The 144,179-nt window shown below is 42.9% G+C and overlaps 6 protein-coding genes across 14 annotated transcripts in view; 4 read left to right on the top strand and 2 right to left on the bottom strand.

The window, feature by feature from the left end:
- The window catches only part of man2a2 (mannosidase, alpha, class 2A, member 2), a 17,923-nt gene extending 12,603 nt beyond the window's left edge, over nucleotides 1–5,320 (top strand). For 2 of the 5 annotated variants that reach the window (XM_035157446.2, XM_035157447.2), the window contains 6 exons: nucleotides 1–97; nucleotides 420–553; nucleotides 820–897; nucleotides 1,372–1,566; nucleotides 1,920–2,033; nucleotides 2,473–5,320. The exon at nucleotides 1–97 is cut by the window's left edge and continues 45 nt beyond it. In XM_035157446.2, coding sequence (XP_035013337.1) covers nucleotides 1–97; nucleotides 420–553; nucleotides 820–897; nucleotides 1,372–1,566; nucleotides 1,920–2,033; nucleotides 2,473–2,625 — 771 coding nt within the window. In that variant the 3' untranslated portion in view covers nucleotides 2,626–5,320. The remainder of the gene's footprint in view (nucleotides 98–419; nucleotides 554–819; nucleotides 898–1,371; nucleotides 1,567–1,919; nucleotides 2,034–2,472) is intronic. The other 3 variants (XM_035157448.2, XM_035157449.2, XM_035157450.2) reach the window with 3 other exon arrangements.
- A 2,376-nt stretch (nucleotides 5,321–7,696) lies between these two features.
- furinb (furin (paired basic amino acid cleaving enzyme) b) lies at nucleotides 7,697–94,220 on the bottom strand. Of its 3 annotated transcripts, none has more exons than XM_035157613.2 (16): nucleotides 93,349–94,220; nucleotides 85,655–85,944; nucleotides 50,032–50,130; nucleotides 43,270–43,365; nucleotides 41,283–41,411; nucleotides 40,536–40,612; nucleotides 27,125–27,213; nucleotides 22,968–23,140; nucleotides 18,116–18,328; nucleotides 15,255–15,355; nucleotides 13,528–13,631; nucleotides 12,600–12,717; nucleotides 12,132–12,311; nucleotides 11,784–11,911; nucleotides 11,169–11,297; nucleotides 7,697–10,163 (listed from the first exon to the last, which is right to left on the bottom strand). In XM_035157613.2, exons 2-16 carry the CDS (start codon nucleotides 85,829–85,831, stop codon nucleotides 9,454–9,456), a joined length of 2,523 nt encoding a protein of 840 aa, XP_035013504.1. In that variant the 5' UTR covers nucleotides 85,832–85,944; nucleotides 93,349–94,220; the 3' UTR covers nucleotides 7,697–9,453. The 3 variants fall into 3 exon arrangements, with proteins under 3 accessions (XP_035013504.1, XP_035013505.1, XP_035013506.1); XM_035157614.2 differs by lacking the exon at nucleotides 93,349–94,220 and adding an exon at nucleotides 93,068–93,290; XM_035157615.2 differs by lacking the exon at nucleotides 85,655–85,944 and having other exon boundaries at nucleotides 93,349–94,217.
- Nucleotides 94,221–95,133: 913 nt separating this feature from the next.
- accs (1-aminocyclopropane-1-carboxylate synthase homolog (Arabidopsis)(non-functional)) lies at nucleotides 95,134–103,200 on the top strand. Of its 3 annotated transcripts, none has more exons than XM_035157045.2 (16): nucleotides 95,134–95,524; nucleotides 95,635–96,285; nucleotides 96,896–97,650; nucleotides 97,743–97,802; nucleotides 97,924–97,994; nucleotides 98,079–98,148; nucleotides 98,531–98,597; nucleotides 98,797–98,894; nucleotides 99,080–99,157; nucleotides 99,354–99,454; nucleotides 99,923–100,012; nucleotides 100,123–100,168; nucleotides 100,304–100,445; nucleotides 101,236–101,378; nucleotides 101,500–101,653; nucleotides 102,299–103,200. In XM_035157045.2, exons 2-16 carry the CDS (start codon nucleotides 95,655–95,657, stop codon nucleotides 102,712–102,714), a joined length of 2,922 nt encoding a protein of 973 aa, XP_035012936.2. In that variant the 5' UTR covers nucleotides 95,134–95,524; nucleotides 95,635–95,654; the 3' UTR covers nucleotides 102,715–103,200. The 3 variants fall into 3 exon arrangements, with proteins under 3 accessions (XP_035012936.2, XP_035012935.2, XP_035012934.2); XM_035157044.2 differs by having other exon boundaries at nucleotides 95,136–95,520; XM_035157043.2 differs by lacking the exon at nucleotides 95,134–95,524 and having other exon boundaries at nucleotides 95,531–96,285.
- A 612-nt stretch (nucleotides 103,201–103,812) lies between these two features.
- Nucleotides 103,813–108,207, top strand: si:ch211-256a21.4. Its single transcript, XM_035155790.2, has 4 exons — nucleotides 103,813–103,986; nucleotides 104,116–104,338; nucleotides 106,432–106,623; nucleotides 107,002–108,207. The coding sequence occupies exons 2-4, from the start codon at nucleotides 104,146–104,148 to the stop codon at nucleotides 107,256–107,258; spliced, it is 642 nt and encodes a 213-aa protein (XP_035011681.1). The 5' UTR covers nucleotides 103,813–103,986; nucleotides 104,116–104,145; the 3' UTR covers nucleotides 107,259–108,207.
- Nucleotides 108,208–118,572: 10,365 nt separating this feature from the next.
- rag1 (recombination activating 1) lies at nucleotides 118,573–125,559 on the top strand. The gene is made up of 4 exons (XM_035157180.2): nucleotides 118,573–118,722; nucleotides 119,745–120,101; nucleotides 120,192–121,324; nucleotides 122,163–125,559. Exons 2-4 carry the CDS (start codon nucleotides 119,767–119,769, stop codon nucleotides 123,902–123,904), a joined length of 3,210 nt encoding a protein of 1,069 aa, XP_035013071.2. The 5' UTR covers nucleotides 118,573–118,722; nucleotides 119,745–119,766; the 3' UTR covers nucleotides 123,905–125,559.
- A 1,129-nt stretch (nucleotides 125,560–126,688) lies between these two features.
- Nucleotides 126,689–129,947, bottom strand: rag2 (recombination activating gene 2). Its single transcript, XM_035157169.2, has 2 exons — nucleotides 129,754–129,947; nucleotides 126,689–128,601 (listed from the first exon to the last, which is right to left on the bottom strand). Exon 2 carries the CDS (start codon nucleotides 128,585–128,587, stop codon nucleotides 126,989–126,991), a length of 1,599 nt encoding a protein of 532 aa, XP_035013060.1. The 5' UTR covers nucleotides 128,588–128,601; nucleotides 129,754–129,947; the 3' UTR covers nucleotides 126,689–126,988.
- Between the last annotated feature and the right edge of the window lie 14,232 nt (nucleotides 129,948–144,179).

Raw genomic sequence — 144,179 nt, forward strand, 5'->3', positions numbered from 1 at the left:
TTTTATCCCATGCCCAGCCAGGCGTACATCCAGGACAGCCACCACCGCCTCACACTGCACACGGCTCAGTCTCTGGGCGTCAGCAGCTTGGAGAGCGGTGCGTATCTTGTTGCATTTTATTTGATGTTATGTCATTTCTCGATTTTCATTAGAATTTTTTTGTATGAAAGATGTCTCGGAAATGCACTCTGGTTGTCTTTATGGTCTTCTGCCTTTTTATGGAATAGTATTGAAGCAATTATCTTTCCCTCGAGAGGTTTTCAGAAAGCAAAGCAATTCACATCCACACGTTTGTGTGCTGAGCTAATCCTTTTATCATTATGCCTGAATGATGGGGGCGTCAAGTTCAATACTTTTTCTTTAATGCTTTTGTGTAAAAGTTGTTGTCCCTCCTCCCCCTCCTCCTCCTCCTCCCTCAGGCCAGCTTGAAGTGATAATGGACCGGCGCTTAATGCAGGATGATAATCGTGGACTCGGCCAGGGCCTGAAGGACAACAAGAAGACGGTCAACCACTTCCGACTGCTGCTGGAGAGGAGATCCATGGGCAACAAGGTCAGTGAGATCGACAGCAGAGGCGGTTGGTGAAGCTGGGCAAGAGTTTTTGAAATTTCAGCACATCACGTCCGACTCTGCGGTCCTGAATTATTCTCTTTTATCAAGGTTGTTTAACAACAGAGTTTTGTCCTTCATTCTTTGTTTATTAAATCCTGTTTTTGTATCTTTTCTTTCCAGTACTCATTACCACCCCATCTGTCTTATCCTCTCCACTCTCTAATTTTGTTTTCACTTTTCTTCTTTTTCCACTTCATTACCTCCAGTATGATGGTTTCTTTGCCAGACTCTCATCCTTGTTTAGTTCTTTCCTCTCCAAATTTTTGACTGATGGATTTCAAGAGGTAACAATGCCGTGGCAACAGTGGGGATGCTTGGTAGCCTGTGTCATAGTGTGCACCGTAGATCCAGCTCCTATCTTTTACCTCCCTCCTCGTAGCTGTAGAAAAAGTGCTCCGTCTTTTACGACAAGTGCCATTGACGGAAACAAATGATATAATTTATCAAGTAAATGAACACATCGGCAGAGAACGGGAGCCACTGGCTGCGGTTTTTATAACACAGCTCTGATAAAACTGCTGATGGGATGAAGTTGCTGTGGCTCGCCTCAAACATCGTGTTGGAAATACTCTTAATTTAAAATATGACAACATAGTGCCTGAGCTGGAACAGACCCCATATAGATTGATTAGTGCTGCTGTGTGTGGACTAGAATTAGGAACAGGCCTCCTATTCCTCATGGTGAACAGGCTGTAAAGCTTCTAGAGTCATTGACATCTTAACCACCTTGGGTTTAATCTGTGACTTTCCCTCTTTAGATGATGGACAGTGCAACGACCAGCTACCCGTCTATACTCAGTCACATAACCAACGCTGTCCTGAACCACGAGGTGCTGGCGCTGCCCGTCCTGCCCAAAAGACGCGGCATCCCTCCTCTGCAGACCTTCTCCCCTCTCAAGTCCCTCCTGCCCTGCGACTTCCACCTGTTGAACCTGCGCAGCATCCAGAGCCAGGTGAGGGGCAGACCAACCTGCACATAAAGAGTGAAGGAACTACGCATCCCATAAACCATTGCAAATAAACCCTTTCCAATTACTTCCAGCCCACTTCCTCTTGAGTTTAATCTTGTTGTTAAAACAGTAAATATCACACAGACCTGTGGCTTCTACAGGAGCATATTACATTGTTTCACAGTCTTGTAGCTTGTGGTAAGTCTGCACTGAGGGTTACAACCTTATGGCTGATCATCCAAATCTCTGTTCAGAAAATGAATGGGAATTCAACTTCTGGAACCACAATGTCTATAACAACATGATCATGGCTTTAGGTAATTTTATATGTTGACTTTGTAACTGTGTGTGAGCAGCAGGACCCCCACTCTCCGTCTCCATACGCGGCCTTGATTCTTCACCGTCTGGCGCTGGACTGTGGCCTTGAGACTCAGAATCTGGGCTTTAACTGCACCACCACTCAAGGACAGGTCAGAACACACACACACACACACACACACACACACACACACACACACACACACACACACACACACACACACACACTAAAATAATAAACAGGCAATATGTTTGATTGTACACAAATTTAAGTAAATGTCCCTTTTCCTAACTAAACATTTCATGAGTTTATAAAATATGATCTGACTCAAACTGTATAAATTAGTTCAATATTAAAGAGCAGCTTTAATGTTAATGCACCAATAATAATGATTGATGTAATAGCTTAATAGTGATTTAATAATGTAACACTTGCAGGTGCCGTTTTAGGATAACGTGTATTTTATTGTTGATGCTTTAAGGACGTTTTGTTGCCAAAACTTTACTATTCGCAGTATTTCTAAACAGTTTTATTGCGATTTCTATTCTCAAGCACTCTTGGCTTTCCTTCCCTTCTCTCTCCCTGTGCAGCTGAGTGTATCAGGACTGTTCAAGAACCTGGACCTGCAGCTCCTCCAGCCCATGTCCCTGACCCTGATGCACTCCGGCACGCCTCTGGCCAACGACTCAGCCATCAGCCTCGACCCCATGGAGATCTCCGCCTTCAAGCTCAAACTGCGCTAAGAGTCATCCACACTAAACGAGGCAATACGAAGGAAAAAAAAACAAAACCCAGCAGACTCCTTGGACCAAGAACCAGTCCCACGCTGGGGCGGCGGACTGGGGCTGGGGTCTCTCCGTTTTGTCAAGCAGAACAACGAACACTACAGCTCGGAGAGGGAGGGTCCACTGTAACAGGACTGACTGCACAGCAGGGGGCAGGCGACAGCTTGTTACTGTGGACATCTCTGAGAGCAGCTAAAACCCTGGTGAACCTTCAGCTGCTCTGATACGAGCAGGACTGAGTCAGTCGTCGGATACGAGCTGGTATCTGTTCATCTCCATAATCGAACACGAAATCTCATTTAGTTCTGCTTTGTAAGAACCTTTTCTATCTTCGCTCCTGGACTGAACTACTGAATGTAAATATCCCAAATGATAAGTTGGGGGGTGGGTGGGGGGGTGTGAGACTTGTGCCACATCAGAGTGCAATTTACAGAGCTTTATTTGGTGTATGCATTTTTTATTTTAATTTTCTTTAATTTTATGTACGGCAGTGAAGTCACACATCACAACACTTTGTTCTTTTTGTACTAATAGATCTACTGTTGACTGCAGTAGTTTTTTTTATTTTACCCGACAGACTCGAATGCAGCAAAGAGAATGTGTGGTCTCTCCATCTCAGCGCGCCAGGAGACCCAAGCTACGGCTCTTAAAGCTACCGGAGTCCCACGTCGGGCCCACACGACCACAATGTGATCATGAATCATATCAGACGACTGTTTACCTTCTGTCCACTGGTTGTTTTCTTGTAGATAGTTCAAAGACCTTACCCCCCTCTTCTTTTCCTGTCCTATACCTCATATATATATATATACCACAATGCAGATACATCAGTGTGTGTGCAGAGAATGTTGATGTGAATACTTGAGGTTTTTCTTAATTTTGTGTGGGGGTTGTGTCGACACTATCAGGGACCACTCATAGTTCTGTTGGGCATCATGGATCAATGTGTGTGTCGAGCGGTTTGTCAGATCATCGCAGTAAAAAGGAAGCTTCCTGTTTAGTCAAAGTAAAGGAGAAGTTCACCCAACTTGCAATAGAAAGTGTGGTTTTCCTGTAGAGACACTTTTGAGTGTTAGGAACTTCATTTCTCTGGAGCCTGATGGGAATCTTTTAACAGAATAAAGCAAATTCTTATTTAAGAAGCGGAAACAGGAAAAGATTTAGCTTTTTTGCTCTGTAGCAGATGTCGATTATTTAATTTCTTTTGATCACATAAACACTATCAATCTTTTTAAATCCCCAAATAATGGAGACGAATGGAATAAAGATGTTGCTCAGTGCAGTTTAAACAAATTTGATGCGAACTAGTCTCCAGAAAGGACTAAACTAATTCTGGGCCTCTTTTGTGTTTCTGCTGAAGCGGTGACCAAATCAAGTGTTCTCCAAGCAAACCGTATATATGCTAGAAAAAAGAGTTTTGTGTGCTGTCGACATAAACTAATGGACCACAATGCATTGCACAAATAAAATTATGAGAAGCTTGGCACAGCCGAATAATATGTGACAAGTCTTTAGGGGCAAACCTGGAATTTTTGGAAAAAGTTGATTTCGTATGTGAATTTGTCAACGTGTCTCCAGTAGAAGGGTGTGTGTGTATCTCTAACTTTCCCTGCTTCTATCATTGTGCACATGATTGTTTTAGTAGAGTAACTACACAGAGGTGTATAGAACAGCTGCTATGTTTGAGACACTGCGTCAGTCAGACAGAGACGAAGCTGTTGAATTATTTTTCAAATGTGTTTTTTCATTGTTCAAATGTCAGAGATGGATTTCTCTGCATGGCTACATTCCACTAGAATCATGTTCTGTGCAATTTGGGTGAACTGACCCTTTGGAAATGTGTTAGATTAAATGCCACACAGGAGGAAGAAGTTTTCTTTGAATCAGCTGCATTTCTTTCTTTTTTTTTTTTTAAAACCTTCAGCTCCACTGTGCTTATTATTCTGAGGCTGTTGCAGCTCAGGCAACTTTGACGCAGAATAGTCTGGACCCTTCTCGTGTGTGTGTGTGTGTGTGTGTGTGTGTGTGTGTGTGTGTGTGTGTGTGTGTGTGTGTGTGTGTGTGTGTGTGTGTGTGTGTGTGTGTGTGTGTGTGTGTGTGTGTGTGTGTGTGTGTGTGTGTGTGTGTGTGTGTGTGTGTGTGTGTGTGTGTGTGTGTGTGTGTGTGTGTGTGTGTGTGTTCGTTCACAGACGAACCTGTGTCACAGTTTGTACTGCACCACTAATCTTCCCCTGCTGCCTCCGTGTCCCGTCGCCGTAACCGCTCATCTTCATTTTCCACAGGAGCTCTGCTGCTCCTCCTCTGGTCCTGATATCTGTTCTGCCACATAGTTCAACACCCCCCCCCCGGTTGCAAGTGACATCTCAGTCAGAAAACACTTCACTGCATCATGATTTGCACTTTCTCCTGTCGTCCTATGACCCCATCCCATCTCTCCCCTGCTGCCTCAGTAGGCGTCTGACTCTCTGTCTAAATGTCTTTCTTTTTATAATTTTTTTTTTTTTTGGATATCTGTTGTAGGGCTGTCATTTTTTTTGTTTGTTCAGAGGTAATATATGAAGGTGAGGTGTCTGTCTTTGTTTTATTGATGATGGATTAAAGCTGCAGTAGAACTACAGAGGAGACGGGGAGTGAATAAAAAATCCAAATACAAGGTTTTTGTCTTTATCTGAAATTCATTTGATTTTCTTATTTTATTCCAGCCTCTATTTGTTAAAGGGCTGGACCGATTCTGCGTCAGTAGGGGGCAACATTGAGTCAGTAGCTCCAGCTTCTGTGAGGCTGTTCTGAGGTGTTGGGGATATCAGCCTTTTGTCCAAGGCTTCAGTCGTCAGTGTCCCACTCAGAGAAGCTGCTGTTAACGTGGCCGAGCAGAGCTGATCTCACCCTAACAGCACGTTTAAATCGTCTGTGAGGAGAAGGTGCTGCTGACAGAGTCTGAGCAGGAACACAAAGAGAAGTGTTTCTTTGTTCACGCTCCATAAACATAGAGGGAGAAGAGAGAGTGATGGCAGGAAGCTGGAGGCCTCGAGTGATCACAGCTCTGTGTGTGTGGGGGGAGTGATGGAGGGTGTGACGCCTGTGGAGGCCCCCTGGGGACACAGGGCCTCTGTGCTTCTACTCTGCCGGTGTTTCTCAACCTGTTTTCTGAGCCGACAGTCTGCTGCTTTAATCCTCCAGCATCAGACTCGGCTCAGATAACGTCCGAGCCGCTGGAGCCATGGGACAGAAACTTCAGAGTCCAGCTGATGTGACTGAAACCTGCTGATGAATAAACGGCCCATCACACGCTCATGGTCGTCACTGGGGATTTTAACCATGGACATGCACCAACAATCCCTCATCAGTACATTTACTGCCCCACTAGTGTCTTTCCAGGAATTTCCCAGTTTGTGATCGTGCATCTATTTAGTATATTAGCCCTGTTTGTTACCAGTTGTTCGTTAGGGTTGGAGAATGAGGGTTTGTCAACAGGATTCATCGATGGGATGTTTTTACATCGTTAATCTACTTGGTGCACTTTTCTTTACGTATCTGTACCTAAGTAGATTCATTTTCAGGTACTTTTACTCCAAATATCTGTACATTAAACTCCACTACATTTTTGTAAAGCATTGTTTCATGTTCACATTGCTATTTGTTTATATATATATTTTTTTTTGTAAGGAAATCAATAATTGGAGGCAAATTGGTTGACTAATCCAATCAGAGCAGGCAGGTAACATTAGACCCCGCCTCCTTGAAGAACAGCAGAGTGAACCTGCATCATCATCACTGGAGAACAAATGAGAATCATTCAGAAAAGGTCACGACCCAAACTCGTCCATAATGATGTAGTAGACTGTTTCATGATTAGGGGAAAGGCTACAACTTTTAATTAGGTATATTTAGAAGTACTTCATTACTTTATTTAAGTATTTCTTTATTTTGTCAATCAGATCTGTCTTTTTTGGAAACTACTGGATATCTGAGTTTCCATCCATCCAGTAGAAAAGTTAATGTGGTACTTTTACTTTCACCTTAAATTTGTCTATTTATTTGTACTATTAGTAAAACGTAGTAATGTAAAACAAAAACTATTGAACTGATTTCCATGAAACTTGGAAGGATGGAACATGGGCCAATACATTTTGAATCTGGACAAAGAAGCTTTATGACATTTTGCAAAAGGTCGCCTCATGGCATTTTCACCAATTTCTCCGGGAATATTTCCTGGATCTTGATTTTATAAAAAAATCCAACACATTTGAGGAACTGATATCTATAAGTGTGTGAAATTTGGTGCAGCTCGGTTGAATTGAATGTGACTGTTGGGCCTTGGCAGACGTGTGCGCTCTGCCTAGTGCCATTTTAATTATTCTAGAATTTCTCGTTGCCAAGCTCAGTTAGTCGGCAGCAGCGTTCTGTACATGGCAGCTAATTAATACAAGCTACAGGGCTTATGGAGGAAAAATACATGAAAACCAGACTTAGCGGAAAAAAGGTGTGAACGAGGAGATAAAAAGCTCCAAACTCTTTAAAATTCACACGTTTACTTTCACACATATGCACTATTTATAATGCAAAGCGTGATGCGCGCGAGGGGAAAGTGAATTGTGCAGCGAGATCTAATTACAGGCCACAGAATGAATGTATCTTCGCCCATGAACCCAGTAACCGGCCTGTTTACAGAGTGTTTCACAGGGAAGCTGCCAATGAACAAAGCTGCTGCAGATTGTCCTCGTTTCTCCTTCTAACCTCCATTTGTGTCCATTTAAACTTTAAAAGGGGGAAGGTGGGTGTCGCCATATTGGAGGTTGGAGAGAACAGTGTCTTAAAGGCTTTTTGGGTAACGGGATATCAGGGGGAAGACGCACCGCTGGCCCCCAGAGTGAAGGGAAACACACACACAACAATGACACACGGTCATGAAGAAGTAGTGACCCAGCTGCTCTCCTTCGTGGCGTTTGTGTGTCAGCGGCTGAATTTAAACATTCATTAAAATAAGAAGAGTTTTCCAATCCGGAAGCAGAGACACACATGTAACAGCCAAAGTCTTTTTTTTTTATTCCAGCTTGAAACTGAATCTCAATCACAATATTAACATCCATCGTCAGTTAAATAAAAAAGGATATAAAACAAACATAGAAAATGCAAATACAAGATCAGTTTTTTTTTTTTTAATCACTAACATTCAAGCCTTTTGATTCAGTTTGTTATAAATGGAGGAAATAAAGCGTGTGTTTGTCTGTCATTGGACGGTGCTCACAATAGAAAAAGGGGGAAACAAGCTTTACCCTGATGAAGACGTTCTGGGAGAGAAGCCCCGAAAATCAATATCTGCTCCGAGAAGAAAAATGCTGTAAAGGTCAGCGAGAGATTTTTATTTTTATTTTTTTTACTTCCCCCAAATAACAGTAGAACGCTGTGATAAGTCAATATGATGTTTTATCTGATGTGTCTGTGCTTTAGTGGCAGTTTCCACTGTGGCCTGATTGAAAGCAGAACATCCTCCACAGTTTGCTGCTCATCAAACAGCTGCAGGATGTTTTCTCATGTCGTCCCAGAGTGAAGCTGCAGAAATACTCCGATAAAAAAAAGAAAGAAGCTTTCCTACTATTAATAACAACTTGTCAACATCACAACCTCGGGCCCAAAGAAATCTGTCAGGTGTCTGATAAAACAACCCAGAAACAAAGACAGATTATTGGATCTGTGATGACCTGGAGTTTGTCAGATTCATGTTTAATGTCACTGGGGTTTTTGTTGGCTCTGGCTTTGGGATTTTGGAGAGTCGACTTAAATGGGAATTTACCAGACAGGGCGGAATCCAACAATGCTATTCAGCTGCATTATGGGAAATGTAGTGTTCGATGTTTCTGGAGGCTTTTCCTTTACCTGCGACCAGGATATCGCTGCTGCTGCTGCTTTGACCTTTTGTTTATTGCAAGCCTCCAAGTTGAAGTAAAGGAAGTACAATACTAAACCACTTTAATAAACTGGACAAAAAAAGTTCTCAAATGCATAATAAATACATCTGGAATCAAAACAATGAGATAAATTAATAAATGTAAATAAATACATGAAATCCAGATGTTTGACTCTTCAGTGGATGTGGATGAGAGTGGATGAGGTGCTGATGGGACAGTAAGGCTTGCGTTTAGTTTTTGTCTGACTCTGGCTACATCCATACTACTACGGTTTTCTTTGTTTAAAAACGACTTTTCAAACTAAAATGATCTGTTTAATCGAGGGTTTTGGCTTCATGTAAATTTGAATCCCCGTCCATACCAACATGCCTGAATACGCAGATCACGTGACCACTTGCGTACATCGGGTATACTCGTGCCGGTGGAAACAGAAAGGCGTACGTGCCCCTCTGGACACGGGCATTGTCACAGATTGCTCGAGTTATAGCTCCTCTCCTACACATACAAGCGGGAAAATGTAGAATTTAACTGCACTAAAGCTGTTAATGAAAACAACAGGAGCCTGACGAATCAGCAAAGGCTACGTTGTGACAGAAAAGACCCAATCGGCAAGCGACGGTGAGGGTCTACGTCAGCTCTGTTTCTGCCCGTCCAGACTAAAACGCAGCCCCGTACTTTTCAAACTAAAACGGTGATGGCAGCGTTTCCAAACTTCTCAGTTTTATCGGCTCTAAAACTCCAGAGTAGTTTGGGCGCCGGGTGTTGATGTGTCAAAAAAAAACATAGTAGTGTGGATGTAGCATCTGTGGGATTGTCCCTCTTGTCACAGTCACACCGAGACATGGAGCTGTCGCCACGGCAGCAGACGCAGGCTCGTCTAGATGGAGCTCTGTGTCTTGATGAACGCTGTCCTCTCGCCGTTCCTGTCCACTTCCTCGCTGTCTGATTCAGACTCGTAAGCGATCATGTCCTCATCCCCCCACACAGTGGGGATCCCCTTGTAGCATATCCGCGTCTTCCTCTCCCGTCCTTGGCCGAAGCCAAAACCAAAACCCACCCGCACCCCCCTCCTCTCTGAAAACACAGAGGGCAGTTTGGTCCTCCAGCCCAGCGCGGCGCCACCCGAGCGCATCTGCAGCAGGAGGAAGACCCCGCCGAAGGCAGCCAGGATGAAGGCACAGCTGAGCACGGCCACGACGGCGGGCAGCTGAGTGGATGGAGTGACGCTGAGCCCCGGGGGTTCCTCACCCTCTTGGCCGTTGTTGTCTACTGCGGCCGGGATCTCCTCGTGCGGCTGGGCTCCGTCTTCCTGGAGTCCCCCGGCTAGAGGGGACTTACGCTGGACCTGGTTCTGGTGCAGGCAGGAGGTGAGGACCAGGTGGCTGTGAGGGGGGCAGGACAGGCAGTCTGTGGGGCCGGGGCCAGAGCAGGTGAGGCAGGCGGGGTTGCAGGGGAGACAGGCCTGGATTGAGGACAAGTCCACCCAGTTCTCCAGCGAGAGGTTGAGCAGCTGCGGCCCCGAGGTGAAGCCCGGCGGACACAACTTCACACAACCCTGGAGGAAGAGGGAGAAGCCGGGGCTGCACTCTAGACGGAGAGAGGGAGAGGAAAGAAGGTTGTTAAGCCCTATCAGGAAAATTGGGATTTGTGAATATAAAAATTTGATCTGATAAATATATAATATTATATATTTGTAGTAGGTCCAGAGGCTAAAGTTGTCTTCATCTAAAATTTCAGTTTACAATGATGAATTACTTTGACTCAATTTTCTGTTGTTTGACTAACAAATGAATCAAACTCAAACTCAGAGTTTATTATTAAATATTTGGTGATTAAATATTTAGAAATAGAGCCAAAGTTTTGTCAAAGTAGATAATTAAATTTACAAAGTATTTTATGTAGAATTCAGTGATAAAACCTTAATGGCTGATAAGAGTGAGATCTAATTAAACCCATGTAAATGTTAAGTTTTTAGTTAAAAACTTTATTGCCTTGTATTACTGCCTGTAAATCTCAACCTCACAGACAAGACACTAAATTTGTTAAAAGAAGGAATGAAAGTTGGTCCTAATAAATCACCGAATCCACATCAGACATTTTCAAGAACCTTCAACTTTATTTTAGGAAGTTATTAGAAAATCGGGCACCAGTAGAATAAAGTGTGACCTCTAAATATATACAATATAGATTTGATTTGTAGGAGAAAATGTCTGAATGCTTGGAAGCAGAGCGACGCTTCGGGACCTCATCTGCCTTTCAATGAGGGAGTCATCGTCTTCAGCAGTCGTCACAGCCTAGCACCTCTTGCACTAACACAGGTTTAATCTCCCCCTGCTGCTGCTCCATACGTCCCACACTCTGATTCACACTAACATGACATATGGCTACGTGCTTTTTCACGGAGCACATAAACAGCCCAACGACAGCCTTGTAAAGCAATCTGTATTCACAACATTCGCTTTTCACAAATTAAAATAACGAAAGCAGTCTGACCTGGAGCCTGGTTTTTTTATAACCTCGACTGTGAGCCAGCGCAAATACAAATGAGCCCGTTTAACTTTGGTGCGTGTGTGTCGGCTCGATTGATCTCACCGATGCAGATCTGCTGGGCGTCGAAGGTCTTGCAGCTGTTGTTGGACGGTCGAGGGAAATCGGACGACGAGGGGTTGACGACACTGGGGCCAGTGCCCCACAGGAGGAGGGTGAACTGACTCAGCACACCTGAGGCAGAAGGGGAGAGAGAGGAGGTGGAGGAGGAGGAGAATATCAATTTAGCCCTTCGCAGAGAGGGAACAGTTCAAACCGGTTGGGTGGAGGACATACGGAGGAGAGGAGAGGAAACGAGTGATGTGAGCATCACTGAAAAGGATCAGCACCAGCAGAGGTTTTCCCATCTCACCCCCCCGCTCTGAATAAAGAAAGCCACAGGAAAGCTCTAGGACTTAACGAGTTAACGCTTCTTCACCATATGCGGAGGTTTGCCTTTTGAAAGAAAATGCAGACCGTCTGTTGCAAATAACAAGAAAATTCTCAGGATACTGACGTCACTTTCTTACAGTGGAATCAATCTGTGGCGCTGAGAGCCGCAGTCGCTGCTCACAAACAAACTGCCATCAAAGAAGGAGCAGAAGAACAGGGAGAACTGAGGAGAGGCGACTCAGGGAAGCGTGAAAATATGCACACAGCCTTGAGTTGGCGTAAATGTACCATAGTCGCGTCCGTTAGCCGCCACATTTTCAATTTCCAGGGTCCATTCCCCTTGAGGATCCTCGTCCCACGAGTGGGTGGTCATGAAGGCCCAGTCGTTGAATCCCTCTGAGGAGAAGTCATTGGGCCTGGAAGAAGAAAGAAAGAAAGAAAAAGGGGTTTTCTTTGTTATTTTGTGCTCAGATGCAAATAGGGTGTTTTTCCCAGCGAGCATACTTGGTAGTATTTGTGCATACGTGGAATTGAGGCACGTGCACATACTGTTTGTCTGTGCGTAGACAAAGAGATTTATAGCAGGTCTGGAGTGTTGTTGTTGTGTGTGGGCAGTGGTGTATTTTCCCTGTGTACCTGGGGAACAGCAGGGTGGAGCGTGTGCCCAGTGGGCTGATGAGATGAATGGCCAATTTTCCCCTCTGGTTGTGGGAGAGGGTGAGGCGAGCCTGAGCGTGTTCCAGAGAGCTGACATACTCGGGCCGTCCCCAGCAGGCATCCACGCTCTTGCTGAACACCAGCTTGTTTCCGATGTCTCTGCAGGTTTGACAAGTGGGGGGGGGGGCAGAGTGGTTAACGTATGGCTGCAGGAATGGACACAGACAATAGCACGGTGCCACAAATTTACGCGAGCGTCCAGGCTCTGAGGGGGAATGAGGTGACATCTATCAGGCTGAGCGGCAGGACAGAACAGCAAGTGCTCATAATGACAATAACACCCACTGCATGCCACACACACACACACACACACACACACACACACACACACACACACACACACACACACACACACACACACACACACTGCTCTGAGTCACGTCTAACCTCGGCTCTGTGAGCATGGTGTGAACACACTGGTTCTGTGGCCCCAGTGTCGTCCAGTTCTGTGCCAAAGAAACCATAACGCCGGCATCCAGGAGCCCGTAACCGTACGAGTGACTCACTGCAAAGGAAAAAACAGGATGGAAGGATGAAAAGAAGTGGGTGGTGGTGACGACAAAACATCAGAGAGAGAGAGAAATTGCAATCAAGCAACAATCCACTAATACTAAGGTTTTGTATTTGCTCCTCAATCCTGGACTGAATAAACAGTTCACAGTTAGAGTTACATTTATTTACTATTTTGTATTTATGCGTTAAAAAGTCAAACAAGCTAAATATATTTACTGAGAAAGAAGAATAGATTTTTGTTAGCTACTGTAAAGGAATCAGGTTCATCATTTTAATTTTAATTTAGTATTATTACTTGAAAAGGTTAAGATGCTCTAATGTCTAGAAAACACATGACTTTTCTCAATACTGTCCATTGCTGCAGCTCCTCTTTTCAGCCTCTGTCTGAAACTCTGTTTTAACTCCTGTTTCTGAAACAACTTCAACAACAGGGTCATCAAAGCTTGTAGTTGATTATCCATGTTGTGTTCTACACTGGAAGCCGAGGCCCCTTCATTTGAAAGTGGGTCATGTGATAGGAGCCTGACAAATCAGTGAAGGCTACGTCATGACTGAAAAGAACCAATCAGCAGGCGGTTGTGATTGTTCACACCATCGTTTCCGCCCGTCTAGACTGAAGCGCAGCGCTGGAGTTTTCAAACTAAAACGGGGCCAGGAGCACTTGTTTCATCGGCTCTAAAACTCCGGAGCAGTGTGGACAGCAGGCGGATGCATTTACATAAATGGAGCAGAATGTCTGTAGCCTGAGGCTCAAATATAAAACCATACAATACTGCCTGTGCTTGTTTTTCTAAGTCACTACCTCTGCGTCCCACTCCGTTGGTCTTCCAGTCTCCGGCGCTGAGGTGTCCGGGCCGGGACGTTCTCACCACCAGGTGCTGCATGTCCCTCCAGGTCAGGTTCATGCTGCACGGACACAGGAAGGAAAGCAGATCGACCGTATTGACTTTCTGTCACATAATAGCTTGGTGGATTATGCGCATAATGAGAAAAATCCGGGTTTCAGTGACCTCCGCTGTACGACAATAAAGCAACAAGGAAACGGTGCGGGACACGCGAAAGGTCAGGAGTCTGTAGACACACCTGAAATATGATCCAGCTGAGGATTTACAGAAGAGGATATCAATACATGTCAGAAATATTACACTGAGAAGCAGAGGAAGCCCGGAGGGAGGTGTCGTCAAGCAGAACAAAGATATGGGCTCAAATTAAGGTTTTAACACCAGTATTAAAGCTACATTATGAGCTATTGTGTAGAACAGGACAGGGAATACAGTGGAGCAGGGAATACAATACCACAGAGGGCTGAGTCTTGACTTCTCTGTAATGATTCTTTCTAATGAGGTCTGGGATTTGGGGTTGGGGGGAGGGGGCACCTTCTTCACATAACCTTTTTTGTTAATATAGAGGAGCCTTTAGGTCATCGAGGAGGAAAAGAAACCTGCTCTGTGGGTTAAGATAATAAAACGCATGAATCACACGGCGTTCACCGAGAGCAACACCACAGCCGACAGAAATAGAAAGGCAGGACGGCGCCGTGGCACATCACCTCTGCCACTCTGCATCAGCGTCTCGCCACCACCACCACCACCACCACACCACCACCACTGCCCCCCCCCCCAAATAAAATTAAAGTCAATGTCACCTCGGCCGAGAGCGAATAAAACGCTCTCCAAAACACTCTGCCTATTAAATGATTCCATCTCTGTGAATTCCAGTGTGGTCCCAGTCTGATAAACCAGGAAGCTTGTTATTACTGCTGTCTGTCAGGAGGCCGTGTGTGTGTGTGTGTGTGTGTTGAGAGGGACTACACGGTGTCAGCTCTGTCAGTCTCTGCCCTTCATTTTGTGATACTAGAGGTGACAGTGCAGAGATAAAAGCCGGGACGTACTGAAACCGGGCGGTGAGGTTAATCCTGGCTGCACGGATCCGACACCTGTCAGCTGAGGGCCAACATGGAATTGAGGCAAATTATGCAGAGCAGAACTTTGCTGTTTGATAAGAGGACATAACACGCAGACATGATACGACCAAAGATAACGGAGGACACGTCAGAGCTGCTGGCAGAAACCACCTGGAGGGTCCGGCGTGACCAATAATGACAGACAGTGAAAATCTTCATCGGCCGCCCCACAGGTATTCAGACATCTGTGTTGGCTGCAGCTGCCGTTTCGTTGTTCTAATTAACTGATTATCCAAAGCTTTATTTTCTGAGGAAAAAAAAAATTTCTGGACCCAGCGCCAATTCCCAGACAAGAGTGCACGCGCGTAAACACAAACACACACACTCTTTCTGTTTGTCTTCGACAGCCGTTCATCCGCTCAACTTCAAACTGGCCGGCTGTGTTGCTCAGGACCCCAGGAAGTGATTTGAATGAGTGGTTCTCAGGACCCTGACACTAACCCTCATTTATTTAAACCTGAATGCAGCTTTGTGAGTTTGTAAATAAAACCCTTCTTATGGTTTTCTAATGTAAAAGCATTTAAGAAAAGGGCTATTGTTTGTTATAGGAGACTGTCCTCACTCACTTGGCCTCCAGAGCCAGAGCGATGATCCCAGCAGCCAGTGGGGCTGAGGCAGACGTCCCCGTGTGAGAGTCTGTGCATTTCTGCCTGAGGTCCGTGGTCACCTAGGAGACGGGAGACGGGAGAGAAGAGCACAGAGAAACACGGTTAAAATGACACGATGGGTTTTTCGTACTTCAGCAGCATGGGGGAGATTCACGCTGAGAGAGGTTGAGGGTTAAGTCAGAGGAAGGCTCGGGACAATGGGAGCTGTGCCTGCAGCGATGGGATGTGGCAAGAGGAGGAGGAGGAGGAGGAGGAGAGGAGGAGGAGGAGCAGGTAGGTGTAGTCTGAAGGATGTGGATCGCTGCCAGAGGGTCACAGCTGGGGCAGTGAATGTCAGCCAACTCAGCCCGGCCAGGACGGGCAGCGGTGAGACGCAGTGTGTTAGCGCTCTGGGTACGATTCCGTCTGTGGCAGTGCCAGAGAGTTAATGAGGCCTGTGTGGGTCACGACGAGGACACGTCAGAAATGAGAGAGGAGCCCGAGGGCACGGTGAGCGGCGAGTGCCGGGGACATATTCTTGGTTTGTAACTTTTGGTCTGACAGATTGTGGCGCTAATGGTCATCATCACATGTCTACGTGTCAGAGGCGTAAACAGCGAGAGGACATGTGTCTGCACCGGCCAACTCTTAGATCTCAGAAATGGATCAAATAACACAAAGACAAGTCATATTTCTGTCATTTCTTCCCCCCATTGTTGTATTGTTGTCGGCAGTTGTCATCACTTTTAATATTGCAGCTATCAGTGAAATTATTTATCAGGAAAAGTACAAATATTTCATGGCTCCAGCTTCTCACATGTGAGGATTTTCTGCTTCTCTCAGTTTCATAAAAATGAAATTACATGAAAAAAAAAAAAAATCACATCATGTGTCTCCTTCCATGTGTCAGTCTCCTCCAGCTCTCTGCTGCTTTTAAACTGAAGAGTAATCAGATAACAGCCATCAGCGGCACTGACTCCTGGTTCAGCTGGAGCTGCTCTCTGAGCCGCCTCCACGCCCACAACCACGTCTTAGGAATTATTGTAAATTGTTTTAATAAATACATATCAGCCGATCATTAATGGCAAATCCACATCGGTCAGCTCTAATATAGAGTATATATATATATATATAGACACATACATATTAATTGTGTTTGAATTTCTGTTGTGCACAAAGCATGATGGGCAATTAGTGAGTTTTGTCATTTGCAAACAGCTACATTTTCTTCTTTCTAGGACTGTGAACACCAGATCATTTAATTGCTGCACGCACACTAACACACAGACACTAACACACACACACCCACCCACACAGACACATGGCCATTAACTTTAGTTTTGTCTCGTTGGTAAAATCTGTGACCTCGAGGGACCCAAGCTTCCATATCCGTCCAAATGAGCTACTTGTCAGTCCATGTTGGACTTTTTTCAAAAGCCCGCACTGCTTGGGATTTGACAGACAAACAAATGTAGCGCACACAAAAAGCAGACAAAGTGAACATAAAGAGAAGTTTTGGACAAAGGAAAACTGCAAGAATTTGCTGATGCAACAAATAGCAGCCTCTGGTTGCTAAAGCCTCAATACAAAGCCGCTGCTGTGGTATATTTTAAAATGACTTCAATTTGGCCCATTTGATGAGTTGCGCTGTGCCGCCTGCAGCACGCCTCTGGAGCATTTCGGAGGGAATGGCAGTTTTGTGGTTGTTTAATGTTATTCTATGTCCCGGAGGCAAGTCTTTATTCAGCTGACACGCAGCGTGAAGGAAGCCTGTGACATCTCGCTGTTTGTCAGCTTCGCTCGCTGTCACACATCAGTCACTGTGATTCTGACAGTCGGATGCTTATTTCTGATTTGAGAGAAACAGGATTATTTGTGTACGTACAGTTGAACAGGGATACTGTGGATGTTCCAGCATCAACATCTATCGGATGACAATTCAAAGTGTGACACAAAAGGATCCATTTATGAGGACATAGAAAATAAGGATGTGTGCAGTCTTGATAGAATAGTGGGAGAACTGAGTGTGGTTACATAACTTGTGTTGTGTTTGCTCCTACTGAACTTTGAGTCTTGTTGTATTTATTATGAAGGATCTATTTATAAATGGATGTTGTATCACATACGCTCTGTAAGTGTATCTCTACTACAGTCACACAGATATATGGGCTTTTGGGGCCAATGCAGAAATCAATGTACAAAAACAAATCCATATGACAAAGTGTCGTGATTGAGGTTTGATATTTTACAGTTTTACCATAACAAATATTTAGAACCGAATTAAGAAAATATATTTTTTTTTACTTGTAAACGTAAATCCTCATCTTTTCTGCATTGTTTACTCTGTAAAATACAACATAAATACCAATATATCTGTGAGAGGCTCAAATCCCTACAGGCTCATATACAAATACAACCCAAAACATATTTGGGAATTTATTGTTTTGAAAATGCAGTTCAGCCTTTGGAGCCTTAAGAATTATTTGTATTGTTAGTCATTGCATGCAGGGAAATGCTTGCATGGTTAAAATTATTTAAGACGACTTCTCCTTGTCACAAACTATTTGCCAGATGAAGGTCTCACAGCGAAACATTGCCAAGAAAAAACTTTGACAGTGTGCAGGATTTGTCTGCTATTTTTGTGGTGCTGATATTTTCAGTGTGCTCAGGATACGAAGAATAAGAACAATCCTCCACAAGAGCTGATATGTTCAGTGTGTGTGTGTGTGTGTGTGTGTGTGTGTGTGTGTGTGTGTGTGTGTGTGTGTGTGTGTGTGTGTGTGTGTGTGTGTGTGTGTGTGTGTGTGTGTGTGTGTGTGTGTGTGTGTGTGTACACCCACTATCTGTTTCTCCCCCGGGTTTCCGGAGCTGAAGGTGGAAGCGAGCGTGGAGGAGCAGGGTTCGCTGTACCACGGCACGTTGCCGGACTGCGTGGTGCTGCTGATGGACAGGGTGTAAATGCTGTTTGTGTAGCCGTCGCAGTTGCAGCTGTCCTGCTCGCGGCCACCGTTACCAGAGGCCCACACGAAGATGGAGCCCAGTCCGCCGCGTCCCTGTGACGTACAGAAACACACAGTGCGTTCATACAGTTGTGATCCACGTGTATTAAGAGAGAGAGAAAAGTAATAAATACTGTGCTAAGTGTGAAAAATTGGCTTTGACAAAGACGTTGGTCTCACCTCTTAAACGCTTTGTCATTTATGTGCTTTCTTCCAGAAATACTGAGCTGCTGTAGGCACAGCTCTTATTAATACATCATAACGACAGGGGAATTATTGCGGCAGAGCATCAGATAACAAATAGAAGAAATGTAATTACAGAATCTACCCAAGCTGAATATAATTTAGGGGTCTGATAAATGACATCATGACATCTGGCAGTGAGACTGAATGCTCCTGAAATAAACCAAATACATGGGACATACATTTAGTCCAGTTGGCTCTGCACAGTCAACAGGAGGCAAGAAATCACAGGGTGGTTTATGACTCGGGGAAAAAACTGCACTGAACCATTTTATTACAGTAACCAGGGGTGTCATTTGTCAACTAAGGAGCGTTGCAAAGATTGTTCCTTTCATTCCAAGACACACAAAACCTTTTTCATGCATTTGTCTCCAGGTGATTAGATTATTGTAACTCTTCATTCGCCATGGAAATCGATGTGCGGCTCTCAGCCTGAACAACAACACGGCTCTCGTAGTGCTCACAAGTTGTGGAAGAAGAAGTGCACATTTTCTTGGTTTTGTCCTCCCTGCATTCTTTACCTATGGCCTTTAGAATTGATTTTTGAGTTTCACTGCTTATTTTTAAGGCATGGTCTGGTCTGCCCCCCACACAGATGACCTTTCTCTCACCATGCTGCAGATTGTAGCCTGGGGTCTGCTGACCAGTTGCTGCTGACCGTCTCGGGGGGGCCGCGCTGCAGACGGAGAAAAGGGCAGCAGGGCATCTGCTGTCAGGGCTCCTCAGCTCTGAAACAGCCCCTGGTGCCAGAAGGACTTCAGCTTATACAAGTCTTAGAGACTTATTAGTAATTATTTTCTACCTACTGTCATGTTTTCTTCTTCTTTTCTCACTTTCTTCCTGTAAATTTATAAATTTTGCAAGAAAATGTTTTTCTTGTTTGTTAGAGCTCATTATCTCTTATTCTTTGATCTGCTATTTGGAAAAAAACACTTTTGTGTTTTATGAAATGCTCCAAATAAAACAACATAGGTTTTAATATAATTTATTCACAACTCGCATTTCTATTCAGCACTCATCACATCCTGTCATTCAAAAGTTAATAAAACGAATAAAGACGTGAAAGCAGCGATGCAGACACAGTGATGCTCGGAATGAAAATGAAAGATAAAAATACTTTTCTTACACTTTTGCTGCAGTTTGAACCAAAGTGGGCGAATAACATATTAATTCTAGAGAACGAAACAAGGCACCGAGGAGCACATAGGCTGATGGGAAGCGATAAAAGAAGGTGGAGGCACCTCTCTTACATCCTCTTGATGGCAAGAAAGAAACTAATAAGGTGAGAGAAGGAGATGCAAGCATTTCACCCACAGATACACAAAAATGACAACTTGTTTTCAGACTGTGTGTTTGGAATAAAACCACAGTACACCAACCTGCTGTCACCAAAGAAGGTTGACGACTTTACTGATTTTTCAATTCATAACTGGCACTTTAGTAGAGTGCACACCTCCCCGGCCTCACTTTCTTTTAAATCAAGATCTCTGCATTAATCCCAGGAATATTTGAGCCAAGGCAAAATTTAAAGGTTTCTTTTTTGGCCCATGTCCACCCAGCTTTTGCTTTATCAATCATCCATCCAACCAACCAAAGAGCCATTAAACCAACTAACCAACCATGAAAACAAAAAAACAACCCACCAACTTACCAACCAACCCAAAAACAAACTAACAGACAAACAAACACAAAGGGGTGAAAACATAACCGTCTTGGTGAAGGTAATCAGGGCAATGATAAGCTATATATATATATATATATATATAATTTTACAACTACATGTCACATGACTATTTTGATTAAACCATGATTGAGCTGTCATGAAGTTTGAGTGGGAACATTGTTCTCTCCCCCCCCCCAAAACGATTCCAGAAATGAAGTACGACTTGAACCGCGGATTTGTTCCTGTCACATCATCCCTTCCAGTGTTGGTGATGTGACAGCCTTGACAAAGTTGAAATAAAAATGCTTCTCCTGGACGCTTGCTGCTGCCTGCGCCGCACTGCATCCACACCGGAGCCTCGGGGCTGTGGCTAATACGCTGAAACCTTCCAGCCCAATTTATGACCTGACACTGACTTTGCTGCAGGTTACGGAGGCAACAGCCCTTCATTGCTGAGGGTTATCTCACTGTCAGGGGAACACGCGCTGAATCAAAAAAGGACCCGTTGTGCTGCTGTCAGGCAGATTTTCCTCACTATGATAAGCGGTGCATTTTCACATGGAGTGTGATACATGAATAATTCTGCTCCACCAGAAATTAGCAGTTTCATTCATTAATGTGCCAGTTAGCGTGGCCTTTGAGTCTGACTGCTGCTCTGCCCCAGTGACGGCTGCTCTGTTTCTGCTTTCTCTCATCTCACGTTCATGATTCAGCTGACGTCTTTTGATGTAGCGATTCTGACACATGAGAGATGATGATATTAGCCTTAGATAAAATGTCATACTCTTTAATCTCTTACTCGATCCATCTCTGAAGGACTAGTCAGAGGGCAATTACCAAACTCTCCTTGGGTTTGTCCTTCACTGTAGCAGAGCTACATCTCAGAGAGAGAACCTCCATTACATATTGAGACAGTATGATGGTACATGTGGAAAATATTCACAACACTAATATTGCAGAGGGCTGCAACTAACAATGATTCTTTATTTATTAATCTCACAATAATTATTGATATTTTCTGAGTAGTTAATTAACTTTCTGGTGGACTTACCAATAAGTGTCAAACATATATAAGCTACACCTCCTTGAAAGCGGCCAATCAGAGAGAAGGAACTATCAGGCTCTCAGACCCACGGTCTGTTTGCATTTAGCTCATTAGAAGAGACGACTAATCAACTCAAGGTAGAAAGATGAAAACTTTAGTGGATAACTAAGAAGCTAATCAAAAATTGAGAGTCATCACACTATAATGTGGAAAAAGCACATAATTAGAAAGAGGGGAAAGGCATTTTAGAATAATATATTGCCACGATAAAACCCATCAGATTCACATAACAAGAAAGAAATCTACATGATAGGAAAAATCTATAACCGTTTTCCCCCCTATCGTGTAGTTTTAGGGTTAGGGTTAGTCATGTAGTCATGTAGACTAATGTTTTCATGTTTCTACTCACCCGGGTATTGAAGCCTCGAGTTAATGAGCTTTGGTGTCGTCTCTTCTAATGAGCTAAATGCAAACAGACTGTGGGTCTGAGAGCCTGATCATTTCTTCTCTCTGATTGGCCGCTTTCAAGGAGGTGTAGCCCATATATGTGTTTGAATGTCCTTCGTCTCACTGTTTACCTGATGAAGGTCCACACGACCGACACGCTGTGCATGTAGTAAAGTTTGTGTACAGGACAGGGTGCAGGATTCCTCTCAGTTTTACAGAGTGCAGTGCACCGTTTTATTAGGTCTCTTGTTTAAAACACTCCCACACTTTGGTTGATTATGTTCTCGCTTTTAGATCGTGTTCTTTTCCCCCCATCATCGGGGATTAAAGTAAACAGTGCGATGCATCAATGCATTCCACACAAAGAGATTTTTTTGCGTAATAGACGTAATCAATGACCTAATATTGTATGCTATTGAACACCAGCCGCTTTTATTCAAACACTTTACTTTATATGGAGTTTAAAGGAAAAGTTTGGCGTTTTGGGACATATGTTAGAAGAGAAGGTTTGATACCGCTCCCTTGTCTGTAAGGTAAATACAAAGCTGGAGCCAGCAGATGGTTAACTTATCTTAACAGAGAGACTGAACACTGAGGGAAACAGCTTGTTGGGCTCCATGCACCAGCAGCTCTAAGGCTCATTGATGAACTTGTCATATTTCATTTGACAAACAAAAGTTTCATTTTAAAGGACTGTGTGTTTATACGTTGTTGGCTGGGGCCAGTGCTCGATGTCACTGGAGACTCCAGGAAGTTACCTGATGTGTGAAAATCTGTTTCCCCATTAATATATGTTTCTCCCTACATTAAGCTGAGCTAAACCTGATCTTTAACCCAAACCAGTTAACTCTGGTCGAACCCCAATCTAACCCACGTCCTCACCTCAACCAAAGAGGGCAAAGACACCGGAAACACTGAAGGAGAAACCGACTTTGAAACAACAATAGAAAAGAAACCATCAGGCATCACGTGAGACCATAACTTGTCATTCATTGGTTTTTGACTGCATTATACAAACACAATGTAATGTGTTAATTTGTGAGCTTTACAGGTGCTGGTACGTAACCTTTGGACATAGCCAGGCTAATTGTTCCTTCCAGTTTCCAAGTCATTATACTGAGCCAAGCTACTGGATGTAGCTTAAATCTTCTCATCTACTCTCAAAAAGAAAGAAAATAAGTACATCTCCCAAAATGTCAAAGTACTTCTTTAAAGAGTGGATGAAAGTTAAATACTGGTACTATAAAACAGAGAGGATATAAAGCTTTAAAGTCCAAACCTATGCTCTGACTGACCTTGGTGATTCCCTGGAGAAAAGCCTCCTTGGCCAGCTTGGCAGGGCCGTCCAGCGACTTGCCATCATCTTCCGGGCCCCAGCTGGCGCTGTAAATGTGGATGTGCTGCGGATTGAGGCTAAGGGAATGAGCCTCAACCATGTCTGTCACCTCCCCATCCAACATACGAACTCCTGGAAAACAAACACGCATTGCAGCGCAGATTAGATCAGCGAACTAGAGAAGCGCAAAGTGACAGAATGACAGATGGTAAAGAGACGGCGGGCAATTGAAGTTTCGCCCCGGATGGGTGGAGAGGTGACAAAACAGTGCAAGTGACAAAGAAAAGAAAAGTTGACATAAATTGGTTGGACTGCAAGTTCCCTTATTATCTTCAGCTACACACAAAAAAGCCCCAAAACAAAACAGAAAAACAGGCGGAACAAAGGACTTCACAGAAAAAGACAGACTTCAGAGACTTTCCATTTTAGTTTAGACTTTAGAGTACAAAGCTTCACCCACGACTCTGCGACTCAGAGGGAAACTACACTGTTTCAGCGTCACGCAAACAAAAAACCCAGAGGCTGTTTCCTGACCACCCCAAACACACAGGAAAGGACAAGTAGACAAACTAACAGACTGCAGAGGAGAGAACGCACGCACGCACGCACACACACGCACACACACACACAGAGAGATATAAATGAGCTGAGAGTTTACAGAGCTGTTAACTGACTGGTGTCCACAGGGTTTACACCAAATATCACCTTTCATCGTACCTGAACGCAGCCCCGCCTGAGCCTTTGAAGTGAGCGGCCTCAGATCACTCCCCTGAACATTAATGACTGTAGAGAGGCATGAAATGATCCACCATCAAATAAGCTCCATTACTGGAGGAGAGGACCCCGGGACCGCGGAGGCAACAACACAACTGACGATGTCCACGTTGAGACTTCAATAATCCATTCTACACAACCTGCCCAGCAGGCGCAAACACAAGCCAGTGGGGACGCAGCCAAAGCAGGAATTACTCAGCTGGCGTGGGGAGATTCAAAATAACACAGGCTTGAATACTGAGTAGCCACAAAAAAATAAACTTTACTGAGGTAAACATCCGACATAAAGCACAGGGTTTGCTCGGTGGTCATTATGTGGGCGCTGTATTGCAGCAGTAACGATAATCACCGTCGTAACTATTCTCATCAGCCTCCTGCAGTTTGACGTTTCCTTATTAAGACGCTGCTGTGCCAGCTCCCTGCTGCTCCAGTGAGTCAGAGGGAGCAGGTAGAGATGCAGCTCTGTGAGCCTGGCAGAGGGAAACAGGTACAGTGGGTGGAGGGAAGCACAGAGTGAGCCAAGTAGGGTCAATTACAGGGTTTAAATACAAATCACTAATCACCTCTCAGTGAGGAGACGCACATTTAGGCTTCCCCACAAACTTAAGCGCCGGTATACACACGTAGCGCCGGCACTTGGAAGCGAATCACAGCTGTTTATAAACAATTCACTGACCCCATGACGTGAACAGATTCACAGCGGAGTAATTTACGAGAGCGGTGCTCCGTCGGGAGATGGATGGTAATGAATACAAAGAAGGAGAGTTATGAGTAACATCTGTGAACGGGACTTCTCGGGGCTCCATGGGCCACGTCGAGTCTTGTTGGCTGCCGCCGTGTCTTTGACAGATCGTTTGGAGACAAAAGTTACAAAAAGCTTCTTTGGAATACTTTATCAAGTGCAGAAAAAATATTGGTAAAAAAAGGAAAAGAAAACCCTTTCAGATTTAGTTTGTGATCACAGGTTTAATTTAGAAGAACCTCTACATATCTTCTTCCTTTGTTCACCTCTGCACATGCTGATCGCTTTATTATTGTTTAAACAAGATTCTGCCCTGACAGTCTCATTATGACCAAGTTTTCCGGCAGATGCTATGAACAGATGTTCACTGGGTTGCTGTTTTCTTGGCATCAATATATTTAATTTATGTCGCTCCCTTGTCAACGAGGTCACAACAAAGCAGAGCTTTGTTTTCTCTAATTGGAAGAAAAGAAGTAGAAGAAAGTAGATTCACCCCATCACGATCGTAAACATGTTTTTATGTGATGGGGTCTCAATAATGAGGCGTTTAACTCTTTTTGATTGTTAATATCGTGATGCCAAGAAAGGTAGATGCTCACAGTTCATTTTCATAACATTTCACTTTTTTCACATTTTGTTATGATGCAGCCTGAAGGTCTGTGCACAATCGAAAGGCTTTATTGTCAATTAATTTACACGTTATTAAAATTCTTGTATTCAGTCAATGCGAGCTTTCACCTCAGTGATAGTGCTGAGCGATATCGTGACTTCTACATTTTTGGAAAGATTTTTCCAAGGTTTTGCTTCCAACAAGTTCACATCTAACCAATCAGAAAGCATATTGTTGACAACATCACATTTTGAAGCAGCAGGAGAAGAACTTCCTCCTCTATCCAATCTGATATAGATTGAGTTAAAGTTTATTTGTTTATTTATTAAATATATTTATCTTGAGCCATTGCTCAGTTTTTTTTGTCTTTGAATGGATACGATGTAGCCGAGTTGAAGCTAAACTCGAATAACAGGCAAAGAAAATGAATGGACCCAATGTGCAGAGCAGAATATGTTTACAAACAAAAATCTAATTAAATACAGAAGAAACTCATTAAATCCATCCTGAAGCGGCTGTGGTGGTGTTTAAGCTCCAGAACCAAACAGTCAAACTCAACAATTCTTTGCCCATTTTAAATATTGTAGCCGGTATTTCATCTTTTTCCCTTTTTATGAATTAGAAGAAGACCTAAATCATCAACGCTTCATGTTGAATCCATCATTTCCCGAGGCGTGATTTTTTTTTTCATCCCTCTTGTATTCACTAGATCGCATCACACTTAATGTGAATAGTCAGGCACGTCGCAATTCCCCTATTGCATGTTGTTTATTCATGTTGCCTTTGATGTGCAAAAGCCTTTAAAATGAAAACAAAATCCCCCGTCAATCGACTCTCAGCAGTCCGTAATGACAAAGCTAAATTGCATTCAGACACTTCGCTTTGACATATTTAGCTCGGGTGCCTCCGGATTCACTGGAGCATCTCTGAGACGTTTCTACACCTCCTCCACCTGAGCTAAACTCATTAGATAGGACTGAATTTGGAACTCAATCAGGTCCGACTGTTCACATCAGAGGAAAAACCAAACCAGGAGGTCGAAGCAACCGCCTCAGAGACACGATGTGTCGAGGCACAGATCTGAGGAAGGCTAAAAAAATTATAATTCTGCTCCACTGAAATTTCCCAAGAGCTCAGTGGTTTGGTTTCCTCCAGACATGACACTTAGAATTGAGGGCAAACCGTTTAATCTTGGTTTCACCAGACCAGTGAAACTTGTTTCTCATAGGCCGAGAATTCTTTAGGTGCTATTTTTGGTAAACTTTAACTGAGGAGAGTTTTCCGTCAGACCTCTGCGGTCGTAAGACCCAGATCAGGGAAGGGCTGCAGTGAGGTTTATGTCATGATCAAATATTGATGCGATTGATGAGGGAGAAAAATAACTTTTCGTTACTTTAGCAGAAGAACGCGACAGAACTAAATGTGAACGAAGCAAAGGGGAATGAATTGATTTTGAAAGCACTCTATGTTGAGTCACAGGTACACACACACACACACACACACACACACACACACACACACACACACACACACACACACACACACACACTCTCTCTCTCTCTCACTCTCTCTCTCTCTCTCTCTCACACACACTATGAAGCAACTATCCATTCATTTCCAATAGAAATAGATTGAAAAAAGAGATCAAAAGCTATTCTCCTCAGTGGCAATGAATCAAGGACAGTTCATTGTGTGTCTGTCTCTACAGCACAATTTACCCTTTGCACTGAACAACAGAATAAATCAGTCACAAAAAGAAAAAAAGACAGTTATCAGCTTTAAAATCCATGGAAATATATTAAAATAAAGAGACCTGGCCAAATCAGATTTAGGTCCCAGATTAAAAGGATCAATCAAAAGATCAATTAGTTTGACCATAAATATGATTATGCATATACTTTTTTATTTGTATGAATATTAATCTGTTTTCAATTGATATTATTTTAAACACTTTTCCAAATTAAAAATCCCGATGGTCGGCTTCACTCACCTCCAATTTTAGCATTATAGGCCACGCCCACACCACACACACCGTTGTTGGCTGCAGCCGCAACTTCTCCTGCACATCGGGTCCCGTGTCTGCCAAGAGAAAAGAGAGACAGACCCACGTTGATGAGGAATATTGTAAAGAAACATAAAGGGACATGAAAATTTGTAATTAAATTAGTATTTAAACAATATATATAAATGTAGTTTTACTAAAAATACAGCACAGTCAAAAGAGAAGCATGAATCCAATGGTCCTTTTACAACCAGAGCAAATTTCAGTTGTAAGTTGCAACAATAAATGCCAGGAAGCCTGAAGTGCCTTTCACATAAAAGGCTTTTTATTTAAGTTGTTAAAGAATTCAGGACTTATAGGAACACAGAAGAAGAGAGCGCCGATCGATTTCTTTTTTCTTCACAGCATAACAGGCATCACATTCAGAGATGAAAACCTGTCACAGAGTTACACATTCAAAGATGTGTTGAGAGCCAGAAGTCCCATTTGCACTTTAGTGTAAAGGAATAGAAAGCCTTGTCTTAGTTATAGTGTATAGTTATACTTATATAGATATATATATAGATAAAGGTAATGTTATGTAGTTCATTTGCAGCGATCAGACTTAAGTGACATTTGTATCAAATTTTGAGATCATGGCTTCTGTTGCAGCACTTGTCAATTAAATAATCAAAACACACTTAAGCTGCTTTCAGACATGTGCTGATTCAGTGGGAGTGAATGTGAAAAGTCAGTCGCTCTCTGTGATGAGGTTGCCGACACTATGTCGATGTGCTGTAAACAAAAACAGGTGATTTCTGCATTTTCCTGTTGTTGTGACCGTGTCTGACCAAGTCAATTATGAAAGTCCACAGCCAATTGTTCACACATGTTGGAAAAACAGCTTTTAAAACAAACACAGACAGAATCATTTGGTCTGGAAAATTGTCAACATCAATACAGAATAGAAGCAGAATCATCAAGGTTTTGATTGTTCAACTCAATAAACACATTTTCAGGGGGTTGAAAGTAAAGTTAAGCACTGAATGTTTATGAGTTTCCATCAGTGACCAGGTCTTCTCTGCGATATAACAGCTTGTACTTGTACTGCAGTACATACAGTACCTGTGAGACTATAGTCAATATACTGTACTTGCAAGAGTTGTTAAATAAACATACTAGACAGCCTTTTTCTTTGGTTTCTCATAAAACATATAGGAACTCTTTTCTCCAGCTGCTCAGTTCACAGGATGGAGGCTCTTCCAATCAGAACTGGCCCCGTCTAGAGCTAACTTTACTTTGACAGTCACCAGCCACGTGACATTCAAATGAAATGTGACGTGTAATTGAAGGACATAAACTATTCAGACCCTCAGAAATACCTTCAGCCAGTCATGACTTTCAGAGAAGAGACAGGTTCCCTATAGAAGGCTGTCGGGGGTTTCAAACACACCGAGACTTCACAAACTTAAAAACTCCAACTCCCGAAAAGCACCACAGATCCACGACGATGAAAAGTCTAAATTGAAACTGAGAAAAGTAATCATTAGTGAAAAAGGAATTAATGTGTCATCGACTTGCCGTGAGATCAGACTGCAAATGGATGGAGTGCATTGAGTGTTTGGCATTTAACATAGGTCATTAAGATTGTCTCCTGATTACAGTGCAGATATCTGATAAGGAGGTTCGCAGTGTCTCAGCCGTCTCTGTGTGAAAGTTATTGGAACAGAGCTAATTACATCCACAGTTTTGTTTTTGGAAGAGCCAAAAAATGACTTCCTTTTTTTTTTTTTGATCTCCCAACCTCCCCGATGATGAGGCTGAGGACAAAGTCGTTTCACAGGGTCAGAGCATGGCTACGCCTCCAGCTGGGATCCTGATTAGACTCTGTGTGTCTCTGTGATATATTACCCGCCCGCTAATTCTCAGTTTTGTTCACTCCGACACATTTTAGCAAAAGATCACCACTGTCTTCTGTCTAATTTGTCCTATCTTCCTGTCTTTCTTCCTTTCTGTCTTAAAGCTCATTATTTATGACGTCAAAGGAAGAAGAAGAAAAAAAGGATAGTGTGGGGAAAAAAAATCATTTTTGCTGTTAAATCTTTCTTCCTAACAAATCATTCATGACGTGATCTGGGACCACTACAAGCATTAAAGTGATTTTTACATAAGCAATCAATTGCCCTGACAGGACTGATTTTTCACTGACTGATTTGCCCCTATAGAAGGGGCCTCGGCACAACATATGTCAGGGTGCAATATATCACAAACCTAATTAAAATGTTATCATTGCTATCGTGAGGTTAAACTTCACAGCTTTACTGCTAACTAGCTCCTCTCATATTGTATTAATGGCGGCGGCGATGATGGCTCCCCCAAGAACAATATACGTACTCAGGGGTTAGATTGGGATTTATTGAACGGGGAGGCCATTTCTTAGCAGCGTTTGAAAGGGGGGAAAGTAATGCAGAGCAAAATGCAACTTGACATTCATTAACAACCTAATATACACAAGGGATTCATTACACATCAGTTCATCTAGCTGTCTATTAAAGAAAACATCTAGAGTACAGAGAAGCTTGGGGCACAACCCAGTTTCAGTTAATTTGATTCCTGATATGTCGATCTCCGTACAGCAGGACATCTCCGTCTGCATGGGAAGTGGCGAGCAGACCTTTTACTGAGCATGTATTGTTGAATCAGAGCAGCTAAGAGGCGAGTACCAACCCACTCATTAGACTTTAGCTCACCACTGCGCGTCTGACAAACGTTCGGCTGACTGGCTCCACAGGCTCTTCCACGAGTAAATCACTCACAACACGCGGCAGACTGGGAGCTGAAAGGAGACTGTCAGTCACTTCATGCAGCTAACACCAGCGATCCAGTGAGTGACTTTACTGTTTTACAAAAAAATACGAGTGAGACGATTTAATGGCGCTGCTGGATATGCCAGGATGTTTGAACACAGAAAAAAAAACTGAGCATCGGTGCTCATCAGGAGCGACCTGGCACAGCTCGCCCCGCTGCATTTTTAGATTTTAATGAACCAGATATCAGAAAACAGAAAAACAAATGCAGATGAAAGTATATTTGAAAACATCCAAGACATTAAGTGCCTGCTCTTGGGATTTAATATAGCCACGGGTCACTGCTGCACAACCAGTCTAATGCACAGGCATCCAGAGCAAGATCAAATTAGAGAGATATTAGAGATATTTTTCTTGGAAACTGTGCTTTAAGATGATAAATGCTCAAAGGTCTGAACTTGTTTGTTGTAGTATGAAATGTTGCTGCAAATCAAAGTAATTCAACTTTCTTTACATTAACATTTGGAGATCAATTAATTTCTAATAGGTTCATATTCTGTCACATCCTTTTAGGGAACAGAACCTGGAAACATTCACATGGGCCAAAAACATGCATAGTTACGACCAGATCAGAGACATGGTCCAGAATACAACATGTGCAGAAATTAACTATCAAATTCAAGCATCAACTCTCAATGATTTTGGTTAATAAACAAACAAAGACCTTCTCCCCTGCAGCTTTCACTCCGGAAACCAAGATGCTTTGAATTTGCTCATTATTCAAATATCTGTTTGTGATTCAATGAGCCACATTACAGACCAGCCCGAGTCAAAAGAGGAGAGGTCTTGCGATCTGTGATGCCTTTAGCTGCTAATGTCTGTGCATCCATGTTATTGTTTTATCCACAGCTTCATAAAAGGCCTCTCTGGTCCAACAGCACAGCTCATATCCTCAGACCAGGGGGAGTCAGCCAGGACGGGCAGGGTGAACACAGAGTCAGAGATAGGGGAGGACATTTATAGAGACGCTGTACACATCAAGAAACCGCTGTTTTGAATACTATCTGCATGTGCATGTGTGCGAATGAGTGATTGGCCTGGACTGAATTCAGCTAAAACAGTTTAATATATCGGAGGAGGCTCAGACGCGCCCCAGCACAGAAAAAGGGTTTATGGCGAAGCGACAATCTTATCTGTCAAATGTCCATGAAATGAAATGATTTCCGAGAAACTCGACTGAACGCCTCCGTTCTTCATCCATCTAAAGTAGATTGAAAAAGGTCACAGAAGCGACAACAAATGAGGCCGGGCTTAAGAGTAGTTTGACAAGAAAAGTTAAAGTTTTGCACAAAGAGACGCGGACAAGACAACAGAAGGCATTTGAAAATAGCACAGCGTCATCTCGGAAGAAAAACAATCACAGAAAATGAGTCATTAGTGTGCGCGCTGCAGGATTGTTAAAACTACGTGATTTGTCCAAAAGACAAGCAGTGGAGAGAAAAGCCCAACAAAGCTCGAGGCTGAGATAACAGGCTGCTGAACCAGACACGTTCTATTCACTGCAGCCAATGTGACCCGCCTTATCTTATCAGGAGACGCAAACGGGACGGAGCGCTGTAATGTCTTTATCTCTCCTGCTGAGGACAAGGGGCCATATTTGGTCAAGTCATTGGCCTGTCATTTACTGGGGAATGTGGCCGTGACACTAAACACAATGTCTCCGGGCATGATGCAATGCACTGTAACCACAAACCATACAGGGTCAATACGGGTGACTGTGCTTTCTATTAATGCAAGCAGACACGTCCAGCATTCATCCACTCACTGAATAACTGCAAAAGAATCTTATTGATTATTGTTGCATCAGTTTCGGTATAATTGTAAGTCACTCTGAAATATTTACTCTTACATTTACATGCAGTACATAAACTATAAACACATAGTAAGCAGTTATGAGGTAAAATTTGATATCAAACTTTGATGGATGTGGATCAGTAGATGAAAAGCTCTAAACTCCAGCTTATGTCGGTTTTCATTTTTGGGTCAGTGTTAGATTTTCAACATCAGAATAATGTCTCATATTTGACAAGGGTGTATTATGCTTATGCAATAACTCACTCCAGGCTAAGATGTGTTGTAAGAAGGGGCGTTGATCCGCTCCACACAAACCACAATATATCATGGCCCAGAGTGAGCTATTGCTTTCATTAAACAGTTACCATATAACTGGCAATATCGCAATTCTATACGCATTTTAGTTCAAAGCTTTATTTACAAGCTTGTTTATAAAGCATTCATAAAGAATTGTTCTTACAAAGAAATATGCCTCACTTGTTGCCTGCATGCAGTGTAAGTGAGTTGCTATGCAACATGGTAACTTACATGCATTTCTTTTTATCATTTTTTCCACACAAATTTATTTCACTATTGTTGGTTTTTTTGCGCAACCACTTCGAAACAGTCCAGTGTGAGAACGACGGCCTTGAAAACTGGTGAGAAGCCTTTATTTATTCTTAAGTGGATGTATGTCGCTCTGTGTGGGTACGATATTACTGCACTTTCACCGAGATCCAGTCGCCCAAGAGCTCTAGAGCGAGGATCGGCACTCGTGGCTACTGGCAATCTCACGAATCGTGGTCAGGCACCAATCAGGAAGGCTGTGATTTGTGTTTTTCTGCCTGCTTTAATATAAATATATATATTCTAGGTATCGTTTTAGCAAATTACACTTTTCCCCCCTCGCACGCAGAGTGATACTGAATTGTGAAAATAAATCTTATGTAATTTCCCTTGTGTACGGTCATTATATCAGTAACAGCCTGAATGCTTCATTTTATAGTTTGACCATATAACCAACAATAACTGTTTTCATTCTATAATTTAATTTGTGATGTTAGTGAAGGAGGGAAGCTTGGTTTGGTCTTTTTACTGAATATCCGACCAAGCAGTCGAAGTGTTTATGTCCTTTTAATTCACCGTGACAGGGAGCTGGGACTATGGGAAGCAAAAGGTTTGCAGTGGAAATGGCTGTTTCTGAAAAGGAGATAACGTTTTATCTATATCAGACTCAATCTTCACAGTTTTCATTTTTCTTTTCGCTCAACAATCTCTACTGACGTTGCAAACTCGCAGTGAAGACACAAGCAACCCATGCCGACCAGTTTTTTTTTTTGTCTCTAACTCTCTAGCCACAGAGAGCCTGGGGTGTGATTACATGAGTAACCCCTCAATGAAGATCTATAACTATAACTGGGTTCCACTGATTTATGTGTCTTCTATAAAGTTGGAGAGTCATAGAGAGGCCGATTCAAAAAATCAACAGTCAAAACCGCAGAGACAGAAATATCCAGACATTGAAAATCAAAGCAGCTCAAAAAAGACTGGATCTGACATTTCTCAGAATGTAACATGACCAGCATTTCATCAGACGCTCCCTTTCTCCTAGATATCTCTGTCTTTCAAACTCCACGATACTGTGAGTTAAATTTCAAGATGAAACCGAGATAACATTGGTTTCATCATTAGTCATTTTTCAGAAAGCTCCCCTGGAGGCACAGAGGACATGACTGTTTTAACAGGCTGAGTCGTCGTCTTTATCAGGAGTAAACTGAACCTCATGAGTAGGTTTTACTATGAGCTACGAGCAAATGAGAAGGAAAAGCACATTATTTCTCTTGGCTGGCTTGACATTCCTTCTCAAACAACACTTGAAGCAGAACGATGGATTCCGGTGTTGAGAATATCTGTTTACAGACGGAGGACGAATGCATCAACAGCAAACAGTCATGTAGTGTTTGTGCTGTATATGCAGCGGGAGTGTTAAAACATACATCACCGGGTGTGACGGATGTCTAAGCTATGCCTGGTTAAACTGCAGGATCTGCCACTGTGCATTGCTTTGTTGGTTTATATCAGTTTTCAGATGGACTGAAAAGAGTCCGTTCCCTGCAGCTGCCAAAAGGATTAGGCTATTTTCTGCTCTGCTCGGCTCAGCTCAGCCTCAGGCAGGTCTGTTCTAATAGTTTCACAGAAGTGGAGATCTTTTTCATTCCGTGGGCAAACACAGCAACGTTGTCTCCGATGATGATCAGATGTGTGTGTTTCAAATTCAAGCTTTTAATGTTTTAGGTTTGAGAAAATTAACCCATCTTGAATAACTTTCTTTTAGAGCATTCCTAACAGTGATGAATCTAGAACTTTGGAAAAGTTGTCAGTCCGTCATCATTAAACAGACACAGTAACATTCACACCTTTAGGCAATATAGAACCTCCAGTGCATTTGACAAGTCCTTATGTGGGAGGAAACCCAAGGAGACAAGGAGGGAATAAATCTAACTCCTCAAAGGAGGGGGCTCGAAATCAATGTCTGTTTTTTTTTTTACTGTAAGGCAACACAGTAACAGCTGTGCTACTCTCTGAATAAAATATAGTATTACTCTGCTATATGGAGCACTATTGTAGGAGAGAAAATATTAATGTCTGTATTGCTCAATGGTGAGGTGCTTGAAAAGAGAGATGCCCTGACACCAAATTAGAAAAAACAATAAAGGATGTTTAAATTACTTCAAATACTTCAGCAACCTAACTGGTTTAAAAACAAATTGTTCCACATCGCATGTCTACACAGGCCAATCTTCACACAGCGCTGACACGAGCGCTTTAAACATCCCTTTCATCGGTATCCAGTCAACTGGGCAGAGTAATATCGACGAGCTCTGTGTGATCAGTAATGTCTTGTAGAATGAGGTTTGGCCTTGGACTACACTTCGATCAACAAAGGGCTATACCTCGTCAAAATCTTTAGAAAACAGCCGCCTTCAATCTGCTGCCTTTGTCTGGAGTGAAAAACACGAGCAGGAGAGCAAACAGAAAGCCAGAGGAGTCAGGTTAAAGAGCGAGGCCCCTGCAGACATCACCTGTGCAAAGTCTGTCAGGCTGTCCAGAGAATAAACAAGCCTCTCCCCACTAGAGTAAACAAGTTGAGGGGACAGTGATTTTGCATTATTCAGGTTGGACAAAAGGTGGCAGCTTTGTAAACTATAATTGATAAACTCGGAGTAAACAGTTCAGGGCATTTATCTGCAGCAGGGGACGGTGTAAGAGTAAATAGTGGAAAATATTGTTCTTGTTTTCTCGCTTTTCTTTTCCCACACACACACACTGTCAAAAGTCAACTGAAGTGTCGGAGAAAACTTGAGTCAAACTGTCGGGTGTGCGCTCGGAATGACAAATGAAGTCTCGAAAGGCTCACACGAGTTTTGACTAAAGTGCGTTGAGTCTTTACTCGCTGAAAACAAACAAGAGCTTGTTTATCTACAGAAGCTTCAGGATTCAGAACTTCAGTAAATCTTAATGGATAACACTGCCATTTGTGCTCATTTGCTTATTAATTTACACTCCACAACTCTAATGACAAAGTTAAAACATGTCTAAGGAGATTTTAAATTAAAAACTGAAATCTCTCATTCACGAAATTATTCGTAGAGGGTCCTTGACACAAATTACACCTTTGAGTTCTCTTGGTTAAGTAGCTACCAGCTTTGCAAACCTGGATTTGGGCAGTTCACCCCCTTCTTTGTGGCAGATCCCCTCAGGATCCCTCAGATTGGATGACAAGCGTCTATGAGCTGCCAGCGTCGGGTTTCCCCACAGATGTTTTGGCCAAGCCATCGAAGGACAGTCAGAGACTTGTCCAAAGCCACTCCATTGTTGTCTTGGCTACGTGGTTTCAGTTGTTATGATGAAAGATGAATCATCAGCCCAGTCTTTGATCACGTGCAATTAGAAGAGGTTTTTTTTTCTTCTTGTCTTCCTGTCACATCCCTCCACAGGGATGGATATTAACCCAGTGATAGACAGACATACTTTGTGTTCAGGTTTCGTCTCATCAAACCAGAGAATCTTTTTTCTCATGCTCTCAGAGACCTCAGTAACACTCCACGCAGGCTGTTATTTGTCTTTTACTCAAAGTGGCTTCACCAGGCCTGACTGATGGGAGATGGTTCTCCTTCCAGGACTCTGGAGCTTTGACCTGATCTGTTCCTCACCACAGTTTTATAATGGAGGTCGATGGAGAATTTGTTACATCCAACAATCTTACCTTCTTTAGGTAGTTTTTCCTGTATATTAGATCTTTAAGTCTTAATGTATTGCACCAGATAAGTTAGATATCATAACATTCATAAACAATCAGGTTCTGTGTCTCATGGTCAGTACTAAATAGAAGCTTTTGATCTTTAATATACTTCCTTTCCTAAAAATTATGTTCTCACTGTTATGTTCTCACTGTTATGTTCTCACTGTTACGGATTATTGGGTGTAGACTGAAACAATCTTTTCATTTTGAAATAAAAAGCCACAACACAAAATTGCAAAAAGTTAAGGGTTCTGAATCCTCCTGAACATTTGATAGCAGAGAGAAAAACACTTTATGCAATTCAGAGACTCAAGTGTTTTGTTTTGTATTTCCATTTAAACATGTGATATGCCCCTGAAACTGCTGAGAAGAAAACTTGACAGAGCAGATGTGCACAGATTTTTGAAGAAGCCAATTCCAAAGAATACGGAGCTCGACAATGTGTCAGCAGCGACGTCAATGCAGAGCAGTTGTGACCTGCTAATGTGTCAAACACTGTAAGAGAGGTGCTCCTGTAAACAATGCTGCTGTCTTCTTTGATATGTGCTCTCCTTTTCCTTCAATCAGATTTTTCCCGTATCACCTCCTCGATCACTCAGGTTTATTACCTCCATACAGACTCCGTACACATCCACCCAGCAGACGTACGGCAAGGCTGTGGATCTGCAGAGCACAGGGCACCGAGGGCAGGCGCTTTTAATTTGCATTCATATACTTAAACAGCGTTGCCGGCCTTAGAAGCCACATGTCTGGCAGCCTCTGGACAAGGACACGGCGCCCGAAGATAGCATTTAAGCTCATTGCCATTTTCCTTTTTACTGGTGTTGCAGGCGGAATTCAAATTGGATTGAGATTTCTGTTTGATGTCAGCTAAGTACACAAAATACTCAGAGCCCAGTTCAATGAGACTACATTAACATTTTTTTTTTTTTGTGCAGACAGAAAAGCACAAAAAACATTTAGATTGAGAGCAAAAATCTGAGAGCAGAAGTTTTGTGATCACACAGAAACAGCCCGAGCACAAGGAGAGGGACTCAAACCGTGAAGCACGGGGCTTTTGTGCAGTAACAGTGTCTGTGAGTGCACCCTAACTGTTCCCAGTAGGAGCGGAGCACATTTGCATGGGAGCAGCGGCTATTTGAGAAGAGTGGGCAGGGTTTTGAGAGAGAGCAATGCAAAATGTGACCGTGAAATGAAGAAATGATGCCCTCAAAATGAAAGATCACGCTTTTGGAGAACAGAGTTGAGAGACGCAGCGATGAGATGTGATGAAAAATGATAGCGAGTTAACAAATGTAGAAGAAAATAATCAGTGTTCTAATCTGTTTCTGAAATGTGAATCTTTCATGAAGCATTTTTAATGGGAAAGATGCAAAAATTGGTATTAACAAATTATTGACGCCCTCGTTCAAGACCACGCTCTTGCATACAGAAAATACAGAAAATTCACAGCATGCAAATTCCTAAACATATCATTTGATTAAGTATGTAACCTACTTAGAGCGACCTTGTTCACCTCTTAATAACTGCAGGGCCTCCACCAGCTGTTTAATGCACGGGCTACCTGTCTGACCTTGACTAATGCTGTAAGAAATGAAAAATACAGCAAAATTAAACTTGAGATGTGTGTCTCCGGCAGCAACGGGTGCAGCTGCATTTGCCTTTTTCCCTATTCAGGTTATTTCTGCTGAGGAAGCACTTTCATGCTCAGAGAAACAAATAGCTATTTGCCACCAAGGACAAAGCTATCTCGCAGGGCGAGAGACGCATATAAACACTTTTCTTCTTCGTTTTTTAAATGCCATCATTCAAATTAGCCATCACACCTCTTCCTTCATCCTCTCAGCCTTAAGTTTGTATTAGTATTCAGGTGCTGATGGATTGGTTTGGGCTCAAGGACACACAAGGCTGTGTAAAATGTCAGTCATTTTCTAATCAAGGCTGTCACTGTGCAATCTTCCACAGAGGCATTTTGATGTCAATTAATGCACCCCCCGTGAGAAGTTCCCAATAGGAGCTAATAACTGGTTTGTGTGTGTGTGTGTGTGTGTGTGTGTGTGTGTGTGTGTGTGTGTGTGTGTGTGTGTGTGTGTGTGTGTGTGTGGCTGAATACATCAGAAGAAGGGAAAGTTATGCATGTCTGTAGATGCTTTCAGAAATTCAACCTATTTTCTCAGCCTGTCTACATTCAGTTTGAATATTAACATAGGCTATGTATTATACATTACAGCTGTAATATATATTATAATTTAGATATTGTATCACATTTCTTTAAATCCATAAAAAATTAAGCAGGATTAAATATTAATGATTTCCGGAGACATTAAAAACTACAGAATGTTTTTTTGTGAGACTGGATAATAATTCAATATCCTCGTTTCATGGTTACAGATTTTAATGAAATCGGTCGTGATAATATGACATCATAGATCTTATCATCTGGTCTATCTTGATATATTTAGAAATGAAAAAATAGGTGTATTGTTATATCTTGATTAATATCCTCGATATAATATTGAGCATTTATATGAAAGACGTGCATATTGCTCAGACCTCTTGTCTCTCACTGAGGCTTTTAAAATGTGGAGCATTTGGTTTTACTGACAGGCTGTAGACAGGAGATGAAATCAATCATGCTGTCTTCCACTCCTAACCCAATACATCCATACCACACTAATGGAGGAGAAGTAGAAAAAAAACAAGACAAATATTGTCATGGTGGAGCCCAAATGGATTAACTACCTGGCCTGACTCCAACCAGCCTTCAACCTGCAGCCCCTTTAGAGATAAAGGCCAGGACTGCTTCTCAAGAGTCTGGAGCATCTCTATGGGAAACACCTGAATGACGAATTTTTACATTTGGTTCGACATGTCATCAGTACAAATGAACTGGCTTCATGACTATGTAAAATGCCTGCCCCCGACTCTCCTTTTGTTTTTGTTGTCCTATGAATATATTCATATAATCTCATTGTGAGGGGGCTGTGAGCATTACTCACTGTCTGCTTGTATTACTCTGGGGTGATTTACATAACTCATTGGATATAATTTGTCCGCAGGTCATTCCAAACAGTGCCGCTCCACGCTGCAGACATGCCGACACACCCTTGCTTTTTATTCCATGCCCATAATTGATCCAGTCCAAGATAATTGCTCTGGCAATTCCAGTGACATGGGTAGTAGAGTGTGTGTGAGTGCGAATCTGTGCGCTCTGAGATTTTATTATGTGCGTGAGTGTGTCTCTCTGAAGCAGCAATGTGCTGCAGTTAGGGAGCTGAAGTGAACCAGAGGCAGGGAGTAATCCCCTCCAGTAGTGCTTTGTTCCATCAGCAGGACGGAGTGGGATCTACTCTACACTGACAGAAAGGGCCGGGGTCGCTGTGCATGGCTGGGCCCGAGCCGTCGGCAGGGACGAGAAACAAGGCCCCTGCTTAAAGGCCGGCTCACGCTAACCTCTTTCACAATAAATAAATACTGTAGATGAAACAGCCACATTTCAGAGGACGTGAAACAAACGACACTACGTGTCTAACAGAAGCAGCTTAAAGAGATAAACATTGTGAAAGTGTAAAAAAAAGAAATGTGCACAAACGGCTGGATTTTCATACTAAAGTTTCCACTATCTTCTGGAAACTTGTTAGGCTTATTTAACAACCGCAAGAGGATGCCGCGCTTTGAAACTGAAGAAAAGAGACAAAAACAAACAACAAACAAGTACAGAAAGACTTAGTGGCAGTCGTCCCAGAAAAGAGAGAGATTTGAGACAAATCCTGCTATGCATTTCAGAGGCGAGATGTAGCTTCTCATCTGATCCAGGGGGATTGGACTAAGGCGGAGGACCGAAGAGTTTGGAGAGACGAAGATGGGGAGGGGGGAGGAAGGTTTAGGATTTGCCCTCGCTAGTGCTTTAGTATTCCATCATTAAAATTTGTTTTAATGCGATCACCAAACACTGGAAGGGAAGAGCATGAATCACTGAGGGCAAGTAAACAAGTACCGTATTAGCAACAAATAAGTGCCAGAGTAGCTGTGGGGCTGTGCAGGCTGGAACTTAAAATGCAGCCACAGCAGCTTGGCTTGTGTACTGGAGCAAGAAAAAAAAAGAAAAAAGGATTGTGCAGAATGAGTGCACTACTGCTTTCAAACTTTTTATAATTGGGTTTTTAAATGTAAATACTTCAGCCATAAGCGCTGGACCGTAAGAGTGGGTGCCTTCTCATCAGTATCATTCCCTGTCAGCAAACAGTTACTGTACAGTGAGCAAGTCCCAGACGTAAACAACAAAGGGTTGGACAAAGCTTGTTTGATAAAAGGGAAAATCCAAATCCATATTATTTGTCAGTCTATGGTAATGTGTACTTAGAATCACAATAAAATGAATTGTGTCTGCACCAGTTTGCCAAATTTCCATAAAGTTTGAAAGCCCGTTTTGAAGCAGTAAAGCCCAATTCAGGATCATGGCTTTGACTTGAATTACCTGTTCTCATTTCGCTGCGTGTATCTTGGTTGGGGATCAGCGTCTCCATCGTTCACATCATAGCTGGCCTCAGGGTCCTAAGGGTCACATGGAGAAGGGTTAAGGATGTACATTTTGAAATTGTTGAACCATTTTAACAAACCACCATCAACCCAAGAGATTAAAATGCTATTTAACGGACGAGTGTCTGGCGCATTAAGAAATACGAATGCAACAAGAGGTTAGTTTTTACATGCATATGCAAACAGCAGCACGCAGAGTAGAAAATGAGGATTCACATATCATCACACAACTGCTGTGCTACTGCGCACACACACACACTCTCTCTTTCTCATACACACACACACAGGTCTGCAGCAGGAGTCACGGAAAATCCAGTTGCTAGGAGGCCCGTCGAAACCTCCATAAATCCAAGTTTTTAGAGTCTTAGGTGGGCAGACATCAGCATAACTTTCTGCTTTAGCTGTGCATGTTCCTGCGGCGGCGACGGGCATGCAGTCACTCCGATGCACAAATATTCAGCGGGCAATCACAATAATGAACCCTCATTAAACGAACCCGGACTACTCAGTCCTTTAATAGACGGCTTTTCTACTGATTTCCACAGAGTGTGGGGTCAGTGTGGTGCGTAGTCTGTTAATAATGAACTAATTAGGACACCAATTCTGCCACTTTAACTGTCTCTTCATGCTGTCGGTGATGTATTTATTTATTTATATGTTCTTCTACAGTGTGTTTTTGACTCACATAATTGTTGATGAGATCAGGATGGTCTTTCTCAATGCCGTCGTCCAGGATAGTCACCACAACGCCTTTTCCCGTGTAGCCCTGAGCCCAGGCCACTTTGGTATTCAGGTCTTGATGCGATGGGGTGGTCTGGAACAGACACAGATCTGCAGTTCAGCTGTCAATCTGCTGTGACTGATACTTCCCAGAAGTCCAACAGAAAGGAGTCAGTCAGTTGAATCATGTACAAAGATGTGCTAAAAATAAAAAACTTGATACAGAAATAAACACCCAAGATGTGAAAAGGAAGATAAGGTGCTTCATGAACACATAATATCCAATTGTATTGCCTCATTGCTGCATCCGGCTGAGCTGCCCATTGTGAGCATCCTACTGTAGTTACACTGTCAATAAACAGACAGGACCAGTGGCAGGTCAGACATCTTGGTGGGAGCATTTGCCTCACATGCAAGAGAAGTAAGAGTCTGCAAGCTTTGAGAGGACGTGGGGGCAAATCAGGGATGGGATGCAGAGATACTGGTAAAGTGTGATTAGGATGAACAATAGAAAATCCCTACTGTGAAAGGTGTGAAGAGTATGTGAGCTCCAGAGGTGAAGAAGATGGTTGCAGGGGGACAGATTGAGGGAAAACATCACAGACAACCTCATCTGCACCACTGTATAATACCAATAGGTAACAGACCCATGTAACAGAATAAACCAATGTTAAATTTAACTTAAAATACCTTATTTGTATTGTATTACCAAGAGAAAACCCACTGGTGACATATGCCCTCAGCTAAACCGTCTTTGTTTTGTTTTCATGGCAGAACCACAGTATGTAGAAAACTGTTAAATAGGAGAAAAAGTGTTTAAGTCCCCAGGCGATAAAGGGCTCTAATGCTGAATGGCACATGTGGTTTCACAACATCTATTCACTGGTGATTTATGTCTGGGATAGTCAAAGTTGTCATTAATCCGTTGCAGTGACAGAGGATTTGTGAATATGAAAAGGAAAAAAGAGCGAAGATTAGGGCAAATTGAAGCATCTCGGAGAAAAGCTGCAAATAACGACACAGACAGAGCCAGGGACATTTTCTAACAATGTTTCACAGGTGATACAGTTTAGTAGTGGATCTGTCCTGACATTTCATTTAACATTCAACCAAGCAATCCTAGGTTGCCTTGCATTATACTTATCATTTGACTGTGGAAACCTTGTGTTGGTGGGGACACTGATTAAACTACAGCTGACAGGGTTTGTCTAGGAAACAGCAATTCAATTTATACTTATCTGACTGACCGTGTGGGTCGTTCTGACTCTAAACAGAGAGAATCCAGGAAAGTGGCAACAGCATTTTGCCCAAAGCTAGTTTTTCTATATAATGTTTGGGTCCAATCAATAAGGCCCGGAAGATATTTTCACTCAATTCCAAAGTTTTTATGCTTTTGGTTCTTGGTTTTGGGAAGTCATGTTTGGGAAGTAATGTCTTACTTATTATTGTTCCTTGCCTCACCAAACTTTTTTTGCCTATACTTGATTTCTCAATGTCCAATGGCCATGAAGATATTAAGAATAAAACATGTGAAATGTGAGTGTCATCATCATCATCACCATCATTACCATCTGACGTCAGACACCTTGACAAAGAGAGACAGTTGCAGTCATTGCATGGGGAGTTAGTAAAGTTTCAGCAACTTTCACAGACATTAATTCACATTCTTCGCATCAATAGAAAATACACTAGTAAAGGTAACAATCATAACGACAAACAAATGAGGACAGAGACAAAAACAAGTGCAAAATACAACAAATGTCCAATGATGTATATGGTCCGCGAAATATGCTCTAAAAAAATGAAATGGCCCTTGATAAAAAAAGGTTCCACACTTCTGTTTTAAACGAACCAGGTATTGAAAAATCCCCTCATTGCTACAATTGTCAGCACACAACCATAAAGTCAGAATAATGAGGTCTAGGCTGTAAAGATCAGAGACCGTCACCCACCAGGTACCACTGCTTGGGGAAATCAGGGTCTGTTGGGTCTTCATACACATCCCTCCTCTTCCTTTTCCTCACCACTTGCTGCTCCATCCACAGGACCTGCAAACACACACACACACACACACACACACACACACACACACACACACACACACACACACACACACACACACACACACACACACACACACACACACACACACACACACACACACACACACACACACACACACACACACGAAAGAAATTGAGTTTACACAGTGTCACATGCTATTGTATCATTTCCAGGGCTATAATTTCAGAAATTGTTGCAATGTCCCACAGCTTGCAGATGTGGAACAACATGTCCTCAGCTGCGCTCAACAAGTAATGACTTAGAGAGACAGAGAGGAAGAGATGTAAAGCAAATCTAATTTATTTCAGTCCTGAGATGCAGAGTAGGGGGCTTTGAAGTCCTGGAGCATGCTGGGATATGCACCGGCTTGGTAGGGGGCGGGTGACAGCGAATGATAATATCATAGTTCATGTAATTTTATATGTAGTTTTGTTTGTGAGGTTACAAAAAACATTATATATGGTCTCATGCTTTGATATAATACTAATTAAACAAAGGATAACTATAGCTATTCTTCTCCCTTTAATTTTTTTAAACATGGCATCCGGGTTTTTGCATAGCACAGACATTCATCTTCTACAGCAGCCTAAAAAAATGCTGCTGTGAACTGTTATTGTCACTGATAAATGCATCCTTTGCTGAAGTTTTGCTGAGGATGACAAAGTTTAAACTGAAACCACTTTGGTATCACTCGAGTGAAGCGTGTCTAAACTCGTTTCCTTTACAGCACCCGGCACATCTTCAAAGCACAACTTGTTATTGTATTATACTTTAGTTCTTTCTGTGGTGTCTTTTTTTTCTTTTTGGCTTGTTACGGTCAGACTGGATCCTGGTAATGAGGCTTCTTCTTACTTGCTTGATTATATGATTACATGCTCTTGTAACGTGCACGACCTGAAGGAAAATGAATAGAAAATCCTCCAAACAGCTACAGATTGTGGTTTTCCTCCAACCCCATAGTGTAAGACTAAGCCTGGGAGAGTGAAACCATTAACCCTATTCAAGTCACCCTAGACTAATTAACATTTATCTCATTTCATTACATTCAGAACTGCACATGACCGACCTCCCTGCACGGCTGCACATCACATTATTATCAGAACTAAATTACGGCCGATACATGAACCAGATTACGATCCGTCTGCGGCCAGATATTGTTTGATTTTTAGTGTTTCATTTATAAAGTCAATTAATGCAAATGATAAAACATTAGCAAATTCACGGAAAACGGACTTTAAATCTATTTCATTTAAGGTAATGGTTTTCGTTGTTGCATATTTCAGGCAGATCACCAACTGAGGAAAACAAGGTCTGATCCATATCCTCCTGTAAACCGAGTGAGCGAAGGAGGAGTAAATACAACACAGAGAACTGCGAACCATGAGGTCTGGGACAATGGTGAAGAGTAAGAGGCAAACGAAACCCGACAAAGAAGCAATCATGAGACAACAGGGAGGTCTCCCGCAAAGGCTACACATGTGTAATCCACTGCAGCAATAAACTATTTGTTCCATCTCTCTTGTGATGTCCTGAGGGCTTTCCTGTCTGATGACTAAGCTGAAGGAGCCACACTGGTATTGTCTGCAACAGAGACACTGTAGACTGTGCTTTTATCTATAAATCTGTTTATAGAGAGAGACGATATGTCAGAAGATAGGTCTATTTTTTGTTATTATCAACAAATTGCAGGAAAAGACTTCAAGTTATTAGAAGTGACTGTTCAAATACTTTATGTGAGTGCGTATAAAAAGCTTGATCCATCTTCTATAGAGCTCCATTGTTGTTCAAACACCATTAATCCGCCAGTGAGTCACACTTAATGAATAAAATAAGCACTGCAGAATATTTTGTGTTGATCCCACATTCACTGTTTCAGGAAATGTAAATCAATGGCTCCTCACATAGAAGTCAGGATCTATTCAAGGGGCCACTTAAATATTAATGACCTCCGCCATGGAGGTTAGGTTTCCACCCAAGGCTGTTTGGTGGTTTCAGCAGCATTATACAAAACTACTGAGTGAATTTCCATGAAACCTGACTTTCCCTTTTCCACTGGTTAAAAAAACATTAACATCCACTAACATCTGGCCTTTTTCTGCAATGGGAATTAACACAATTGGTAATCACTGCAGGGACTAATGACTCTGCAGTAGACACAGATTTTTATTGGCTCCAGCTCCGATGTGCAGTGATGAACACATGACATCCAGGTGAACGCACTGATTTCTGCTTTATTGTAGATGCTGATACTGCACCCTGTCCGGTGCAAATGTTGTGCCATGAGTTTAACATCCAGGCTTGGGTTTATAAATAGCCATGAGATCATATGTAACAGCCATTTTGTCTTCATATCGTATAAGATGAAACACTCGCAAGACAGCGAGGTGAGAGAGCTAGAAATTTCCAGTAAGTGCATGACGTTGAACATGACTCACCGGGGGGGAAAAAACAGAAAGGCAAACTCCTCTACCGACAATGGGAAAATAGTAAATTTCCTCTTTTAGAGGGTTTACAGGCATATATAAAAACCTGTGTATACCTGCTAATTTTGGTGTTAAATAAGAACCTATTTATTGGGGTGGATCCAGGATTTCTTCATGACTCGTCGACAGCAAAAACGAATATTGAATACTGGCAGCCTCCTCCTTACACAGTACGACCTCATATAGCACCTTAAAAACACAGTGTGCTCTTTCAGACTGGAAAAATAAGGTGAAACTCTGTCGCAAAACTGCAGAAAGGGCGAGACCGAGAGAAAGATGGAGAGGAGGAGAGGGAGAGGAGACGTAGGGTAAAGGCCCTCTGAAACACAGCATGCAGTAAGCTGACTTACACTGCGGGTTTGAACAGAACCAGCCACCCCAAAACAAATCGATTCCTCTCCTCATAGAGAAGGTGTGGGGTGTGGAAAGGGGATGACAAACAGCCCTCACAAGCATAATGGTAAAAGCCTATGCAGCGGCAAATGTCATCTTGCCACTGTGTGATTATTCAAAGGGGGGTGGTGATAAGCGGCGTGTTAGCACCACGGAGCAGAGGAAAAGAGACAATGGAGGTAATGTCAGAGAGAGCGGCTGGATAACAGAGGAGAAATACTGCAACCAGCTCGAAGCTTAGCAGCGCCTAATCCAAATCCAACCATTATGTTTTCATTGCCTTTTAAAAAAAATCAGTTTCCTGTTTAGCAGGGGAAGCTGAACCTTTTCTTTCCCCCTTGTTCTGGGGATCACATGCCCTCACAGACACAAACCGTCTCACTCATGCTGTGGTGTTTTTTTGGCAGCGGCCGTGCTCTGCCTCAGGTTTCGTCTGTTTGTTGGCTGTGTGGGTGGATAGGTAACCCAGGGACAAACGGTTTTTCCGTAGCCAGAAACCCGGTGCCCTGAATTGTTAGAGGTTCAAGCACTGTGTTGACTTGAACTGCCGACCTTCCGACTGAGATGAGCCTGCCAGATGAAATCGCTCTCTGAAATCTCTTAAAATTGGATGAGGCTTTATGTCTCTGTCTCTGTTGTTAGGGCTGCAGTTTTAAATCCAAGATGCTTTCACCTTTATTTGGTATTTACAAATAGAAGAAACCATAAAAACACAGTAAACGTCAGTTCCTATCTTCCTGATTAATTCTGGTCCATTTCAGCTACACACAAACTGTCCTCCTGTTTCAACAGTGCATGTTTTGCCTCATGATTTCATAGAACTATAAAATCCGGTGCATCATTAAAATCCTTTTCAGTAAAACAGACAGGCCCTTACCTCTATCACTGCCCAGAATAAACCTCATTTGTTGTTGATTATGGAGCCATCCAGCTACTAGGCAGACAACTCTGTCTAATAACTGGGTGGCTCCATAATCGACTCTCTAGTTAACATCCATTAACTTTGACCCTGTACACCACCTGCCTTGGTGAAAGTCACCATATCTCACTAATGATGTCTTGGGGCCGCAGCACCTGTCAGGCAGCACCAGTCCTCTTCTCAGCCACCTTGACTTGGACTCAGGAGAAGCTGGAGATTAGTCCTCTGGCTCTACTTGGCAGGTCCACCTTGATACTAATGGATTTGGAGCAGGTCTGTTCTCACGTCCTAACTGCCCCCTTTTCTGCACCGTCCAGGTCCCTCTCAAGTTGCTTTTAAATAGCAGCAATTATCACTCACTGCCTCCAGTGTTTCCAGTGTAAACTTGGCAGCAGGTTGTTGCCAGCACTGAAAGAGAGGATGGCTACCGCACAAATGTGCGTGCATGGTTGTTTGCAGCTTCTGCCTGAGTTGAAATTGATGGGAAACATCTTAAGGGTGAAGAAAAGACTGGATTTATCAGTTGGCAGAAAGCCTCTCACAGGCACATCAGTGTCCATGTTAATGTTTGCAGATATATTTAGAATTACGTAAACAAAAATCCATGTTTACTCTCTTAATTCTCATTCTATATATTTGGTTGTATTTGTATGGTTATTAATAATAAGGTTTATGGTTAAATTTGTTTTTTAAATATACATATCGGCCGATATATGAGTATTGGAATTTCTTTTACTCCATAATCTCGGTATAGGCATCTACCCTATAAATCCATATTGGTCAGGCTAAAATGACTTTAACTCAGAAAAAAACAAGATGTGATGTTACCTGAGTGTTAGGAGTCAAACAAAGCCTATTTTTCGCCATTGAATTCAATGTAGGTGAAGTGCTTTGTTTGCAGCAATTGAAGCTTCAAAACCTTACAACAGAGGAATCTCTTCTCAGAAACATCGTTCCACAGTTGTCACTGTCAACAGAACTATTTTCGAAATGAGTTTTTTCGATAACAAAAGAAAACCATTCAATGTGAGCTTTGCGGAGTATCCCTATTTTTGTTAGCAGGACCTTTATGGCATTTTTGCCCACTCTCCTCTGAGTAATATTGCCTCCCTCGGCTCAGGTGTGAATAAATGCAACAAAGTCCATGAACACAGCTTGTAAAAGGTCATGACATTCTTAGTTCTAACAACGCATTTATATTTGTAACAACCCCACACAGAACTGAAGCTGCAAGTTCATTTGGAAAGTGTGTTTGCTTGGTTTCTCCTCTGCGCATTGATGATTAGATAATACAACCCACATAATGTGAGCTTCTGATTAGTGAGAAAAATAAAAATGTTCATATATAAGCCAGTTGTATTAGCAAATCTCATGATGCCTTCACAACAGAGGGCTGTAGTAATCTTTAAATTTCACATCTAATTACCATCCTTGCGCGCGAGTAAATGCCTTTTTTCCAAAGATGAAATCTAGCATGTTCTCTTTTTAGTGGCTCAGCTTGATATGCTGAGATCTAAAGGCTGCTGGGTGGCGTAAATTCAGCTGCAAGACAATTCAAGAAAATGCGTATAATATAAAATGTAATAATAAGTACAAAGATTGTTAAGCAGAATTATCCTACAAATGTGTTCCTCGTCTTTGGACGAGTTTTAATATGCAAGGAACCTGTCTTTATACAGAAAAGGGTTCTTATTATTCATGAAGGTTAGAAGACATAGTAAGTGCTATCTGCCCTCCTCCATTCCCTCTTAAGGCTTTCACTGTTTAAAGTCACTTTCAGTGAAGTTTCTCAAATTTGAAACAATTTTTGAATAATGTCAAACCTTTCTCCTGTGAATAGTGCAAACTTGAGCTGTTTTTCAGACATGCTGGTGCAGACCTCTGACCTCAACAAAAGGGCCGTCACTTAGTCAAAAAAAGACTTTAACTTAGACATAATTTGTTCGAGGATATTCAAACACAGCCCATATAGCTGATACAAACATGTCATTCTGGATTTCATGACCACTACCTTCTATAGACGTTTTTAGACATGAACTAGAATTACATTTTCTAGACCATTAGGGTGAGGTGTGGCATATGGGTAGTGCATGCAGGATGCTGTTTTCATCTGAGCCAGCGAGGGCTCGATAGCCAAAAGCTCTCAAATCTAGTCGTCTTTCCAAGTTAACATCTTCTTCAGCATGTTCTACGTGAATGGTTTTCTCATGCTGATTTGTATTGTTCCAGTTCTGTGTTCGTCACGTGTTAGAAACATCAGAAAATGTCAGTAAAATGTTCGGACTTCAGTGCATGTCCGACAGCAGCTATATGTACTGTAGGTCTCACTAAATCCCTAACAAGACAAAAAAAACTATTCATTCTGTTGTAATTTTTATGCAGACTCAACTACTGTATTACACAGATTTGCAGAGTATGCCAGGTATAAATTGGTGGATGGCTTGAGTGTGAATCCAGGACCAGATGTCCAAATGAAAGTGACACCCGGGTTGAACAATGTTCCTGTTTTTGGATGTTGCACTAATGAATTCCAATCTTCCCCTCTAGTTAACATTTAAGTGCAAACAATGGTTTAACAAGGATAAAGAAAAGCAAGGCCAAGAACAGTGACTCTCCCAGCTGTTGTGCTGTTTTGATGGGAGGGTTTATTTAGCATATTTGCAGCTCCACAGCAAACTTGGATTTGGTCAGCGGGACAGATGGAGGGGACTGCAAAAAGATTCAGAGTAGACAAGCTGTCACTGATGTTGGCATTCTTTTCTCTTGTGATACACACACTCATTGCGTGCAATCCAATCTGTCTTCTGGCCTTTTGTTGCTGCAATGAGCTGTGTGCGAGCTGACACCAGTCTTACCTGGGGTTCTTTCTGCAGTCTGATGTGCATCCCCCTGTGGCCGGACAAAGCCCTCTTCTCCACGGCATGATGCCTGAAGTGATAATAATCTCCAAAAACCTGCACAGACACAAAGGGAAAAAGGAATGAGTTCACCTGCTTCGACAGAATAGCCTCATAACACTCCACTGCTCACCGAGGCGTTCGTGTGCACATGAGAAAATGTGTTTACGTCGAAAAGAGCTGAAATCAGACATTTGGACATCGAAGCTTGGCGATTTCGGTCTATATTCTAAACGAGTGTCCATTAATATTCTGGCTCGTTGAAACGTGAGCATCTCTTCACTTTATCACAGACGAAACACCTTTATTTTACTAGCACCCATAACCGTGAGTCTTATCCACCGAAGCGCCATAAAGGCATCATGAGAGTTGTATGATAAAATGGCGATTTTATCTTAGTTTAAATGAGATGAACATTTTTATTCTGGAAGCAAACCTGGGAGTGCGTGGAGAGACTCTACAGACGGGAGAAAAAATGTAAGACACACAAAGAGATGCATCAAGAGGGAGACATCCATTACACGGCTGCAGATGGACACGACCTGAGTGAAATGATTAGATGCATCTATTAGAGGGAGAGCCACTTCAGAGCTATATTGAAGCTTTCTTTGTGATGCTGTCGTTGTTTCCTTACACATCCTTCTCATGAAAGAGCTTTTAAGGACAAGTGATTGGGTCACAGCTTTCATCAAACCGGCCTCAAACCTTGGGGCTTTTCGTTTTCTCAGCCCTGCTCACACGTGACACATTGAGCAGCCTGGGCCCTCCTCACTTAAGCTGACCTGAGAGCAAGACAGAAAAATAAATAATACAGATGTCCAGAGATAGGTGTGGGGTAAAAAGACAAAAATAACCAAACAGAAGGTCAAGGAAGAGGACGAGGAGGAGCCGCACCATCGCTCTCTACGCAGGTATTCACGAGAGAGAGGAGCCTCCATTTGAAGAGGAAGCACTGCAATCTGTACAGCTGTGCCACTGGGGACTGGCTCACCTTCACAAGCCCAGTGGAGCGGAGGAAGAGAGGAGGGGGAAAAAGGAGGAGGGAGATGACGGAGGGAGGTGAAGGGATGAGAGGAGACGCAGGGTTTGACAGGCCCGGCTGGGCAGGATGGATGTGTGTGAAGGGGGAGAAGCGCAGACGCAGCAGGATGGCAGGTTCTCCTGGGGCTGCAGGCTCATTCTGCCGACTGGCTGTCTGCGAGCCGCCCAGACTGGAGGCTGGAACTTGGAGGCCCAGTCTGGCAGAACTGATATACAGTAGAGCTGCCAGCCCATTGTCGGCCAACTTGACTTTATTTGTCAAATATTTGTAATTAAGACTTGATTTTAAAATCTGTGATCATTTAGATATAATCAGAGTGAAGATCGGTCCTAATTTACTCGGTTTTAAGCAGAAATTATAGTTTTTCCCTTCGAGTTCATGTAGCTTGCAGCTAAAGATGCTTCTGGCTGCTTAAAGGCTGCTTTTGTATGGAGACACATTTCCAAAAAGACCGTGAATGATGAAAATGTGGCCAATGAAATGGAAAAATGTCCACATAAAAATCTCTACACTGATTTAAAAACACAGATCCAATAGCTTATGTGATCAAGTTGAAAAATACCAGTTAATCATTGTATTCCTACATATCAAGCAGATATACACACGTCGATTGAGGACTAGATGCAGAGATCTTCTATCGTATAATTCCAGAAATCTCTGTCTGTCTCTCTTTAGCATATCTCAGGAACCGATCATCTTATTAGCTTCACACTTGCCACGTGTATTGATAAGGGACCATGAAAGTGCAGTGTGGAATTTGGTGCGGTTTGGAAACGCAATACCTTCTATATCAATAAACCTGATAAACTTTGAATAACCAGACACATCATTTACAGTTTCAGGAGGAAAACTGCGACCGGCATCACCTCAGTTCAAGCACGACACCGAAGTGCAAGGTCCTCAGTTGATGCTGACTTTGTCACATTGTGAGAAAAATTAGACAATCAGCGTCTGACCTCACCGACACCCTCATCTTGAAAAAAGTGTTCACGGAAATGGCCTCTGGATGATGCAAGATTTAGTTGTGTAGAAGGATCTGACCCGACAAATTAATGATAGCCACTTTCTCATTGATTGCGGCGGGGCAGAAAGCTAATTTGCGCTGCACCGGGCTGGCTTTTCTGTGGGACAAAGCTATTTCCTGGAGTGCTGATGTCCTCATTTACACCAGGGGTCTATGGGTCTTGGGAAATTGAGATGGAGATAGAAATGTTGGTGTTGCTGCCCATGAGTGCAGCTGAGTATGAGTGCAGCTGAGTCACGCCTCTCCAAAGTCGGAACCAGAATGAATTATATGGTACGTGTGTGTGTGTGTGTGTGTGTGTGTGTGTGTGTGTGTGTGTGTGTGTGTGTGTGTGTGTGTGTGTGTGTGTGTCAGCGATAATAACACAGCACTGTGGGTCATTAGTCACCCTACGCTCTGAGTCTGCATTACTGGCTTCTCTTTACACTCCTTGCTGGTCACTGCTAGAAGTTTCTTTCTCATATGTTGTACCTGTTTCGCTCCAATCTCCATCATGTCTATAGCTTCATGTAGCCTGGAGGTAAATCTTAAGCAAAAATCTAATTAAAAAATAACCCAAAGACAAAATTGCTAATCAATACAAGGGAAGCAGGGCTGAAGAGCTAATTTAGCAAGATTACAGTTACATAAAAACATAATAACATCCGTGTCTTTTGTATTTCAGAAACAATTAACTGATGATTTGAAGTCAGTTGTTGCAGATGAATGGCTCAGACAATCAACTGACGAATGCTTTGAATAGTTGTTTTAGTTTAGTAGCCAGTATTAGATCATCTTTAGCAACAAAATAATTGTACATTTGAATGAATTATTTTAGTATATTGTTAAAAGACTTGTTTTTGATTCAAATAGCAGAAAACAGACTGGAATCTGTTATGGAATCAGTTTTTACATCATCCAAAGTAATACTATAGTAAAGTTAGAGGTGAAAGTGAAAGGATAGACTTGTACTTGTAAACTCCAGAGAAAGAAGCCCTTTTAATGCACAGTCAGTATATACTAATAAATGAAACATAAAAACTTACGATTCCCTTTGTCTTTTCAAGAGCAGAGCGCTCCATACTGCACATTTCACAGTGTACATGTTTTTCATTTTTACATTCTATAATGATTCAGAATTCATGGTCTGAATGGGGAATTCAGTCAGAAACCTTCCACTGATGAATGCAGGCTTCTGAAGATGGTGAGTACAAGACACAAAAAGACTGAACGAAAGCCCAAATACAACTGTGGCTTCCACAGGGGGGACAGCCCTGATTTGTGGTCGTCTCTGCAGGAATAAATCTGTGAATCTACAACAGGAAGAGCGACACTGAACACTGTGATATGATGGTAATTATAATTTAGCATGGAAAGACATTCCTCTTGGTCTGATCTTGGTTGGAATCCCCCCCCCGGCGCAGCGACAAGAAGAACTGGAATTCTGTGACTGCTTTTAAAATGACATTACTTAAGAAGCAAACACTCGTCTAGATCGGGTTCATCTGATGCGAATGTCAAACGTTTCAAGCTTGTAATGTGAAGAACTTTGAACTCGTACGAGTTAGCACAGACGGATGTGGGAGTCTACACGTTGGCTCAGTTTGAGTGGAACTGACATCAAAATTGCTTATCAAAAGTTTCCTGTCAGTCCAGGAGCTGAGTGAAGCATCAAAATATTTATTTTTTACAGTCTCTTCAGCCCACTCAGTGTTTCAAATGGGATTTTTATGAATCTAATTAGCATTTACCTTATCTCTTTTTTAACTGTTGAGCAATGAAACTAAAGACGATGTTGATAACAGTAAAAGTGCCCCCCCCCCACTGTGACGCCATCCACTGGTTTGTGAAGTGCTGTTTTGAGTTTGGCCAGCGCCATACCAGATATTTGGAGGAGCGGGGGGTGAGCCCGACTGAACGCTTGAGGACACTGGACCCCCTCCTACACCTGTGACCTGCACCCATTGGACGGTGCTAGCTGTTAATCCCAGGGTATCCATGGCCCAATGCATATCGTGCTAATTGGTCTATTTTCCTCTATAAGGGACCGTCATTATCAAGATGAACATCATGCTGTATTGAGGACAATTGATTGAGATCTTTAACTCTTCGTAAAAAAATGTGAACTAATGTTATAAATCAAGTAAGAAGTCGGGTCAAGAAACCGTTTTTGCGACTAAAGAAGTCGCCCTCTCCTTGGCATCAAAGAGAATACATGTTTCAGGCACTTCTGCATTGGCATTACTTTCCAGGGTTCAGGTTTGGGTTAGTCTACATCCTTTAATATGAATATATATAGATATATTTCAGAGTCTATGCCTCCACATCGTACCATATTATTTTGCCTCACACTCACATGAAGAATTCAGCCAGAGCAGTTGTTAGACTTCAGGTTGACTGACAGAAATGTCACGATGTGTCTGAATGTTCTGCTGCGTCCTGACCTGGTCCCTTCTGCCTTGGTCCCTAGCCAGCTGCAGCCACAGTTGTTCAGCCCACATGAGAGGGGCTTCACATCAGTGGTGCCAAAAAGAGAAATGTAACAAGCTTTCACTGGGCTGTAACCGTGTTCTTATTTCACATTATATTGTGTGTGTGTGTGTGTGTGTGTGTGTGTGTTGTGTGTGTGTGTGTGTGTGTGTGTGTGTGTGTGTGTGTGTGTGTGTGTGTGTGTGTGTGTGTGTGTGTGTGTGTGCATACAAGTGTTAAGGGCAACTCCATAATGTTACTTACTGATTTGAAATGGGGGAAAGTTTTCTTTTTCATTAAACTGGTGAGACTAAAATGCACTGCACCTATTGATGAATGTGCCTGAAATGCTCTTTGTGCCTGATAAACTGTGTCTCAAATGGCACCTGATGCAGAAGGTTCACGATAGAATCACGTTTTTCTTATCAATGACCTGAAATCCAGCTGGGAGAATGAACACAGATTCCAGTATTCAGAGAAGTGGTCGTGTATAGATGCTGTAGATAAGCAGAATATGTGAGTGAATTGCAAATGCACGTTTTAATCTTCACATGCATTCTGCAAGGGGACTGATTAGAAATATTCAGTATTCAGCACAGGAAGCTAAAGGTCCACTGCGCTGATATTGACTGTGACAGAGCTCAATGTTAAGTGTATTCCCATAAGCTTGAGAAAAAGTGCACATGAAGCAAATCCACCTTATCAGAATTGGCTTCAATCAGACCCATCTTTCAAGGGAAAACACTGGCCTCAGTGGTTGGTTTGCAGCCATTCGAGTAATTGACTCTACACTACGTGCATTAATTTGCAGCCTGTGATATATATATGTAATGCCACTAACTTAATGGAAGATGCTACAGCGGGCGCATGAATGTGTGAGAGACTGTACTTGTGGAAAAGCACTCAGGCAGCTTCTTTAGCACATCGCAGATAGAAATGTCAGCGGCACAGCAGAGCTCATTGATTTCCACACAGCCGGCCAACCCTTTCCCTTCTCTCGCTCCCCTCCCTCTTTACATGCTGCCCTTCCTTTATTTATGTTTCCGAGTCACACAAAACACACATCAACACAGGGCTGCACGGAAACAGGCTCGCTTACGCTGTATGTACACAGCAAATGTGTTGTGCGTTGCATGGGTTGTTGGGATATTTGCTGTTGTTGTGTTGTTGGTGTCCACTGAGCCTTTGCACTGCCATCTTTTGGACTAATTACAGCTGTAACTCTGGGGCTCGGCTAACTGGGAGAAGCTCATTATTTTTACCCTGTAACAGAGGATAATTGACTGCTTTCAAATGAAGGGTAATTATTTGTTTGCATCTCAGCTCTAATTCTGCATGTTGCCTGCCTCAACTGCATTCAGCGGCTCAGGGGACTTGTTTTCTTGGGAGCGGAGCCATAAAAAAAAACATAGTTTTGGCTAATTATGTGGCTGAACACAAGCAATTGAACAAAATACCCATGAAGACCCTTAGAAAATAGAGGCAGTATGAGAGGTGCGAAAGCTAATTCAGACCATTTAATACATTTTCCTGAATAAGAAATAAAGAGCTATTCAAGCGGCAGTGGGGAAAAAGTTACTGTGTGTCCGGCAAGACCTATTCCTATTCCGGAAGAGACGGCCACAGTGGAATACGGAAGAAAGGAAGGAAAATGAAAGTGAGGCAGGAGAAAAAAACACATCAAAGGAGGAAAGATGAGCAGAGAAGGTTGAAAACTTAGAAGAAATTGGCTACAATAGGAATGTGTCACACAAGACAGAGGAGGGCAGATATATGGCACCCCCGACTGATGCCTGACATTTGGCTAATATTATCATAAAGCTAAATTTATACAGTTGTGTCACCTTAAATGACTGCCGCTTTGTAACCCTAATCAACGATGGTATCGCTCGATGTAATTCTATGCTTGGATAAAAACATGGTGAATCTCACGCCTTGATGTGGCGGGTTATACATTAGATTAGAGCAAAAAAAGATTAAATGGCCCGAATATGTGAAACTCATGCATTTGCTACAAACGCAAAAAAAAAAAGTGTAGATGAAGAAGTATTCCTGATGTAGCTTATTTCTCTGGTGTGATTTTTCCAGTGAGAAGATAAGGGACAGAGCAGGGAGAGAGGGCTTATCAAAAAACATGCAGCCAACATCTCGATCTCTCAAAGATGATGATGTTCAAAGTAATTCATATATGTGCACAAAGAAGCGCACACACACACACACACACACACACACACACACACACACACACACACACACACACACACACACACACACACACACACACACACACACACACACCAAAGACTCCAAGCTATGGCCTTGAGAAAGGAGACCGAGACAGATAAAAAGACCTTGCATTTGAGGGAGTGTGTGTGTGTGTGTGTGTGTGTGATGGGCTAATTTTCCAGCCAATGGGATCAGAGCAGAATAAACAGACATTATGAACAGATGAACAGGATCAATGAAATGTGGAAGCAATGGTGAGTGCACGGGACGAAGAGTTTAGGTAATGAAGCATAGCATTATGCAAATGAGCTGAACAAAAAAGACAGCTGGAGAGAGAATTAGGGAAAAGAAAAAAATATATATTTTGGAATATTGAGTATGCGACTGTTTGGTATTCAGAGGTGTTGTGCTGAACAACCCGAGCACTGTTGGCCTTTGCTTTATGCCTGGAGGCAGCATGTCACCCTGATTGCCACATCGTTCAAAATTCAGTTCTGAAGCGAATAGCACACACAAACTGCACTTGACTCTGTTAAGCAAAAAATAGAACCTCTCCTCTTCCTCCTCCTCCTCCTCATCCACCTCCTCCACCCATCATTTATGTTTGTATAATCCTTTGCTCCTACATGACTTTGTTCCAACCTGTTGGCTGCAGAGCCACGGACGAGTGCACTTTTGCCCATGAAATGAAAAGCCTGCAACTTGTTAGTATAGTAACCACTGACCATGAGAAATCAATGTGGAGTGCACCCAAAGGGTTGTCCTATTGATTTTTCATAGACTCGGATAAGTCAATCTATCAATGGATGCGAGTGGGGAGGCAGAATCAGAGACGCGCTGTGGGTGTGCAGCAGCAGTGATGGACTACCGCAAATGAAACTTTCAAAACGTCCTCTGCCAAGTACGTGCCCTTCACTTCAAGGGCTCATCTCGAGAAAATGGAAGCTGTCAGCACCTTCGGATGTGCAGCAACAAGATGCAACCCTACAGCGAGAGAAAAAAACTGAACCCCAAGAGAAAAATGACCTCGCACTATTGCTTAAAACATCACAGAGCGGTGAACAACCTGCGCTCACAAGCCCTCATCGACACATATACCAACACACTCACACCTCTGAATCTCTGTCTCCCACCCTCCACGTGTGATGAGGTCAACACAGAAAGACAACTCCAGCCTCCAGCTGTCCCCTCCGGCGCGTTCCTCAGACGGTGGCCTGCTTAAAAGCGCTGGGATTCTGTGAGGGTTCCTGGATTATTCATTTGCGGAGTGTAACTTAGCCCCGCTGCTCTTTTCCACATCACCTATGCTGAACGGCCTCTGTCAGGCTTCATCACCCTGGTTTTTGGGAACTGAAGTAAATAGGTTCCACTTCCAATTCCATTCAGCTCTCGTCAGTTTAATTCCTTCTCTCCTTGTGTCTTTCACTCAGCCCCCCGTGACTTCTCCACTGGCTCCATCTATTAATGCCGACACACTCAGTGCTTACATTTGATCTCTCTCCACATGTTGAGACCCTTATTAAAATCATTCCTGTCTTCCTATATTATATAGGAATTGGGTGTTGCGATCTTCACTTGCCGACAGTGCACAGTCCTGATGACATGCCAAACTGCCGTGGGTCGAAAGGTGGAGTACCGTGGGTGTGTCGCTGGCACTCCAGCAGCACCCTGCAATTGTGGCATCCACTGCCTGTCTGTTCAGATGGGCTCAACAATAGAAAGTGCATGACACGCCTCTATTATTCGAGTCTTTTTTTGATAGATGGGGGCGCACGTCATGGAAACCTCTCCAACACCACAACAACAGCCTTTTAATTGTGTGCCTGTTTTACAATTACTGCACATTGTCCATGACTAATTACAAGGAATTAAATATACATATTTGTTCAAATTATGCATAAAGGCTGGCAAAACTGAGTAAATATTAGTGTTTGATTCTTCGAAAGGAAAATGCAACTTGTAAAACCATATAACCAGTGTATACATTTTCACTAAACATTTTAATCTTAATTTCACAGCATTATTTCCAAGGGCAAACAATGAGGTTATTGTTATCATGGGTTATTGTTATTCAAATTAAGCACCAGGAAGCATCATAGTAACCATGGTAGGTCTTCAGTATATAAAAGACACATCGTCTAATCTTTGCAGCGTGACTAGCCTGAGGATAATGTTTTTTACCTGTGTATCTTCCACCTCCCCCATATAGACCATTAGTTTGCTCTGACAGTGCCTCATGTGCAAGTGCGCACTGCTTTAGCATGGGAAGAGAAGAGATGATAATTATTACCAACCACTGATACACCCACTGACAGTGTATCATAATGGATTCTTTCTAATTCCAACCTCTTGTCATGTGAGCTCTGCTTCTCCAATCTCAAAGTTCAGATCCTGTTAAACCGGAGCACATGTATTATCTGGCGTTGAGTAGACAGACAGGCAGAGATACAGTATGTGTTTGGTTTTTGCTGTGGGAGATTAGAGGTTCTTTTTAAAGCAATGCCGAATATAAGTGGATGTCATACAGGTGACAGTTACTGATTTTCTTTCTCAATAAAAGAAACAATACATTTTCTGATGAGTAAAAATACGTGAATGGTTAATTTTTAGTGGTGTGGTAAAATCTCTGTCCAAGAACTTTGCTTAAAAATACCATATATGTGACAAAAAACTAAATAGCAGCTTATCAAACATTCTTTGTTGGCTAGTGAAATGCATCCCTATTGAGAGTTAATGACACGAAAGGCCTGGTTTATTTACTTTTTCAACCTGTGCATGTTTTCCTAAATTACACACACAAGGACAAGTGAGCATACAATCTTTAATAACATTCACAGCATAATTAACATGCTACATAAATTTTCCTAAAAGATACATAAAAGGTTTAATTAAAATGTTCCATTACGCCTGAAGCATGAAGTTATTTCGCTGCATTGTACGTACACACACAACAACCAGGCAGTGCTTTAAAATATGACAACAACAAGACGCTATCAAAACAAGATGCTATCAAAAGATGGGGCAAAGTATCAGCTCAGCTCCGCAATCACGGCAGCGAGTTGCACACCTCTATCGCAAAATACACGGTGCGCTGCTCAAAGGATGACATGGTTAGAATCTACAAAATTCTATCAAATGTTAGAGTCTGACACAACATATTCTTCCGTAGACCCTTCACAGCGGCCTCATGAATCGACAAGAAGAAGATTCTCAGCGCCTCGATGTTCCTTTCTCTCCACGAATCAAGGCGACAACGTGCTGCGACCATGAGAGCACATGAGGTGTGCGTCTTTGAACTCGGCGTTGTTCAAATTCATGAAAGCCTATGCCCTCTCCTTGAACCTCAAACTCACAGACGGTTGAGGACATCAAAACACAGCACCTAACAGCTGTGATATGCCGCAGCTTAAATATGACAGCCGCTGCTGAGTTTTATTTCTATATTTTTCATATGAGAAGAGAGGTTTGTACAGAGAGATCCAGCTGCCTCTGGGAGATGACCTTGATACCACCTTAACTCTTTGACACCAGCTAATGATGCGAAGCACGTTTACTGTCAGAGGCCCCTGTTTTGAGAAATCATGCAGTTCTGCTGTTTCCGATCATATGATCCTCATCCTCCCACTCTCCTGATATGAAGCCAAAATATCCCTTTTACTGAAACCACCATCTTGCATATTTGGAGCAAGTAGCAATCAGCTATCTTGCTACTGGGATGGATCCTCAGTAGCAAGGGCAGGATACATGTGCTCCACCAATCGTCAAATCGACATGTTATAACTAACAAATATAAACTTTATGTGTACTTTGACTTTTTGGGGGGTCTGTGTCCCATCAACTAACTTGGAGGAGGTTGTATTTATGACATATGCTTCATCCAGCCAACAAGTGGTGATTAAGACGCGTTGGCTTCACTTTTGGGCAGCTGTCAAGACGTCCGTTTTTATATTGAATCAATGTTGGTGGTCTTCCAGCTCCTCCACTGCAGCACTGATGAACGATATCGGAAACATGGCTTACATTACAGGAGGATCCTCGTCTCAATCCCCAACGCCTCCTAAGGAGACCCAGAGGAACACCGATCTCTACCAACAGTCTTTCCAGAAGATGCAGAGACCCTGCAGACTTCAGTGGTGCCAGGTTCTATGAAGGGGTTTTCTGCACACTGCACATCTCCATACAGCTAAGAACTGTCTCTCGTTGCATTTAAAGCAGGTCTCCAGGCACGCAAGCTTGGCTGACTGGGATGTGTCCATACCAGCTTGAACCAGGAGAAACAGGTGCTCATCATGGGCCAGGTTTTTTTTTCGCTCTACAAAGCAGCACAGATGTTGTTTCATTCGACAGCCGCGCAGCCTGAAGACGAAAGGCTGTTATACGTCTGCCGAGGTCCGTCAGTCCCTGCACATCCCCTCTGACACAGGTGAAAACAGCACAGCAGGTCCGTCTATTCTGTGTTTCCGTAATGAGTGCGTCTGGGTATTATACAACAGTAAACCGGTGCCAGAGCAGAGAGGCAGACAGACTGTTAACAATCGGACCCTCCTGGTTTTTGGAAGTAGTTGGTATCTCAGTAACACAGCTCACTTATCTCCATCCCCTCTGCTGATGTATGAAGTTTCCACTCTCAAAACTTCCGCGTAGAGCAGAGAGAAAAAGACAGGGGCAAGAATCCCTTCAAAATGCATTTATTGGAACTTTTCTGTTTTTCTTTCCCAAAGTTTCGTCAGACAAAAACTTTTTTCTGTTTACTCAGCTGTTCATATCCAACCGGTTTTCTTATCTCCACAGCAGAGTTAATGAATCTGTCTACACCAGGAGAGAAATCGGTTATTTCCACAGACCGCCTGCCTCAAGTTTCATCTTGGAAATAACTGATCTCCTGCAGTGAATATGGCTGCTTATCATCCTGCGACACAATATCAGAGCGCTGTGACAGGGAGTCATCCTCCAACATTTCCTCACCCTCCATTCCAGCGTTTACACTGTTCACTTCACCTGCTGCTACACTTCTAGCCTTGATTGTCTGAGAGAGGATCACTCACTGTCTCCTTCTGTCCGTCCACTGCCTTCATTTTCTTTCACAGCCTGTATCTTGGAACCATCAGGGCTCCAGTCCTTCGCCTCATCATTATTCCTTATATCAGGGTGTGGGTCTCCCATTGCATTCTCCTCCCGTTTCATGCTGCACCACCTGTCGGCAGCTGCTAACAACACTACCAGCAGCCTGATGCTCACAGACTGCCTGCCCCCTTACGTGTACTGCTGCCCACAGCCTGTTCTTTGTCCGGGCAGGATGAGTGTGGCCAACATCGCAACACTCAAAAAACACTGTGCTGCCAGAGCCATAAACAGCATAGAAACCGTGTTCATATTAACCTTTGAAAAACACATCTAAGACTTCGTGCAGGGTCTTTCAGATACATGAAGGTCTGTCTCTAGAGAGACATGCTGGTGTCTTTACAGCCGAGACAAACTCTTACACACTCGCTGGGAAACAGCTTTCTCTTTCCAAGTCAGTTTTCCAGCAGTTCATTGGAATGAAGAGGAGGACCCTTGACACAATGGTCCGTTTTAGGACGGACAAACAGCTGATGGCCACAAAGAGATAATACAACAAAAGGCCTTGCTAGACTTACAGGTGAACCGAACACTCTTCTCAGAGAAAAGCCACAATGGCTTAATTCATCCCAGAGCCCTACAAAGGTTTTTCCTTTCCAGGCGGGGAATCTAAAACTATGCTGAGAGTTCTCTACCATAATCTCTGTCATTTGGTTGCCATGCCCCCACCCGGATACATGCAGGCAGAGAATCACAGCAGCAGCAGAGGGAGGAGGACAGAGGACAAGATGAAGGACTGATACTGACTGATGTCTGTGTTCCTCATTCTTTCTGAGCTTTACTCAGTATTTTGATGTCAGGAATAATATTTATTTTGCTGACATTTGTTTCCAGTGAGATTGAGTGTATATAATGGCATTGCTGCTGCTCTAGAAACAATATTTTCTTATATTCAAACTGTTAATCAATTTTAATCCCGTTCATAATTCGTTATTCTTTTCAAAAATGAAATTTTCAAAAAGTGCAAGCATCAGGATGCATCAATGGTAATTTTATAACCACGCTGCAGCCCTCTAAATTAGAAACAGATCAAATCAAACCATCACCACCCCCCAGAACCAAGATGGCACTTAAGCTCCCTGGAAACCAAGGGAAACGGCACGTGGAATGTTTTCAAGGCAGTTTTCTAGTTCTCCTACAGTGAAGAGAACCTTTTAGGAGTTAATCTCCTTCTACCTTCACATGATGGACAAGGTGAAAAGGTGAAAGAATTACCCACACAGACAAAACTCACTTCAGCAGGTCGATCCACACAGCTTTGAAAAGAGAAGCTTTGCACTTGGCTGCAATAATTATATGAACAATGAAGTAAGCAATGCAGATCAAGGATTGAGAATTGCCATTCCCCAATTAGTTACTCTATTGCAGAGTAACGTTACAGCAAACACATTTGATAGGGCTACAAAGGAAACACATACCTGTGAAATAAACATATGGAAGATCCACCATGTTGCATGAAAGCTGTTGATCTCAAAGTCAGCTGAAAGATTTCCTCAGAAAGATATTAATATCATATTTTGGAAAGATTTCCACAACAGAAATGTCATTTAACTAAGTGACTTATGGAATTTAAGTTATTTTTATCAGTGAATGTCATTGCATCAATGTAAATGACCACTTGAGTGTTTGATAATATGACAGTGTGGGGATGCAAGTTAATTATGACAAAAAAGCATGAATAATTGGAAGCATTAATGAAAACTAGCTAGCTGCTAGCCAATATGTTTTTTTTGTTCAATGAAGGTCGATAATTGTTGCAAAGATGAAAATTTTATTTCATTCAATAAAAGTCTCTTTTTCTAAATGGTGAGGCATCTCATAGGTAAACTGAACAGACATGGCCTCAGCTCATTACTGTGCACAAATGTACTGTATGCGCTGAGGCTTCCAGAGCCCTTCTGGTGCTGGCAGATACATCGAAGCCTCTTCGCGTTAACCAAAGCACTTTTGGACATTCACCTCCGCAGCTACAGTACACCTCCACCCTCGGGGGGAGAACTGTCAGGGATTGAGATTTGGGGTGTTTGTGTATTGAGCTTTGCATAGTTTCACGAGAGCCTGAAATAACCTCTGTACGGCAGCTGGCTTTGTTCCCAAATCTGATCAAAGCGCTGGGCTGATATGAGTCACCGCACAAATTCCAAGAAACAAAAGGCAAGACAAATACACAATCGCATTATCCATGTAAGCGTATGTCATCGCTGATGTGTATTATTCTGACATGAGAAAAATAACAGCTGAAGACGGTGTCACGGGAAAATAAGTGTCACTATCGTGTGTGTGTATACTTGCACTTCCATTAAAAACACCCACACCAGAACTGGCAGGCTGGAAGATCTAGGTTGTTTGATCACTCCATTTATTAATTGTTGTTTGTTGTGTTTCAATTTACTGTCGGCGAGGTGTAAATAGTATTGTTAAGTCGATGGTCAAAGAAAGCAGCCAAGCATGAATTAAGCTATTAAAGAGCTTAATCATGTTGCATTCAGCCACACCAGGTCTCTTTGTTGTGGTCCTATTCAATGCAAAACAGCTGCACACTGGAAAGGGCACGACATTTACCGTGATTCAATCTCAACAACACAAATTGATCAATAGAGGCAAAGATTTACTGACGAAATGTCTATAATCATTTCTACAAAGAAAGGCAAACACGGTCTGACGACAGTGAGCTGGAGAAAAATAACATTTGTGAGAAGGAGAAACGGAGTTCAGCCATAGTACTTTCTTCTTTATGATTTAAGTGTTTAAACATATAAAACTGCGGCAGGGTGTCGAAACCAAATGCAGCAGGAACACACAGAGACTAAACTACCAGTCACATGCTGTGGGTGTATGCACTGAAACCACCAGAGAACAGAGCACTTATTATAAAGGACGCCTGGGCAAGGTCCCATGATAGCCTTTATAACAATGATAAATGGCTGAAGCCTTCTGCTAAGCTACATCACGTGACTAGCACCTTTAGGTTTTTTTTGCTCAGGATGGGAACATGCAGTTGAGGCTTCCTGCAAAAATAGAACAGGAGATTAACATCCTGCGAACCACTACATTTTCCAAAATCGTATTTTGTTTTTCAATTTCCTCTCAAACATCCATAACAGAGACAAAGACATTTTCTGAAGGCTGGATCAAAGGACAGCCTGGCGCACTGCACTGTTTGCTTTTTATTTTTTTTCACAATCCTCCTACAACCACAAACAACAACAATGGAGCTGGCAGCAAAATGCCAAGAGGTTTATGATGAAAAACCAGAAGAGTGGAGTTTCAGTCATTCTTGACAGCCTCCATGAGCATGAAAGCTCAAAACAAACTGTGTGTGATCGCCGCCCAACAACATTCACTTCCCACTTTGCTATAGAGGGGTGGTCAGATCATGTCAGGCCCGCTATGATGATAGTCACTGTTTGCCTCATAAATAAACCAGAAGTACGGGGCCTTAATTGTAAGAAAAGAGCTCTTCATGAACGTGAACAGAGAGCTAACTGTATCTTAATCAGTGAGTGTGTGAAATCGGATTTGTAAATGTCACAAAGAATCTCTTAATATGTACTGAGATTGGTAAACGTGTATAGGAATCTTCAAATGTGTAATCAGAATCCATGGAATCCTTATGGATTTTGAAAGATTCCTTATGGGTTGCAATGGTATATGATTTTCATAGTATGGAAACAAAAATAAAATATGGTAATTGTATCAAGGTGTGCAGGTTTTTCGTAATTATTTTTTTGTATTATCAGTTACAAATGTAAGTACTATTTGCATCAATTGCTTAAGTAAAAGTACAAAAAAACCCCCACAATGTATAAGTAATCTTTTCAAAGTAAAGGTCCTGCATTGAAAAGTAAATATCATCGGGAAAATGTACTAAGAGTATTAAAGCTAAAAATAATAGTCAATGAATAAAAATGTCCCATGTTACCTGTTACTGTTATATTGTTTTATATTGTATAATTACATTACTGTTAATTAAGCATTAATGTAAAAGCAGGATTTTACTAGTTAGTTGGTTGGGGTGCAGCACTTTCAAGCTATTTTCATACAACTGCAACTAATGATTATTTTCATTATGGAATAATCTGCTGCTTATTTTCTCCATTAATGATTGATTGTTAGATTTGTGGAAATTATGAAAATTTGCCATCGCAGGGGCTCGAAACATCCATCAAAATATCTGCCAATTTGTTGTAGGTGTTGAGCCTGTCTGTACCTTTCTCACACACACACACACACACTCTGTCAGCCCCCCCTGAGTTGTGAAGGTTTGTGTGTTTCTTTATGGGGTCAGATCGGGGTCTGTGTGTGTTTGTAATTCAGCAGTTATAGAAAGAACAGGACGCAGATGTCGCTGGGAGCCGGGACGTGGAAAATAAAGTCAATTGGATTTTAAACACGACACGTACTTTGATCTGCTTGGAGGGATGGTGTTCTCCAAGGTGGGCAAACCTGTTAGATGTGTTTCCTCCTTCGGCAGCTGCTTTGTGATTTCACATTTTGCAAACTGGATTCTGGATCCTCTAGGAAAAACCCCACCTTCATGTTTGAGATATCAAAAGTAATCCCACGCTGTTTATTCTAGTTCCTTTTTTTTTTCGGGGTGGAGATTGGTAATATCAGTCTTTCTTTGTCACTGTGTGTGTGTGGCAACTGAGGAGGAAGGGAGATGCATATACACAGGTAACAATCTCTGTTTGGTCACAATTAGACAAAATGTTCATCACAGCATGTCAGCACGTCAGCTTGTGAAAAATTGTGATCATTTGTTTGACGTGCTGCCATCTGTGCGTATCAACACATAGGTGCGTTTTGGATTAAAAGGTGTAAGCAGCAACAGTTATCGTAAATGCTCATGACCACTGACTTAACGTTAATGTGGAAACTGCGATAAGAGCACTGGGGTGATCATTATTAACTTTTTCCCTCACTGCCTCAGGTGGCTGGTAGATGAAAAGAATCTGCATTTTTTTGTTCGCCATCGCTCTAGTCAAGGTAAAGACAAGTTTATATGTACTGATATAATACTACTAGATCAAAATGCCTTCTTTAATTCTTTGGTCAAATGGTCTCAAAATAATATTGAATAACTAGTGCACACATGTATAACCACTAGACGAGATGATTATAATTCCTTTCTGTCAGGATGTCCTAATAACGTCTCTGCATTGCCTTCCTGTACAATCTAGTAAAGAATTGAAAATACTTTTCCTTCACTACAAAGCCTTTACCGAACAAAATCCATCATATCTTAAAGAGCTCATAGTTTTATCCAACTTTATCCCAATAGTTCACTCTGCTCTCAAAATGCAGGCTTACATGTAAATCCCACGGTCTCTGTGAGTATAATGGGAGGCAGCTCCCAGTTTGGATCAGAGGAAACATCTCTACATTTAAGGTTTGGTTTTTAAACTTTTCTCTTTGATAAACATTATAGTTTGGGCTGTATATAAGTATCACTATTATCATTATCATTATAACAACTAGTCTGACTGATCTTCTCTCTCCTCTCTCAACTTTTCCCCCTACCGCTCCTCTATCCCCCATTTCCCTCTCTCTCTCTCTCAACCCAACCAGTCAAGGCAGATGGCCGCCCACCCTGAGTCTGGTTCTGCTCGAGGGTTATTTCTGTCTTTCTTTCCGCTGTCGCCAAGTGTTCGCTAATTGTGGGAACTCTTGAATTTCTCTATATTATATTGTACGGTCTCGACATAACAGTGTAAAGTGCCTTGTGATAATGTGTGATGTGTTTTGGTGCTATGCAAATGGAACTTAATTGAACAGAAAACTAATTAATCATACACATCCCTGCCATTCACTGGCGGTATGTGGACTGTGTAGCTACTGAGGCACAAAGACAAATGTCCACACATGTGCATATCTTCACTACAGCGGACGTGTAAGTCAAAAGCCAGCCAATCGAGAGGCCTGTCTGGGTTGTAACTAATGACTTGTCTGGATTTCCAGATCTTGGAACAAATTGCTTAAGACTAATCACCCTTTAATATCTGTGTACATATTTACAGATTTGTCTGCACATTCACAAATCTCCCTACGCTTGCAAATCTGGAAACAGAAACAGACGTATGGGTTTTTCCATAACACTTATTTATCTCAGTACACAATAAGTTAATGTTTTATACATTTACAAATCTGATTACACACACACACGCGGAATGAGGTTACACAACTCCACTCACATTTGTGAATAGTTTTGCAATAACAATTTTTCTGCACCGTCCAAGCTTAAATATTCTTCTGCTGTATGCACAATGGCCTGGCTAAATGAAACCACTGCTGCACAGCTAAAAGTTGCAGTTTGGGGAATTAAATAGTTCTGTATTACAACATGCTGCATCAGTTCCACTGTACAACATCTGTTATAGAATCGCTTGCAGCCTCCATTGTGCTTTTAATGCAGCACAGATGGAGGAATGATTCATTGCGGGAGTGTGTGTGTGTGTGTGCGGGGGTGCTTTACAGTAGCTACTAGGGTACACAAAAAATGGACATGAATCATGCAGTCATATTTCTTATAACAGTATAATATAAACCAGAAATTTATAGCGCTCGCTATTCTATACTACTTCTTAATGAGGACGCATTTAAGCAATTGGTATATTACTCCTCAACACAAGCCCCTAGTGTACATTAATAAACTTGCTTGTCCAGTCCGAGGGAAAAAAGCATGAATCAAGATGTGTGGAAATTGTCTGTCTTATATCAGGGTTAAGGGAGCCGTCTAAGATAATGGTATATTTTAGTGGCTTCGTGTGCAGAGGAGAAATTCATTGGAGGTGAAGACAATGAGCTCAGGGCTTCATGTGAAAACAGACAGACGCTTCTGCATTTGATAAACTAGGCCTACGTAGGCGTCGTTCCTCAGTCCCGGCCTAAATTACTGTATCCCTGAGACACACTCTTTATCAAGAGCTAAGAGCCAGAAGGTTGCGGCGCCATTTGAACAGAAAGCCCCTGGTATGTTCTGGGTCATTTGCTCCATTCTTTAATGTCAGTTTTATTTTGGAGGATATAATCTGAAGAACCCCTCCGTCGTTTAAAATTTGAGAGAGAAGTGCTAGAGCTGCTCCACTTTTTTGTCCACAAAGGATTCAAAAGAGAGTGAAAACAGGAGCGAATGCTGCGGAGGTATTCTGCATTCTAACTCTGCTGTGAACAGTATTCTTTCCACATGGCAGGCGCTCTTTCTACATTATTCAGGCTGAGAGGGATCGGGCTGTATTATAGCTACTACACACGCCTCCTATCCCTGGGTGAGGAGCTGCATGATAGCACCCACGCAACCCATCCACCCATACATCACCTTAGAACCCTCTATTGGCACCGCACGCATCACTGGCCATTAATTACATAAATATTCAGATTTCAGATGTTAAAATCCACACAGTTTATAAAGTAGTTTTAATTTGTATGTTTGTTCATGCAAGTCACACTGGTCAGGTACTACTTAGTATACAAGCCACAGAGATACGGAGAATAACCACAGCCTGTCAACAGAAAGCCTGTCCACTTTCTATTAATGCTGTTGTACAGAAATTAGCTGCAATTCACCTTGAGGGTCGAGGAAGTACTCATTGAATTTGAGTGATTGGACTTAAACTGTGAATAAATAACTATCTATACCTGGTACTAGACAACAGGCCCCATTTTGTTTAATTTTGGCATACATAGTATTGATTATATATCAGAGTTGAAATTGAAATTACAAAACACGTACATACATAACACCCTAGCACTTCGCTCCTTCACAGGAATGTGAATGAAGTCAAATGACCATCTAAAGGAGGATCAGGAGGATCATCGTGCTTGACAGCCAAATACAAAACTGGCAAATGTGGTAGAGGTTCTGATGGTTGGGGTGGTGCTAAAAACCGGATCCCACGCTCAGACAAAAACATCCTCTGGCAAAAACAAAATGGTGAATGTCACTTAGTAGCTCTCATGGCTGAGTGGGCTCCGGATGTATGGAGGCTTGAGTCCTCACGCAGCGTCCGCAGGTTCACTTCCAACCCGGCTCTTTGCTGCATTTCTTCTGCACTCTCTCTCCCCTTTTTTAATGTTTGAACTTATTAACAATAAAGGCTTAATGCCCCAAAATATCAAGTATTTTGCTGGGAATGAAAAGGCACAATTGTTTCCCCCCCTTGTATCAAAAATATGTGTTAAAGCAAAAGTAGAAACTTCTAATCTTTGTTATATAAAACGTTACATTTTAGAGCTACAGCTCCGTTCAGTCTGGACTATCTCGTTACCACCCAGTGGAGAGAGTGGAAGTTCTCCCTATATTTAAAAACTCTCTATCTGGACCTACAAAATACTTTTTATTAAATAACCAATGGCAAAGAATAAACTCTGGTAAACATCGGCTCTATATTTTGAGAATCAGCCAAAACTTTAAAACCGATAACCTGCTTTAATGTCGTGGTTGATCGATGTTTAAATTGAATTGGACCACACTGTCTGTTTAAGCCACAAATGGTTACTAATGGACACAACTTGTATATAAATAACACATGACGGGACAGAACAATCCACTGTCCTCTATTAACAGTTATTGATGAAAAACGAATGGGCCAACTGTCTGTAACGTCCAGGAGGAAGCTTCACCGACCGACGGGGCCTGAGTCAGAGAGGGCCAGCTGCTCCGTTATTTCACTTGTCTCTCTCCAAATCGAATCAGCCTGCAATTGACCAAGTGTCACGCTACAGAGGGGAGCCTGATATCTCCAGCCTTGCAGACCTTTTCCTTTGCCATTCTGCCTTCCTGAAAAGGTCATATTACCTTTACAGCAGCGCAAAGTACACATTGCTCTGCAAAAAATGTTTTTTTCCTAGCATCATAACAGCTTATCAGACATTTCTTTAGGATAAGGGGAAAAAAGAGAGAGAGAGAAAAGCGAGCTCGTGGACCACAGTCAGGGGGCCGGGCTGTATGACAATAAATCTTTGTAGATGCTTTCTGGAGTTTTTGTCTTTTGCTTATTAATGGAGAATGAAAATGTTATTTCTCCCTGAAACACAGCTCAACCCAGGAGGCCATTTGTTTGCTCCTGGAGAAAAACAATGCTCAGTGGCTTTTCTTTTTCTTCTCTAACATTAAAGACCCCCTCAAGTAAAATAGAAAAAGATGGCATGCTGGTCCTTGATTGATGCACCAGTCTCTACAGAAACATTACAACCATCAAAAATCACAAACTAACATGGTGGAAAAATCAATAAAGGAAATGGTCCATGAAGTGTCAACCCACAGTTATTCTTGAGTAATTGTAAAGTTAGATGGTTCCCTTGGCCCTTTGACGAATTGCAATTGACTTGACAACTTACGTCAAGTATTTAGCTTGATCATGAAAGGAGAAGAAAGAAAATATGTGTGTAAATTATTAGCATGCAGGTCATACTCGCCCACTAGCTTCAATCAACAGGTTTGTGAAACCATGAGCATTATTAATTTATCGAATAACAAAGTTTCATCACTGCTGATATATATATTTTAGATTAAAAGAAATCTTCCACATCCAAACAGGATATGAAATTCAAAAAATGACAAATCTAATTCTGAAAACATCGAGATATGACACATTCCATGACAGATAACAGAATATGGGTGCACAGCAGAGCTAGAAACTAATAACTTCTTAATACTTGTCGGTGTCCTCAGTCCCAGTAAAATTGCATATTGTTTGTACACTCGTAGGTTTCAGACTGAACAATCTTTGCTGTTATAGGTTTTAGTGGAGCAGCAATACAAGGAGGTGTTAGTTCTTCAAGCAGAATGTAATACTGCCTGAGCATCTGATCTTCCACCTCACCTTCATCTGCACTGTTTTATTTCAAATTCTTATTTTAATTTTAAGCCTCCTGATACCCACGCATGTTGGATTTCTAATATTTTCACAAAGCCAGGATCATAGAATCACCACCATATCGTATGAAAGTCGAAAAAGGGAGGAAGGGAAATGTCTTTTGATTGATACCTTCAACAAGGAAGTTATGTTTTTACAGAGTGGCAGGGAATGATTCATGGAAGAACCCATTAAAATTTAATGCGGATCCGGATCGTGGGTCGCTTAGAGAATTTAGTTTTTCTTCTTTCTTTTTTAAACATTGCATTTTTCTACATTTTCCTTGATTTATCAAAGAATGATTCTAGGAACTCGATGAAAAGAACAGGCATGTTCAGGCATCTGGTCTTTATGAGTGTGTGTAACTCGAATCAAGTGAATTTAGACACGGTTTCATAAGGGGACTGTTGGGCCTTGGTGGTTGTTTGCATTCTATTGAGTACCCTTCTCAATAGTAGTGGGGAGAAGAACATGGCTGAGCAGTAACTCAGGCACAGCGAAGGTACAAGTTAATCCGTAAGTACGTCATAGCAAGTGAGTCTGCTGCAGTAAATAAGCTAGTTCTTCACACCCGCATTGCTCGAGAAGCTCTTTTGTGGCATACTAATGCCTGGAGGTTATTCCCCAAGCGGGGAGCCCAAGGCTGACTCAAGATCAGTGCTGCGTAGGTTCTTTTCTTCTTTTTTCACACCTGTAGGCAGAGGAAGGGGTGAGACCCTTAGCTCAACAGTGGAGCTGCAATGAATGAGAAGCTTTTTTGCATATTGAAAAAGGCCTAGTACAGAAGGTTGGTGGATTTGTGGCTTGATGGCGATTTAATTACATTATTCAAGTTGGCATTTAGCCTCAGGAGGGATTAATATTATTGTTTTCATTTGTTGACAAATTTGTTGCATACATTAAAGAAATGGGTTTCCCTCGTCATTGCACATTATGCTCCGGGTGGTAATATTATGTGTGGCTGTGACAGTGGCAGCAGTATTTGTAGTAGTAGTGACAATAGCACTAATAGTCGTAACATTTATATTACTTTGTGTGGCAGTAAGAGTGCTGGCTGTAATGGTAGAAGCACTAATTGTGCCAGTTTCTGCTTTTCAATCCTGGCAAAGGACTGAGTGGGTCCATCTTGATTATTGCACTTCAAAGTGTTTCGAATTGATTGTCACTGAAGCCAGAGCAATTTGATTATTTCTTTTAGCAGATCAATGAATTCAATTGGCATAATTTATAACTGATGCATCAGAGCAATGAATGAATCATTACACGCCTACAGAGCAATTCAAAAGTAGTGCTTCTCTAAGTGCTTCAGTGAAATTTACTGTGAGATGTTTAGGGGGGCACATAGTGATCGTGACCAAACATTTAAACCAACTTTTAAACTGGTCAGCGCCCATTGATTATTCTGAAACGTTCACCTGAGTGCTGCGCAAACAGGCCGACGCCTTGACAGTTAAATTCGTGGAGTACAAATGACTGTGGGCATCCTTGGACTAGAGATCAGAGACGTAGGCTTGGGACTGAAAGTTCCTGGCAGGGAAGAACGATGAGCGGGATGAGTGAATGAACAGTGTTTTCCCCTCCATCAACATCCCCTGAGACAAGCTTCCATTATACTCCATTGCACACATGTACACAGACAGCTGTGGAAAACACGGTCGTGTGGTTGTTCTTCTTACAAATCCACTTACTCCACTGTAGCAGAGTTGTTACGAGGGCTGAAGCACACAAGTCCACACAGAGGCAGAAAATTACGGGCTACGTCCACACTCACAAGTGTCTCACAAATTTAACCCCCTTAACTGTTCCCTGGAGCTCTGCAGGGCGCGTCCGCTCATTGCTCAAAGATGCTTCCTCAGAATAACTGTGGTGGTTGCAGCTTTCTTTCTGAAACTGTAAAAGTGCCCTGAGGTAATTGAGCCGCAGCAAGTAAAGACTGGCACAGAACCATTAAGCTGCGGCCCCTCTACTGCACAAAGAGCTGTTCACCTGTTTGTTCAAAGCTCGACTCAGTACAGAGAAAATGGAGAATTAGCTGTGTTGTGATCGACAAAGTGACAACCAGCTCTGCTCCTGGTAAAAACTACATTCACCACAATTATTATGGGCTGCAATTTAACACTTTAAGTCTCAACTGTGCAATATTCACTGTGCTATAGTCATCTGTCTGTGCAATACCAACGGTTCATGTGCAATCCATTCACTGTACATATTCTCAAACTGCATACATTTCTTTTTTACACTGTATATACTAGTTTAATTACATTCATACATTTCAATATCTGTATATATTTTTATATATTCCTTACACTTAAGTATTGTATGTTACTTGAACTATCACATGTCCAAATTCACGTCCTCAGACCCTTAACGATACACATGTCAAACTTGAAACCGATAAGATAAACAGTCCTAGAGATATGCAACTACAGCCACATAGATTTCAGGAATTATTTGATAAATTTGCATTTATTCTCTGAGGTAAATAATATACATACATTGATAGAATCATGATGAGGAAGAGATCTTTGATGTTAAATCAGAAATCAGAGAAGAGAGCTCTCCGGTTGCTTGACATGAAAGATCCTCAAACACATCTTACAAGATCATGAAAAAGATATGATGTTACTCTGTCTAACTGTGATGTAAAGAAATAATATTGAATCTGCATCATCACATTAGAATATTGAGAGATTATAGTGAAATGTACCACATATTCCAAGGCTCATTTGTGTGATGCTGCGTGCTGCATACGAGAGCTGGAATGAATTTCCTTCCTGGAGCTGGGGCCTCTAACCAGTGTGCTGGTGGTGAAAGGACTAGGGAGCTGAATCAGCTGTTGTTGGACTCATATTCAATGTTCTGTTGTTTTCAAATCTCTTTTAATTTCCCGGAGGACCAGCAACTACGAGTACAAATACAATATTGTAGACACTGACATAAGCGTGTAAATAACAACAGACCAGCGAATGAACAACAGACATACAAAAAGCTCCAAGTTTGCTGGCAAATGTTATGTCCAGCTAATTGTGATTCACAGCAAAGTTTACACTGCACTCTCATTTAAAACTCAGCATATACTGTGTGTAACTACTAACTAGCATTAGGGGTGGGAGCTGAAGCCGAGGCCAAATTACATTGTAGCTACAGTACATTCATCCCTGTGAACAAAAGCCACTGCCTTACAAAAAGTTCCATCTTCAATTTACTCTGAGCCGTCTTAAGTCAATAATGGGCAGATTATGAATGTGGGTAGTTTTTAAAAAAGGTCTCCCTGAAGAAAAGCGACTTGAATGGAGGAAGACAACGAACACACGCATGGCTGCTTCTACGTCTCAGAGGAGCAGAGAGCAGTCCGACAGACTAAAGCCTTTTCCACACAATTGATCTATAAGGTCTGATCTGAGTCATCCAGCCACCACTTCCAAAGGAGCAACAACAATGCTCTCTCTGGCCTCAGTGTTTCCCCTGCATATACCCAACAGTGACATGATGCTGCTGCTGAAGAGGAGAGGGCTCTGTCTTTTCTCCTTAGAAAACCTTATATCATTTTGCGCTATACGTATGCTGCTTATCCAGGTCAATTGTGTGAGTATAGAATTTAAATGAGCAGCATCCCTCCTGCCTACCTGATAATGACAGCATGATGATTTTAACAACAAGCAGATGTCACCACTGAGCGAAGCGATGCTGATCAAAGATTCTGGGTTGTTGTTTGCGGAAAGGAAAACAGATACAGCAGCTTCACGTCGCACAGTAACTTTACAGCAAACGCACAAATTTGATAGCATGGAAACGTATATAATAAACACATTAAGCATCGTATGAATGTGTTCATGGGTGAATGTGACTTTTGAGTCTTTGAGTTGTTGATAAGACTGGAAAAGGGCTTTATAAATGCAGTCCATATGTTTTCTTCTTGCTGGAGGCGGGCTTTAAATGCACAAGGGCCATCGTGACGTGGGAAGCTGTCAATCTCGAAGACAGCAGAAATATACGCTCATAGCAGTATTAATGTTATAACCATTATTTAGAAAGGAATGTTGTACATGGTTATTTTATTAATGAATATGTCATTACATTTAAGTAAATTAACAGTTTCTGGAAAAATGAATGATATGTAGCTTGCTGCTGGCCATTACATTTTTCTTGTTCAGTAAACGCCAATAATTGTTGAAAAGATTATACTTTTATTATATTTAATAAATTAGTATTTTTCTCAATCTTGAGGCCCCAGAGCTAGAAAGATATTGTCCGTGTTAATAACTGCACACAGATGTTCTTAAGCACTTAGGCCTCAAGAGGCCTTCTGGAGCTGGCAGATACATAGAAGCCTCCCGGCAGAGCGTGCTTTGAAATATTTTTGCATGTGCGACACACACACACATGTGAACACGCACACAAAAAACAGATTTTCGCTTCACCACTACACATACTACAGCTCCATCCCAGAGGAAACGCTGAACCTCTTCCAGTTCAAACCCAGCCCTGACTGCAATACGATTACTAATGCGCTGTTAGTGGCACCATAAGAATCACTTTTATAGGTCAAAGATTCTTTCGTTATAAAACATAGTTCTGAGTACCTTTTGAGTAATGATTTCTGCACATCCCTGGCACAGCACCAACCCATTTCTGGGAGACGTTTTTGCAAACAGCTGAAAGGTCTGTGGCTGCAGGCTCCATGTAATGAAGTAGTGCATTTAAATGAGAGACAGCTCTGGGACATGGAGGTGCACTTCACTCAGATCAGTAAACACTGAAATAAAGTGGAAGCTGGAGGGAGAAGAAAGGGAGGAGAGGACAACCGTACGACGGGAGGGAGGGAGAGAGAGACAGCTCGGAGGAAAGACGAGACAGAGGCGGTGAGACTGGAGACCAGACCTGCAAGAAACTGGCAAATATTGTAGGTTCTGAGAAAGGAAGAGATTTATGAGGATAAGAGGTAAAATAGCAAAGAGCCACGAAGGGAAATGAGAAGACTGCAAAGCAAAAGATCCCAGTGGACTGTATAGGATACTGTGGTAGCAAGAGAATGATGCAGGCATACAGTTAAATACCTCAAGTGCCCCTAACAAAGACGGATAAAGTGCCTTCACTTTGGGAGTCTCGTTTAAATTTCATAATTAAGCACAAATAGCAGCCGCAAGTGGACTACCTCTCGATCTAGAACAAGGCACGGTATTGCATTGCCAAGATAATATGACCTCGCTCCTCGCTCTGAAGTCACTCCGCAGGAAATAAAATGCTGGCAATTTTCTCCATGGCAACCTAATGCCAGAGCAGGCTGTAGTTCGGTGTGCCAGGTGGTCGCAGGGGCTTTGGAAAAATGGCTGTGAGGCAGTGGGCTGGAGCAGAGGGTTGCACCAAACCTTCACATGCCTAACCATCACAAATATGCACAGAAATATACATAGAGAGTGAGAAAAGAATATGTAAATATGCAACAACAGCCAGGAAGGAATTCATTGAGATATGTGACATCAGTACGTCCCTTATCATTCACTATTATACTCGGTTACTCATTTTAAATTATAAACATGAATAATGTCGATAATTTTGTAAAAGTATTATTTAGATACTTTCACATTACAAGTGGATTAAACACAGTATCTCTCAATCATGCCTCCTGCATATAAAGATGGACGACTTGTCTCCGTTTCCTCCCCCAATCCAGAAATTTAGTTAAAATGCCCTTGGTGCAAACACCGCCATCTTGTGCATTTGTAGCCAGAGCCTGGAGTTCCTGCCCATGCACACGCTCAACCAATCACAGTCTCAGCTTTGAATCATAGTGTTTCACCACCTTTTTATAGCATCAAATAACTAATTAAAACCAAATTTGAACACTTAAACCTAAAATAGGTGTTATAGGAAAAACCTGAAATTGACAGAAACCTAAAATTGACAGAAACCATCTTGAGAAAAATTGATTTGACATATACTTTGACTTTTTAGCTTGATCCATTCCCCATTCACTAACATGGATGAGGCAGCCGCCAGATCGAGATGCTTTGGCTTCACTTTTGAGGAGCTGTCCTGTCGGGGGTTTTTTTTATGAACAGTCTATGCAATACATGGTAATACACCGAAAAGGGTGGTGTGAAGCCATTTTTAATAAAATACTCTATGTACGGATAAACAACCTCAATATTTCATATCCATCTATTTTAAACCCCATGGAAATATTTCAGCACCCAGCATCTAGGTGCAAAAGTAAACAAGCTACTCCAGAAAAAAAGAACTACTCTTTTTTTATATGTGTTCACGCATTGATTTAACAAGGGGGGCTCTGTAGTCGAGCTGTTTTTATAACGATTAGAAATCACAAAAAAAAGGTTCTGACTAAAATTGACCATTCAAGCTCAATAGCCTCTCAAGTACTGTGTGTGTGAGTCAAATTCACACGAGTGGTAGTACAAATAACGATCGTGACGTTAACCAGGCTGGCGAGAAAGAGCTGATCCACAAAGTGTGTCTTTCTTTCTAAAAGTGGAACGACACCGTTTCATAAACTTTCAAAAGCAATTTGCCCAAAATGTATGGCTGCTGCTCTATGCATGTGATGTACAGTCACAGCCCTACACACAGGGGAATGATCTCAGAGAAGTACAGGGGGAAAGAGGGCAAGGAAAAAAGATAAGAAAGAAAAAAAGACCGTGTTTATGAGCGAAATGCGGATCTGATGCTCTCTTGAAATCTGTGTGGTTTTTGGAAACTCATTTCATGCAAGCTTAATGACGCCGGGGAAGAAATTGTGCTACGAGGGCAGAAGCAAATTAGGACAATGCTCATCAATCAGTCTGTAGGAATATTAATATTCTGAATTAAGAACAATGAGAACAATAACAGTATAACCCAACCAGCTGGAAATGTAAACAGACAATAAAAAAAAAAGGAAATAGAGCTGCATTATTACAAATCAAAGTAATTCAACATGTATAATTGCATCAAGTGAAGTGTTACATTTCATAGGTGTTTTTTGCTGTAATGATAAGTTGAAGCCATTGAAAACATCTTACCTTTATGTCAGTTTATTGTTGCCGATGACATCAAACTATGCTCCACTCACATGAAATTACAACTAAACATGCTCTGCCTCCTCCCAGGCCTCCTTAGCCTGTATTCAAAGTTTTGTTGATGTTGTCATTTTGGTCATTATATTAATTTTGGTGGCAGCAATATGAACATAAAGAGACGGGGTGTCAAACATTTGTTTTAACTGGTTTGCTCATCCGTGTTAAATTAAAATTTGAATATGAATACTTGTTTGCAGGGACAATGCGAAACTAATTAGTTCTGCATGATCTTAAAAAAAAAGGATAATTAACATTCAGCAAAATAGCAAAGTGAATAATTATAGGAGGGAACAAAAAATGTACCTATTAAGTAAAGAACAAAAGAAAAAAAAATGACAGACAAATCATTCTGAAAATTTCTTTAGACATTTGTGGGATAAAGTGAAAGAAACTCTGAGCTCTCCCGGTTTTCCACTTCAAGGTCCTGGGGGAAATAGAGGACAGCAAATAGTGGAGTTGCAGCAGCAGAACAGTGTAGTGTGGGTTTATGAGTTGAGGTGGAGGGATATGAACAGCTTAGCACGTAAATGCACTGGGGAGAAATCAATAGGCAGAGACCAGAGACCTGACTTCGAGAGATAGAGAAGTTCTGATGTTCCTTTTAATAAATTATTACCTTAAAATGAGGACAAAAACTTCAGCTAGTCCAAAAAAAAAAGACACACACACACACACACATGGATCGAGAGAGAGAGAGAGAGATCGCACTGACGGCAAATGAAAGTAGGATAAAAGCATCGGAGCTGTCTGATATAATCAGCCTATCTGACAGGGCTCTCTGTACAAATCACATTTGAATGTAAAATAATCACACTCTCTTTACCCAGAGAGCCGGCTGCCCTTGTACATTCTGAAAAGCATCACTGTCACTTCATAAGCAATAAAACGTGGGCTCAGTCCTGATAAGTTGTGACCATCCCCCGCAGCCACCAGAGCGCTCGTCCAGAAAAGGGTAGAAAAAAAAACTGACTGAGATGTATGTTAATGTGTTTATTTCCTTTACATTTGATGCCAGGGCAACTCATTTGAATAGAATTGAATGGAGAAAGCCAGGGAGAGCAGGAGAACAGGCCAGTGGGCTGGTGCATCACATAGTTGGCACGGTAACGTGCAGGGTAATGGACAAAGGCCTTGGACCAAATCACATTCCAACTAGCACAGAGCAAATGTTCATTTGTGTCTATTTGGGGCCGTGCTGGTATGAAATTGGAAAACAGGGGTCTGGAGCAAGAATATTGGATTTTGAAGGAATATTATAGAGCAATCATCTGACACAAGCTGACGGCAATCGAATATTTTCTAACTACGTGGAAATGACCTGTTATCTCTGCAGCACAAGAGTCAGAGGAGTGTTCCTGCAGAGGGCGATAGCTGGTGGAGCAGATGGTGGAAAGTTGGGTAAAGTTGTTTATTCTAGATTGCAATATATATCTATTAGGGTTGGCTAGCGAAATCTTTCCGATACAGATTTGCTTTGCACATGCCGTGGTAACACAACATTTAACTCTGGTGGCAACACACTCTCTACATGGCTCTGGCAGCACGTAACATTAGCCTACAGTTGGCTAGCAGCTACCTCAAACTCGAGTTGACACAACAACATATGCCTAAAGCTGAACAGTCTATATTGGGCCTGTATTTCACACGATAGAATCTTGACATTGGCACGTGCGGGAAATGTTTGAAAACAATCCAGTGTAAAGGGAGAAACTGAGATGCTATGAAAATGTTGCATCACGATTGGAGCTGGAGTATTTTGCTGCATTAAGCACTGAAACTGTTATTTTTGTGTTAAATCGTTGTAGTTGGGTTAGGTTTCATTTATCATGTAATTTTTGTATGAAAGTACTGCACTCATTTTTATTTGAATATTTAAGTTAGGTATACCTCAAACTGTTAATAGCTACTATGTCAAATTTCGTTTTGTTTTAGAAAAAAGTATTGGTTCTAGCACCATTTATGCATCATTTGTGATTTAAATAAATTACCTATGAACAGAAAAAGACCAATATGGAGATGGAGACAGACAGACAGAGGGACAGAGGGACAGGGAGACAGCCAGAGTGGCATTAGATGTCTTCTTTAAAGTGTGGGGTGATTCAAGTCTATCAACGCCCACAGAGCCTGCCCATCCTCATAAAAACAGTGATTCTGACTCGGCTCACCGAGAACACAGCATGACATTTAGCTCTGAACCCTGGTCTGCAACTCCCACGCAAACACAAAAGCATGATTGAAAAGAAAAAAACCCACTATTGAACACATTACAGAGAAACAGATATAACAATGCTCTATGTCAACTTAAATGCCGATGCACACTGGGAAGTCTCAATGACATTTACACTAAAACCCTTGGTATTGAACATATGTACACACACAAACGACGCATACACAAACACTCTCCTCCTCACATCCACTCAGGAATAATTAAACTGAAACATCATGAGTGTTTCTGCTGATTAAGGGTGGAACATTTGTCCCAGATTACAGATTAAATCATTTATGCCCCATTTTCTTTTTTCTATAAGAATGAAACCGATTTGGTTTATGTTTTGCCGATCAGCAGTAGCACCCATCATCAATTAAAGAACTCAAAGTTTATAAAATACTAGTTATCAACACTACAATTATAAACTGAAAGTGTCTGATCTGTGCTGCAGCAGAGTTTCAGCACGTGATGAGATGAGAGTTGACTCACTAGGCGGAGAATTTATTGACAGAGTGAAAAGCAAAAGCGTCTTATTCAGCAATATTTCAGATTTACCCAGAATGCAAAGAGGTCACCAGCATTGAGAGGAAACTACTCGCACACCTTCGAGTGAGGCTGTCCGCAACGATTACATAACACCAGCATTGTCACAAGTTATTTACCCTGAGGGAAAATTTCCACACTGCAGCGTCCTTTGAGGGGGTTGACCAGCAGGTTCCCACACTGGTGACTTGAAGGTGCCCAGTGGGCCTGCAGTCGGCAGGGGGTAGAATCTGTCTAGAGCTAATGAAGCGACAGCGACAACCTTTACTGCAGGTGGGATCATTTGGACCAATATAGTCACAAGACACATGCAGTTGTGAAACAATAAAATAGGTGAAATGTGGAATATAAAAAACAAAACACACAGCCAACACGTTGAAATGAGTAATTATTTTGTAATTTACATGTGTTATAGTGTTTGTTGTGGAATGAAAAACGAGTTTTGTCACATTAGTCAAGTAATGAGAACTGAACAGGCTGCAGAGGTGGCAGCAGGTTGGCATCATGGTTAAGTTGTCATGTATTACGATACGAGATTGGGATGTTTGTACCACGGTTTCCCAATTATTAGGGAGTCCAAAAATTCAGATACTATTTAAAAATAAAAGATTTATTTGTGGCTTGATGTTTTACAGTTTAACCATAAAAGATATGTTAATGAACAAAATAAACATAAATATTTTTATGTTAAATGTAAAGATAAATGCACATCTGTTCATGCATTGTTTATTCTGTAAAATAAAAGAAATCATAAACACTGAGGCTCATTTTGTAATCGGTAAACCTATAAATCGGTCGGCCTCTAAAAATCATTACACCTCCTACTGCAAACACTTTTAGACAATAAGGCCCCTCAGAGGCCGCACTGTAGCCAACAATAAAACCAGTTACATGATCATCCTGTTACACATTGGTGATTAAAATCCCATTACTTAATGTGTATACATCAGCTATCTGGCTTTTTTTCAAATGCCCTATAGAACAACCCTAAAGATAATGGGATAAAACCACTGCGCACTGGTCGAACCCAAACCCCCACATAACCCAACACTGTACTGTCGGAGCTCAGACACTGCACATAGCCCGTAGATCATCCCACTCTCACAGCACCCACTCAGGGACTATAGATTAAAATAAAACTTACTTGGATGCCTCTGTGAAACAATGACTGAAGAGGTACTCCCACAAAATCCTATTCCAAACCGTGGATAATACTAAATTTCACCCTTCGAGCCATCCAATAGTCCATTAGCTGTCTTCCTCTTTTCCTCTCGCTAGTCTCTCCCACACGTCCTCGTGTCTCTCTGCTCATATTTTTCCAGCGGGAATGTGTCAATTATCTCAATTCTTTCCACTCTCTATCCTTCTCTTCTTTTATTATCCACCTTCACCCTCTCCAAATTTGTCGACATGTATATCCCCTGTTGGAATATCTTTCTCTTTCACACCAAAAGTGCAAAAAGAAACTCCAGTCTAACATTTCTTCAGTTATAAAAAAAATGAAGGAGTCAGCCATTGTGAGCTCCAATGTCAGGTAACGCAGAACCACAGGCAAAAGTGTTGCTTGTTTGGGGTAAAGTGACTGCTGTTGTTTTTAGGACCTTCTTTGTGAAATAGTGTAACATAGCTCTTTCACACTACGGGACCTGAGCAGCTTAAAGGGATAGTTCCTCCAAAAATGAAAATTCACTCATCACCGCACAAGCTTGCGCCTCTATGCTCTCGCCCAAGGGGCACGTACGGACATCAGGGATACTCAGCAGTAACTGCAGCTATGCAGCGATGCTACCGGAACTAGCGATGCTACCGCGCACCCTCGGGCGTGTGTACGTGTGTGCGAACGTGAACGTGGCTCCAGGCAGGAGGATATCACAGGACATTTAGGCTAAAAACATGGTGTAAATGACGCCGTTACGAGGCAAATTTGAATGTTGGGACTTACGGACACTTTGACGACACCACAGGTGCAGTATGGAGGCATTTTATGTTTTTTTCTTATCAGTCACCAGTTACTTCAATTGTATTGGATTCGTCTGCAACGCTGTTTACCCATGAAACTCCAGAAGAGTTTTGTGGACTCGAACACTTCACCCACCCCTCCATCGGCATTGTGGTGAGTAGATACTGAGTGAATTTTCATTTTTAGGTGAACTACGCCTTTAATGTTGCGTGCACTAAAATGACAAGCAGCCATATGGCATCAAAGATACAGCAACACACGGGCATCTTGGAGGACTCTTTCCTGTGCACACCTCCAGCAATACTCCTCTGAGACAGTCACTAATTACAGAAGGCAAATAGAAAGATACACACACATCCCTGTTAATCAAGTGAGTTAATAGAGTAGAGGCTGGAACTGTCTTGGTGGTTGGGTGAAATTAGGGAAGGAAAGATAAACCGGAGAAAGAAATGTAAAAAAAAGGGGGAGGGTGATCACATTGGGGGAATATGAGAAAAAGAATTGTCGGGGGGAAAAGATACCTTCTTTTGTTCTAAAGCACCATGTTCTTGGGTGATTGTCTAGAATATGTATGTGTGCTCTGTGAGCAGAATATTGAATTTTTTTCCTTCCAATTCACCAAGACTGATTCTCTAGCTTGAATTTACAGAAGCAATTAAGAGTAAAAGACCGTTAGGGTCCATTATATCTCATTCAGTCCACAGTACAATAGTTTTAGATTGTTGTAGCAACTGCAGCTATCCTGATCAATACTAAATGAACTCCAGATTCAAGCAGGACGTAAGTCCCTAACAAAAAGCTCAATGGGAAGTCCTTGGATGCAATTTAAAAAGAGAATGGCACTCAGCAGGGATCATTAACTTCGCCAAGGCCAAACTGTCCCCTTTTGAAACCACATGTAAATTCAGGAGATTACGATCTTTATTTGGATCTGCATTCAATTGCAAATAGTCATAAAATCAGTCTCTTAAAAAAAATATCTGAAAAGAAAATCCTGGATCTGCCCCCTGATCCATATCCAAACCAAAATTGAATGGGATCTATCCTGAACAATATCGCATCCTTCCACCAAGTTTCATGGAAATCAGTAGTATTTGCGCAATCTTGCTTACAAACAAACGGACAGGGGTGAAAACATAACCTCACTGGTGGCGGCAATAACAGGGTATGAAAAACAATAATGAGAATCGTCACGTCTCGTTCAGATTGCCATGCACCTGTGTGACAACATGTTGAGCAACACTTAGATCTGGCTTTGCGCTCTGCACAAAGCTTTATCTTTGACAAAATAAATAAAAGCAAAGATAACCCTGAATGAATTTTGATAACCTCTCTTTGAGAAAATCCTCTGTATTTGGGATGGGGAGAAGTGGGGGGTGGGAATATGCACAACCTCCTCTGCATATTTTTAGGGAGTAATCCAGAAGGCTGTTCACTGGCGTGTGTAACACTCCGGCAGCTCCACAAAGACGCATGCAAATGAAGTTAAGTCTCGAGTGGAGCAACAGGGGAAGAGGGGACCAAATAGCTGCTCACTGTCAACTGCTGAACACAAATGTGGAAAAGCTTAGTCTCAGACGCTTTTTTATATTCAAGGGACCTTACACACCACTGAAAGAACAATAAGTCACTACCCTCTCCACCCACCATCCACCTCCCCCTTTCCTTAACTCTTCTGACAGTTTTTATCTATTTGTGACACAACAGCTCAGTTAATTAAAACGACTTGGCAACCCCCCAAAACAGAAGCCAAAGTGCTGGCAATAAAAATCACCTACCTACATACCTTGAAATTATATAAAGCAACCTTTCTTCTAGACCCTAAAATAAAAGCCTTATTATTCCCGTCTATTTCTGACACTATTCTGTAAACACAACTGTCTGCCAGAGTGTCAGCAAGGCATACATGCCCCACTTAGGCTTTTGAAATGGAGGAGGCCACACTTTTGCAATCAGTCTCAGGAACAGGATGGCCTGGAGGTGTCATGCCAGGCTCTCTGATGCTCGCTTTTGATGTACAACAATTTTCTAACGTTCACCTACAAGCCGGAGCTGTAGTATTTGAAAGAACTTACATTGCCGAGGTTGGTGAAACCATGTTCCCTGGCGATGCGGTCGGCCTCCTCTGGCCCGCCAACGATCTCGACAGCCCAAGCGTTGGTGTAGACCTCTGCAGTATCAATCCACTTCAGCTCAGCTGTCAGGAGGACAAGGACTGCCCAGAGGTGCAGCAGGGCCACCCTGGCATCCATGAAAGAGAGAACACTTCACGGGGGTGGGGGGGGCAGTCTATCCGTTCGTCTGTCACTTCCTCCCAGGCAGGGCGGGGCTGCTCTACCTCACAGCAGAAAAGTAGAACAGTGGCCTAGAGATAAGAAGGACAGAGGCAGCTATAAACACAAACATGGCCTTCGTAACTGGGTCACTCTTGGACCTGAATCACACCATTAGAAAAAACAACAACCAAAAACTGCAGCGGAAATAAACAACTCACCCACAGACCTTATCATGCATCATCACTTAACTCACTGCCCACCGTCAAACTCAGAGGGCAAAAAAAAGATACATCTTCATAAAAGCACAAAGGTCAAAACAGACGAGGCCTACAGGGCCAAAAACTGAATTATTTTTCAATATCCCATCGCCCTTTTTCAGACCAGGGGCGGTAATGTATGATAATGATATACAACAGGCGTGTTGCTGCAAAACAGGATGAGCTCCGAGCAAATCTGTACACAGCTAACTGTGGCAACCAGGCAGGGCGTCTGAGGGAGAGGATATTTAAACTCTCACATAGACACGTCTTAGTTTTAAACTGTTGCAAAATTTATACTCAGCCAAATACTTTTTATATATTAAAAGGTTCATCATATTTTAATTGAACAGTAAAATAAAATGTGATTAAAAAAAAAAAAGTACCATTCTTTGAGCAGACTGGGACATTCTGCAGGCCTTTGATTTGTGGCTCGAAGGAAACGGAGCCTTTAAGTCACACATAAAAAGGAAAAGCTTCGCGGTAACTTAACCGAAACTGAATGAGAGATGAGAGATGACAAAGTGTGGGAATCCACCGGTTATATCAGTTCATCCTGAGTAAGATAAAGAGGGAAGTGATGCAGGCAGCTATAAATGCATGTCCAGTCCCACTGCTGATCCCAGCGACGTGGCATCACGGTGCCCTTCAGCGAGTCAATCCCCGATACACCACTGACTGATGCGAAAAGAAATGGGAGCAGCTGCAGGTGTTTGATCTAAGCCACCGTGAATAGAACAAATTTAAGTCTGTTGTATTGTTCGAAAAATTAGGAATTTCTTCTTTCCAATATAAAACCTCTTAGCAAGTACAGATAGGTAGAGGCTGGCCAAGAGTACAGGCTGATAGGAGCCTTTCACAGACATAACGCTATCAGTGTTTGTTTGCTGATGTGCTGCACCAACATGAAAACTTTCATTTCGCGAAACAATCAATGCAGGAAAGGCATCTATCTGAATTTTATGTTTAAAAAATATGATATTGTTTATTTATTTATTATTATATTTTTGGTTGTATTTGTTTCCTTTTTATATATAGCTATTTAAATTAAAATTGTGGTTAAACTGTAAAATAAAATCAAGCCTAAATTATATTTCTTCATCATAAACATTTGACATCTAAGAAATCACAGCCAATTTTTACACATATCCGATATATTGGTATTGACAGTGTTTTACTCCCTAATATTGCGAACGGCCTCAAAAATCCATATTGTTCGGGCTCTACAGAAAGTGCAGTAGACTGGTTGTTATTCACATCTCCATGGTAAGATGTTATTGTAAGTTTTTTTGTCAGTCAGTCAGTGAGTCAGTGCATCTTCTTGAAAACTACAATCTACAGATGATAAAGAGACAAAAAGTGAAGGGATGGGCTCCTGCGAGCTGCTACAACCAAAGTGCCTTGGCAGCAACTCCAACGCTGATGGATGGCAGCGTCTAACATATCTAAACTCTCCCATAGGGGTTCACCTAAATAGAGATTTAGTGAACCACCGGCCTATTTCATCTATTAGGCCACAAGACATATCAAAATCTAGCTGCCAGGTCAATTTCAGTTCAGTATCAGAAAATGGACATTAATGATCCTCAGAGGATGACTCATGTTTCAGTGACCACCTGCCCTGAATATATTTGCCCAAATGGACAAACCGCAATGAAAAATACAGAGCCCGCTCCCTCCTTTATTGTGTGCAGTGATATTTTCTGTCCCTTGTGCTCAGGTCTCATGATGCAGTAAGCAGATTGCCATAATATTTGCTCAACAGTATTAGACTCCAAAGGAGATAAACCCTTCAAATTCTAAATACCATGTGGTCCTTTCCTCCATGGCCACCCTCAGAACAAATTACATTTTCATCCCCAGTTCCTTCAGGCTCTGAGAAAAGCAAAATCATCAGTGTGGGGGTCCTTTCTGTTTCAAGTTGTGTAATAAAGATTGCAAGCTTTAGGGGTTGAGTTTAATTAACGGTTTGTGGAAAACAATTGAACTTCTGAAAGGTAAAGCAAACCAGCCGCAGAGCGAGTTCCACAGACTGTGGCTGAGTATGTTTAGACTCTTTACAGGCATTCAGAGGGGAAAGAAACAAATAATGTCCTTCCACAGTGTATTCCAATTAAAAGGTGATTTTTTTGGCAGTAGTTAGAAATGTCTAAAAGCAGTCTGGTAAAACAGATGGCATCTAGTAACAAGGTAACAAGGGAAAAAGGCCACACTACAGTTAAAGGCAGTCCAATCACACCGGAGAATTTGGGTTTGATGAGGTGAGTCTACCCAAGTACTATTTTTGTAACAATTATGAAATTGATACTGAAACAACAATACAAACCTCCACAATCTCAGATCACGATTCTGGCTGACAGAACTGCGGCCCCCCCCAACCTGCAAACTGCAAATTACTTCACTAATGGGTTGACTGTAGGTGTGCATGTGAGCATGGCTGTTTGTCTCTTTATATTGTCCCTTTGATATGATACCTATCCAGTGCCCTGCCCCTCTTGCATTGTCAGCTGGGATCGGCTCCAGCCCCTCCGCGACCCTAAAATGATGAGTGATGTAGATAATGGATGAATATTTGAATCATGAAATTATTAAAGTTAGGGCGAGCCGTATACTTTATTACACACTACGTATATTTTATCATCTAAGAACTGCATGTGTCACTTCACCATTTTGGCCCAATCAGGATTGATCAGGCCAGCAGTAAAGGTTAGGTTGAACTTAATCAGCACTAAATGGATAATAACCGTGAGAATGGACACCCTCATGGGGCACATTCAGGTCAACAGTGTTGCTTAAGCCTGGACCAGCTTAAACAAAGCACCAAAAAAAATAATTGAACCACGTTCCAGTTTTAGTGAGAGAATCCATATTGATATTCGACAGTGTATATGGGCCTTGTCAAGTTACTTAGGATTTGTTAAACGCTACTAACTCTAATTGACATAATGACTATTGACAGTGAATAATTTGAAGAGTAACAAGGCAATTGGTTTGCAGAAAAGCTTATGTTGGCCTTGAGTTCTCCCTAAAATCCATTTCCTTAAAAAAAGAGAGAGAGACATTATAGAACTATTTACCAACTCAAAGGCCGTCCTCCCAAACAATTATCCCTTGCTTCCAGGGAGTTAGGCGAATGCAAACTATTCAAAGTGTAGAAGCTCAGGGAATAAATCTGCGCGTTCACAGCTACATTTAGGGAGTGGGTGTGATTTGCGCGCAGCAGGACAGGTGCTGGAGACATGACCAGGGGCTGTCACTCTTCCCGTGGAGCAATTCCTCTGAGCTCATTAGACGCTATGCTGGAGTCACAAAAACAGGAGCAGGGGGTCTGCTGTCACCGAGAAGGCTGAGAGGGAAAGGAATAGATGGGAGGGAGAGGTGGGGGTATTCCTACCCTCAGACGGCACTGCGGAAAAATAACAAGCGCATAATAACACAACGCTCAAAACACCTTCTCTCACAACAGCCTGAAGAGGAGCTAACAAGACACTGCTTACTCTTACAATATACATCAAAGGCCTAAAACTCAGATGAAACTACAACCTTCAAAGCACAGGAGAACTTAAGACGTTCGAAACTAAACTAGAGTGAAAATAGAAAATCGGTTGCATAACCTCTTGTGGGATTAAAAGCACATTTGCGTGAGTGAGCCAGTGGAAACGTAAGGGTGGATAAGTGACCTGTGCCGTGCTAAAATAACACAGCAGCTTAAAATAATTAATTCAGTGCTTTCTCTTTTAAGCTACCAAGAGACCTCCAAATGTAGTTCAGTATCTCGTAGTGCAAATGACGGAGATTTTGATCAAAGATTTTCATCTTTTCATCAAAAAAAAAGAAAAAAAGACTTTCTCTCCCGAGGAAGTGAACCGCGGCAGACAGCCGCAGCAACAACAGGTCGCTCCCATCAAGACACTATGCTTAGACTTTCTGTCCTAGGAAAATTTATAATGAGCAATCCTCTCCTTGACATCTGAGGTGCCCTTGAGCAGCGCCCTTCACCCTCAACCACTTCAATAGGCTGCTCGGCGGCCAAAACAAAGACACTGTGTCATACATAATAACCAAAGAGTGATTCCTGTCGTTTTGACACCCCCCTCTCTATTCGCGTACACTAAGATGAGGGGAGATGGATCATCACTGCATTCATTACTGTCTTGATATCATCATTAAGCCCTTGAGCAACAGCATTGCCATTGTTAGATATTCTACATGCTTGTTGCTTTGAAGATCACAAGCTTTGAAGATGTGTTATGAGCTAATAACTGATTTTTATGAGGAAAAGGTGTAGCAAGATCATGGGAGTGGTGTTTGATAAACTAATATGGTGATATTAATACTGTATTGATATATTGTTGATACAATTATCAATATTTAGCAGATTTCAAATATACACTGAGGTACATTTTTTTCCTGAAATTTCCCAGTATGTGACAACGCAAATGTCCGAGTCAGCTGGTCCAGAGACTTTCCTCAACTTTTTTTTTAACACCCTTGTAAAATGTTGGGGAAATATCTGAGTGAGCCAATGTGAGAATACAACCGGAAAATGTCTCAAAAATGCACAGCGAGTAAGTTGAGGTGTTAATGACGTTTCTTTGCCACGGACATGTCAGGCTCTGGGATCCTACTTCAGTTTTTTATATAAATTTATATCTTATATAATAAATCTTCAATAAAAAATTACCACTCATTACCTTTATATCACCTGGCACTGCCATTTCAGATAACAAGCATCATCAGGAGGTGACATTTCCCCCGGCAACCCCAAAATATCAAACAGCACCACTTAACTACCTGATTAATATATATGAAGTGAGAGTTGATGAGAAAGATTCCTGAAGGTGATGAGTTCTGCTCTGGAAATCAAATTACTACAGGTTGACATACTAATCACTATATCTCCCAGCATTATATGCAGGGAGGAAAAAAAATCTCTATCTATATATAGATATATATAAAATATCTATCTATCTATCAATTTTACAAAAAACATCATTGTCAAACCCCTTTAAAAACCCAAACTTGATCGATCCCTGCCAAATAGATCATAAATAAAACAGATGTTTGTCAGGATACCATTATTTCCTGTCTCAAATATCCATATTGGTATTGGCTGACTGAGTCAAATGATTAATTATCTGCTTGGCTCACATTTCCACTGGTGATATTGATGTGGTGACATTAACATATCCACCAGGCACTGAAGGCACTGACTTCCACACTTTCTGATATTTGATTTTATAAAAATAGTCTTGCTCCAGATCTACATCATGCAGAGTACAGCAATATCAGAAAAGACTTGGAGTTACAGAACTGGGCTCGAGACAGTAAAGAAAGTTGCTGATTTGATTTTTCCTTCGCATCTGGAAAATGTGTATGACCTGGAAAACACTTCACCCACGGCTGCTCCCGAGCAACTGCTTGGTGAACAGCCGCAGAAGCCTGCGGGTGCACGAACATGTTCAGTACTGCAAGTGTGAGGTATCTGACAAACCTCCTATAGTATTACTCGAGAAAGACGTGATAAACATAAATGGGGATCTTGACGGGGACGAGCAGGTGATTTCCATTAGCAGTGCTGTGACAGAGCATAGGCAGCACTCATGCTCAATTTGAAGCTGCCCACCAGCCAAATCAACACTCAACATGTATTCTACACTGTCCTGTCATTAAAAAACCGAGGCACAGGAGAGAGGAGCCGCATTCGTGAAGTACCTCTGACAGCCAAGCATCCTCTCCTGAGAGGGAAAATTGCTCTTAGTTAAAATGTGATTGGGAAAAAGCATTGCGCCAGCGTCTTGCACTCAGTCAGGACAGCGGTTCACAGCTGGATGTGGTGATTATCCGAGACACGGTGTGAAGTGAGCAAGAACGCCGTGACTGAGTACTTCTAAAGCCTGATCCATCTTAGCTCCTGCTGTCGACGAGCTGCAGAGATGGGAAAGCCTGGTAAAACGTTGTCAAGGGCACCAGCTATGTGTCCAGCAGAAATAATCAATTTTGAAAGTAATGAGATCCAACCCGGTTTTTAACAGCCATCCGAATCTTGGCATTGTTCCCTGTGTCAAACCTCCGCTCATCCACAACACTCTCTGCCCTAGTTTGTAGACGAGTTATACAGCTGAAAAGTTTGTCTTCCTGCTCCGGTTCCCTCCACTGCGTTCATGTTTTATGCGTCTTGGAAAATGTCTGCTCACACCTGAAGAATTATCAGTGCTGGGGAAAAATCAACAGTCTGAAAACATGTTATCTCTCTCAGAGTACGGATGTGAACCCCTCCTGTCACACTTCCCCTGCCTACGTACACATAACACGAAAACAACCCTTTTAAGAGCCTTTATCTCCGAACTGGCCCGGGCAGGATTTGGGCCAAACAAAGAGAGCGAACAAAAGATTAGTTTTATAGGATAATCTTAGACGTGGTGAGGTAGTGTAATCCAATTGTGCAGGGAAGCTGGGAGCCGTGCGGTTTGCCTGGTGACCTTGACTTCATCCCCCGTCGAGATCCCGCTGGGAGTTGCACTGGAGGCATACAATAACAAGAGCAGCCAGAGGACAGGACAGGATGAGTTTGATCACTTTAAGCCGAGTTTCTTGTACATTTTTTTCAAAGCAGTGCTTTCCTTTAAAAAACAGCCACATGCTGTATATCTGATGTGAGGAGGAATGGTGAAGCAGCTTGGTATAAACAAATTCCAGCCCCTGGCCTCTGAGGCAGTGAACTAACTGAAATTTATTACAGCAATTCCCACCTTACGCAGATAAAAGTAAGTGATGGGGGACTATTAAAGCTTCAGGGTGAATAAAGAAGAGAAACAAAATGTTAAAGAGAGACAAAAGGGGAGGGAAGAGAGCATAAATCAAAATTAAGAGAGTCGAGTGAGGCATGATGCAGAATTAACCATAACAAACTGTCAAGACAACAACAACAACAACAAGCATGCCTTTGTCTTACCCCCAAAAAACAATTTCAGAGACGAGGGAGCGCGGATCAAAGCAGCTCGGATATCAAAGCCAAATTGAAGTCCACCTTAAATTGTTTTAAGGAAGCCTGACTGGAGGAGGAGGGAGGATGGAAGGGTCCACCTGACTGGGAGGACTGGTGAGGCAGCGTATGCCTTCAAAAAAAAATAGTCCTCGTGCTTTCTACAAATACTCCCATTGTTCCCACCCACTGTTCCACTGCTCCCCTCCCCGCTTTTTTTACAACTAAAACTACAGGAATCAACCGGTTACCTTCGCCTGGTCAGACGCCCACAACGAGCACCGAGCCGCCGCGGTGCCTCCTCATCCTCACCCTCCTCCTTGTCTCGTCTTCTGCCTCCGGGCGGAGACTCTCCCCCGCTTCTTCTTCTTCTTCTTCTTCTCCTGCGGCTCCACTTTCAACTTTACATGGATGAAGAAGATGAGCAGCAGCAGCAGCAGCACCGCCTTACGCACACGCCCATTCTCCTCCTCCTCCTCCTCCTCTTATTCCTCCTCCTCTGAAGTGATGAATGCAACTATCCCGTGCTACTGGTCAGCCGCCTCCAACTTGCCGTCACCACCATCACCACCATCAGCACCATGCTGACACTCTGCCGGTCAACTTCCAGCGCCACTTCTTTCTTTACTTCTTGTGGGTGTGCCTGGGTGTTTCTGCCGGAGCGTGCCAGCAGTCACTCGCACACCTGAAGTTCAAACACACGCACGGGGAGATACATGAAAAAGGTGTGAGAACAGACTGACTCCGCGTCAGCTCAGTGTCGCGGCTCGCCGCTGGATGGAGATGAAAACAAACTGCCACAAACCCTTTCTCCAGGAAATACGTCACGTTCAGAGCCGACTGGAGACGCGGCGTGCGCTGGATTTGTAGCACCGCGCGGTCCGAGGCACGGGCGGGGCCCCCCTTTTTGAGGTAGCTCGAGGAGAGTACAATCTCACCTTACGGCACCTTAAGTCCCATTATTTAGTTTTTGTTCGATTTTATAGCATGGGAATTAAATTAGAAAATAACGTTATAAAAAATGTTATAAATTATGTATTTATTGTCACTGTGCAGGCACAATAGAAATCACAAAAGTGCCATCCGCCAATCCTGTTCTGAAGATTAAGAAATGAAATGTACAATAATAGAATAACTATACAATCAATCAATCAAATTTAAATTGTATAGCCCATATTCTCAAATCACATTTGTCTCATAGGGCTTAACAAGGTGTGACATCCTCTGTTCTTAACACTTAAAGGTTCAGTCTGTAAGATTTAGGTGAAAGAGATTTTGAATATAAAATAATCCTAGTTATGTTTTCACTAGTGTGTTTCATATAAATTGTACAAATAGTTGTTTTCTTTACCCTAGAATGGGCCCTTTATATTTAAGTACTTTATATTTACATCAGGAGCGGGTCCTCTCTACGGAGGCCGCCATGTTTTTTACAGTAGTCCAGACTGGACCAACTCAGCACCTTTTGAGCTGCAACATGCAACTTCAACATGAAAGTCTACACACTGAACTTAAACAAGAGTAAGGAAAGGAACTCCCCCCCAAAAAAGAAGGTAAAACCTCAGACAGCCACATGTGAGGGATCCCTCTCCCGTGTAACTGAGAACATCAACAAAATAACAGTATTTACAACATTGATTAGAAGAAACAGAAGGGGGCATTGAGTTCTTGTCAGTAATGATAGAGCGTGTAAGTAGACGTATTATACATCAAGCAGTCTTGAATAGGTAGATAGACAGACCGGCGGATAGATGGATAGATGGATAGATAGATAGAGACAGACAGATAGACAGACAGACAGATGAATAGATGAATAGATAGATGAATAGGTAGATAGATACCCTGACCTCTGAACTTTTAACTTCACCGCCCGTATAAAAAAAATGAAATTCCGGGCTACGCCGGTGTATAAAACACACGCATCCTTGTTTTCCCATCACAACAGAGTTAAGCTTGTTGTGTCTCTGTGTGTGGCCGCCATCTTGTGGCCGTGTACAGCAGTTGCACACACGGAGGTACGGCAGCCGTACGGTAGAGGGAGCCATGTTGACTCGCATGATCGAGTCTAACCCCGCCGCAGCCTGGTACGAGTGTACCCGCCAGCTTTCAGCAGCGTTAGCACGGACCAAAATTATCCCGGAATAAAGACAGCACGCATGTGCCGTCAACCCGGATGTAGATGTTTCCTGTGCGCGTCGATCCCCCGTTTCACCAAGCCCTGACATATCGGCCCGCAGCAATGACTGGTGTGTTTTAGCACCGGATGTACAACGCTGCGCCAGTACGAGCCGTTACGAACCGGGTTAGCGAGCAACGGCCGTGACATGTTTGCAGTTACGTGGATGTCACGTGTCAGACACCGCTCCTCAACAACAAGGGGAAGCAGGAGAGCTGCACATTTGATTTACGGCCGGAGAACATAAGTAGGTACACTAGTATTTAATCGTTAATGATGGAGGAGGTAATACGCTGCGTGTGTTCCTGAAGGAGCCATGATAACACAGGCTCACTGCTCATGTTCTCCTCCTGTGCCGCAGACCGCAACTTCAGTCCGAGGATGGACTTTCGCGGCCGGAGACACGAGCGAGGCAGCAACTGGACGGACCCGGAGATCGTGGAGCTGCTGCAGCTGTGGTCCGACGAGTCGGTGCAGATCGAGCTGGAGAGTTCGCTCCGCAACCAGCGGGTGTTCGACCGCATCGCCCACGTCCTGCGGGAGAAGGGCATCTTCCGCACGGGGGACCAGTGCAGGGAGAAGATCAAGAAGATGAAGCTGGAGTACCGGCGGATCAAAGACAACCACAAGATGAGGTCCTGGAAGTTCTACGATGTGATGGACAGGGTGCTGGCGAACCGGCCCGCCATCACCTACGCCTCCCTGGGCGGGGCTGTCATCGCGCAGCAGGTGTTCCAGGGCCCGGACGCGTACCTGCAGGGGGTCCCACCCGGAGCCTTTGGCCCTGCCTCCTCAGGTGGGTTTCTGTTCGGTCAGCCCCCTAAAGCAGGGGACCCGCTGGGTATAAAATGTGAGGATGTGGAGGAGAGCCTGCTGAACTCAGGTGTCGCCCCCCCTGAGATGTACTACGGATCTGGGGATGATCAGGAGACCGATGGGCAATCTCTGCTGGGGCCGGAGGACACACTGGGGCGAGGAGAGAGCTCAACAAACCCAAGAGCCTCACCTTCAGGTTGGCAATACATGTACCATGACTATTATATGACGGCGGCCCTGAGACCTCAACACACTCCAACTTAAGAAAACACACACAAATACACAGAGAGAAAACACCTTCATCGATTGGACAATACATGCTCTGCAAATAGAAATACATTGTAAATACTCCTAATACTACCCTAAACCCTAGAAAATACTTGCAACACGACCAAACACTCGCAACAACCAAATACTCACAACACAAGCAAATGCTCGCATCGCAACGGAACCAAATACTCAAAGTACTACAAAATACTCACAGACATCCAATTACTCACCACACAAGAAAATATTCGCAACACAATCAAATACTTACAATACAAACTCTGCAACACAAGACAATATTCGGAACACAACCAAATTGGTTTGTTGTGAGTATTTGGTTGAGTGGTGAGTATTTGCAGTCCATATGTTGTCAAAACGATAAGGATGTTTTTCTCCATTTACATGTGTTGTGTCTATTTGCTTGTGTTTTCTTATGTTGCAGTGCGTGAAGCCCTCAGGGCCACCGTATTATCACCATGACAACCATCATAAAGTTCAAAAGTGACATGTAGCCATGTCTGTTTTTTTCACATCCCCAGGTTTTAGTGACGTGAACATTGCGGGCTCTGCCGCAGCTGCCATCCAGATCGCTGGTCGTCCTGTGTCACTGGAGCAACCCAGCAAAGATGGTTCTCCTTCCCCAGCCTCTGCAAGACAGAGGAAGCGTCGCCGCGGTGGGAAAACGTCATGGAGCCACGGAGGTGCTCGGTGTGGCGTTCAGGGCAGCCTGGACAGAGCCCTGGTCAGCTTCCTGAACTGGCAGAGGTCGGCAGAGGAGCGTCTCCTCTCCCTGGAGGAGGCGCGGCTGGAGAGGGAGCTGCAGGCCGAGGAGCGCAGGGAGGAGCGGGAGGAGAGACGGGCGGAACAGGAGCGCCAGCACGAGCTCCGCCTCTTCAGCATGCTCACGGGCGCGTTGGCTGCTGTCAGACAGGCTGCTCCGACCACTGCGACGCCGCCGACTGACCCCGACGTCGTCCCCGAAGCTCAACCATCAGCCTCACTGATAACCACGACTGCTGCCGCCATCTCGTCATCTTTATCTCAGACGCCTTCAGAGGCTCCCACGGCTCAGGCTGTTTCCACGCAGGAGGCAACAACCTTAACACCACCTACATCTGTCAAAGCCGGCAAAACCTCTCTGAGTGTTTCAGCAGTACTGACGGGTGCAGACCCTCCCGGCCATAGCATTTACCTGTCCAATCGTGGTAATAGCTTCCGACGGCATCAGGGCATTCTCCAGGAAGGGTTTTTCCAATATGCACTGGACAAATATCACAACACAAAAAACCCTGATGTAAGTCTGTGTCACTGCAGCTGTTGAATAGCTATTATTAGATTAAACTACTCCAATTACCTACCAGGTCGTCTTCTTTCTCTCCCTCCTAGGGTGTAATCAACATGGGAACCAGTGAGAACAAACTATGCTACGATCTCCTCCTAAAGCGGGTGAGATAACTAGTGCGGTCAGATTCTCTTGTGCCCTGAAATATGAGTTTGTCACTTTGCATTATTCCAAATTATTTTACCCACTTTCACAAATGAATTTCATTTTTCGTTTCTGCCACAGATGACCAAGCCTGACATGCTGCATATTGACCCGCCCCTGTTGCAATACTCCGACTGGAGGGGACACACTTTGTAAGAGATTAAAATGTGGATCTTCTTTCCCGTGGCTCCTGCTGAAGTAAACGTAAACCATCTAAAAACATTTCCATCTTTCAGCCTGAGAGAGGCGGTGGCAGACTTCCTGACTCACTACTGCTCCGCTCCGAAGCCACTCAAAGCCGAAAATGTGAGTGAAAGATTATCACTTTTAATGCTGGACTGTTACATAAGCAGTGTGAACAACACGTGTAAGACAACTGCTACTACAGGTGTGTGACAGGAAGTGAGTACATCAGTCATTGTATTCTGGGAAATGAAGTCTCCAGAGTTTGTGCGATTTATAATCAAGATTAAAGTTTGTTTTTTGCAGCCGGGCACAAGCCCATATCGAGATTTGGAGAATATATTTGACTCACCTATTAAGGATCGTTTAAAATGCGAAGTGCAACCACAATTAAACAACCACAGCAGTTTAAAGGTGACCGGCTTAATTTGCGGATGTAATGAATGGCTTCTTTAGCAGGAAGAACCTTCCCTGAGCCTTAATTCGATTTTTTGTGTTTGTTCAGGTTGTGGTGATGAATGGTTGCGGTTCCCTTTTCTCGTGTGTTGCTGCGGTAATTTGTGACCCTAAAGGTAAGTTCGCAAATGCATTAACATAAACATACAATGCATCCATATTTATTTTGTGTAAAAACAAACATATATTCATCGGCAATGAGAGATGGGACCAAGATTATATATTTTTTAAATGTGGGTGGATAATTATTTTAACAAAAACTTCAAAATGAATCCGGCTGTCACATGAATTGTGTTTGTGTTTTTTGTGTTGCAGATGCAATTCTTATTCCCACTCCTTTCTACGGCGTCATCACAGAGGATCTGCACTTGTATAGTGACGTTAATCTCTTCCATGTTCCTTTGGACTGCGAGGTAAGAAAAACACAGCCGGATTTACTTGCAGTAATGATGTGGTTTTTTTTGGGACGGATGCTCCGTGCTGGTTGCATAACATCTTCTTGCACTTTGCATGAAGCTTTAAGTGCGATCTCGAGCGTATTGCCAGCTGCCCAGTCAATCTGTTTTTCCCCTTCCTCTTGTTATTTTGTTATTTGTAGGCTGATGGCAAAGACAGTCGTCCCTTCCACCTCACCGTAGGGAAACTAGAAGAAGGTCTGAAAAGAGCTGAGCAAGAGGTATTTCATGAGTGCTTGTTTTCTGAAGCCCTTGATAAATATTTCAAGACAGACCGTACCACTTACATAATGCTCAGGCAAAGAGAAACACTTTGAATGCTCCTTTTTTCCCTCAATTTTGCGCCATTATCTTACAAAACTCCTGATAAAGTGTATAAATTTCTATTTGCTCAAAAAAACTTGCTTTCTCTTGTAGGGGTTGACGATCCGCGGTGTTATACTAATGAACCCCCATAATCCTCTGGCTGATGTCTACACCCTGGCGGAGATGATTGCCTTCTTGGAGTTTGCCAAAAGGTATTTTTTTGGGCCCTGCGCTGTTATCTAACGCTGTAATAACCCCCCCCCCGGTCTGCAGTCCTCTGGCACCTTTAAACACAGCGCCAAGCCACTGCATCCAAGTGTGAACTCCTTTTATTTTACGGCTGAGAACTCTGTCCCGTGTGCGGAATATCGTGCACTCTTGATGGAGTTTTATCACCTCCCTTCACCATCAGCATATTGTCAAGTGCAGCCATGTGCCAAGGAGTCTCCTGCACCATCTATTGTTTTCTAAATGATCTTGCCAGAGTTAATTCCTTCCGTAGACCCTTGCAAGGCACTGAGCTGTTGTAACCGTAAACCTCAGCACCTTTTACGCTGACGCAGGACATCCAAGGACCTATTTTACATTTATGTTACAGTTTCTTCATCGTACACAATAAGTAACAATATAAAAGCAATCTTTATTGACGCCGCCTCTCCCTCCACCTTCACCTTCTTCAGAAACGAACTCCACGCCATTGTGGACGAAGTGTACATGCTGACGGTCTTTGATGAATCTGTCACCTTCCACAGTGTCCTCAGTGCAGACAGGTACTGTGCAAATCCTAATTTCTGCATTATTACCCCATCAGACCGTTAATCATCACAACTGTGTCTGAGGATCTGCCTCTTAGCTGCTAATAACGTGCCCTTTATTCCAGTTTGCCAGACCCACAGAGGACGCACGTAATGTGGGGGTTGAGCAAGGTACATCCTGTTCTGTGTTCTGTGACTGTGGGACATTTTATATTCCTGCTGACAGTACAGTTAATTCTCTGCTTTTCTCCACTGGGTGTTTGCTCCCGCAGCTCCCTCTCATTTACTTCTTCTCTTCCCTCCCAGGACTTTGCATTGTCAGGAATGAGATTAGGAACTCTGCATTCCGAGAACAGACACCTAGTGGAAGCTCTGGCCCAGCTGGGCTCATTCCACGGTATCTCTGGACCCACGCAGCACCAGGTAGCACAGCTGCTTCAGGACAGAGGTATGGATCCAAGTGTTTTACCTGTGCTGTAGTAGTCATGTCATGTTTGCACCGACCTCTGGATAGTCTCTTGAAATTATCCGGAGGGGCTGCATGTGAGGATGCAAACGTCTGAGCGACTGACACCAACAGAAAAAAGCAATAATGATACAATATCACAGCATGAAAAAGAGGGGCCATACACATAGAAGATACCGAAGTAGTTGTCAACGTAGGAGATAAAAGAGCTTTTGGTCCAATGTCAGTGTTGATAAAAAACAAACAAACACCTTATCTCCACAGTGGAATTAATGTGTTGCGTCCTCCTTCCTGTGTGCTGCGCCATCTCTGCCTGAAGCCTGAAGGCTCTGGAGATTTAGTTGTTGCTGTGAACGCGTCTGACCAGAGAATCTCCTGCTGCGTTCTTCATATCAAGAAGTCCAAATCTGGATTATTATTCCTGTGGTTTATTATTGTTCCTGTCTGAAAATTTCATATGAACACAACAGGAACTATGATCCTCACTTTCAGCCTTTTGGTGAAAACAAGTCAAATTTCACACTTGCAATACAATTAGTTGTTGTGGCTTGAGTTTAAATCCATGAATGCAAATGACTTCAGATGGCAACTTTAAAAACAAATTAACATGTGCTCCCCATCACTTTCCCCGTTCCTGAGAGCCATCATCATTTTCCTCTGGTACTACGCGAGCACAGCGTGGGGCTCAGCTGCTACATCACACTGCACAAAGATTTGTAACATTTAATTTACACTTACTCTATTGTCGCTGCATATTTTTCTCATGTTGCAGAGTGGATCAGTGAGGAATTCTTGCCAGTGAACAGAAGCCGACTGAAAGCTTCTCACAGCTACGTGACAGGAGAGCTGCAGAGTCTGGGCATCCCCTACCTGGACCGGCGCGCTGCGCTGTATGTCTGGGCCGACCTCAGGAAGGTGAGAACATGTTTTAGATTACGATGTCAGGGCTGTTCACTCTTAACTTCTGCGTACCTCAGTGAAATATAATTCTCTTAAGCTTAACGGCCTTGTGATTTCTGTCTCTCTGTGTTGGCAGTATCTCAGAGAGCCATCATTTGAGGAGGAGTTGTGTATGTGGAGGAGTTTCCTCCGACACAAGCTGGTGCTGAGCTGTGGTCAGGCCTTCTCCTGCTCCGCCCCCGGCTGGTTCCGCATCGTCTTTGCAGACCAACAAAGCAACCTTCAACTCGGTCAGTTTCTAGTGTATATACTAACTTCATATGCCCACAGTTTCAGTCTGGTAGTCCTGGAACAGTTAGCTACCTCCAGTTACATCCCACCTCCTCCCATCAGCCCTCTCCTTAAAGCTACGCCCTCAAAACACATAAACTGCCCGACAACTGCAAGGAGCCGACTTTTCTGTGACTCGCCTGCTAACTTCAGACTTTTGTCTCTGCTTCAGAGGTGCATGTCTCTCTGGCTTATGTGCAATGAGAGCATGGACAGGGTGTGCGCAGGCAGGCAGGTCAGTTAGGGACAGGTACGCCAGCCAATCATTTCAATTCTTCAAAATGAAATGATTCGTCGTATTTATTACAGTGAGTGTACAGACACTGGCTTATTTTATATCTGAAGGCTATCGGGACGTGAAGAGAATTTCAACAAATAAGTGTTTCAAAAACAAATGACCAATCCTACTTTCAAAGGTTAGATCTATCTTTCAAGTTTTCTTTGTCTGCCCTCAACTTGGCATTGATTGTATCATATCTATTTTTTTCATTCACTCAGTCAGCAGATTGTGCTGTTCCAGCCTATCTCCAGCTCTGTGTCTTAAACTAGGTATTGATTGGATAATAGTTGTTAAATTGTTCTGTTAATGTTTTGTGTTATTTCAGGCCTGAAGCGATTCAGGGAGGCTTTGAAAGAAATGGAGGAAAGTACCAGCCCCGATCCAGAGTCCGTCAAAGACGCCAGTGAGGAGAGCGAGACGTCAGTGAAAGAGGACAGTGGCGACTCGGACAACGCTGCGACTGTTAATTCAACATCACCACCCCGGCAGGAGTCAGCCGACCCGCTGAAGGAGAAGGATAGCCCTGTTCCCGACGCAGCCTCGTTGGCCCCCGAGGAGCTTGTGTTGCTGGACTGCCAAGCATCGAATCACGTGGAGGGTCTGGACTCTCTGATTGGTACACTCAGGCATCAAATCCACTCCTCCGATTGGCTGGAGAAGAACACTCCAGAGCTGTCTTCCGGAGAGGACCCGGAGATTCTAGATGTATTTAAGGCCCTGCTGCAAAGGGCCAGTAAGTAGGCTTAGGAGGTAGCTTGCCAGTTTTTTCGAGAGGCAGCACTTAAGCATCCAACTCGCTTGCCGCGTTTATTTGCAGAGCAGCTCGACGCAAACGCTGAAGCAAGGTCAAATCGGATTCCTGTTTTTTGAGGAGCGAAGAGCCAATGTTAGCTGAGAGACAGTTAAAGAGGAAGGAAGAAGGAAAACAGCGCAGCCAAGGCCGGGATGGAAGAACAGGAGGGCGCACTTTTCTATCTGCATCGGCTGGCCTTATTTTTAAGCTGCTAAAGGAGACGGCCTTGAAACTTTTGTAATCCACAGTCAAAAGTTTAATGTTCAAATTCTGAGTGAATGCCAAATGTAAAAGCAACCAAAAGCAGTTCCGTTCTGTTCTCAAACCTTAATAGTCTGTTAATCTGAATTGTAAAATTTTTATTATTTCTATCATATGCACTTTATTTTACCAGAATGTATTGTACTTTCATTAAAGTTAATGATCTACTGAAACACAGGAATTCATCCTTGTCTTTATTTGAGCGTTGAATTATTATGAGGAATACTGTATTTATATTTTATATTTTTATATTAAAGATATGTAATATCTATCTTCATACAAAAAATGTCCTGAGCACATTTAAGTGTAACACTTTTCTGTGGGCGCTGTTCCATCGCAGCAAAGGAAAGCGAAGGGGGTGGTGGTTGTGACGAAGGGGAGAGATGTTTAAAATAGTAACTGCCACAATATGGAACCCCACTGAGAGAAATCGAGAGTGGGACTTTCTTAAATGATTCGTCATGTATCATGACACCTCCCACACACACACACACACAAACAAACACACACACACAGTTTCTGCATTTGACTTGCTCAAATGTCTGAGCAGTTTCATGCTCTTAACTATAAAAGGGGGTTTACAACTTTGTAAATTCCTCTTTACTCTTACTTCCTCTTACTATATATCAGCTAATAAAACCTTCTGCTTCCTGAAATATCGAGTGACCTTTTCTCTTTTAATGCTTTCACTTTCTCTACAGTGGTGGGTCACGGTGGAGAATTACAGGGGAATTTAAGTGTCGGTTGGGGGGAGTTTCCATTGCAGCGGAGGTGGAGCAACACTGAGGGGGTTTGATCTGCGAGTGCGGGCATGAGTGGTCATGAGCAGCACAAGTAATAATGTGTCCGGGTGTTGAAAGTGTTTGTATAGTAGTGTTTGTACAGTCGTAAACACCAGGAGCTGCTCGGCTCACCTTGTGCACAGACTTCACAGCTTTGTTACACCATTTACAAGAAAGGTAAGACTTTAATTATTATTCTGTATAGTTGTAATGTAGCTGATGTATATGAACAAGACCACAAGGTTAGTTTTCCAATGCATTAACCTGACATTCTAGTTACTCAGCTATTTCCAATTGTTTTTCCAGTCTCTCTCGTCCGTCAGTGCTGAGAGAAATATGAAGTCTCTGGACTTGGAGGATTCCAACAGTCGCTTCAGGTTTGCTCAGTCCTGTGTGGGGTTGACAGGCTGCCTGTGCGTGAGCTATGCAGTGTGGACACCATACTGGCTGAAGGACCGGGGACTCTGGACAGAGTCAAACAACACTGGGAGTGACCAGACAAACCTTAAACATGGCACTGTCTTCAATGGTGAGGCACAACAAGCTGCGTTCACCTGTTCACTATCATCAAATATAACCTTTAGCCTGTCTGAAGCTGTCTCTCTGGGTTACGTTAATGTTTTGACTGATAACATTTTGAAGAAACTGGTAACTGAAAGGGCGGAATAAACAATGAGGCATAAATATGTCATGCCATGTTGTGTTGTGTAAGATAAGGCACTGGTTGCATTAGAGATCTGCCTTAGGGCCACTTGTTTTACACCTGAAGAGAGGATCATTGTCAGGAGGAGCTTGTGAAAGAACTGGTGAGTGAACAAGTTAGTGCTTGCTCCTGCAGTGAAGTGCATTCTTTGTATCTGCTGAGCGTCTCACACTCGGCTGTAGGCAGATGTGCTGAAATCAGCTGAAACCTGGTCTTTAATTCTCAACTAAATCTTGTTTCTTGGCATTGGAAATTAGGTTCCCCCTTTCACTTTGTTTCTATTCCACCAGGATCTTTATGCAGACACTCTTTAGGAATGAATATAATGTAGTCTAAGCCCTGTGTCCTCACAGGTATAGTGGTCTGCTAATCCGCCTCCTGTAAAGGCTGGAGACAGCTGATGTCCTTTCAAGTTTTTAATGAAAGATATTAAAGAACTCTGGAAGCAGTGGATAAATGATGGACATTGTGAATTCAACAAAATAAAAGATACAAGAAATAAACAACAGTTAAAACGACGGAGTATCAGGGAAATATTAAAGGAAAAAAATCTTAGAAAAAAGTATTTTCATTTAATGAGAAAAAAACATTAATATTACCAGAATAAAGTCACAATTTAATGAGGAAAAGAGTTATGATATTTAGAGGAAAAGAAAAATGAATGAAACAACCAACAAGAAAAACACTTGCTGGAGTTCCACTCCATCTGGATACAAAAACTCTTAATTACCCATCTCATTATTTCATGATAAACCATGAAACCCATTTAAATATCACACAGGTGTAACCAGCGACATCCAGCAAACATTTCCTCCTCCACAAAAAAAGCAAGTTCCTCCAAGTCTCTGTGGGTCCTTCTCCTAACAAGATGCTGCACATTCGAAATTCGACACAGGCAACAGATATCCAGCGTCTAAAATAACACGTAGCCTAAAATTATGACTTTATTCTCGACGTCTCCGATTTTGTTTTCTTGAATCGGCCCTAATACTTCATCGTTAGATTTACCAAAGGTTACTGAAATGATAATTACAACAATAATATAATAAGGATACAATGACAATACAGTTTTCCATTATGTTCTTAAACCAGCTGTCCCTTGAGCCAAGAAGACATCCTTGGTCTTCTTTGACAGAAGAGCATGAAGTCATCATAGGAAATACAAAGACTAAATTACAATACATGTAGCACAATGCCAATTATTTCAACTGTTAGCTGTTTAGTTTAAGTCGTGTGATCAGTTTAATGATCACTAAACAACTGACATTTTCTATAGTTGCTTATTTGGCCACATATTGGTGATGAAGTCATTTGCTTCATTCAAATGTGTCTTTTTCAGAATGAATGGACAAAGTGTGAGATAACTCCCTGTAAAGTTGACGAACTCTTGATTTTACTCCTCTGGTTTCAGGTGTAGACACTCCCATGTTGTGTGGGTGCATTTGTCATCACTTCATCATGTTCACTACTTAAAAGGTTCAGTGTGTACGATTCAGCTGAAAGGGATCTATTGGCATAAACTGAATATAAAATAATCCTAGTGATGTTTTCACGTGTGTTTCATCTAAATTGTACAAATAGTTGTTTTCTTTACCCTCTATATTTAAATACTTTATCCTTACATCCTCTCTGTGGAGGCCGCCATGTTTAATTTTACAGTAGCCCAAACTGGACAAACTAAAGATCTTTTGAGTTTTTATGACAACTGAAGTCTACCACAGGTTCTCTGTCATGTTGGGAAGAGGAGGGTGAGGTGAGGGGTATTCCGCTGCAACATGTAACTCCACCACTCGATGTCACTAAATTCTACACACTGAACCTTAAAAGCAGAACTTTAATGTAGCTCTGCCAGTTTACAGTGGATTTTTAAAAAGTTTATCTACTGTGAATAAATGTGTGTGTTATTTTGCATCCTCCAGCCCTGGAAGCAGAGCAAGTGTTCGGCGTCCTCTCCTTCCTCATGGCCATGAGCACTGGGGCCCTGTGTCTGGTGTTTGCCCTCTGCTGGACGTCTCAGACGGTGCGGTCGTACTCCAACACTCGCTCTCTGCTCATGGCCGGACAGGCGCTCTACCCCACCACCCTGCTGCTGCTCACCATGGCCTCCACAGGTATAACAGCACCGCTCGGAATAAAGAGAGACATTTGTTCCCCTGAGCTACACAACATGTTTTTATGTTTCACCTTTTTAAATAATATATAAATTCCAAGTAAAGTAGTAAAAATAGCTCCAGTTAACCTCCAAATAGCTTTTTGGATTGTGTAGTTCATGTCAAACACACACCTATTGAAATTATTTTTCCAAGTACTACTCATTTGCATACCCTGCAAGGCAGCAGTTTTTAAAGAGACTTTTTACTTTCCTTGGAATTGCAGTTCATTATCATATAAACTCGTTTCTAAAGCTCCAGGCATGTAATAATTGACCTTAATGACTTTTTATTCCCTCACAATGATACTTGATTTAACTCGTTTTCCTCCTCCATCAGGTTTCTTCTTCCTCCTCAGCTGGTCTCTTTTCACTTATCAGCACCAGGAAGAAATCCGTCAAGACGTCTCCGGCCTCGGCTCTTCCTACTGGCTCGGGGCTCTCGGTTGGGTCCTGCTGATGGTCGTGGAGATGATCGTCTTTATCGTGGAACAAGCGACAGTGACAGACATCCAACCAGACTTGGAGAAGGCCGTGGAGTCTTGGCGGATTTCCGCTCAACTTAGGGCTGCGAAACGTTGTTGTAGTAATGTGTAACAGCCTGGAAACAGCAAGAAAGACATTATCCCAAGACGGTGCATGGCCACCGTGAATGCAATGCAGCTGTAAGGATGTGACAGAGAAAATGATTGTGAACGTGTGAGCTACACAAAAACAACACAACCAAACTGAATCCTTATTAACTGTGTCTCGAGAAATTGAGATTCTCTGCCTCCTGAAAGTCAGAGCGACTGAACGCTCCAGCGTCCTGCAGGGTTTGACTCCTGTGGTAAATTCTGCATTGTTTGTTTTCAAGATGGACTTTTTAAAAAAATACACTAAGGACCAATAATAATGGCGGGGAGATCAAATGCAAGATGAGGGCTGCTCCCTATCAAGGTGATGTGTAGGATTTGTGTTTTGCAAAGATTTGAAATTCAGAAAGGTCGGCCGTCCAGCTTTGCCTCTGGGCCGGGAACACATCCAGCTTTTCACTTTGAACTTGTTCCTTTACCTGAAAAATGAAATAGGTGCTGCAACGTGCTCGATGAATGTTAAAATAGCACCATCTTGTGATGACCACGTGACACTTCTGACAGTGAACCTCAACCGAGGACGAACTACCTTCTTTTTTGAATTATTTTACTAAAAAGTGTTTGTGTTGAAATAGAAAATTCACACTGTGCTCCTCTGTTGTTTCCTGTATGAAAGCTGTTCATGAGTCATAAATGGCACCAATATTTGTGGTAATGTCGGGCAGCTGTGGCTCAGGAGCTGGAGCGGGTCGTTCACTAACCAGAATGTCGGCCGTTCGATTCTTCATGCAGAAGTTTCCTTGGGCAAGAGACTGAACCCCAAATCGCCCCTGACGACTGTGCAGACAGTGTGTGAGTGATGATAGAGGAAGTGCTGCACACAGATGCACTGTACAAATGTGTTTGTGACCATTTATAACCTGTTTATAACCCTATATTTTTTTATATAATAAAATTAGCAGTCATATTGAGTCCTGAATGTACTGTCCTCTATCTGACTGTGCTCTTCACACTATAAACACCCTTCCACCGCTGCAGTAAATCAAAGTTTTCAAAGTTTTACATCCTCGACTCTGTGACTCTTGAGGCTGAAAATGGTTCACTGCCTGGACACTTGTCCTACATCCGCCCACCAGGAGTTCCACGTGTCACCTGTCTCCTTTTTGAAATGCTTACCTCATGCATTTCCAGTGTTCAGTTGCCAGCTCTGCAGAGCGTGTGGACCACCAGACAACAGACTGCCTCCAAAGTCATTATTTACTTTTTCTCTCACACGCTCCCAGGAGGAAAGGAAGCACTCTGACGCTGGACTGCTTATGTTTATGTTCTCAACCTGCCAAAGTGGGGGAGAATTAAGTGGCTCTGGCTCTGTTAATTGGGCGTTAATCAGGTGTTGCTCTAATTAAAAGGCAGTTCCGCCCTGTTGGGCCCTGGTAATGAGTTTGTTATTAAATCCACAGAGGATTTTTGTCTCTTTTTCAATTTACCAAGAGGGTAGCGCTTAATTGCTGTGTAAATGAGGAGAATGTCCTTGAAGGTCGTCTTGCATCAGCACGCGATCCATGAGCACAAATGTTCTGGAGAGCATCCCCATCAGAACTTCAAATCGACTCCCTCCACGGTGTGGGGACCTCTCGTGCGTTTCTCATTTTTAAACAGAATCTCTTCAAACCTCATTTGCTAAATTAAGAGCGCAGGTAACCCACTAACCTTTGTAAATAATAGCACTTTTAAAATTGATTTCCTTTCCATCTAAAGTGGCTTTTATTTCCCCTGGCATCCACTGTCTGGGCCTCTTGAAAGCAAACAGTCTTTTATGGCTGCCTGCTTCTCATAAAGAAACCCCCCGCTTTCTTTTTTCTCCACCACCCAAAACCACAAACGCTGCTCTTTCACCTTCCGGAGCGAAGCAGACCACGAGGTCGCGAATGCCTTCAGAGGACGACAACCCGAATCAATGCGGCGATAGAGAGATTTTGAGATGTTTAGGCACAAAGGGGGGGGAAAAAATGACAGATGAACGGTGGAAGATGCTACGCGGAGATAGACAGGTGGCCTGATAGACACAGGGAGATGGTGGGTGCTGATTGTTGAAGGGCATTCGCTACAGAGACATCAATCAGAAGATGGCATCGAGATACCAAACAGACCGCCGGCGTTTCCTGCCCGCGGCTGGCGGCATGTGTTCAACACAGCCTGGGCTAAACCAGCGCTCTTCATATCAATTAGAGACCAATTATACAGCCATGTCCTACTAATTATGCTGCGCAGCCACTTTGTCGCCCCTCCCCATGAAGTGTGTGTTTCTCCGCGCTCCTGTGTGTCTGCGGTTGTGTTCATTAAGATAAATAAGAAAACGAGACTGCCAAGGCGAAGCGTCTTTAATCTGATGTTCAGAGCTGTAAATTGGTATTTAGACTGAAAGGAGAACAAAACAAAAATCTGCTGTTTCCTCCTTCACCTTTTGGTGGTGCTGGTGTAACATTTATGGCTTTACCTCTTGCAGTGAAACCCAGGGAAATGCTTTTCATTTAAGTCATGAAATCCCAGTAAATAAATAAATAAGTAGCTCTCTGCATGTATGTGCATGTGTTTGACTTTTATTTGCGAGACAGACAAAGTGAGATAAATATTGTCGAGCATATTTGAGACTGTTCTGAGCCAGAATGTGTACTACTGAATAAATGAATACTTAATAAATCAAGTTTTATTTGGCTCGATGTGGGAGCATGATTAATTATGAAATAAAGCCAGAGATCTTTTTTTTCACGGTTTTGTTTCTCTGTGGTTTACATAATTCACTGTAGTAGTATTTGTAACTTTCCTGACCAGGTTAATGCTGTTGGGTACAAAGTGAAAACACTGAGGAAATACGCAGAAAGACAAGACAGCGGGGGGGGGGACACTGTACCTGAATTGTGTGCGGTGTCAGATGTTTTGGGTGAACTTTGCACCTCACTCTTTTCCCTCCATCGTCCTCCATGGCGCTCGCCGCTGCGTTGTCATCAGTATAAGTGGACACTCTCAAGTCAGGAAATTTGATGTCTGCAGTTGCACAATCTCAGAAAAAGCAGACAGAGGGAGGGAGAAGAAGAGGGGACGTGCACAGGGGGGGGACATGGGGAGAGTACACCTTGTGTCCTTCACTTGCTGTTCTTGCAGTGACCCAGTTCCTCTTGCCTGTGGAATCCGCAATGAGCCGTTGCTCTTTGTGACTGACATGCCACCCAGACCACCCGGCTGATTACATTTTGTTGAGCAGAGCTGAGTGCGAAGGAGACAGACGGAGAGGGGAGAGACGTTGCTTGCAGAGTTTCTTGATTATCCTGCACTTACATTCATCCACTGGATTCGAGAGTGCAGGTGGTTTTGCCTGACAGAACCACCGTCGGTACGAGAGACAGCAGAGAGAGGTCTATGTCTTTCAGTGCAGAATTATGAAAACCCCGCTGTGTGCAGCCATATCTGCCAGCCGCTTCCCTTCTTCATAAGTGGTGTCGTCTCGGACATCTCAGTCCAGACAATGAAGCCGTAGTCCCATTCTCGTCACCCTATTCATTCCCGGCCAAATGTAGCCGCTCCCTTCTCTTATCTCTGCGTGACCAAGGAAATTAAATTACAAATATAATCACTTGGCGCCAGCTTCTTTAACAGCGTGCCGCTGCTTTGCATACAGAGTGCGCTTGCTTTTGGAAGACACGTTGTGTGAAGTTACTTATTGGCATATTTATGATAATGGGTTTTAGTCTACCAGTGGAGTCAGACGCGCATTTTCACAATGACAGTGAATGGCACGAGGAAGTGAAGCGAGAGGAGAATGGGGAAAGAAAAGAGCACACGTGAGGACGTGGTTGCAGCCGCCCTGGGAAAAGAATAATCTCAAAAGCAATGAGATCTGGGAAGATGAGGCTCTCATTCACTCAGGCTGGATCCAAAATCACTCCTACTAGGCTACTTAGTGTAGCACTTTTACCATTGAATTCTAAGAGCAGAATTGTTGGCACTACATAGTGACCTTGCATGGAGCAAAAATTGTACAGTGTGTACAGTGGCTCTTGGGAAGGCAGTCTGTCAGTGGCTCGATCGGTCCAGGTGAAAATATCCACTGTTAGACAGTCATGAAATTTTGTGCAGACACTTTTTCTCTTATGTTAAATATCTCGACATCTTTACTGAATGGATTGAAACAACATTTTTAAGATAATCTGGTACATACATGATCATGGTTCCGTATAATTAGCTGTTAAATTTGGTACAGACTCAACTCTGGTATCTTTGATGATCCCCTGTCTTCATCTGACACCGGCCAGATTCGGGTCAGACACAATCTTTGAGAACAATGTATTTAACGTGTAAGTCCCATCCACTAACATGGCGGAGGCAGGTTTATGACCTATACTACCCCCAGCCACCAGAGGGCGATCAAGATTATTTGGCTTCACTTCTGGTGAGCTGTCAGGCCGTGCATTTTTATGAACACTCTATGGCTTTGTTCCAATTCAGGGGCCAAAGTCTAATCGCGCCACTGTGATCGATCTTCGAATGCAGCCTCCGACGGATGAGGCTGCTGAATTTGGACGAAGCTCTCAACATTCACGTACATCCTCACATAGCCGCTAGCCAGACTGCACCTCCTTGGTCTTCCTGCTCAATGTACAATATAATATTTCATTTTAATAGATGTGTCATTGCCACTAGCGACGCTGCACCGGTCAGTGATGGCAGTGAACTCATCAGTGTCCAAAGTCTCACCGTACTCTTCTCTGCGTGGCCCCGGAGGAAATAGTGAGGAAGTGCTTTCCACAGCATCATCCTCCACTCACCCGCTGACTAACTATTGTGTGGACCGCTGTCTCTTCAGCTTGAAATCTATTCCACACACGTTAGACCATCTGAGTGAATAAACAGTCCCCTCCTCTCTGCCTCTCTCCGTCTGCGTCTCTCTCACTGTCTCTCCTGCAGGCCTTTCACAATAAAAAAAAAGAAGAGAAAAAGTGATGGGATGAAAACCATGTGTATATTAGAATGATGTGTTTCCTGTGGGAGCTGGTGGGAAAGTCGGTAAAGGGAGAGTGAGGGGAGTTATGAATTGAAGAATAGCATTTTTATCATTGTTATTATGAGGAGGCCGCGGCGGAGCTCCCTCGCCTTGTTCCCTTATTCCCTGTTCAGTTAGAGATGTATTTGCTTATGCAGAGACTGTTACACTTGCTTGTTCAGACAGGCCAGCCAATGCAAAACAGTATCAATACCCTCGGATCTGCGCGGGTCCCAGAGCACTCACCGAGCAGGCGGGCGGTGTATTTATTTGTGATCTTTATTTATTCAGGGCTAGTTACGTTCCCCCTCCGAACTACAGGGACCACATGTTTGTCAGTCGCGTCCTGAGGCACCTCTGTATTCTGCTGCAGTGAACAAACCCCCCGAGTTGGACTCCTCTCCCTGTCAGTGTCCACAGACTACATGTGACTCACCTTTCCAAACTATCCTCCTGAAACAATTGCTGCACATGTTTATACCTGCGCTCGTAAAGCCTGCAGTTATCATCACGCTCCCCGGCAGCAGGTTGCTGTGAGAGGCTGGGGTGCTATAATAACCGCTCCCTGCTGGGGGGTGTGAATGGCTGCGATGGCTGGTTGAAAGATGCTTCGCCGTCCTGGCTCTGACATCAATACCCATCTCTCTCTCCAACTGGACTGCCGGCCAAATGACAACAACCTCCCTCCCGCGGTGCCCCCCCCACCCCCCACCTACCCACAGCATCCCGTGCCATCACCTCCTATAATTACTGTACTCTGTAAGTCGGCTTTAAGACCACTCATTCTAAATCAGCCTCGAATCAGCGCGTGTTACTGTGGCCATTGTTTTCTTGTCCGAGCGCTGGCAGAGCTGGTGCAGAGAAGGGCACGGCTGTCCTGGCATATCCTGAAATGGACTTTTTAGTTAAAAGACAGAGAATTAATAAGCTGATATATGTGCGTAGAGGAGCTCTTTGTGTTCGGTTGGAAGTTAAGACCAGGGATAGTTCGGGGGGCAGAGTTGACAGACAACAGCGCTGCTCTTTTCACACTCCTTGACACATAATGGGACCAATTTTTCTCTCTACATCTCTCCCTAGTGGCCATGATTTGCTCATTACATTGATGGAGGGGGGCTGCGGAAGGGAAGAGAGGAAGGGTGAGTGGGAGAATGACCACCGAGGAGGCAAATGGAAATTCTGCACAGCGAATCCAATATTTTACTCTGATTCCATATGAGAACTGTGCGGATGTGCGCCCACTTATTAAGGTGTTTAACAATCCTCCCTTCCAGGATGCTGAGTGTTTAACCTGTTTGCGAGCGACTATCCCTCAGCTGACGGGCCTTCTGTGTAAACCGGCACCAGACAGTGTGAGAAAAGAGGACTAATTCCTGGTTAAACATAAGACAAATCCAGTGAGTGGGTGTTTATGCGACTGGAGGTCTCCTGGCGTCAGGAGGACCGCTCCTCAATCAGGGAGATCTGCATTTAATTAACACAGAATTAAAGAGCATAGTATTTTGATTAAAGACACTGATTCTCCCCGTCTCCCCACTCCACTGCTCCTGAATCCAGCTTAGGGTTTAATTTCATTTGGTTTACCGCGAGTGGATCAACATCCATCTGGATTGTCTGCTCAGTTACAGGTCTCACTTTTCACTGGGGCTGTACTGTACACTGCAGCAGAATCTTACAATGTATGCACACTGCAATCTCTGCATTTTATTGACTTTTATATGGCCTATCTTGCTTTGGTAATAGGATTTGTGTTTTTTTTTCTTCCAGAAGGAGGTTCTTAAAACGGACACTCACAGTCGCTGTAGCTTAAGTTGTTCTCCATATTGTCTAACTCGCCCGAACAGAGGAGATAAATGGAACCTGTCCAAAACCAAAATAACTCTGCGTCGCCTCAGGGAAAGTTATAATGCAAGACTTGGAATGAATTAATGCGGCCCCGAGACAAGACTATCCAATAAAATGAATATTTGGATAGCTGGACATGGGAGATACTGCGGTGTCAGGCTGTCAGCGGCTGATGCTGTTATGGTGCATCTCCACTCTCTGTTAAAGCTCCATCAGTCAGGATGAGCCGACAACACAATGCAGCCGAGTCATGCCGGGGTCACGCGGGGCCACAAGACAGAGCCCACCCCCCTCCCCGGCTGTCACTGTGTGATTATGAGGAGGCAAACCTGCGGCACAGAGGGAGGGAGAGGCGGTAATTAATCACCTCATTGGAATAATCACGTAATTGATTATTAACAAAACTGGAGGTGAAGGTGAGAGGAGAGCGAAACGAGACTTTGAAAGGGAGAGACGGGGGGGGGGGAGAGGAACGAGGGGATTTGAGTAGTGGGGTGAGGGCTTTGTTCTGGCAGTTAGCTTTGACGAATAGCTACGCATTGAAGTCTACCTCTTTGAGTAGTAATCTGCCAAATCATGTCTCCGGATGAGGGATGGAGGAGCCGGACAGAGGGGAGCGACGCGCTGACAATTGGCAGGGCGAGCCCGAAGGAGTTGTCGAACATGCTATGAAAGCGTCATTAAAATTTGCATATCAAATGCTTTGAATATTGTGTTACACTCAGTGGAAATCTCATCAGACTAATATCTTTGAGGATCACCTGTCTTTTTTATCACTGGTCAGATTCAGGTCATAAGATCAGAAGTTTAAATCATCCACGTTTTTTTTATGACCATGACTTTTCTATTAGTTATAATTTGTGCTAATTAGCATGCTAACGAGCTAAATGAAGACGGTGAACATAAAATATCAGCTTGTCACTGTGAGCGTGTTCACAACCACAGACTGTTTATAAAGATGGATGATGCGTCTCCACTTCCTCGCGTTGTATTAAGCTATAATTTTCCACCATCACAGTTTCTCATTTGGAGCCAGAGTCTGCCCAGTGGTCATTTTGATGAGGAGTCGCAGTGTTTAGGTTCCGCAGACACGTGCTCAACGTCTCAGCTGTCAATCATGATGTTTCACCCCATAATTATAGAATCAAATTACCAAAGTAAAACCAAACTTACTGGGATAATTAAAGAAAAATTGAGCATCGATGAAACAGAAACCATCTTTGAAAAAATGTATTTTGACGTGGACTTCTTTGTTTGTTCCATGCCCCATCCCCCAACATGAAGTTTTATGACCTCTACTGCAGCCACCAGGGGGCGATTAAGTTTACTTGGCTTCACTTTTGGGAGTAATTAAATTGTGCATACCAAATGCTCAATATATTTCATAACACTCATGGAAATGTGACAGCGAAAGGCCCCCTCTACCTTGATATACTGTACAATCCCGAAGATAACATTCTTCATGACATTTGGAAATCTCATCATTTTATTCAAATGTGGACAACGCTGACATTTTATTCCCCACGGGGAAAATATCGATGCTGCTATGGAACCCACTTTATTGTCCGTTTCTGTTATTGACACTTTTCGTTAAGCTGCTGTGTGATTCGAGTCGTCGGAGTACCTGTTTTTTTTTTTTGGACCTTTAGCTTACAAAGTTCTGCCCCGAAGGCTTGATCTCTCTCCTCCTTTCCTTGTCACAACCTGCAATCAGCCCTGAGCCCTTTTGTGTTTCCCCTCGGAGCTAAGCCTGTTATCCTGTGCAACTTCTTTACACGAGATCACAACTATATCCCCCTTCTCTGTCTTTCACCTCTCATTCCCTCTCTCCGTGTGTCTGTCACTTTGCGGTTCACACACACGCGCCTGATGATTTTTTGTTTCCAAAGGATGGATTAGTGGGAATACTTTATATTTTTTGGGGTCTTGTTCCTGCATGTTGTCACACAAAGTTGCAGCCCAGCCTATCTTTCTTTTCACTCCAGCTTCCCCATCCCCAAACACATGCACTGTCCCATTTCCAGTCAACCCTCCCCCTGCACACGCACCAGCACACATGCACATGTTGTTTGGATCCAACCTGTAAGCAAACAAACACAGCCCCAACCTATAGTGCAAGTTGTCGGTTTGGTTTGTTGGTGCATTGCAAACTTGTATACTTGTACATGTCATCCCTCAACTGCAGCCCCTATAGTCCCCAGGGGTCCGCTCCACACATTCATAACACCTCGCTCCATGCCAGGTGGCTGTCTCCACAAGTCCTCTCCCCCATAAATCAGACTGTCTTTGAGTTGATCAATAACAAGTCAATTAGAAGGTGCGGAGCGATGAGGGTCTCAGGGGGTCACTGCTTGTTTGTCACACAGACATCTGCAGCTCCGTCCCAGCCATGGAGCTAGGTGTGCCGTTTACCTTGGAAACACGTCCAGGATACCTGGCTGTCATAAATCTAAATATCAACTATAAATAGACTTGGAACATCTTGCTACAATCCATCATTTGCTTGTTCTTGGATATGTAATGTATCAAGCGTTGCACGCTTCGAATCTCCCAGATGGGTCTGATGGATAAATATCTAGAAAACTAGAACTTTTTTGTCTTAACTTTTGCTCTGAAGAATTTCTTCTGAGTAAGTTTTCATTTTGCAAAAAAACATTTTGCTATTTTCACTTTTAAAGGCCACACTTGACCATGCAACAAATATAGGCTGCAAGGCCTGCCAGTATCCATCCAGCTCCCCTGTTAAGCTGACAAGAGTGGGAGACATCCAACTGTTGTTTGGTGCCCACTGACTGTGCATCTAATGACTTGGCTGGCAATTCCAGCGCAACAGCAACAGGCTCCTGTGGCGAATACACCAGATTAATCCCCCGGATAATTACAAACACGAAAGATCTTGGGCAAATACTCCCCATACCTACTGAGACATTATATCAGAGGATGCCGTCTGATTAAAACTCACTCAGAGGACGTATTTGGGGAGAAAAGAATGAAATGTGAAGACAAGAGAGTAACAAACTCGGAGGAGACGACAACATGACAGCGACACAATATGACACATTCCGTGTTGTGTATCATCTGGTTTGACCCATTCATCAGCTGTTCAGGAAGTGGCTGCGTGGCCTCTTTGCAGTTGCCTCATGTTGCTTTGAAGACTCACTTATCAAAAACAGAAATTGCCACATGAATGCTCACACTCCCGCAGCTACACGCACACACACGAAAACACACACACACACAGTGCTAATAGGTTTTTAACCTGATACGACTCACTTGTGTCACAGCCTTTGGGATTTTTATGCATGACAGCAAACACCTGAATATCTTGTGAATCACTCACAGACACTAAAAGAGGGTGTAATGTCTCACTAATAGAGTAATGACAATAATTTGAAATTAATGAATTAATTGTTCATTCATCCCCACAGTTACTGTAGTTACCATGTTCTCTATTTTTCATTTAATCCATCCATCCTTTATCTATAGCATGGATCCTTTCACACTCACATTCATAGTCATTCTGCATGTCTTTGGAGTGTGGGAGGAAACTGGATTACCCACAGAAAACCCACACAGACGTGGGGGAGGCCATGGTCACCTGTCAGGTTCAAACCCAGAACATTTAGGCTGTGAGGCGACCACTGCAAACCACTGCACCACCGTACCTCCCTCATTCAATCCCATCTTCGAAACATCTTCTCTGTCTTTCTCACGTACCCACAGACACGATGCCAGAATGTCTGTTTGAGACATTACCATCATTTCTTTAGTATGTTGACAGATCACAAGAACAGAAAATAACTAAAAGATACTTTCAGTTGGTGATGTTGTTGATCGAGGGTACACTGCCTTTTAATGTGGCCTCAATTAGATGCTTGACAGTGACTCATACAAACAAAAATAACAAAGATCATCATCCACTTAAATAAGCAGCTAATGCACTGGATGTTTTGTTGTCTGTGTTTAAAGGTTTGGTCCTTTAAACATCCTAAATTCACTACGTCAGTTATGAAAATATTTTAACACAGTATCTGGCACACTCTTTTTGTTTGCCTGTGGGATAAGCATTTATTCTGTGTTGTCTGTTTTTGTGAGCTCGGCACTAGAAGCCTTTTTCATGAGTGTCTCCCTTTTTTGTCAGCGCGAGGCCACCTGGGTGAGGTGAGCCTGCAGATGGATGTGAGAAAGGGGGGAGATGAAGGTGACAAAGTAGTGCTTCCAGCTGATGATTACTGTGGTTTGGTAGACAGTTGTTTGTTTTGGGGTATGCTGTTGGATTGTGTACGTGCACATGTTTGCAACTGTGCTTTGGGGTCGACCTCGTTTTTTTTTTTTTCTTCTCAAATCAGCTGCCTGCATCAGGTGGCAGGAATCGACTGTTGGGATCCCGTCAATGGAAGGGTATAAATACAAGACGCACAGGAGCAATCCCACCGTTCACAGCCACAGAATCTCCTGCAAACAGATGCTGCAAACTGAGACTGACTCAAACGTATACAGTTGTATACGCGACGCGCAGGGCCCCGGCTCCAGGGCTTCCCTTGTGCTCCCATGCGGAGAGGACCCCCAGGGGAGCTGACGCCAGCTGAGACTGAAAAACAAGGTAAGAGCCCAGCTGACACGCATGCACACAGCCTCAGCTGTTTGTCTCAAAGGAGAGTTCAGCAAGTGAAGTACACACAGAGAGCGGGGAGAAAATGAAGGAGACTGCCAGATTCGAGCCTCCCAGGGAGAAAATGTAGCGAAAAAGACTAAAAGGATGGATAGATGTTGGATCCTGCAGTGTGCGCACTACAGGTGTGCAATGGTAAGACTCAACTATAGACGTGATAGTTTCTAAGTGTGTGTGACTGCTTTATTGTGTGAGCTGGTAATGGAGCCTAGATGGTAGGGGAGGAGATGAAATAAGGTCTGACAGTGCAGCGGGATCATTGATCGTACCTGTGCTGTATCATAAGAGCACTTGGCTGTTGAAGTACAAATACTAAATTGAACCGCGCTGTGTTTGGAATAATCCTTTATGATTTCTTGTTGTGTTTCCACTCCTGTTTGGTCAGTGTCTATGCATTATGAAATATGTTGCCAGTGTCTCTGATTTTATTCTTCCGCATTTAAAATGCCAGTCGGAGGCTCCCGAGGCTCCAATTCTCTCTCCAGCCAAGAGAACAACGAATAGAAATGATTGACAGCCTTGCGCGGATAAGGTTGCCCATTTAGCAAACTCGCTGTGTCAAAGGAAAAAAGTCACAAAGGCTCCCAGAGCGATGGGATTGGAGATGAGAGAAATGAAGATTTTGGGGCTGTATCGATCTCCTAGTGCTTGTCTCATGCATTTTACACAAGATCTAAATGTCACTCACGGTATAATACAGCACTCTGGGTCAGGGCTCACTACTCTCTGTTTAGTGCGATTTCAGGGCACTCAGTGTATAAATTCAGCAGGAATCAAATAAAGCTGTTAGATGGTGTCATGGGCTTGATGCTGAGAGGCCACTCGGGATATCTAAAGAAGATCTACACCTTTACATCTCTCCTCTGCATCCATTAAATGGCTTCTCGTGGGCCGCTAAAATTATTTTCACGCCTTTGTAATACATCACACTAACTGCTTTTTCTCCTCTCCAGGGTCTAAGAACTAAGTTGCGCTATGATGGAGGAGAAGCTGGAGACGGATGGCCCCAGATCCTCCATGCCGGCTGAGCTTCATCATCCCCAGCTTAAGTACTCTCAGTGGAAGTTTAAGCTGTTTAGGGTGAAGTCCATGGAGAAGGCCCCTATGCCCAGTGAGATACAGCCGGAGAAAGAAGTCTTGTCAGAGATCTCACCTCTTGCAGCTCCAAATATAGAGTTAGATAATGGTGTAGGTCCAGGGAGTGTTATGAAATTGTGCCTTGGGGGAAAAAGCCAGGAAAATGTGGAGGGCCCAGGTCGGAGGGTAGATAAGAAGCTGGAGGAAATGGAAACCCACATGAACCACCTCAGGTAATCAAATGTCACTGTACTATATCATCCACAGCAAATTATATACATTACTTTTCAAGAAATTCACAACATTTGCTTTTATCTGTGAAGGTGTCTCTGTCGTCTCTGTGGAACGGCCTTGAGGAAAGTTAAAGGACCAGCGCATGAAGTTCAGGATGATCTGGAGGAGGCGAGTAAAGGTGTCCTGCGGCAAATGGGCTGCAAGTTCACAAGCTGGCCAGAGGTCATCCTCAAAGTCTTCAAAGTGGACGTGACAGAGGACACGGAGTCCGTCCACCCTCTCTCCTTCTGCCATCGCTGCTGGACGGCTGCCATACGAGGAGGGGGCTTCTGCTGCTTCTCCAGAACAAGAGTCCCCGAGTGGAAACCCCACTCCTCCTCCTGCCACCTTTGCTCACCCAAGAAATGCTCATTCCAGCGGACTGGGAGGAAGAGGAGGAAGACTACTCCCAGAGTCCAGAGCCTCGCAAAGAGGAGCAGGTGGGAGCACGTCGACAACATCGCTGTCGGAGAGCGGAAGGTTCTGAAACCATTCGGAGACCGTCATCCCCGCCCCGTGCTGAGGGGCTGGAGGAAACCCAGCATCCAGAGAGAGCAGTGGGTGGAGAATATCTCCCACTGCCAGAAACACCAACTGAGTACCAAGCTGATCTCTGAGAAGCTCCCTGTGGACTTCCTGTATTCTTTCACCTGCATGGTGTGTGACCACCTGCTCTTTGATCCGGTTCAGTCCCCCTGTGGACACCTCTTCTGCCGCAGCTGTATTGCAAAATACAACCACGCTCTGGGACCTCAGTGCCCGGCCTGCAACTTGCCCTGTGCCCCTGATGAGCTCACCCCGCCCGCCAAAGCCTTTTTATCAGCTCTGCATTCTCTGCCTCTGCTCTGCCCCAGAGGTGGCTGTGGTGAGCGCGTTAAGCTCGACTCGTTTAACGCTCACTCTCTGGACCATGAGCTCAATGAGAACAATGCAAACAAGCAGTCACCAGAACTTGATAAGTTCCTGATTGCCAATAAAGGGGGACGGCCCCGTCAGCACCTGCTGTCGCTAACCCGGCGCGCCCAGAAGCATCGGCTGAAGGACCTGAAGAACCAGGTGAGGTTGTTCACAGACAGAGAGGAAGGTGGCGACCTGAAGTCTGTGTGTCAGACCCTGTTCCTGCTCACGCTGAGATCCATAAACGAGCACCGGCAGGCAGATGAGCTGGAGGCCATGATGCAAGGTAAGCAGGCATTATGAGCCTTTTGTTCAATCAATATAACCCTGCAGAGCTAACACCCAGGGGCACCAACAGATAAAAATGATGATCGTGTTTGCTCATTAATATCTCCGCCTACCCCTGAGGAATACAGTCATCACATAAATAACAATGAGACAAAAAAGTTTACTGTTGAGAAGAGCGGAGAAAGTTGTCTTTGATTTTTTGATTGAAAAGCATTTCATTATTGTCCATCTCTGTCTATTGAACCACGGCTGCCACACGCCCAACCCTCCCCCCAATCCTCCCCCACTCTCACTCTCCGTCTGCCTGCCTGTCAGTCTCTCATTCTCACACTCTCTTTAATGCACAATAACAACTCTTGTGAAGGGGGCTGTTAGAATCAAAACAACATCAGCAGCTCTTGTATCTGCAAATTACACAGGCAGCACCGTGCCCCTCTCTGGGGAACAGAAGCCAGCTGGTGTCTGTTTTCATCTTCAGCCAATACATCACTTTCGCCAGCTTCACTGATTCAACTCTCTGTCCCCTTATAACATTTGGAAATTAGGAAATATTGGATTTTGTAATCATGGGCTTGTGGGCTTTTGACAATGATGCATTCACATCTGGGTGTTAAATCCCTGATTCATTCTGTCTCATGGTATAAATGGCTCCAAATGCAAGATATCAAATGAGGAAATGTTCGATACTGCAGTTCGTTTCAAAGCACTTGAAATGGGCTTCCACAGTTCGGTGTTAAATAATTCTCTTCGTTTGCCAGTCCTTTCCTCTTGCTTCCTTTTCATGGTTCTGTTTTATTTTTTCAAAATTTCTCTTCTGTCTGTTTCCCTCTCCGCAGGCAGAGGTTTTGGGTTGCATCCTGCTGTGTGCTTGGCCATTCGGGTCAACACTTTCCTGAGCTGCAGCCAGTATCACAAGATGTACCGGACTGTCAAAGCGACCAGTGGCCGCCAGATATTTCAGCCGCTGCACACCCTCCGTGCTGCAGAGAAGGAGCTTCTCCCTGGCTTTCACGAGTTTGAATGGCAGCCGGCTCTTTCAAATGTGTCCACCTCTTGCAATGTTGGCATTATTAACGGGACCTCTGGATGGACTTCCTCGGTGGACGACTCCCCGGCTGAGACTGTCACTCGGCGGTTTCGCTATGATGTGTCACTGGTGTCAGCATTAAAGGACCTGGAGGAGGACATCATGGAGGGGCTGAGTGAGGCTGGGATGGAAGACAGCGCTTGCACCTCAGGTTTTAGTGTCATGATCAAGGAATGCTGTGACGGCATGGGCGATGTCAGCGAGAAGCACGGCGGAGGACCGCCCGTTCCCGAGAAGGTTGTACGTTTCTCCTTCACCGTTATGTCTGTCTCTGTCCTGGCTGACGGTGAAGAGGGGGAGGTCACCATCTTCACCGAGCCAAAGCCAAACTCAGAACTGTCCTGTAAGCCCCTTTGCCTGATGTTCGTGGATGAGTCCGACCACGAGACACTCACAGCTGTCCTGAGGCCTATCGTTGCCGAGCGTAATGCAATGAAAGAGAGCAGGCTCATCCTATCCATCGGTGGCCTGCCTCGCTTTTTCCGCTTCCACTTCCGAGGCACGGGATACGATGAGAAGATGGTGCGAGAGATGGAGGGCCTAGAGGCCTCGGGCTCCACATACATCTGCACTTTGTGTGACTCAAGTCGAGCTGAGGCTTCTAAAAACATGGTGCTGCATTCCATCACCCGCTGTCATGAGGAGAACCTTGACCGTTATGAAATATGGAGAACGAACCCTTTCTCTGAGTCTGCAGACGAGCTGCGAGACAGAGTCAAAGGCGTCTCGGCCAAGCCCTTCTTGGAGACCCAGCCCACAATGGATGCGTTACACTGTGACATTGGCAATGCCACTGAGTTTTACAAAATCTTCCAGGACGAGATCGGGGAGGTGTACGCGAAGGTCAAGCCCAGCCGGGAGGAGCGGCGCAGCTGGAGGGCAGCCCTGGATAAACAGCTGAGGAAGAAGGTGAAGCTCAAACCAGTAATGAGGATGAATGGGAACTACGCCCGCAAGCTAATGACCATGGAGGCTGTGGAGGTGGTGTGTGAGCTGGTGCCCTCAGAGGAGAGGCGGGAGCCCCTGAGGGAGCTGATGAGGCTCTACCTCCAGATGAAGCCTGTGTGGCGAGCCACCTGTCCAGCCAAGGAATGCCCCGACCAGCTGTGCCGCTACAGCTTCAACTCCCAGCGCTTTGCCGACCTCCTCTCCTCTACCTTCAAATACAGGTACAACGGCAAGATAACCAACTACCTCCACAAGACCCTGGCCCACGTGCCTGAGATCATAGAGAGAGACGGATCCATCGGAGCATGGGCCAGCGAGGGGAACGAGTCGGGGAACAAACTGTTCAGGCGTTTCCGGAAGATGAACGCACGTCAGTCGAAGACCTTTGAACTGGAGGACGTGCTGAAACATCACTGGCTCTACACCTCCAAGTACTTGCAGAAGTTCATGGAGGCACACAAAGGCTCAGCCAAAGCTCTGCAGGGTAGCATCAACCCTTTAGAGACACTGGATGATGAGAATGTGAGAGTGAATGATTTTTGAATTTTCTTTTAATGTGAACCTATTGACATTTGTTTTTGATTTTGCAATAGTTATGTAGTCCGTGAATTACCTCTGTCAGTAAACTACGCTTGTTGATTGATGTTTACACTTTGAGTAGAAGTTGGACTTAAAGCCACAAGTTTCTGACATTTTCAGATTTTTTTGTGATAAAATTGTGGAGAATCATTTATTTCTGGATTTGACAAGAAAAGACCTTTTCATTAAATATCAAATTTCTTGCTTTAGAAAAGAGTCATTTCAAGAACTTGGGAAGTAATGATACTCTCACATCACATTTTGAATACGTGTTTATTTGTATTTGAGCTGCATTTATGAACGGTTCTATTCACATCTGTTTTGCCTTTGGTTTGTTAGCAAAGATGGTACAGCAGAAGAATATAGAAATAACGCACAGGTTTCTCTTTGCTCGCTCCGAGCGGGGGAGGTTCTTGTCTTTATCTCCACCATCTGTGAAATATGGTCCAGTTTATTGTATTTCAAGGGTATGATACATTATGAATTTATATAGTAGTGATATTTATGGAAACAGATGAAAGCGCTGTAAGTCATGGAGGGAAATCGTGTTAAAAAGACCACATTTGTGGCCACTGTATTAATATATCATTTGAGCTGGAGCAAAATGCAATCACTGAGACCCAAATGTTCTTTGTTTCGTGAGTGCCCTCTGAAAAAGATTACTTTAGCGCTTTATCGTGGGATCCCGTAGGGGAGGAAGAGACGCCAGGTCACTTTGAAACCAATTTTTATCTCCTTTAGTTTTTTCACAGTGGAGAATAGATGATTCTTATACGTATTCTGCCCATAAAATAAAGCATATACTGACCTTTTTGTTGATACCATAAAAATACAGTATGGTCCATTACAGAGCCTAATACCCCATGGACTCTGCAACGGGCAGGGATTTTTCTTAAGTTTGGTTTATAACCTGGCTCTGTCTTTTCCTGCTGATATTTCTTCATTGCCACGGTTGACAGAGGAGAGGGATGTGCCGCAGCCACACAGACCAGATTTAAACGGATTTGTTGGCAACTTTATTTGTTTGATTGATTGATTATATTGTCTTCTTCTGCCCTCACCATTTGGAATCGTGACAGGCAATTTTGTTTTCTTACTTGATTGAATGTTTGATTTTGTTTCACTGTCCTGGCCCCAACCGTGTGACAGCTGTGAAATATTCACATTTCATTGGATCGTTGTCAGACTTGTGCAGTGGCGTCGTGTTTTGAGTGGATGATATTGCAACTTGTCTCTTATTTGTTTTTTTTCGCCGTAATGAATTGCATTTCTAAAGTAGCGGATGATGGATGATTCATAAAATTCTGCGTGTTCATTTTTTTTGCCATGTACTTCCTCATTTTTCCATTCTACACTAAATATCAGTTACTGTTTATCTTCACTGCAGGATTATTTTGCATATGGTGCAGTCTCACACTGAAAATCCACTACTTTTTCACATGTTATTTGGTTTAACATGTTTTATAGTATTCACATAATTCTGCTGCATTTTCACTGAAACACACAATTTACCATTGTTTTGATGAATTACCATTGTGGAGGAGGGAGCTTGATTTTATTGTTTTTTACTTTTGTCTTTTCCTCAAGAATGAAATAAATAAAGACAGAATCTGAATAAATCTTCTGGTTTGTTTTTTATTAAACAATTTATAATTGATCGTGTGCTTTACATTTGCATTATTATCACAGAATTCAGGTACATTTGTTCCTGAGAAGAGGGCACCTGAAGTATAAAAACACAACATTGTACAGTGAGCGAAAACACAATATGGTCAAACTGCTGCCACACAAACTACAGTATTTACATTTTCGCCCACACGTAAAGATTTTGAAATCTCTTAGAAAACAACAATGCATTTTTCATTTTAGTTTGCATTTAAATGATTTATTTTCATTACAGATTTAACTGCGTACAGCTCAATAGGTATTAATCATCCATTATTATTCCTTTGAAAAGTAGATGACAGTCAATTTGATTCCTGTTCCATTTATCTGTCAATGCTAAATGTACTAGCTTTGTGTCACAGTTGAATCAGAAAAGACATTTACTTTGGCTCCACATCTTTAATACAAGAAAAAGCCTTTGGTTTTCATCCTAAATTAGATTTTATGGCTACAAAAACTGTAAAAAAAAGAAATCCAGACGCAAGTTCAATGTTACCCTAAAAAGTCTAAAGATATGTGAGGGAACCAGACAGGGGCAGTCCACTGTCTGGCTTGATTTTTGTGCATGGAACCCATTAAAGAAACAGGAAATCTCAGAAATGGAGAGAACTACTTACTGAGTTAGAAATGTTGTTCTAAGAAGAAGAGGTACATCAGTTTATTTAGGAAATGACATAAATTTAGAAGTAGTAAATGATATTGGGTAAACAAACATACTCATCCATATGTGTACATGAATTTATAGTGTAAATTAATATATATTTACTTTTTTTTATCATATTATCTTCTGTTTGTCATATAAAATATAAAACTATAAAAAATAATACAAAATGATAGGGCATGGAAATAAATATGATATTTTGTGGTTGTACTGATTTATGAATGAATACAACAATGACAACTATTAACAAAATATAATCAATTTGATTGTGAAATAAATTGATGGACATTTATTCCTGGAAAAGTTTGAAAGTTTTCATTCAACCACTTATTTTCACTGTGGTTCTTAATTGAATATAAATTAATGAATCATTAAAATGTGCAAAGTAGAAACACTGACACATGAAAACACTTCAGACATAATGAGGTTGATGTTTTTTTTATTGTCACAAATTTCATTGAGTGCATTTTCCATTCATCAATCATCAGTGTAATGGGGGACAGAATAGTAAAAGGTAGTTGTAATGCAGTACATTTTTATTCAAACTATGTAAAACAACAATGAAAACATACTGATGTTGTATATGAATACAGTTATTTCACTTCTTCTCTCTTCATATTTCTCACAAACGGCATATTCAATGTTTTACATGCATCCTTCAATCTCTTGAGTTTAATAGGAAAATATTCCTAAATATATGAAACATATATATAAACATTGAGTCAGTTAAAAAGTCTTCTCAAAAAGCTCTTTTTTGTGGGGGATATCTGGATTGTTGGAGGAGTTTTCTTGTCCTTAACTTTCATGGGGGTGCGCTTCAGGGGCATGACTTGTCGAGTCGGGGTCATCTCCTGGAGGGGCAGGCCTCCGTGGTCCTGGCAGAAATACTTCTTGCAGCCCTGAGAGAGGGTGACCAGCAGGGTCTCAGACAGCTCCATGCACTGAGCGTGGACCCAGTGTCCCTCCTCCCCTCTGGAGCAGAAGATCATGGCTGGCCGGTAGAGCTCGGTGGAGTAGTACGGCTCCCAGGTGTTGGGGTCCACCTGACAGCCCAGGCAACATTTGATCCAGTAGCCCGCCTGGGACTCGTCCTCCTCGTCCTCTTCGTTGTAGGTGTCCTCTTCGCCGCTGCTGTCTTCCAGCTCGTGCGGCTCACGGCCGAAGTAGAGCTCCTCGGAGTCCTCAAGAGGAGTAGAGTCCTCGTAATCTGTGGACTCCTGGCTGCAGCCCTGGGTTCCTCCTTCCCCTTTTCCATCCCCCTCTGTTTGGAAGCTTGCCAGATAGAAGTAATGCATATCTGTTTGGGACACCCTGCCCTCGGTAGGTACTGCAAGAAGGATGTTTCCATCCCCTGCGCTGCCCCCGAACCAAGTGCGACTGTGGACGATATCTGGGGTCCAGGTGGGTGATTCTAACGCCTCAAAGTGGATCCCTCTCTCGTCCAGACTCACTGTGGTGCACTCCGTCCTCTTCTGAGAGTCCGCCTTATAACCCCCTGAGATAATGTACGTGTGAGTGGGACCTGTGCGGGTGATTATGGCACTGGAGATGGATATGCCAGTGTCTAGGGTCTCACAGGAGACCAAGGGGCTGCCCTGCAGGAGCTCGACATGCAGACGAAAGAGCCGAGGGGGGCGGGAGTCGGAGGCGAACGAGTGACCTCCAATGAAGTAGACACAGTCCTCTCGTGCAAGGGCCACGTGAAACGACAGCCCCTCACTGAGCTCAGGTAAAGTGTGGGCAGAGGAGCATCCGAACTCCAGGTCAAACAGGAACACCTGAGGAGGACAGTCTACGACGCTGTTCCAGCTCTCTGTGGTGCGCTCTCCTGCAGGTATGTACGAGCGACCCCCAAATAAAACACAAGCTGTCTTCCCCCGGCTCTGAACCATGCTCAGCGAGTGGCCGTATCTGCCCCCCGGCACCTCTCCCACCAGTTCTTGCTCTTTGCAGCATACTGTGAGTTTACGGTTGGAGCCGCGGCTGTCCATGGTCAGCAGGTACAAGCTCGACGAGATCTCATTGTTTGGAGTGCGACCGCCGTGGATGAGATAACTCTCCGGAAGCCCGTCGTACGGGTCGAGGCGGCAAACGGCCGGACAGCGCAGCGGAGGGAGGTAGGTGGAATCATTGGAGAAGGAGATGGGTCTGAGCTTGATCTGGCCATTTTTAAACCGAATGCCGAACACTCCTGTTGGACACGTGCGCTTAGGCCAGCCCTTCTGGCCAAACAGGAGAAGTTCACCGTCCAGCTGCAGCAGAGAGCAGCCCGGCTGGAGGAGGCCTGCACAGTTCACTGGAGTTAATGGCTGCAGAGTCATTTTCCAACAGGTGCCTGCATAAAAAAAAAAACCACACAAACACAATCTGTCACTCAGCTGTTGCTTGTTTTCATTCAGGGGTTTGAGAGTTTTACTTCCTGTTTATTACAGCATCATGTGGGAGATCTGTTTATTACATTTATAAAACAACTTTATAAAACAAAATGTAGAATGTAAACTGAATTTTCAGTCTCAATTCTCTAGATTGTTTTAAATCTAAAATCTAAAACTTTTCTTTTTTTTTTTTACAAGTGATTGACACTGGCTTTTATTTATTAATTAATTTCTTTATACAATTACATCTATTGTATTGCTCTATTTTCTCAGCTCAATTTTTTAATTCCTGTAGTTCCTTCCTAGAAGATAAGTTCTATATAAATATAGTTATTATTATTATTGTTATGACACATTCTATCATATTAGGGATGGAGAGCTTATCAAAACCATGCTTTTTTAAGTGAAGCTAAGTCACACACACAGGTTAAGTTACTTTATGCAACTGCTGCTCCAGCTCCACTTTTTTATTTAATTACCAACGTCAAACAGAAGCATCAAGATAAGATCACAATGCGTAATTACCTCCTCCGAGGTTCACTTTTCTTATTTTCAACCACAAACACAACCTTGTATCAAAAACTCTCTCCATCTTCGAATCAGAGCCTGAATTGACGCCACGGGAGTCGGGAGCAAACACAATGTAACTTTGTGTGAATGTTTGCAAAGTGTGACAGCACTTTACCGGAAAATGGATTTCATTATCTTTTGGAACAAGTATGATATTATTGGACAACAGCTCAGCATGGATTTTCTTTTTTGCATTAGGTATTGGCACCTTTGAAAGGAAGATGGATCAAAATAAAATTACCGAATCATTTCTTCTATTTAATGAATGAGATAATATCTCAGAATTATTCATAGGTTTTAGAGGTTATTCTGAAAGTGGCTGGAGCAGCTGCTGTGCCTCCATTACATCAGTTGACGTGAAGAACAACATAATGTAATTATGTTTTTTATTACCAGCTCTGTCATGACTGCTGTGGTACCTTCAGTAACTACATTTAAATCTTCTGGTCAACAGGAGGACTTCACAGTCTACAGTCTTTAAGAGTGATCCCAAAGTAGCAATAGCACAAGAGTGATTTAATCATAATCTTTAGTTTTCTTACCTTACAGCCACGACCTGACGCAGCGCTTGAGCTCTCTCACTTTGATGTGAATCTCAAGATCGCCAAAATGATACTAAACGGCTCTTTACGCAGCCAAACTTTGACAAAAAGTAGACGCCGACGGAGTTTGTGAAGCTTCGTTGACTCACAAACACTTCCACATCTCGAGGTTAACGGTGTGTGACTGCTGCTCTCTGACAGCTGTGCAGCTTGAACGCGTTTATGTGAGTCACTTCACTGATAACGCTGGATTTCATTGAAGGTACACCAAGGAAGATATATAACAGGCTATTGAGAGAGATTTGTCTCTTGAACAGCTAACATATATAAAATCTTGAGAATTTTAAACCTGTATGGCTAGAGTTGAAGTATTCTCTTTCCAGTAATTATGAACTAATAAACCTTTATTTTCTTAAAATGAACATTTAATTTAAACAATTTCATATGTATCTAAAACTGGCTTCAATTAAGTATTAAAGGCGCAAAATAAATAATTAAATTGAGGAAAATCAGCCACTGCTACAAAGCGCTTGCCCCCACTTTATTCAAACTTTTATTAATATTGGACGTATTACGTGTCCAAATTGCACCAAATTTGACACTGCACTTCCTGGGGCCCTTAATAATTCACATCCCAAGTGTTAAGCTGATAAGATGAACGGGTCTCAACATATACCTTCCACAGACAGACAAAGATTTCTACAATTATTAAGATATTAGATGTGTCTTCCTCTCTTTTTTATTGATTAATCTCCTTCTCTTTTCCCCCTCACGGTATTGATTATTTTTGGCAAGATCCTTGATCTGATCCTTTAAACACTGTCAGGCTCTAACACCTTGCTGAAAAAGCCTGATACACAGAGCCTGCCTTATACACACACACAGATCCATAGCCTCACTGGACACATCACTGTAATACCTATTAAACTACGAGCTTAAGAGGCAACACTGTCTATTCCAGTGAACCCTTTGACTTCCCGGCTGAATGACAGACTGTACAGGGAGTGCTAGTCATTATTTCCCGCAGCACACTGAACCGAAGTCATTATTATAGCATGATGTTGAATGGAGAAGCAAAACATCATTCTTCAACAATGAGGAACATGTTCTGGCAGTTGGCTCAGACTGACATTCCTGTGTGAATGCCTCTGTTTTAAAAAGATTGACCCGTCGTAGGGTAAAGGCGCATCCACCTATATGAGTGACACGCAGACGCCTAAACACCCAGAGAAAAGCCGGGCTTGGAAGCAGATGTCTACCCGCTCATTAGCATAATGTTTTTGTGCCTGAGCAGCGCAGAGAAAACTCGAGGAGTGTGCAAAACAAAAGGCGAGAAACCACAAGTGTCTGTAAGACCGTTACAGCTTGAAAACACAAAACAGCAGAGCACCTGTGTGTCTAAACTGATTCTTACAGTGGAGGGGAGAAGAATGTACTCCTGTTGCTGGAGAGAATACGCCGCATAAATTCGGATGTCAGTGGGATATATGCAGAGTGGATTGGTTCTTTTTTGTTTTTTCCTCCTTTATTTTTTGAGAACCGGTCCATCTGCATGAAAATAAACCTTTTGAGTCACCTCAAGGCATCCACACAAAGCACGGATGAAAAGTTCTGTAGCCGCAGCTGGTGTGTTGTGCAGAGAGTGAGTAGGGGGCGCAGCAGCGTGCGGCGGACCCCAGGCCATGCAAGGATTTGTACATAATTGATAGAACAAAGTAATTAGAATCTTACGGCAGCACCTGTTTCTGTCCCTTGTCATGTATCACTACCTGACTGCGTCTACCCTGAAGCGCGGTTTTGACGGATGATGCGGTGACAGCTCTGATGTTCTGACGATCACTGTGCAGCAGTGTTTATCACTATTTAATGTTACGGTAATTGCTCCCCTTGTGGTGATTGGTGCCGGTGGTGTACTTCCACCTCACTCTGGTCTATCGTCTTGTTGTTACCTCCTGTCACGTCCTAACATAATGACAAAACATGTTTTTTTTTCTATTGACTGTATCTAACTGTACTGAATGTACCAAGCAGCTTAACTTTTACTGTTGAGATTTATTATTCTTTAACTATTTGCTCCTGGCAACTTGCAACTAGCTTTTCGATTAATGCATATGCTGGGGAATCTAGATGTTCATGGTTAAAGACGAAGTCAAGCTCATAGTTAAAGCTGCAATAATCAATATTTTTGCAGTGATGATGAACATTACATCGTGGCTGGAAGCCGTCTGGTTACAGTTTCTTGTTTGACCAATCACGTTTGAGCAGGCTTTGGTTGCCCACAGGTAATTTTTTCTTTTGTGTGGAACAAAAGAGCAAAACACAATGGTCGTAAAATATATCAGCTTTTTAGTTCATTTGCATTCAGATGCAGAAAGCTGCTGCTCCAGATGAGCCAAACTATTGTCTGGAGCTAAAACTGTACCAAAAGTATCGCTGTTGGGCTGTGAACAGTGAACGGCAAACAGAGTCTTGATCCAAATCTCCGCTGTCTACACCGGAAGCTCCAAAATATTGGCTGGTGCCTTCAGACACTAACTGACCATGAGACGATTGCAGATGGGCTCCATGATTGTATGAAATGTGAAAGGACTGTGCAGCTCCTCCCAGCTCTACAGAGCGTTTCAGCATCTTTCAGCTTATTGTTTTGATGAGCAGGCAGCTATTTTAGGTGGAGACTAAAACAGAGCTAAAAGGAGAGCGATTGAAGAAACACGACACATCACACAAATCCCGATCCTTTATGCCAAAGTCCGGTGCCTTGAACTTCCTCTTGTATAAGCACTTAAGCCTGAACGATCATCCCATTAGCTCTGTCTTACATCCTGGATTGGACAAAGCTGAAAGAAAACATATTGGCAAAGCAATTTACTGTAATATAAAGGAATTTATTCAGAAAAAGTGTTGTTGAATCCACGGTGTCCCTAAGTGTCCCTTTGCTCCAAATCCCTTTTATTCTCTCTTCTTGTTGCTATTGTTCTCAATTCCTTGCTCCACTAAATGTGTTCCTCCTCTCTCTGTGTGTAGGTGAGCGGCAAGGTTTGATTGCCTTGGTACGTGGCAGGGTGCCAGGGGCCTCGGATACACTGGCACCAGACCAGGTACCGGTGGAAACCCCGGAGTCTTTCTGGAGATCATTTGAGCTTTTAAAGGTCTTCATTTAGCTGTAGTCAGGACAGTGTCACGGTTCACAGGTGGGGGCCGTCGCTCAACAGCTAACCAAAAGTATGAAGCTCATATGCTTAGATCTACCCTCACCCTGCAACTACCTTCTGCCAACAAGAAACGCTGTGGCCCTGCCATAGGGCTATAGTGGAATCAAGACACTGAGGAGGAACAAAGCGCAAAGTGAGTGCGAGGTCTCCACAGTGGGACAGCTGTGTGACTTGATCTTGCCTGTGGATCAGTTGGGGTCAGCACCTTATTGATCCTCCACTGCTTCATGGAAGCTTGATGGATTGAAACTCTGAGCAAGAAAAACCTGCATCTAGCAGCGTTCATTCACACTAAAGCAACTTTAGTTCACTGGAAAAACCCTCATCTCCACCTCATCACCTGTCGCAGTGCTTTCCTGCTTTACCTCCGTCTGTCTCCTCCGCTTTATCTCCGCAGTCCTCCTCATTGCAGTGAGTTTCAATTTTCCTTAAGCGAAGCGCCGGAGAGTTTCAGCACGGGGGAGTTTACCTCAGACGTGCTCACTGAAGCATGAACAGGACCTCAGGCTATGCCAGCTATAGATTTTACCATGATTCTGATTAGAGGGCTCCCTGTTGCAATCGATACCATACATCAGTAAACTGCACAGTGAAACTGATGGTCCCGGATAGGATCCCATATTTGGTTTCCAATTAATCTCACTGTTGATTATTTTTAAGATTAAAAGGCACTTGAGTGAGCCCAAGATCCCTCAACGTTAGAAGCAGTTCAGCGCGAGAGGCTGTCGAGCGTCCAAACCCATCGGACACCGGATGTAACAGCTCCAGTCAATAACGCCGCTTGCTCATGATGATTACATTTTATGGGCTGCTAGACACTGTACACTGTACGACAAGAGGAGGATGAAGGATATTCCTCTCCTACAACTCTCTCTCACTGAGTGTCTTATTATGTTATTGTAATGAATGATGGTTTGACAGGTAGCAGCTGTGGGAATGAATGCTTCAGCGCTAGATGCGAGGCTGCAAGTCCTGATCCTGCACCTGGCGTTATTTACAGGGTTAAATATAGTTAACGTTTAATAGGCCGATTAATTAATAGCACATTATTTGCTTGAATTGTGAAGCAATTAATTTGAAGGAAACTCAAATTGTGCTTGTGGATTTATTAAATGAAGTATATAATTGTTTCCTTTTTGTTAGATGGTTTATGGATTTGGGGATTCTGACAGAGCTTTTAAATTTGGAGGGATTAAAACTGTTTCATCTATTTTAAAACTGGTCTTAAAATAAACTGTTCTAAAGTTAAAGTGTATAATCTTAAATCTGCACAAATCCAAGGCAATACTTTTATTATCAACAATGGATTAAATGCAGGAAGAATGGAAGTCAGATGGAATGCAAACTACAAAACAATCCTAACAACCTCAGTTGTATTTTGTATTCGGTGGAAATGGCAGCAGGCTAACATGCTAAACTCAGATGGTGACACCGGTTGATAAACGCCTACCTGCTACTTATCAGCATTTTAACATTGTCACAGTGAGCGTGTTAACACACTGATGATCACAGGCCTGATTTCAGGCATCAACACTCACTGAGGTAAGTTTTAACCTGTATAATATCCTACCTTGGTCAGAATTCAGATTTGCATTTTGTTGTTTAATGTGCGTATGGATCTTCATTATTATCAATTTATATTCACTTTTTTGTGCTCATGCTGAAATAAGAGAGGTAGACTTTTCTTGCCATGCTGTATTGATATGAGCCTTTGAGACGGCCACAATGCTATTTCACGGAGAATGGTTCCTTTAATCGAGGCTCCGACAGCAAATTACATTCACTGAGTTTTAACAATTTGCACTGAAAGCAATGGAAAACTCAATATAAGTCAAATACTTCTTAATCCATGAAAGTATAAGCCATAGTTCTGCAGTGAGCCTTTGAAATGAGTCGTTTGATTTGCTTGGATATAATACAAGATGCATATTATGTGTGTGATTAAGGCAGTCAATTATTTCTAAATAGTCTGTTTTACCATTTTTATGCATTATCAACATGCAGATTGTGTAGCTGCCCTGTTATTAGCATTAAAGGTTCATCCTGACCTGTTTTTCAGTCTCACTGCATCTTCAATTACAAAGCTCCAATCTTGATCACTGACTTAAAAGCCTGGCAATACTCATTAATTGTGATGGCAGGTGGGTGTTTAATAGCTCATACAGAACATGCTGTGTAACGTAGACCTTCTCAATCAAGGGTACGTGTGTGATTTGATGTCGACCGCGGGCGAGGATTGTGGAGTGGCGAGGGTCGTCTCTGTAATGTCTGCCAAGCGATTTGGCTGTTGACTGCGTTGCCTCTCAGACATGCTGACTTAATAGAATGGCTTACTGTGAAGTCCCGCCTTGATTAGCATGTGTAATTATGAATATGCTGCTGTAAGCGTAAAAACAGAGGGAAAGAAGGCCTTCTGGAGAGTGCCTGTGTCTCTTTGACACAGAGTAATTGCCTCCACCTCACAATCAATGACTGCTCAGCATTTGGCACCTGGATAGTTCAGCTTGTGTGGATTATGTCAGATTTAGGCCATTTTGGGTGATTTACACTTGACATTGTCAAAGCAAAACGTGAAACTTTTTGATAATGCAACAAAGAACACACTTTAATAAATATACGAACATGTAGAAAAAGCTGTTTTCAGATAGAGGTTCGGAAGTGTCTGGAAAATTGGGTTTGGATATTACACATTTAAAGAATTGCAAATTGTCTGTATTTATGTAGCACTTTTCTGGTTTTGATGGCCACTTAAAGCACTTTACATCACACTTCACATTCACCCATCACACACATTCATACAGTGCATATGTGCAGCACTTTTTATCCATGAGAAGAGGCAATTTTGGGAATGGGAAAGACAGGGATCGAACCACAGACCTTCTGGTTAGAGGACAACAACAGTGTTTGTTTATTCTACCTGTTTTACGTCCATTTGGTGTTTGAAATCATCAACACACCCACATTTCTGGAAAATGTCCCAACTACAGTAGCTTTACTGTGACTACGGTGCTGTACTGCAAACGTCTCAGGGTCTACCTGTGCTATTTCAGCTCAATAACGGCCTGAGCTGACAGCCGAGGGCGCGTGAGTGCACGATGACATGTTGAGAATAACAAATGCGCTTCTGATATTCAATTTAGTATGACCACTGTGGATGACAAACCAGCACTGAGGGAAAGATGCCCCATGATACTCTGACACATGGACAAGCATGTCAGAGTTAGCTCAGTGTGACACTCGTCCCTCCTCTGTGACACTGTTAAATCCTCTAAACCCCCCCGACCCGCTGTCAGTTTCCCTCCTCCCCATCTGCAGCCGTGTCAAACATGTGGAGCAGCTACCTGTAGACCAAAACACGTTGAGCTGATTGTTTTGCCTGCAAGCACAGAAAAACCACGTCGAAAAAGCCGTACGAATTTAAAGAACAGCAAAACTAAACAAACGACAGCGTTAGTTATTGTGTCGTCTGTGCTGCTTCTGTCTGCGTTGTCAACGCTGCGGAAGCCATTTTTAAAGTAGACAGCTCATCAGGAGGAGTGACAAGGGAGGCTAAGAATACACTTCATATTTCAAGGTGAAGAGGTGCATATACCCGGAGCTTATCGTGACACAATCCACCCAAGCATTCATTCATCCATCCATCTAGACGCAGCAACCCAAGCGTGCGTTTTCATAGTAATTTCCTCCCGTGCTTTGTGGGAAACTTCAGATGTTGCAGATGGAAGATGAACTGCAGTGCTTCCTGGGTCTTCTCCCAGTAAGCAGTTATTGAGCGAGCTCCTCTTTTCCTCGGAAAAGAGTCATGATAAATGTATTCTCCTTCAATAAGATATAGGTTTTTTGCATATTGTTTGTAAGTCCCAAAAAATTGGTGAACCACCTCTGTTACTGTAAAGTGGTGTTGTCCTCCTAAATTTATAGATTGCCTTAAGTCTATGCTTTGGTTTACATTAAGTTCTTATTACATCTTATTTTGTAGACAGGGGCATTGCAACAGGGCCGGCAAAGCAAGCATTTTCCTGGGCCCCTAGCTGAGAGGGGGCCCCCGGGAACTGCTGATTACATGAGTCTACTGTAATCCATCAGATTTTGTGAGAACCCCCTTTAAATTCAATTAAATTTGATTTGTATAGCGCCAAATAATAATATACATTATTTCAAGGCAGTTTACATAGTAAGGTCGAGACCTTAAAAATGAATGAGAAAACCAACAGTTCCCACAATGATCAGCTCATTGCAGAAAACTGTGATGACATCATGGTCAGAAACCCCCTGATGAGGCCCCAGCTTTCTGCTCAAAACCTTCATGATTTCACAGATTTGATGGTGACTAGAATCTCTAAATGTGTGTGTATGATGTCCATGGGATGGTGTTACCAAGAGAATGGTTTGAACATCGGAATGAGGCGGTTTGGAGTTGTTTATTTTAGCCTGTGAGCTACCAGTGATGTTCCCCGTGAGCAGCCTCATTTAACTTGTGAAGAGGAAAATCTTGGCAGCCTACTTAATGGCAGAAATGAGTGAAAAAGAAAAGGGGGGGCAGGCTCTTTAATTATGATCAACATCATGTCTGGGATTGCCAAACCAAGGAGGAGGAGGACTTAGCAGGCAAGCAGGAGGAGGAGAGTGTCAATATTTAATAGTGTTGGCTCCTTCAGATTGATTGAAATTCCTTTTTTATGGACACAGTGGAAAACATGATGGTATAGCCTATCCCTGCCTTTGACAGATGCCTTCTGCTTTCAGCCTCCTCTGTCTGGGCCTTCACAATTGCTGCTGTATTTTTGTCCGCCTGCTATTATCAGAAGTTTGTCTTTTCTTGCTTTATTGTGTATCGCGCCGCGTTTGACCCTCCTCGCTCTCTTGTGTCTGTTATCTGCCTTTGGATTCCATTAGCGCAGTGACAGAGAGGTGATTACAGCCAGCACAGGTCTTTTAATACAGATTAGACGTCATCTGTGATGCCTTTCATACGTCTGCCATCACGCTATCCCTCGGGTTATTGTCTGGGGCCCTTTACTTTGAGCTGTTGATATGGCTCGCTGGATGCTCCTGTAATGCTATCTGTATTCGGTGCACTTTACCACGGTGAATATCAGTATTTGACACAACTAATAAGGCCTTTTCATTTTGATGGAATTCTCTCTCTCTCAGCGCAGCCGTGCTGGCAGAAGCCGGTGTTTTCTCCCGGTGAGACAGAGCTGTTTGCTCTGGTCTCTGGGTGGAGCTGAGAGACAGATTGAGTCAAACAACAGCGTTGTGTTTGGCAGGCTCCGCTCGCGCTCATTCCATTCCTAAAGGTTAAAAAACACACCGCCCGCAACGTCCACTGGCTGAGAATTTGAGAAGGCAAAATAATTACTTTGCAAAATTATCATTTACACGCATGGTTTCCCGGTGATACAATTCAATTACACTGACAAGCAACCCTCTCAGAAACAACTGGAGCCTGATTTTAATTGAACAGTGAGTCAGCTCTCACTTCCACTAATTTGATTGTCACACTCCTGAATTGCGTTTGATAATCACACAGAACAAAGGCAATGAGATAATCATTTGCTGTATAATGCTGTACTTGTTTCAATCTTAAAAGGAATTCAACAGATTCGCCAGGTAAGAGAAGCTGTCGTTCCAAATCTGGGATGCTGGAAAAGGCCTTAATGATTTTGACTTTCCACGTCGGAACATGTGCAATGTCTGGATGAAATTAAGTGTCCTCCAGTGGCAGCATTCATTACTATGTCATTGTATCTGAAGTGACTTGAGGTGTTAACATTTACATTTCTATGCACACGTTATGTACCTATAATGGCTTATCTGTCATGTCAAATGAGAGTTAGAGGAAGACGCCAGGATGACCTGTCCTCTGTTTGTCATTCTATTATGCTCCGTTTGCCGGTGTCCTACCAGGAAGGTGAGAACGATGATGCACCGACTCACCGGCTTCTGCCACCTGACGCAGCTGTAACTGACCCTCGCTGCCAGAGGCCTGAGGACAGAGACGAAATGTCACAGCACGACCGACTGCAGTAATGAAACCTGGCAACCTCGAAAGATTATGATGATAAAAAAAAGCTATAAAAAAAGAACAATGTTTGTTTTTGTTGTTTCAGCTAACTTTGAAAAAAAAAAAGAAAGAATGCTGATAGACTAGAGAGTGTTTTTAATGCTTCAAGGTAATTTCATTTTTGTTCTCCTTTTGAGAATGTATTTCAAACAACTCAACTCATGTTCACTGCAGATACTGAGTGTGTACCCACCACCTGTCACTCAAAATACAAAAGCCACTTCAGAATAATGGCTTAATAATATTTCTCGTTTCCAGGAATTAGTTAATTTTGTTGTTTATTGTTTTAGCTTTAAACGTAGGTGAACTTTAATTGAGCAAATATGTGGCCTTGACAATTAGCATCAATGGCTCTGATCTTACAGGGAGATGCAAACTGCAGCATCCAGAATAAACCTTTAATAAACCTAAAAACAAAGAGGAGTGGAGTACACACATTAGTCAAAGGATGATGGTATGAATGAATCTTTTGAATAAATTGTGTGAACTTGTTACGCAGGTAGTAACCAAGCTAACGACCTTGTGAGCAGTTGGCAAAGTCTTTAATCCGGAGAGCTTTTTAACCTCTTCAATAAAAAAAAACATTTTGAGTAAAATAACACTGAGAAGAGTTCATGGCAGAGAAAATTGAATTAAGCTCAAGGGACTGACTACTACTAGCATGTTCTATAGCTGGCTAGTGTGTTAGCGGTAAGCTACTGTACTTTACCGACTAAGGGCAGTCACTCACTCCGCTATTTATTGGTAAATTGTAAAGATATTTGTTAAATTAGTTAAACAAATGATATGCAGCCCACTGGGTGAACATGCAGCAGTGTAATTCATTTCATGTCACCACAGTCTGTATCCATGTGCTTCTCTGTAGAAACAAATGACTTACAATGGCTGGGAACCTGGGAGGTGAAGGCAAACAGTATGTGTAAGCTAAATGAATGTAGGGTAGATTTCTGTGTTAGCACCTCATTAATGATGTTACTTTGCAGGGACCTGACACAGTTTTTTTTTGTTTTATCTTAGTTTGCTTTATGATATAAAGGGTGTGTGGGTTCTGGGTCATCAGTTTTATGTGCCTGCATGTACATGGAAGTTGGTTTTCCTGTACAGTACATTTTCTGTGATGTTAAGTGGAGAACAAAGAGAAACTAATTGTGCAAGAGGTGAAACTGCAGAAAAATCTGAAATAGATTTTTCAACACTCATGTTGGCTTTATGTTACTTTAACACATTAAAGTAGTAGTAGAGGAGTATGTTCACATTGGCATACTCAGAATGCAGCGATGCATTTTTAAAGCTCCTGTCACCTTACATTTAATTAGTGGACGGCAAAGTGCAGTGAGACCAAAAGCACAAGACCTTTTCAGGTTTAAGTTAAACCTTCAGAGAAGAAGGAAAAAGTCACCGTATTGACACTTTATACGATTTAAGACATCATACGTGTAAATCCATCTGAACTGTCCAGGGACACATTCTGAGGATCATACACCTATCTGACATTTTTAATTCCTACTCCCACTTAACTCTAAAAGGTGATAAAACTTATTAAGAGAGATTCTATAAATGTTCTATCTAATTAACAAGATATTCTGATACGATTAATCCCAGTGTTATACTGACATGTATTTGTGTGCCACTGTTTTGTTCGGGTGAGAAAGTGATTCTACACGGACGAATGGACCCAAGTGCTGCTGCATCCCTGCGGCACTATTGCAGAGGCTCATTCTCCCCCCAGGTGGTGCCGCTGCCTGTGGTGGCAAAGAACTAAGGGTTGTGACCACAGCCTTTCAGTTGGTGCTATCCCAACAGGAGAGATGGAGGATTGAGATAAAAGGGCACCCCCGAGCCCTATGCCCTGTGCAGGTGCACTGTTTGTGGGGCACCAACAGTAACAGCCAGGTGATAAGGCTGCGAGACAGCAAATCAAACAGTGGAGCAGAAACAGGGCCTCCATCTGGCACAGCTGTTCCTGTTGTTCCAAACCCTCACACTCAAACTTCAGTAACTGTTGCCAACCAGATTCATTTAATTGTTTTATAACGTACAGTATATTTGGCCCTTTTGGATAATGGTCAGATTAAAGTGCCATCAGTGTAAGACAGAGCAACACAGATGCACTATACACATTAAACATATTCTGCATTCAGCAGTGTTTCCATGATGGCCTGAATCTGCTGGAATGCATTTCTAAATAGCTCAGCAGCTAAATACCCTGCCACTGACAAACACTGGGCCTTGGCTTATGGCAATACTACATTTACCACCCTAATTCAACAAGCCACACGGCCATTTAGCCAGTTAAGCTGGATGTACTGCCAAGCAGGCAGCAGCTGGAGAACGCACAGCTGAAATGGTGCAGTCACAGGACACATTTGGCATTCACAGGACATTCACAGCAAACAAACTTTTAGCTCAGCCAGATGGGTAATTGATGAGGATTGTTGTAATAGGTAAGAGAGTGATGTTTCCGATGACATGCAGAAACCATAGATGCGTACAAGAAGGACGGAAGAGGCGACAGGAGACATTACCTGCCTGGTTTTATTACAGGTCTGGATGATAGGCACAGTAATTTGTCCATTTCATAGGCAGATGGAAACCAGAGTGACAGATGATTCACTTTACTTCATCTTCCCGATGCCGTAATGTGCCTAATCCTATCCCAGATCCTCTGTTGATGTCTAGAACGACTCCAACAAACAAGGACAAATGCTGCACGGTGCCATTGTGTTCTCATGGTATTGACAGATATTCAGCTCATTTACTTTAACACAAATAGCAATATTACTATGAAAAAAAACCTCAAAAACTCAAACTTGTTCTAGTGCAAAAGTGTACAAAACATCTTAAGTACTCATTATGCAGCAGACTGGCCCTGGTTAGTGTATTATTGCATTGTATATTAATTGACTATAATTAATGATGTAATGTGCAAGAGGTACTTTAATAGCAAGTAATACATTATATTGTATATCAATATATTATTTGAATATCTCTAGTGTAATGTTTTATTGGTGTAAAAGTACACATTTTGGGCAAATGTATCTAGTTACTCTCCTCCACTGCAATCAGTAAACAAAATTTACTCTAGGAAGCTAACTTATCAGGTCTTATGTGTACACTAAAATAATTAAAACATAAATTTGAACAGAGGAAATTACACATAGCAAACCAATCTTCAGAGAACCATTTCCTCCCCCTATGGACCAATCACAGAGCCTCCTGCCTTCCAGGATCTGGCTTGTCATGTTTACAGCCAACTTATGTTAGTAAGCACACTTCTCATATCCCACTTGTCCCCCATAAGCCAAAATATTTTATAGCTGATGATCCCTTTAATAGTTCCCCAGATTATGTGTCAGGTCATAAAACGACGGCAGAGAGCACCAGGCTCATCCTCTTCAAGAGTTACCCCGATGCCAGATAAAAGAACAGAATTGCTTTGTGCGAGTCGGACTTTACTGTAAGTTACTGTGGAGTACACAAACCATATCATGTCATTAGTGATAGGCCACTCCTGCTAAGAAGGTTTCCTCCTGGCCTATTTAAGACGGGGATGAGGAAATTGGTGCCATTAATATTTTATTATTTCGCCCTTGCTCACTATGTCTCCATGAACTGTTTGCACCCAGGGTATAATCAGTGAGGGTAGCAGGAATTTGTTTCCCTCTGGCAGGAAGGTCAAAACATTTCTCGTCCTGTGGGTGTCACTGTTACCACATCTGAAGCACTGAGCCTCATCCAATGGGCCCACTGCACTAATGAGTTATGGTGGCTGCTGCACAAAGACCACCATAATTCTGCAACACTGAACACACGCACACCGCCAGACACATGGCCTGGACACACACACACACCCCTGCACATGTGTGAGCATCCACCCTCCCAGCAGTGAGGACTGAGGGAGAAAATGAGCAGCTCGCTGTATGAGAGGCTGTTAAGGCGGACCTTCGGCTTTGCTTTGGCTTGTTAGACAAACAGAGGAAGACAACCAAGCAATTGGCCTAAAATAGCTTCAATAGTAAGTCCATTCCATCGCTTTGAAGATGGGGAAGAAGCCCCACTGGTGTAAATGAGCTTTGCATTATTGCCATAATGGACCGATCTAGCCTGTCATGTTACGCAAAGCTTTAGATAAATGGCCTGTGGTGATTGTGATACATGACCGCGTCCTTTTACTCTTGTTTGAATGTAGTTTTTGTAATTTGATTTTCCTCCCCACTTAAACACGTTCACATATTTAAGATCAGGAGACTCTGATCTATGTTGGGGTGTAATAATACGGTTATAAAAACATAATAGTAAAGCACAAATACAGAGAAAGAGAGAAATACGGAGAGAGAAACGTGGCTCAGTCGGCAGACTGTGGTTCTCGAGAGCAATATTTTAGGAGTTACCCCCACTGTCCTTTAGTGGCAGACAGTCACCTTGCCAATACTCAGGACGACACCACCTGTCAGGGCTTGCCTTGGGCCCTAGACAGAGCCCTCTGCGGTCGAGACTGGATTTTGTGGCGGATCAGTGGGATTTAGGGGGACAAACAGACTGCCACTGTAGTCTTCCATGTCTGCTGCTGAAAACTCAATTTGGTTGTACAGCTCCCCATCTCTACTTTACCTGTTTGAACAGTAGGGAGACAGGAGGGAGACGGGAGATAAGCAGCAGAGGGAGAGTATTTTAAATTCTAGTCAACATCGGCAGTGATTTTACTCAGCACTTTCTCGCCACTAAAAAAGGGCTCTTTCCCTTGAAAGGTGATTTATAAAGCAGGATTTTAATGAGATATGAAATTCAAGATTTTTTTTAATGGCAGCTTGTATTATGTGGGATATACACACATACCTCCACCAAGGCTAATGTCCTACCTCACCCTGTTAAAGAAAGGGGGGGGGATCCCAGATCCACCAGTTTATCTAGATCCACTCTTAAATTTAATGGGTTGCTCCTTTGGTCATGCCCCAACCCTTCACAAAACTTCATGGAATTCAGATTGCCTCTCTCTCACTTAATACTATCTAACGACTGATGGCAATAAAAACATATAACCTCCTTAGAAGAGGTAATAAATTTGACCTTTACATACGAAGCAAAGGATTTGGTCATTAACGTGAATCAAAGTAGATTAGATGACAGTTGTTGCAACGGCATATGAC

Source organism: Hippoglossus stenolepis, chromosome 5, assembly GCF_022539355.2.
Source record: "Hippoglossus stenolepis isolate QCI-W04-F060 chromosome 5, HSTE1.2, whole genome shotgun sequence".
Lineage (NCBI taxonomy): Eukaryota > Metazoa > Chordata > Actinopteri > Pleuronectiformes > Pleuronectidae > Hippoglossus > Hippoglossus stenolepis.

Excerpts from the sequence above, each read along its gene's own strand:
- furinb (XM_035157613.2), bottom strand. The coding sequence starts at position 85,831 with ATGGATGCCAGGGTGGCCCTGCTGCACCTCTGGGCAGTCCTTGTCCTC. Across the intron at positions 13,632-15,254 it reads GCTCTGGCTCTGGAGGCCAA|CATGAACCTGACCTGGAGGG; the intron begins GTGAGTGAGGAC and ends GTGTCCGTGCAG. Across the intron at positions 12,718-13,527 it reads CAACGGAGTGGGACGCAGAG|TGAGTCACTCGTACGGTTAC; the intron begins GTAGTGACTTAG and ends TTTCCTTTGCAG.
- accs (XM_035157043.2), top strand. The coding sequence starts at position 95,613 with ATGTTCTCCTCCTGTGCCGCAGACCGCAACTTCAGTCCGAGGATGGAC. Across the intron at positions 97,651-97,742 it reads ACAACACAAAAAACCCTGAT|GGTGTAATCAACATGGGAAC; the intron begins GTAAGTCTGTGT and ends TCTCCCTCCTAG. Across the intron at positions 99,455-99,922 it reads TTCTTGGAGTTTGCCAAAAG|AAACGAACTCCACGCCATTG; the intron begins GTATTTTTTTGG and ends CACCTTCTTCAG.
- si:ch211-256a21.4 (XM_035155790.2), top strand. The coding sequence starts at position 104,146 with ATGAAGTCTCTGGACTTGGAGGATTCCAACAGTCGCTTCAGGTTTGCT. Across the intron at positions 104,339-106,431 it reads ACATGGCACTGTCTTCAATG|CCCTGGAAGCAGAGCAAGTG; the intron begins GTGAGGCACAAC and ends TGCATCCTCCAG. Across the intron at positions 106,624-107,001 it reads GCTCACCATGGCCTCCACAG|GTTTCTTCTTCCTCCTCAGC; the intron begins GTATAACAGCAC and ends CTCCTCCATCAG.
- rag1 (XM_035157180.2), top strand. The coding sequence starts at position 119,767 with ATGATGGAGGAGAAGCTGGAGACGGATGGCCCCAGATCCTCCATGCCG. Across the intron at positions 120,102-120,191 it reads ACCCACATGAACCACCTCAG|GTGTCTCTGTCGTCTCTGTG; the intron begins GTAATCAAATGT and ends TTATCTGTGAAG. Across the intron at positions 121,325-122,162 it reads GCTGGAGGCCATGATGCAAG|GCAGAGGTTTTGGGTTGCAT; the intron begins GTAAGCAGGCAT and ends CCCTCTCCGCAG.
- rag2 (XM_035157169.2), bottom strand. The coding sequence starts at position 128,587 with ATGACTCTGCAGCCATTAACTCCAGTGAACTGTGCAGGCCTCCTCCAG.